Source organism: Anser anser (assembly GCF_964211835.1).
Source record: "Anser anser genome assembly, chromosome: 20".
Taxonomy (NCBI): domain Eukaryota; kingdom Metazoa; phylum Chordata; class Aves; order Anseriformes; family Anatidae; genus Anser; species Anser anser.
Window position 1 is genome coordinate 11,799,156 of NC_139741.1, and position 130,586 is coordinate 11,929,741.

The following is a 130,586-nucleotide window of genomic DNA, read 5'->3' on the forward strand; positions in this document are numbered from 1 at the left end:
GTATTATGTCACTAATCCAGCAGGGGCAATCCAGGCCCTGAGGATACAGAAACACTGGTACTGTTTGACTTCACTTCCTAAGGCTACCCCAGTCCAGGTCTATCATTGAGGGCAAGCCTTGTGCTGTGGGCTGCCTTCAAGGGCCCCTATACCCACCTGGAGGAGCACTTTCCTCCTGTGCAATGGCATGTGCAATACCCAGACCATTTACTCAGAACAGGGGAGGAGCAGGGAATTACAGAAGTTCACCACACCATCAGCTGGTGCAAAGCTTTATTTCTGTTGTCCAGGCAGTACAAGGGCTGCAGTGCAGCAGGGCAGGGGAGGAACAGCACCCACCAGCTACAACCAGCCACTGCACGCTCCGAAGAAGTTACTTCATGTCTTTACCCGCTGCTTTTTCCTTCTCCTCTTCTTGGGAGGAGCTGCTCCTGGCTCCACTTCTTCGCCTTGCTGCAGACTTTCCTCAGCTGCTGCAGGCAAGGAGCTGTGACAGGAGCAAAGATAGTCCTGTGGTTCCTGCCTTCTCCAGCACTCAGGGCAGCCAACCCTTCCGCCTTCCTTCCCTCCTTCCTCCTCACGCGAGGAAGCCATCACCAAGGTACCCAGGCAGCCCTGGGCCCAGTTACACCCCTCCCACCGCCTACCTGGGGACAGCATCCTGGTCCCTGCAGCGCTCCAGGACAGCCACAAAGAAGCCCTGAGTGAGTGTGGCTGTAGGAGAGGCACGGAGGCAGCACTCGGCCCCAGGGAAGGTAGCAAGTCCTCGGCAGGGCCAGGATGGGAACACATTCACTAGCCTACAGCATGGCACACGGGACAGCACTGACCCAAAGCAGCACAACAGCTGCTGAGGCAACAACCTCCCGGCCTCCTCTGTTCTGTCCTTCCCCATCACTTCCCAAAACAAGCGCACCTGAAGGCCGAGCCCTGTTCCTGGAGCACCGCCTGCACCACATCCTCATTCTCTTCCCGGTGCACTGAGCAGGTGGAGTAGGCCAGGCGCTGGACCGCCGGGAAGCTCAGTGCATGGCTCAAGACTTTGCGCTGGAAGCCAGCCAGTGCCTGCAGCCGCTCCGCACTTGGGGCAGCTTCCTCCACCGGCAGCCGGTTCACCATCCCTGCAGAGAGAGCTGCAGTCACCCACCAAAAGCCCCGCTTAAGCCTGCTGCCTTTGGCAGATGGGATGGCTCAAACCCCCACGTTACCTGAGCCACTGCATGACGGGTCCAGCAGGATGTAGGTCACTTTGCTGTACTTAGGGTCCTGGGGATCAACCGTCAGGAAGTCCTGCTGGGCCAGCTTGAAGCTGGTGACACCGGCTCGCATCAGCATGGTGTTCATGGTGGCCAGGCGTTTGGCGTCCAGATCAAAGGCAAAAATCTGTCTGAAAGTAGAGCCCAGCACTCAAGAGAAGCATGAACACCCTGCCCGGTCCCAGGGCCGCACTCACCACAGCAGGCTGCCCAGCTGGCACCAGCAGCCCTAAACACCTATCTGCAGGGCAGCCAGAGCTCAGAAGCTGCTCTCCCACACAGGTATACAGGGCAGAGTGCCAAGTCAGCAGCTGAGGCATGACCCTCTATGATTCCATGTCCCCTCAGGCATTCCCAATGACCCAACATCATCAGATCCCCAGCCCACCTCGGGAGAAGGGAGTGTCAGCCTGAGTCAGCAGGTAAGGTTACAGGCTGTAGCTCTTCCCACCTCAGCCCTGCCACATTCTCACAACTGTGACCACTCTCAGTCCCTCTGGGCCCTGCCACACAGCAGCCTGCACTCACCCCTTGTTCTTCAGGATGGCAGCCAGGTGGCTGGTCTTGTTCCCAGGGGCAGCGCAGGCATCAATCACGTGGGAGCTGGCAACAGGGCTGAGCAGGAAGGCAGGGAGGCAGCTGGCCTGCAGGAGGACAAGCCACTCCGAAAGGTGCAAGCTGCATGCACCTTGTGCACCAGCTGCCCTTGGCCCCTCCTCAGGTCACATCAGATGCTGTGGGGTCACAGGTGACCACTGGAACATGGGGCCAAGTCTGCACAGCACCTACCTCTGCTGCTGGAAACCTCTTCCTGCAGCGTGGGAACAGCACTGCACGACCCAGAGCGCCATGTTCCTCCCAGCTGCTTGTCAAGCAAACAAACAAAGCTGGGGGGGGGGGGGAGCCCCACAGACTCAGGCTGCGCTCAGGGTTTCTGTTTCGTTCAAGTGCTGCAGCAAAGGAGCCCCAAGTCTAGACCTTGGGGGGAAAAGACAGCCTCCACTCCTGCCAGAGGTTTTCCCACCCCTGCACTGCAGCTTCCTGCCCCCCAGCTCTCTGACCTTGTCCTGCAGAATGATGTGTCCTGACGTATAGAGACGGTTGTCATGGAAGTCAGTCTGTGGAGGGAAGACCAGCAGCTCTGGGAGATGAAGATCCAGTAAGAATTTCTTCCCAGACAGGGTCCTCAGCTCCTCCATGCTGTCCACAGGGAAAGAGAATGAGCGCAGTCCTGCTCCACCGTGCCCAATATCAGAACCCCCCAGAGCCCGGGCACAGAAACCCCTTCATCCCACACCTCCTCTCCCTCCACTTCAGTTCCAGGCAGCACCCAGAGAGGCGGAAGGTAGGAGCGGGGACCGTGGCAGCGGAGACCCTGACCCAGCCACTGTGCGCAGCACCATTGCCCCTCCGTCGCTCGCCAGCCTTCATCCCGCAGGATCTCCCTGCCCGCCCACCAGCGCCCCGCCGAGCTGCGGGCTGGGGCAGGGGATCGCTCACCTGCCCGCCTTGCCCAGGAAGGAGTAGCCCTGGCGCTTGAAGAAGTCCACCACGTCGTCCACACGCGTCTTCAGGGTGTTGACCCGGACGTAGCGGGGGACCCGCGGGGCTGGGGAGCACGGGGAGGGGTGGGGGGAATCGCACCCGGCCCCGGCCCCGGCCCCGGCCCCGCCGCCGCGGGGAGCGCCCACCCCCGGCCCGCTCACCTCCGGGGCCGGCTCCCGGGGCGGCCGCCAGCAGCTCCTCGTTGCGGCTCACCCCGCGCCGCACCTTCAGCCGGGCCAGCTCGGCCTCCAGCCGCGCCCGGTGCCGCCGGAGCAGCGCCTTCCAGCGGCCCCCGCACTTGAGGCCCTTGCCGAAGAGCAGGTCGTACACCAGCACCTGCGGGCAGCCGTCAGCGCCGCACGGCCCCGCGGCCGGGCCCGGGCCCCCGGCCCCCCGCGGCCCCTCACCTTGGCCAGCGGCAGCGGCAGCTTCCTCTCGGCCCGCAGCAACGCGGCGCCGTCCAGCACCGCCTCCAGCACCGGGGAGTAGCGCAGGGTCTCGGCCACCAGCGCGTACAGCTGCCGGGCGTGCTGCGGGGCGGCACCGGGCGGTCACGGGCGCCGCGGCCTCCCCCGGGCCCCCCGGCCCCCGGGCCCCCGGGCCCCCCCGCCCCGCCGCGCCCCGCCCCGCCGCGCACCGGGAAGCGGCTGCCGTACACCAGCCCGCTCAGGCCGCCCTCGCCGCGCTCCAGCGCGCTCAGCACGGCGGCGGCCTCGCCGTACAGCGACATGGCCGCCACCGCGCGCTGCCCGCGCTGCCGGCGCCGCCGCCGACGTCACTGCCGCCGACGTCACTGCCGCACGCCTCGGCTCGCCCCGCCCCTATCCCGTAGGCCCCGCCCCTCGGCCCCGCCCCCGTGCTGGCCCCGCCCCGTAAGCCCCACCCACCGGCAGGCCCCCGCCCCGTTCGCCCCGGCCCCGCCCCCTCCCTGGCCCCGCCCCTTCCCCAGGCCCCGCCCCCAAGCCCCGCCCCGCGGGCGGCTCGCAGCGGGCGCAGCGCGGCTCGGGCAGCGCCGTTTATTGAGGGGGGCCGCCGGGGGCCGCCGCCGCGCTCCCCGAGGGGCCGGGAGGGGCCGGGAGGGGAGGGGAGGGGAGGGGAGGGGAGGCCGAGGCTCGGCCCGGCGGCCGCGCTAGGGCTTGGCGGGCGCCTCGGGGGCCGGCTGGCGGCACGGCCCCTGGGGGCGCCGGGGGGCGCCGGGGGGGGGCAGGATGATGGGGGGCGAGTAGGGCCCCCGCTCCGGCCAGCACAGGTCCACGATGGGGTAGAGCTGGCCCTGGAACTCCGCCTGGAAGGTGTAGATGGGGCTGAGCTCGTCGGGGCTGTCGGCGTTGTAGAAGGTCAGCTCGCCCCTCTCGTAGTGCAGGTAGATCCCGATGCGCTGCGGCCGGGCGGTCAGCGGCAGGGTGGCCCGCGGGGTGCTGAAGGCCTCGTAGACTTTGCCTTCCTTTAGGCCGATGAGCCACACGCCGTTCTCGGGAGACTTGCTGAGCTTCCCTTTGCGGCTGACCGTGCCCTTGATGATGCCCACGCGCCAGTGGTTGCGGGTGCCCACTATCACCTCCCAGTAGTGCTGGCCGCAGGAGAAGCCCTTGCAGGTGAGGATGCAGTTGCTGGAGTCAAAACGCTTGGGGTTGCTGTCCCGGCGCTGGTAGAGCCCACACTGCACCACTGTGTCACCCTTGAAGAGTTCCAGGAGGGGATGCGCTGTCACCGGGTCCAGTTTCAGCATCTCTGGAGCTAAAAGGAAAGCAGTCGGCCTCCAGCCACGCTAGCAGGTAGGGCTGTGGCTCCAGGTGACGCTGGCTCTGCCCTGAGAGCTGGCACAGCCAGATGGGCTGGCGCTGCTGAACTTTAAGCAGCCAAAGTGTTACACGAGAGCAGGCTGCTACCAGCATGAGATGCTAGGCCAGCCACTGCTCCAGGAGCTCTCCTGGAGGTGAGAAGAGCACAACTGGAGAGCAAGTCAGAGGCCAGGGCAGTGTGGTGCCAGCTGGGCAGCCTGTCCCAGCAGCATGTGCCAGTGAGCCAGGACTCCCAGGGTGATGCCAGCTGGGGAAGTTGGTACCTGGCAGGACGTGGCGGTGCAGCCGCTTCCAAACGGTCATCTTGATATCATCTTGGTGGAAACACGGCTTGAAGGAAATGGGGCTAAAAATGCCATCACCTGGGAGCAGGCTGGGAAGCTCTGACCTGGAAAGACATGGGCAGCCATGACACAGTTGATAGGTGTGTGGCCTCTTCTCACCTTCTGCTATGTATGATGGAGCCACTGGCATCTCCACAGCTGCTCTTGCCCTCTTCTGGGGCTGCATGCATGGCTCTGGCCGTGGCTCTCCATCACGACAGCAATGCCCACGGAAGTGAGCAGGGCAGCGTGTCCGTGCTAGATTGCCCCAGCAATGCTGAGGTGCCCACTGGCCTGGGCTCTTTAGCCCCGGTGCAGAGGTGCTGCTGTCCCCACTGGTTCCATCCCATCACTCACCTGAACTGGGAGGAGCTGTATTTCTGGAAAACACAAGAGAAAGAGAGAGTCAGTGGTAGGAGGCTCGCAAAATGGCACTTGTCTGCATGGTCACACCTCCACATATCCGTGCCCCACGCCAGAAAGGCCAGGCTTCTCCTCTCCTGGGCCTCTGCCATCTGGGGAGGCCCTGGCTGGACAGAGGGCACCGACGACTCACTTCTCTTGGTATTCTAGCTATGCTTGGTGGGGGTACTCACTGCTCGGGGGAAGGCCCAGGGCTGTGAGCAGTCGGCCGAAGGCAGGAGAGCCTGTCTGACCCATACCACCTTCCTGAGGCACACACTAGTGAGCATACTCACACGGATGAAATCAAGCTGGCTTTCATTGCCGAGCGTCTCCAGAGAGCTATGTATCTCCTTCAGCCTCTGCAGGGCGTCTGATGTCTGCTTGACCTGGGACTCGATGGAGGTTATGAGCTGGGCTTCCTTCCCCTCAACGCTCTCCAGGAAGGTGGCCTTCTCCTCATCAATGTATCTGTGCAGCTCCTGGAACTCCTTCCGGATCACCCACTTGAAGACATCCGCCTCGTTCTGCAGGGAGACAGCAAGTGGCTGTGCAGGACTGCCTTACTATGTCCCTTCACCTGCTTTCTGGTTTCGGAGGCGCCACCAGAAAAGTCTGTGCACCCCAGCAAGCTGCCTTCCACTTCTGTTCCAAACCAAGAGCATCTCTTCACAGAGGCTAAATGTCGTTCCACCTTGCTGGCCTCAGCACCATGGCACCCCTCCCTTACACCCCGCCCAGATTTTGTGTTCCTGATGCCCCAACCAGCTTCGTCAGAACCTTGGAAGAGAGTCTTTGGATCCCTTTGCTGCCAGGGAACAACCTGTGTTCTGGGCTAAGTGGGGGAAGTGCAGCTCCAGTTTAATTTGGGTTCAGCCTTTCTGAGGATCCCCACTGGGAAGCTTAAGCCTCAGAAGGGATACCAAGAGGTCTCTTTGAGATGTCTACCGTGTGGAAAATGGACACACATCTAAACCAAACAGAGACTCAATGCACAATTATCAGCATTCTGACTGGGAAGCCTGCTCTGAGTAGGGTGTTTTTCACTGTTATCTCATCATATCCAAGGACATTCGGTCAAAAAAGCTTTGACTGGTGTTCCTGCCAGGACAGCCAGTGAAGGTTACGTCACCCCTTTGGAAAACAAAAGCCATCAGAGAGGGCTATGTTACCTTTCCCAAAACAGGGTTATGTTTAATCCCCAAGTTTCATGGAGAACAGCAATCTCAGGGAACGGGGTGAAAGATAAGCCCTGTCTGCTGTCCCGGGGAAGGGAGAAGAGAGGGAGAGGAATAGAGGAGGTGAGCTGAGGAGACCCGGGAGCAGAGGTTGCTCCAAGAGTTGTGCGGGACACAAGGGACTCTGCAAAGCAGGCTCCTTTGGCATGTGGCACTCACTGCAATGCGGATTTTGTTGTTGATGAGCTTGCTGAAGTGTTCATCCAGGTTTCTCTTGTACCGGTGGACATCGGTTAACAGCACAGACAGCTCCTCCTAAAAAGACAGCAACTCTCTCGAGGACGGTCCTCTCTGGCAGCCTACTTGATCAAAGGCTGTCCTCCTGTGCTTGCCAGCCCCCCAAGAAGCTGTGGCCCTGAGAAGCCATGCTCTTCCAAGCTTTCTGGGGTCCTGCACACCCTGCTGATCACTTGGATCTAGAGGATTTGGGGTTGCCAGAGGCAGGAGAACACTCAGAGCATGCCAAGTACTCTTGCCAGGAGCACCACATCTCTGCTCCTGTTCCTGCCCCTCCGTACCTTGCACCCGTGGCAGCTCTGCACTGGGTGAGTGGTGGTGAGCGGCTGCAAGCCAGTGCCAGGCCTGTGACCCCATCAGCACCAGTCCCCAGAGCCTGCCTCAGGCAGGGTTGTTTTTTTCTGGTGCCTCCCACTCTTATCACCCCAGTGTCAGGAGCTGAGGGGAACAGTGGCCCCGTGCTTTTCCATTCGTTGGGCTTTCATGTGATGTTGGGCAGGGGATGCCAGCTATTTACTCTGCCTGGCTGGGGCTCCTGTTTCCCTGCCTCCTTGCTCTCCTGTGGCACCTCGCCTCAGCCCTTATCTCCAGACTCCGTTTGATAGTATTTGAACGCAATCTTGAAAGGTCCCTTTGGCACTACCTCACCCTTAGCTCTCCCCACCGCGCTCTAGCCACCAAAACCATGCGCCCCCTCAGCCAGGGACATGCTTGACCTGAGAAACGGATGACCCCCAGCCAAGGTTCCCTGCCCCACATCTGCCCGTGCTATGGGACCATGCTGCCCATGCTGGCCTCATTTCCAGCCTGTCCATTCAAGCAGAGGGGACGCTTGGCCAGCAAGTACTGCTGTGCTTGGAGCTGGGACTGCTATGGACGCCCTAACCCCCACCCTGGGGAGTCCCTGCCTGCCGACCTTCATCCGGCAGTACGTGGTAGAGATGGGGGTGATCTTGTGCTGGCGGTGGTTGCCGATGGTGCCACACAGCCCACAGATCACCTCTTGGTCAGTCTCGCAGAAGAGGCTGAGGGGGTTGTGGTGTGTTGGGCAGGACTCTGGGGTGGGCTCTGCCTCGCCCCGGCTCTGCAGTGCCTCAATGACACGGGCCAGTGTGACGTTGGGTGGCGAGGCGCTGCAGTCCACGGTTTGACGGCACACGGGGCACAGGAACTGCCCGTCCAGCTCTCCAGACAGTGACACCACGCACGACTTGCAGTAAGAATGCCCGCACTGCAGCATCAAGGGCTCCTTGAAGACCTCCAGGCAGATGGGACAGAGGAGCTGGTCTTCCAGCTCATCGATGCTCATCCTCCGAGCCATGCTGCCGCCTTTTAGCATGGCAGCACAGACCTAGCCTGGGAAAAACAGGTGGGAGATCACTCCTATTGCAAAGAGCAAAGTAAGCACAAATGAACAAAGAGAGCTCAGCACTTGGCTAAGGTGAAGCAGAGAGACACCTCAAACACCTTCATGCCCCAGCAGCAGCTCAGACAGTTATGAACTCATCATTAGGCTCCGCACAAATTTTAAGATGCATGTTTTAATACGAGATGGGTTTGGGCTCTGACAACATGGGGGGTCAGACCCTAGTGGTTCTGCCTATGATGTCAGAAGTCACCACCAAGCTGATCCCCATCTGGGGCCTTTGTCTGGGAGCTGTATCAGAGTGCAGCACATCTCAGGGGAGACCTGTCTGTGTGCCAGGGGCTGGCACAGCTGGAGACAGAGCTGAGAGGAATTTTTTGCTGAAAAATTCCAGTAGTGACCCTGGCTTGTATGAATTTCTACACATCTCTTTGGGTTTGTTGTTTCAGCCCCTGCACGTCCTCACAAGGATTGGCATTAGCTCAAGTGATACATCTAAGCAAAAGCAGAATAAAATCATAAAGAGCATCTTCATCTGCAAGATGGGGACAGAAACCACACAATAAAACCTGTAAGGCCAAGTTTGACCAATATGAGGGTTAGGAGCTTGAGCCAGAGCTTGCGGAGCTGTACCTGCAGCTCACCCCCTTGAAACTCAGCATAGTCTCTGGTCCCCACAGTGCTCCGTGCTCCAGGCCAGCACTCCTAAGAGACACGAGCTGAAATCCTGCATCTCCCACTGGCTCTGGGACCACATGTGGCTGTTCTATTTAACAGCTGTAAGGTTCATGCAGTATTGGCTCCCCAGCACGGTGGGATGTAACCACCAAGATCCTGAGCCAGATGGGCTCAACTGCCTACGCATTGTGGCCAGGACAGCTAGCAGCACACCTCCGGTGTAGGGAGGGCATTGCCACCTGGACGAGCAACAGCAATAGGTGGCCCAGGCCCTGGAGGTGACACTGCTCTAACTGTGACAGCCTGACAGTGTTGTGCATGCCTGTTCCTGAATACAGGCTGGTAGAACTTTTATGGTCTCCCCACTCACGTGAAAACAAACCTGAAGTCAAAGACAGACTCGGTAAGTGCCCCAGGGAAAGGGGAGGCAGTGACCTGAGCTCAGCCGTCATCAAGCATAGCATATGGGAGCTTGGTGAGGAATCAAGAAAAGCTCCAACGTCAGCCCAGGAATGGTCAGACACCCATAAGAACCCACAGGGGAAATCAGCTTCAGCTGCTCCCTCTGCTCATGGAGAACCCCCCTGACAGGCACCCACTCACCACACCACTCACACGCCCCGCACCGCTTCCTCTCCGCGCTGGCTCTTCTTGGCACACGCAGCCTGACGGATGTCCCTTGGCTTTTCCTGACCTGGTGGAAGATTTCAGCCCTGGTGGAGGGGCAGATCTGGCAAGCAGCAGGGGTGGCAGCTTCTCAGCAGGAAGGGAGCTGCGCTGGCCACCCCGCTACTCCGCTGCTGCGGCATCAGCCCCGCTGGGGGTGCCCCTGCTTGCCTGGCTGAGGCCAGGTAGCTGCAGGGCCAGCGGCAGCGTGCGCAGCGGTGGGGCAGCAAGCCCTGCTCGCCCGCCGCCCGGCTCCACGGCGCTGTCGGCCCCTGTCCTGTCGCGGTGCACGGCGGCCCTTTGTTTGGTACAGACATGGCCGTCATGTGACCGCGTGGGCAGCTACCAGGGCGCTGATAAGGCAGGACGGGGTGTTGGCCTTGGGATGGGGTGCCCACCTCAGGCCGGGGTGCTGGCCTCAGGCCGGGGTGTTTGCCTCAGGAGGGGGTGTTTGCTTCAGGACAGGGTGTTCGCCTCAGGACGGGGTGCTGGCCTCGGGACGGGGCGTTCGCCTGGCGGAGGCGCTGGGTTCTGTGCGTCCCGCTGTGGTTCTGGTCACCCACATCGCTGGGATCGGGGGACACGCTTTCACCAGAACACTTTCTTATCAGCTGAAACTCTTTTTGGGTTGAAATAGGCTTCTTGGTTTGTTTCGGCGGTGGTAGTTGGTTGGCTTGGTTTTGGTTTTGTTAAAACCATTTCATCCTTTGGGAAAAGACCAGGAGAAAACCCCAAGCAAGCGTTGTTGCTCTGGTTTGGGACAAGGCATGCATGTCTTTTTGTGTGACTGTAAAAAAAAAAAAAAGTGGTTTTGTGTGCGTGACTGTAAAAAAAAAAAAAACTATCATTTTGCGTTTGCATAGCTGTGTTTGGCTTACGGCCCCGCCCGCCGAGCCCCTTGCTGAGACGCGGCGGGGGGGGGGGGGCGGACTACATCCCCCAGAACGCACTGCGAGGCCGCGTGACGTCTCCATCGGCCAGCAGGGGCGCGGGGGCGGCAGGCGCCGGCGCGTGGCTTTTAAGCGGCGCGCAGGGAAGCGCTCGCTCCTCGGAGCGCCATTGGCCGAGGCTGCGGCGCGGCGCGGGCAGTGATTGGCGGGGCGGGGCTCTGCGGCCATGCAGGGCGGCGGCGGGGCAGGGGCAGGCCTCGGGGCGAGGCTGTGCCGCTGGGGGCCGCAGCCGGCCCGGGGCCCGCAGGATCTGAGCGGGGACGGGGGGGTGCGCAAGGAGGAGCTGCGGCCCGGCACCGGGCAGCCCGTGCCTCCTGCCGCCACCGTGGCAGGTACCGCACCCGGCCGCTCAGCGGGAGCCCGAGGCGGAGCCCGTGGCGGCCCCGCGCCGCTCGCACCGGGCTGCGGGGGCTCGGCCTCGGTGCGCTGAGCCCTGGGGAGGCCGCCCGGGGCTCTCAGTGCCCCTCTGTGTGCCCGGGCCGGCAGCCGGGTGCTCCTCGGGGTGTTCGCGCGTGCTCGCGGGGAGAGCTTTGAGGCGCTTCTGGCGCGCGGCATGAAGACGTCCTGCGTCAGAGGCTGGCCGCTCCTTATCGGGTCACGGAGCACTTGGGGCAGCCGGCTCAGCTTCGTGCGGCCAGCGCGCAGTGGAAGGGCAGCCTGACCTTGAGCAAAGCAGGCTTCCCGGGTCCCGGCTGCGTTCACAGTACATAGAAGTTTGAAGCTGAAAGTGGTTCCCGTGCAAGGGCGTAGTTGTGCGGCAAGGGAAGCCCGTTCTAGTGTGGTTTTTTCTAATTGAATTACAACTGGAGTTAGCCATGGCATTCCCCAGACAGGGGCAGAGTTCTGAGGGGTACCTTTTCTCCATCGTTTTTCTTTTCAGGGCTCAAGCTCAGTTTGGGAATGACTGTTGCACCCTTCCCCAGATGACTGGGGCATTTCAGTTTCCAGGCTGGAGGTTTCTGTTCTCTTCCTGCCCACAGCTCGCCAGTTCTTGAGACAAAACGGCGTTTTCTGCTTCGATAGAAATCGATACTGCAAAGTAGCAATTCTGTTTGGTGTTGATGTTAAAACACATTCAATGCCGCTTGGCTCCTTGCATGTGATCAATTTTTTGGGATAAATGTGGGGCTGTTTGTCCCCTCAGCAGAACGGGGGGGGGAAGGCAGGATAAAAGTGTGGTTGCAAAATTAACTCCCAGTGTGCTGCTGCTGCTGGTGTTTTTGGACATGAAATCAAACTCTTGCTTTTCTCCCTGCTCCATGTTTTGGGCTGTGCAGTGAAGTACTCTGGGTACCTGGAACATGCAGATGAGCCCTTCTGCACAAACTGCACTATGAAGCTTCCTAGGTTGATGAAACTTGGAGAAGGTAGGCTTGTCCTGAGATTCACGGGGTCATAAGGACCTGCCTGTTAAGACATGGTAATTTAAATGCATTTTAGTATCTTTAGGTTTGGGTTTTTTTTGGAACCTTTAAAACTACTGAAGGGGGTCAAAAAGCATCCTTCAGGTAGGTGGTGGTCAATCTAGAACTGACAGTCATGCACCTCTCCTGACAATGGGGGTGAGCAGCAGGACTTGTGCTGTTGGTAGCAGCGCGGGTGCTTACTGTCTGCCCTACTGCAGCACCTGCAGATTTTGATGTTTTTAAATCACCAGAGAGGAGACATTGCTTGGTTCCACAGAATGCCTTGATAACCTCAATTATCCAAATATCAAGGTGATTTTGATGCGATTTTGGTTTTTTTTTTTGTGGGGCAGTGTTTGCTGTGAGTTGTCATAACTGTGGGGAACTGACTGTTGTAGTTGGTGGTATGTGAACACCGGAGCTTTTTTGTCTAGACCTTAAGAGAAATTGTTATTTGGAGTCTGAGGGTAGATTCTGGGTTTGGGATTCTCATGGCCTTGCGTTTCTTGTTGTGACAGACATTACACTGAGGGGCCTGGAGATTGGCCTGCTCACGATGAAGAAGGGAGAGGTGGCAAGATTTGTCTTCACGCCGGTTTATGCCTATGGCCAGCAGGGCTGTCCTCCTCTGATTCCCCCAAATGCTACAGTCCTGTTCGAAGTGGAGATGTTGGACTTCCTAGATTCTGCTGATTCTGATGCGTTCTTTGCATTGACTGCTGTGAGTTGCCTTAATAAGGCTTGAGGCATAAATCTGGAGACTCAATGTTTGCTGTCTTTCCCTTCAGTTGCTGTGTATCGTGCGTTACATACGTTTGTTAAGCTTCAATGGAGGTGAAGTTATCCAGGCCCTGGGCTGCTGGCTCCAGTCAGATGCAGATGTATGCCCATTAGTGCTCGCCTGGCACACCTTGCCGTGCTTACTTCAAGTGTAGAGGGGGAAGCTGGGTGCTGCCTCTGTTCGCTCCGCTGTGGTGGAGTCAGGGGAACAACTTACCTTTATTTTTAGCTGTACGAAAAACCTCATGGTTTCACTAGAGGGCACCAGCTTCCAGGAAGTTCTCTGAAGTGTCAGGAGCAGTAACTGTCACTTTAAAAACAAAATCCTTTTTAAGTCTGCAGTGTTGAAGTGTCCCCCACCCCCCACCCTTTGTCTTTGCTTCTTGGCTGCTTTCCCAAGTGCTCCTTCACTGTTCACTTTCCTCCCTGGTGAGCTATGGTGTTATTGTTAATTCCCCCTTTTCATGTAAAAGGCTTTGGGCTGTGGTTGTGGGTCAGTGATTGGGGCACAGGCAGCAATGCTGGTGGAGAGAGGCCCTCCTTATTCCCTAGCTGCTCTTGCAGAGGCTGCTGCTGCCAGATGCAACCCTGAGATCAAACCACTGTTGCACGGGGGAGAGCGTACTCCCTGTTTTGCCTGTTGTCCAACCTTTCTTGCTTACACCTCTCCTTGAGCTGATTCAAAGTTGCAAACCCAGGGGAAAACCTGTCCCTCTTTTTTTTTGTTGCTGTTTTTTTTTCTTTGCTGGCTTGGTGTCCTGTGTGGTGTCAGGCTGGTCACAGAGTTGGCATGAGGCAGCCACCCAGGGTGATGTGGCACCGCTAGAGCAATGCAGCCTGTCAAACAGCTTCACCTTTTGTGCCAAGAATAGTGTTTTTGTATTTATGGCCTGTTCTGTGCTAAGGTGAGAGCATTGGGCAGGATTTAAGAACAAATTTCTACCCCCCACACCCCGTGAGTCTTTTTTGTCCTGTTGAGCTTCTTGACCTGTTTTGTAGCACTTCTCAGTAGGAGTTACTGACAAAACAGTGGCATGTTTCAGCCTGGAGAAGGGAAATTCCATTGTGGTGGCCTGGCTGGATGCTGCAGGGGACCTTGGCAATGGTCTGACTCCTGCCTTGTGACTGGAAAGGGACTGGGCAGGGGAGCCCTGCCTGTGATCTCTGCTTGTTGTCTTTTGAGCTGAAATCCCTGTGTTTCTTTATACAGGAGCAGCAAGATACCTTTCCTCTACAAAAAGTGTTGAAAGTGGCGGACACGGAGAGAGAGTTTGGCAATTACCTCTACCGTAAGCAGTGCTTTGAGGGTGCCAAAGAGAGATACAAAAGGGTATGACACCAGAAAAATGTGTTTTCTGTCTATGGGCTGTGAAAGTGGTAATTATTTAGTGCTAGTTCACAGTAATGAGTACAATTCAAAGTTTATACAACTTAAGTACATATTCAGTTTCTTATTTAAGAAGTGATCTGAAACGCTTGCTTTTGTGTGAACAGCAGTAGTAAATGGAGGAGGAGGGTTGGCAGAAATATGCAGAACCTTTTTCCTTCAGGCTTGCTCCCGGTGGGCTCTTGCTAAGGCAGAGTGCGTCTCAGGGTCTGTGTGAGCCCTGAGTGGCTTTTGTGATGGACTGCTAAAGCGGAGCCTTTCTCAGCTTTCACGGCAGCTCTTGCTGAGAGATGTTATAAGGCAGTACAACCTTGTATTGCAGCAGAATCCTGCTTAATGCTGAAAGTCATCTAGAGTCTCCATGTTCTGGGAGTAGAGGTATCACCAGCACCTGGGCACTCAGCTTCTAGCCTCCTGTCTGGGAACCACAGAATACTTGAGGCTGGAAGAAACCTCTGGAAATCGTCCAGTTCAACCCCCTTCTCAAGGTCATCAAGAGCAGGAGGTTGCCCAGGATTGTGTCCATTCAGGTTCTGGCCATCTCCAAGGATGGAGACTCCACAGCATGCCTGGGCAGGAAAATACTCGGGTGTCCAAACTGGAATGCATTTGCCTTTGTTTCAAAAGTAGTGAGGCTTTGAGACATTTTTCTTCCCTCCATTTAAGATTGCTTTCTCTTGGTATTTTTAACAAAAAAACATTAAATTCTTTCTTCCTAAAATACTGCTTTTCCACCTTTATCTTTAGTCTGGGTACCAGGTGTAATTTTTTTCTGCTGCTGTCTAGTTCCTCGATAAGTTTGCTGCAGTCTTGTGTCTGAGTTGGCTAGTCATGCAGGTAATGCTGTGCAGTATATTTAGGGTTTTGATTATTATTTTTTTAACTAACCAAGATAAATAGAAACGTGGATGTAGCTGGCTGATTGGGATGGATTTCTCACTTCCCATAGTGGATTTGTTGTGCACTAGTCCTTTTCCCTGTCTTCTCAGGCATACTCCATCCTTGGTCGCAGCCCTTCCAATGAGGCAGAGCGGTGTCAGATTGATGCTTCCAAGTTGTTGGTGCTCCTGAATCTCTCAGTTACCTACCTGAAGCTGGAACATCCTGACCGAGCATTGATGTATGGGGAAAAGGCCTTGGAGATCGACCACAGAAACACCAAAGCGCTGTTCAGGTGTGGCCAGGTGGGCAAAAATAAATTTTGCTGGTAACTGCATCAAGCAATGACCCAAACTCTCTGCCTGTGGAGAGTACCTAGAATAAACTGAGAGCCACTAAATTAATGCCTAAGCTCCTGCAGCAGTCTGATTCTTCTGCATCTGACCTTTCAGAAAATCTGGCTCTATAAATCTGTCACAAGTCTTTTCTTGAGGGATTTCTGAGCTACCTAGATCTGTCTTAGAAATGCTTGTAGTCGTACATATTTCAGTCTGAAGAGCAGCAGTGAGTCTATATTTATCTTTCGGTGCATCTGTCTTCTTTCAATGGCAGGCTTGTCTCTGCATGACAGAATACAAAAAAGCCCGTGACTTCCTGGTCAGAGCTCAGCATATAGAGCCGTTTAACAACGATATTAACAATGAGCTGAAAAAGCTGGCAAGGTGAGAACTCCTTTCTATCCCTGTAGAAGGAGTGCTGACAGGCTGGAAACACCCACTCAAAAATACTTTGGTGTTTGTGTTTGATTTAACTTTTTTAAACAAAGACTGTTGGGTCTTGGGGAAATGCAGAAGCTCCTTTAGTGTGGGGAGGGTTGGTTCAAAGGTTTTGCACACAGTGGTTACAGGTGATACGTGAGAAGCTGAGAGCATCCATTCTTCCCAGAGGGTTTCTTGTGCAGAGGGATGTGTGATGCACTCCACCTGAGTAGGTGGGTCGGGCTGATGGCAGGGAGGTAGGGAGCTGCTGAAATGCCTCAAAACCAATGAAATGCAGTAGCCTAGCACTCAAGATGATGATGCTCTGCATTAATACAGATTTTCACTTTCTTTAAGATGTGTTGGCTGATTACAACAATTTTTTTGCACTGCAAGTGCTTCAGAGTTTCATTGTACAGAACTACAAATACTGATGTTCAACTGTGGGAAGATCTTAAAAGTGAATTTCTTGCTGCCTTGGTGGTGATAAATGAGCAATCCCAAAGGCAACCTTTCCCTTTGCCCACAGGCTGAGTACAGCACAATCCTGCCAGCCTTAGTCATGCCCTCACCCCCTGAAAACATGACTAATGCTAGTCTCTGTCCTCACTCTGTTCTTTTGTTTGAAACTGGCAAAAGCAGTTGCTGGTTCCCAAAAATGTGTGCTGTACTTCTGGCACTGTTCAAACACAATGTGATGAAGACCCAACTTCAGAGATCCCAAAGCAGCCCCTGAATAGGAAGGCTCTTCTGTTGCTGCTAGGCATTGGCAGCAGTGTTTGTAGGGAGCAGTCACATCTCTAATAGGAGTAGTTGATGTGGCTGGTGCAGCCGGTTGTGTGGGTCTTCCCTGGGTGAAGTAATAGCTACTAATAGCTAGTAATAGCTGCTGGTCTGGAAATCTGAAGTAAGCTACTTCAGACTCATCCTCGTCTGCCTAAGTACCTTGCTACCAAATGCTAGGTGAACGCAGCTATCAGATGGCTCTGGATGACTGAGTGGCTGCTCTTGGAGGATCGGTTTGCAGGTGGTATCAAAGACCCATGATACGGTATTAAATGTCCTGATTCCAGAAGCCTTGTGCGTTGTCTTAGACTCATTCAGAATATATTGGCTGGTAGAAGAAAAATGTTGCTAATAATTTTGAGCTTGTTCTGCCAGGAAGCAACAAGGCACTCTGCCTTCAGGGAAGCAACAGGCAGGCTTGTCAGCTCTGAGGCTGGAGGTAGCAACATGTACTGCTAACGTGTGGTGCAGTAAGCTGGGTATGTGTTAAACATCTGTCTTGGAGTCTCTGCTTCGCTGCCAGTTAAAATTAGTGTATTTGTTGCTTTTACAATGACAAAGAGTGGAATTAGTATGAAATAGATGATGATGATATTGGGTGGTGTTAGTCATGCCACACCTCAGTCTGGATCTCTGTACTGTTACCAAGCTGCCTTGCCTGTGAAAACCTGTAATGTGATCTGGCAAAGGCTTCAAAAGTGGAATATGAATCAAAATTTTGTTCTTAAAAGCTTTTCACTTCCTTACTGAATACACTTACAACACTCCTTTTTGCAAAGTTAATCAATAGCTACCTTTTGGTGCATAAAACTGAACTTCAAAAAGTACCCATTCAACAGCTAAGCCGGGTTCTTGGCAAAATTTGCTTTGACCCGAGAAAAACAGGCAGAACCCTGGGCAAGTATCTTGTGGAACATACCTGGTACCAGCTGCAGTGGTCTTGGTGCAAACTGTGCTGCTGCCTTTGGCAGCTTTTTTAAGAAGACATACATTATATCAAATCCAGAACAAAACAGGGCTCTTCTGACAACTGATGTGAAACAGTGCCTCTGTTCCAAAAGAGGCTTTGGGATTTCCAACTTTGGTAGACATGTGTCATCCAGCCTAGGTGTGTGTCACAGCTATCCACACTAAGATCAGTGGCGACATCTGTCTGAAAGTCTTCACAGCAGAGATGTGCTGTGCTGAGGTTTCATTGAATGAAATGCTTCCAAGTTGTGGGCGCACACCTCTACTGCTCTTGGGGCTAAGAGCATTACCAGCATCACACTCCTGCTGTTTATAGCGTTATAAAAACTGCTTTTGACCCTATACAGTAGCAGATGCAGTGGAGCTGCCCCTTTGGACAGCCATTGATCCCTGGGACAGTGCCTAAACCGAGTCCCCCTCTGGCTCAGGGATTCTGTACCAGTGAGACCTTGTTGCTGGTGATGTGGAGCGCAGGGTGTGGAGGGTGCTGTGCTTCCTCCTGGCCATGCGGGTGCTGGGAGAAGCGGTGATTAAAATGGAGTGGTCTGCATAGCTTTTGACACGTAAATGTGATGCTGGCAGGAAGATGAAATTGGAGGAGGAAGCATTTGCCCTGCCATCTACACAGTCTGGGCATGCATCCTTGCTGTCTCTTACCCATCCTCTGCTTAGATTCAAAAGGTCAGTGGTAGATAGCCATTAGCAGCAGTTTGCCAAGTAGCAGAGCACCTGGACCACGTGTCCTGCTAGGCACTGTAATGGCTTGCGCAAGGAATAGTGCAAATGAGGGGGCACCAAACTAGTCCTCGGGATACAGCTGGGGGTTCCTCTGCATCATCTCACACTTGCAAAACTAGAGTAGAAAGCATCAGGCTACCAGAAATCAAATGATCTTAGTAGCTAATAGGTACCAGCAGAGAAGGGACCCAAGGTCTGGGAATAAGGCAGAATTAATTCCTGGACATGGCAGAAAGAGGCTGGAACAGCTGCTCCATTCCTAGCAGCACACTTATGCTAGGCTAGTTTATTTTAAAAATGTGTTATATATATTTTTTCTCATTGTGGCACTGGCAGTTGGGTGGGCAGTTCACAGCCCATGGTTCCTGTGTTTGTGCTCTGCTTTCCAGCTGCTATAAAGACTACGTGGAAAAGGAGAAAGAAATGTGCTGCCGAATGCTTGCCAGTCTCAATTCTTCTCATGCATGACCAGAAAAAGGTAATCAAGTTGTGAAAAGGCTGAGGTCTCCTAAAGCCACTGTCTTCTCTGGATTGGGTTTTCTGGTGGTGGTGGGGGAAACCTGCTTCTCTCCTGCCTAGGAGGATTTTGGTGACAACAGGTAAGTTAATGGGAATGTGTGGAGGGGAAGGGGCAGGACAGCAGGGTGAAATGTTACTGCACTGTGTGCTTGGGGAATCTTTCCTGCCAGGTGGGCTGGCATGGGACAGGAACCTGAAACTGGCAACACTTGAGTAAGTTTGGTTTTGTTGTTTCCTGTGCTGCTCATCCCAGTTATTCCTCGTTAGAGCCAGGGGGAGAAAGAGCTGTGTAGTCTTGTTTCTCTGCCAACTAAAAGAAACAAAACAACAAAAATTGTTTCTGTCAGACTTAAGATTTGGATTTCCTCCTCCCCTCCAGCACTCCTGTCTGGAGCTGCTGGAATGCCTTACTTCAGAAAAAATCTAAATATTTTTTCTCTTTTTTTAAATATTAAAAAACCTGTTTGTATAGAAATTTTCAAATAGATGTTTTGGACTCTTTAAAGCCTTAAATCTTCTAGCAAAATTGACAGGTTTATAAATGCACAAAGGCTCTTTGATCATTCTTTTTTGTCAAAACCTTCACCAGGGTATAAGGGGAAGTGGAAACCTTCACTGGTCTCTTGCCTCAGGGTAAGCCCTAGGGAAAGGGTTGTGGAAAATGACAGCAGCCTTCTGTCAGAAAGCATCACCAGCTCAGGTCTGTCAGAGGTTGCTGCCATTCTATCTCAAACAATACAGGCAGTATCCCTCTACTTGCTGAAAATGAGTACTAGCAGCCTTTCCATCATCAAAAGCGTGAGTGCAGGATTCAGCTGTGGTATTTTAAGGCTGCCTCTTTCTCTTGTCTGTGGCTGTGAGGAAGCTAACCTAATACCTGAGGAAGAGGTTTGACTGAATGCCTGTTTCCTAAAGCAACACATCCCTCTTCTGGCTGTATGTGCCTCTTTGCTGTAGTCTTTACCCGTCCTGCCTCCCCTGTGCCCCGATCATAGCTGCATGTTGCTGAGCTGCCTCAGAGCACAAATTCTTCTCTGGCTTCAGGATGAGGTGGTCAGATCTGTTAGCAGGTACCTACCCCCAGGCATGTCACTATGAAAAGGGGTTTGTGACTGGCTGTGGTTCTGCCACTGTGTGCAGGAAGTCTGTGGCCGCAGACTTGCCGAGGAGGCTCTGAGTCTCAGTTTACTGAATTTTAGAGACTTGCAATTGGAAAGCCTGTATGACTTCTCTTGTTTCTGACTGTAGTATGTAGCAGTGCCTGAGCTGGGGAACGTCTTGTGTCAATCTGTGCATCTGCTGGCCCCGTGTCATAGTAGAGCTCTGAGCGTACAGAGTCATCTGCTGGGCCAGCAGGCAGGTCATCCCGTGGTAAAGCAATGTAGCCTCTTCTTTCCCAAAGAGAGGCCGGCGAAGATACTGATTTCCATGCAGTACAATGTAAAGTAGCTATTGTTACAAGTAAAAAAAAAAAAGTCTTCAGTTCATGGAGACTGAGAAGTGCAAAAGAGAAGCCTTTGTCTGAGGCAGCCTTTAAAATTAGGTGTAACTATCCATCAGCAAGATTTTCTCCACTGGCTCTATATATTTGCACTGATGCAAATATACAGCGCTTTCGTGGAGCTCTGCCTGCTTAAGCAGCTGATTGTCAGCTGTCAGTCAAAGATTCTGACCTTCCTTGAAGTTGTTTTTTAAAGTCTTCCAGACAAATTTACATCACTGTCACCTACATAACAATTCATTGTTAATTCCTTGTAAGAAAAATCTCTTGCTGCTGTGTCTTGCATTTAAAAAAAAAAAAAAATATTCAGAGAGGAGCACAGCAGTTCCAACTGGAGCTCCTGCTTTCTCTCAAAGGCACCACTATGTAGCCAGAATTGAGGCAAAACATTCTTTAGTGCTTTCTGACAACTTTGTACAAGTTCAGTTTAGGGCACAAGCTGTATCAGTCAGTCTGGCATGCCTGTTTTATCCTTTGTCTTAAGCATTTAGTGAGTAGATGGCCTGTGAGTGCTGCCTGTAGCTCATGTCTAATGATCCAGTGGAATTGCAACAGTTAAGGAAAACTTCTGCATACCAGTTGGCAGGTCTGAGTGTTGATCTGACCCCATGTCCAGCTTACCAGCTGAGTGACTCCGCTGTAGTTGCAGCATTCTCCCTGTCCTGACTCACTGCCATATCCCCTGGTTCAGTGCTCCTACCCAGGTGGCTTTGCTGTAAGCTTTGAGACGTGCAATGGTTGCTTTGTTAGGGGGCAGATGGTTTGTTTGTCTCTACTGGGTAACCCAGGGCTGCTGTTCTGTGTTTTCCACAATGACACTCAAAAACCAGGTGCGCCTGAATATACTCATTCTGCCTGGGATGTGTCTCCCTTACTGTGTAGTGTGGGTCCTGTAATTGCTGTAAGCATCATCTTGCTCGGAACACCCTTTTTTCCTTTTTAGTGGAGTTTTATGTCAGAATAAACATTTTCTTTGGTGAAATGTGAGGCTGTTCCTGATGCTTCTTTGAGGAATCCAGAAATACTCAGGGGTAGAAATAGAAGCACAAATGCTTTTTTAAATCTGTCCTGCTGCAGTCCTTTGCAAACACAGTGGCCTGGGGCCTCTTGCTTGCATCTCTTCAAGTTTGGGCTATTTGCCTGCCTCTGTAAACCTTGTGTTGTGCAGCATGTGTCAAGCCAGGTCACCTGGTACATGCATAGCTGTAAGTCCCCTTTGACCCTTAAACTGTAGAATGGGTAGACTGAGGACCACTGGTTTAGTGGAGTTTCTCTTCCATTGAAAAGTGAAGGGTTTTGGTGAAAGATTTTGTATTGCTGTGGTCCTTCATGATAAAGAGAACTTAATCATGAAGCACAGACAAATTCCCTAGAAATGTCTGGAACCTATTAGAGGGTCCTTGGTGGTAGCTTCATCCCAGAAAGGTGAATCTTTGTTTTTTTTTTGCTGTTTTTAATTAAAGATGAGCCAAAGCTGAAGGCTTGCCTCTAATGTGTATCTCAATTTCAGTACACAGGAGAAGTAGTCTTGGTAGCTGAGAGCATGCAGGGAAATGTTCCAGTGCAAACAAGTAATGCTGAAATTATGGCAGGAAACTAAGGTCAAACTTGAGATTGCTATGAATAGCAGGGTCTAGCAATTCTGAAGCCATTAATTGGTGAGAATTGGCTGCAGAACTGGGGTTGTGTCACCTGGTAGAAGTGACTGTAATTAGGCTTAAAATCAGCATCAGTTGCCAGTTAAACTGACCTAATAAGCTAAAAGAGACTTGCAAATAAACTGAGTAGTATGTGAATAGTAGAATCAAAACTCCTGCATTGGGAAGGCTCCAGACTTCTAAGTAAACAGCAGCTTCCTCCTTCCCCTACTGCTCTCCTTTATTGCTAAGCTGAAGATCTAAAATATGCCTCCTGCTGTTGCTGTCCCTACCCACTGTGTACAGCTTAACAACAGAACCAGCAATTTCACTTTAGAATATGCAAATTATCATACCACTGAGATGTCTTGTGCTGCAAAGGAAATTAAGCATCTGCTTTATGCTGAGCATCATTAGAGCTAGTGGGAAGGTTTGAACGATGACTTAATTAAGCATTCTCCTTACTAAGCAGAGGAAGGAGAAAAGCTTTAAGGTTGTTGGTTGTTTTGTTGGGTTTGAGTTTTTTTCCACTCTAGATCTTCCTTCCTGCTGCATCTTTTTTTTTCTTTGACCCGAGTTCTACAATTCATGTCTGGTAGTATCTCTAATACCTCTCTTGAAGATTGGTAGGCCATGGTCTCTTCTAGAAACCAACCAGGAGTGGAGAAATGACTCCACCTCCACATAGGGATCCCCTGCTACCCATGCTTCCCTTCTGACGCACTGGACATGTGTCCCTGGTTTGTTATGCTGTGACAACAGGTCGGGCTAAAAGATGGTGGAGAGGGAACTGAGGGCAGGGACCAACAGGAGCTCCTGTGCTCTTTGAACTCTGATGTACTCTTTGTGATCACAGAATCACAGAGTGTTAGGGATTGGAAGGGACCTTGAAAGATCACCTAGTCCAATCCCCCCGCCGGAGCAGGAACACCCAGATCATGTCACACAGGAATGCGTCCAGGTGGGTTTTGAAAGTCTCCAGAGAAGGAGACTCCACAACCCTCCTGGGCAACCTGTTCCAGTGCTCCATTACCCTAACCGTGGAACAAGCTTTCTCATATTTAAGCGGAACCTCCTATGTTTCAGCTTGCACCCATTGCCCCTTGTCCTATCAGTAGGTGTCACCGAGAAGAGCCTGGCTTCGTCCTTCTGACACTTAATCACGAAGGCTTGTTTACAGAAGCCCTTGGTGAGGGCACTTAATGTATTAGGGGTGACGTTGCCCAGACTAGGAGGGAGATCCATGCAGTATCTCAGATTGCCCTGCATTGCCCGTCCTCCAAGGCACTGGTGAAGTGCTGGTACTTTAGTTTCATTGGAGGGATGCCTCAGGGCCCAGCCCAAGACCATCTGCTCTGAAACTCAGTGAATATCTAAAACCTGGTGTTGCCCTCTGTGTGCACAATCCTGAGCCTCCCTGGTGAGGTAGGAAGGTGTTCATGGCTGTGTTTCTCTTCAAGCTTCTGCCTGGGCCTGCACAGCGTGCTTGCCCTGGAAAGGACAGGCTGAGCCCCTGGTGGATATTCCTGTGTGGGCTTTTATTTCTCAGAGCTGCTGCTGGCAGCAGGAAGGTAAAACTTGCTAACTTCAATGCTGCTGTTACAAACCAGTGAAAAAGATGCTGGGTTCTTTCCATTAGTATGATAATACGTGGTTTACCATGCAGGTAGGATTTGAAGGGCAATGGTCTGTTTCTAAGATGTAAATGCCTTTATGAAGAAAGTTTTAGTTTTGCAGAGCCTTCAGAGTTACTGGCCTTCGCTTCCAGCAGCAAGGAGATGCGTGGTGATTTTAAAAATGGTATTTCGTAGAAGATCTTAGTCTCCTTTCCCTACCTCTTGTGTTTCAGCTATGATAAGCTGTATGAAGTGTAAGTAAAAATGCTTTAGCTTGACAAGCAAAAGGGAAAACGGGGGGAACATAACCTCAAGTAGGTTGTAACCAAACAGTTTTTGGATGGCAGTCTGCTGCAGGTGACTGTGCCTGGGATCAGATTATTGCTTAATTGTGCTGTGGTTGAGGCACAAAAGCCCCCACTGGTGCTTCTAGTTCTTGCAGTATTACAAATGGTGGGCAGCTCTCCCTGGGCTGCCATGTGCATATGCCATCCCATACAGCAGATAGGCAGAACTGGCATGCCTGGCCACCAGCCCTGCTGATCTGGGGTGCTATGGACTTCCTCTCTGGGCTAGCAGAAGAAATGTCTTTATTGTATCTGTTTTAGTCTTAAATCTGAGGATTTTAATGTCATGCGCAGCCTTATACAGCAAAACAAAGGGCCCTTTTCCATATGCTGTTGTGTGTTTGTTCTTCTAGCCAGGCATCTTGGAGGAGTGTTGAGTGTGGAGAACTGTAACCATGTCTGTGTAAAGAAACATACATTGTTTTGGGCTTGAAAGACATTACTGCCTCCAAAGAGTGAAGGATGCTCTTTGCTGCTTGCTTATTTCAGTGACAACTTACCCTGAGCAGAAACATAAGGTGATCTAAATGTCTGTGCTTGGACTTGGGTCAGATGTGGCCTGTCTATTTTAGCCATGCGTACTGCCTCCACTGGGATCAGTTGATGTCATGGCGTGTGGGTGTGCTTGTTTGCTGCTGCTTCAGCATGGTTCTGCACTGAGGACTCTGTCCCTGAGACCAGACATCAGAGCCTGTGGTAGGATTCAGAGTGCAGAGGAGCTGCAGCACACTACAAGGTAATTTCAACACAGTAGGAAAAACCTCGGATGATAGTGGTGCAAACCATGCCCTGATGGCTTATTTTTTAGGGTCTTTCCACGTTGTTTTGGTTTATTCTGCAGACACCACTTTTTTCAAGTAAAACTAAACGTCTAATGTCCTGACACCCTAGGTTCCTGGCAAGGTGCTCTCCTGATCGTGAGGGGGTGCTGGCAGTGGTCAGGGCTCCTGTGAGCTTTCCACTCTAGTGCAGTACGTGGTGAAACGCAGACAAACTTTAGAGGAGTTTAAAAGGCTCTAAGCAGGTATCGTGATACCTGTGACGATACAGAGACAGCTGAGAGTAAAGAGTGCTAAGGACCCCCGTAAGAGTTCACTGTGGTTTTGGGAAGTATTCCCCTGCTTGTGAGCTACCAAGCATTGTTCGTGATGTGCAGCCTCGTAATGGGGTGTAGCCATCACCAGTGGCACAGCGCAGCCTATTGTAAGATCTGCGGCTCATCACTGCTTGAACAGCACCAGGGCGTTCACTGCTATGTCTGACACTGGTGATAGCACTTAGCAACAAGACAACTTTTGTGGTCCTCTGTACCAAGAGGCAGGAGACACTAACAAGGCTTTCAGATTTGGGGGATACTGCTTTAGGGAAGGCTTTTTGCTTAAGGAGTGTTTTGGCACTACTGTGAGTTAGTCTGCAGATCTGCAGGATTATTTGTAGTAAGGGAAGACGTGAAAGACGTGACCTTCATGTGCCTTTCCCAGTACCCATGATGCTTTATTGGGGAAACTGTTGATTTGACAGAATGCTGAGCATTATTGACATGAAAGCTATCCCAGCTCTTGAAGGACTGGGAACTGCTGTATGGATCAATTTCAGCCCACACTTGCTGTATGAAGTCCTTACTGAGTCAGAAGTGTGTGTTGAAGAGCTTATCTTTTTCCTTTCACCTTCTCATAATTGTCTGGTTTATGAGACCTCTTGCTCTCTGAGGAAGGTTTATTACTGCTTTTAAGGGATTTTCCTTTGGAAATGCCTGGGAAAAAGCTCTGCTTCCTGTGTTTCTCTTCTTTGCCTTAGGTATCCCTGTTGCACAAAAGACCTGAGCAGACTTGACAGACCCTTTCACCATCACCTCAGGTTCAGGGTGGTAGTGCATGTCATCAGCATTCAAGCTCTCTGGAGTCAAGACTAATTAAGGATCTCTGGTTAATTCTTAATTCTTCCTTCCACTGAACTGTCTTTCTAGTGTACAGGCGTTTGACTCATTGTGGATCCTTTGCAGGGCTGAGGATTATGGATCCACTGGCAAAAAAGCTATCATGGGGAAGAAAACATTTTAAGCACAGATCTTCAGAAGACAATGAAAGTTGATATAGCTTGATATAAACAAGGAGTAAAGCATCTGTTCCTTGCACCTTCACTTCTTGAGTTTTGACATCTCTTGAACCTGTGTTGGGGTAGTCTTGGCAGTTGTCGGTCAGCCTGTTCGAGCCTTCAGACCTGCAGCGCCTCTCAGCTTCTGCATGCTCTCGTACTACCTGAAGATAGGCTTCACAGTAATCTTGGCCATAAGTGATTTCACTTGAAGCAGTAACAGTTGGACATCCCTAAACACCTAGGTGAGACAAAGGTACGGCTGACAGCAAAATTGCTTTCATAGCAGATAAGTGGTATCCTAATTATGTTATCTTCTGAAGGAATGCTGCATGCTCTGAGATGGAATCCATGTCATGGGGATGTGTAGCATTCCCTCTAATAATGTTCTGACAAACCATGATTCTCTGGTCTTGTAAATAGCTGTTTCTTCTCACCGTATCAGGATGGATCACTCAGCACATCTTATCAGCTAGCTGATAAAGCTGTAGCTGGACTTTTTTCTTGTGTTCAGAAGATCTGCAGTCTGTCAGTAACCTCTTAGGGAGCCCACATGATGCATTTAAGAAGGAGCTTGTTCATGTCCTGGTGGCAGTGTTTTTTCTCTAGGCTGTTATTTCAGAGTGGCAGTTCCTTTTGGACTTGTCAGGTCTTGAATGAAGAGCACTTCTCAGGCAATTGCTGTTGTAGAAGGTTTTCGCTCCTTTGCTGATCTGTGCCTCTAAAAAGGGTATATGAAATGTGCTCTTTCGGAGTGCTCTTGGGGTCCTGTGGTATAAGATGTACTGTATCCTTGTGACTAACAAATCAAGACTGTTCCGTTCTTCTCTGTGCTCAGTGGTTTGAGTTGAAGTGCTGAAAGTGAGGTATTCTGCCTCCTGTTAGAAGCACTTGTAGGCTGCATTTCTCTGAAAGTAGCTGTTGTCTCTTAAAGGCACTTCACTGGGTTGTAACAGCCAGGCCAGCCTCCTAGGTTATCTGCTCTCCACAAAGCTGATGATTTGATTGCTTCTCTTGAGAAGTTTCTTCTCACTGTGGGTTATCTCAGTGCAGTGCTGTGGGGAGCTTTTGATTCAGAGCATGAGTTTAATGAGGGCTGAACTGACGGGAGCAGTGCTGTAAGTGCACACTCTTTTCGGCTTCTTTGTGCTTCTGCAAAAACTTCATCTGCTATGCTTGGTGCCTACACAACGTTCTTTCCTGTAGCCCTTCTGGAGACTGAGACAGGAGAGGGGGAACCAGGGAAGATGCAACTACAGTTCTTCATGTAAAAAAAGGCAGCTTTAAACAAATTTTAAAGCTTTAGTTGAACATTAATAGTTAATTATGGCTTTAATGCAGAGTAAAGGCGATTGTGGTTATAAACGACCTGTGACCTGGCATATTGTTTACTGTAAATTGGTGCTCAACTGCCTTATCTTTCTGAAGCATGAATTAAAATAGGTGGTACAACAGACTTCTGTCTGAACTTCAAAGTGAGCAAGTGTTGGTGCTGTGTGGCTAAGCTGCTGCCAACCTGTTTTTAAGGGAAGGAAGCAAACATTGGAGTGGAGTCCTGGTTGGAGTGTGCCGTTCTTCTACCTGTAGGAACAGCAAACGCTTTGAACACCTTCCAACTCGGCATCTTCAGGGCTGTGCATTTCCCTTACACTTCTCTTTTGATTGTGTAGCCATTAGGTGGAAATGAAAGAGATGAACTGATCAAACACTCCTTGAAATGGCTTTAGGGTTTCAGTTTGAATATTTTTTTAATTAGCTCTATGTAAAGACTTTATTACTTCAAATAGCAGCCATGAAACCAGAAGACTCGGTTTGATCTCTTGTTTTTGTGGTGCACGAGAAGTCTCAGTAACTGTAGGTTTTATATCCAGCTAGACACCCCAAACCACAACTAACAGACAGTAGAAACATAAAGTGATTATCTTTTAAGTATGCCTATCAGGAACACATAAAAGGAAGTGCTGTGTGGGTATAGTAATAGACTGACAAGTAGCAGAGTAGAAGTCAGTTGCGTTTTAACAGGAGCAAAGATGCTTTTCTCTAATAAAGCATAGAACATCAAGTATGAGGATTTTTTTCACTTTAGAAACCTTTCTTTTTTTTGTCCTGATTGCTACAACTCTATGCTGTGCACCAGAGCATTTAAGCATTTCTATCTCTGATTAATTTTCAAAGTTTCAAAGAAAAGAGATCAGCTGCAGTGTCCTCTAGTAGCTTTTTTTTTCCATAAACTTCTCCCTTTTCTCTTGGTCAGGGTAGGTACTAGGCTGTCAGCACAAAGCTGTGAATGTAACACAAGATACTCAGCGAACCCCCTGGTTTTGGAAGTTTTGGCAGTAAGAGGTATAGCCTTATAAATGAGGCTGTAAGATGAGTCTGGATGAACCAGGGCAGTGACTAAGTGCTGACTTGATACAGCAATTCCTATTTTGTGCTAGACTAGAAATCTGCTGCTGGTGAATTTCCAGGAATCCTGAAAGTTACTTGACTGTTCAGTTTGAGATTAAAAAAAGCACAGTAGTTGGGGACAGCCTTTGAGAGAGGCGGATTGTCCTAATTCAGACTACGTTTTCTGGCTGGGTGTCATTTGAGTCATGGGTTCTGAGTTGTCTTGTGTGGCTCTGAGCATACTGACTGAATAAAACCTGGGTTCTTCAAAGTCATTGGGGGAAGATGAGTAATCCAGTCAACCTCATAGCTAATTCTGTGAACAGGGTATTGAACTGGAGACCAGTTCCTTGCAACCCTAATTGTCCTGTGATCCTGTGGTGCCAGAGCAAAATTCGTGCCTTCCAAGGTTATATAATAAATGAGGTGTATATCTTAAGCATCACATGATGCTTTGTCTTCTCATCCTTTAGTTGGTAAATGTCTGTTTTCCTCAGAATTACTGCTCTTTAACTTTCTGGTTAGCAGTCTGTAAGTTGATATCCTCTAAGGAGCAGGCTTCTCTATTTTGTGAAGAGTTATTTGATTTAAATTTGCAGAGATCACTGCAGCCAAGCTAACTGAAAAAGCTCAAGTGGCTACAGCTCCTGAAAGAGTAGCAAAAATTGATTTGGGCTCCTGGTATTCTTAAGCTGAGAGAAGATAGGGCATCTTCTGAATGTGCATTTTTATTTTGACCCCCAGAACAGGAGAGTAGGAGACAGATAATGGGTTACTGTGTGGAAAGGTTGTTAAGGATTTTTATGAGGTTTTTGGTTCTTTTTTTCCTTCCTTCCCTTCCACTATTCAGCCTCAAAATGCTGGAGAAATGAGGCTGACTTCTCAGCAGTGTTTCAGTACCATTTGTGCCCTGACAAATTAGGGGAACACCTTCCATATCTGTATTCCTCTGAGTGATCTTAGGGCTGTTGGTTGAAGAAGCATCGTGAGCAGCAGGATGCTGAAATACGTAACAGGTACATAGGAAAGCAGCATATATATCTTACCACAGGTGCTTAATGGCTGTGGGGACAACAGGGAATCCCATGTTCTGCTTACACCCAACACAGCTGCACTAGAGAACTTGTGGTGTTGAGCCAGTACTTGAATACGAGCTCAGACAGCTTGTGAGGAACAAGGAGCAGGAGGTGCTAGTGCGCTCTGCAGCTGGGGAGGCAAAGGGGCAGTATGGCTGGAAGAGGCACCGGAGGAGCAGGTGAGCTGTTCCCAGCAAAGTCAGTGTTGTGGAACTGTAGCCATGTAGAGGGCGAGGCAGGGGATCTGAGTCCTGATCAGTGACCCAAGGGGTTTCCCACAGAGAGGGGAAAAAATCACAGCTTAGAAACAGGTCTGGATTACATCCAGAGAAAATGCCCTATATCTAGATACTGCTTTCCTTCCAGTGAAGCTCTAGTGACCTTAAAGAGCTGGAGGGATGGGGCAGGAGTTGCAAGTGAGAGAAAGGCTTCTCTGGGTGCAGAATCTGTCATCTTGGTATATGTCAGGACTCCAAGATGGGTAAGGACCCAATTCCAAGTGAGAGTGATGGGGCAAGGGGAGGTAACAACGGACAAGATGCTGGGAGCACTGCGTGCCTCGATGCACTGCAGGTGTTGTGTGTGGCTCTGCCTCGTGGCAGAAATGCCCTCCACGTGGGACTAGGGTGTGAGGAGGGGACAAAGATGGGAGCAATCAACTGCAGTGAGAAGTAACAGGAATCTCAGAGGAGGAGAATGGTGAATCTAAAAGACAGAGGACTGACTTTTCAAAGCCAAAGAGTAGATGTCCAGGCCTGGGTTCCCAGAACAGGGTTGGAAAAAACACAGATTGTGTGTAACATTAATGACTTGGTGTAGGAAGGGAGGTGGTCTGAGGAAAATTTCAGGCCACTCTGAGGTGGGCTTGCTAATATTAAGTTCTTATTGCTTAATATTTAGTTTCTTCCAAGTCCCAGGTGAGAAAGTTGAATTTTATAGGAATGCCAGTTCCACTTATGCTAACTAACTTGGGTTAGTTATGGGTTAGTTAACTTATGCTAACTCTTGGGTAATTCTTTCAGGGCTACTGTACACATGGGCTAGTTAACAATTGAATTCTTAGTGCTTGGAGATGCTACAGTGGAATAAAATGCACAGTGATCCCTGTGGGAATGTTGACTGGTATTTATTGTCCTAGGACTTCCCCAGCTGATGAAAGAACAGTTCTTGGACGGGAAGACGACCTACCTCTGGGCACATGGAGACTTCAGCATTGGATCTGTGCTTTGGGAAAAGGGGAAAGAGTGTGGTCTTCATTATACTCTAATGTGGAGTTTCTGTTGGTATATACACAACCTGGTTTTCCTGATTCTGGTTCTTGTTTGCCATGTTCTGGGGCTTAGTTTCTAGAACTAAGTACTGCTGTATGGGAGGATTACCTTCTTCTCCGTTGCATACTCTTTGAAGAAAGTTTGAAACCTTACCTTTTGCAGGTTCTGGACTGCTGTTATGGAATCTGTAAATACAAATGCCATGAAGTTTTGTATTGTTTATACGGATTGTTCTTTAAAAAGTTATGCTTCATGTTGTTTTTGTTCTGAAAAATAAATCAGAACTATGTTGGCAGGACTTGTGCCCATTTATTTTGCAAGAGTGATTAATGTCTCTCTGCCAGTGTAAGGAACTGGAATTTGGAAATAGGCTCCAGTTTGTTAGTGTAGCTAGCTCCTGTCTTGGGCAGCAACATGTTACACTTCTTTTTTTTGGCTAAACATTCCAGTGAGCGTTGATACTAAATTTCAAATGACTTAAGACTACCAACTTTTTCCTTTTCCCCTTCAAATACTGCTGACTTTTCTAGCTTTGATCAAGTTGGTTTCCTTTTTGAGTAAAATCCACTGTGTGCTCTAATTCTTCCTGAACATACGCCTTTGTGGCATGGCTGAGTTGGGAAGTGCAAAACCAGGTGCCTCTTAGTGAGAGAGCAGCAAGAGAATGCAGAACTAACAAGAAGCCACTCAGATTCTGTGGAGGAGAAGCCTGGTAACATGAAATGCTGTTTTAATGACACTTGTCCTGTCTGTTTGACTAGGATGGGTAATGTCTTCCAAACATGATTCAGTGCCATGTTGTTGACTTGCAGGGCAGGGAGAGTTGCTTGTGGTCAACATGTGTTCCAAGGTGGCCTCTTGCCTGGACAGAGATGTTCAAAGCGTTCTTGCTTTCCCCAGTTCTGCCAGCACCTTTATGGTGCACCTTTATGGCTTTTGGGCTCCATACCACTACACTGATGGAATGTTAAAATAAAATGCCCTCTCAGTAGGACGTACTGAAGAAGGAAAAAAAAAAAGGAAAATTAGGAAAGCTTTGGGTTGGTAGCACTTTGTAAACCCTCTTGTAGACCTTTTTGCTTGTCTTACTTGTTCTTGTCCTTTGTGCTTCTGGAGGAAGGATATCTTGGTCTCTGAGAAGAATAATGTCCAACCTGCTGTGCTGCTTAGTTTGAAGAAAACAGGTCTAAAAGGATTGTGAGGTTTGTTTCTTCCTCTTTTCCCTAACAATCAATCTGCCTCTTTGCCAGACCTGCTTTTTCCAAAAGCCTTCAAGAGCATCAATCTGATGACCAGAAAATTACAAAATGCTGCCTGTCTTAATTATACAGTGTAATGCTTTATCCTGCTTCAAGAGTCCTGATGTGCGATGATAACATACAACAGAAAAGCAAGTGTTGCATGGAAGGTATTCAGTGAGACTGAATGAATGGGCAGGCGATATAAATCTGGTTAAAAGGTCTCAAGCCTGGACTCTCATTTGCTTAGTGTGGCTGGCTTCTTGCATTTGGATTTCCACAGCTGTTGTGGCCAGAGTTTCCCAGCTGTTTTGTCCCACAGACTGCACAGGCGGCCCTGTCTCCTGTGCTTTGCGTTGGTCTTTTCCAGTCCCCATTTGGTTCACAGTACCATGATGGATTTTTTTTTGCAGGGTCGACACTAGATGGCAATGCATCCTTGGTAATACTTTGTCAAAGGCAGAGCAATTAAAGGGTTTTTCTGGTGGGTTTTATATCTGGATACTGTTTTTGTACAAGTCGTTCCAATAGCTTCCTTTGATTGGAAGCTGATGCATTTTCCCTGTGTGAAGCAGACAATTGTTTTGGGATTGTCAGGATCAGATACAAGACCTGAAGACATAAATGTGGCAGTGTTTTCCAGCATGAGGTAGCTATTACAGTGCTTCCTCAGCCTTTTGCTCTGGTGTGGGACATCTTGGCATTTCTGAGAGCCTTTGGGTGCTGGGTTGAGTGAGCATGACACCCATTTTGGGTGGATGTGCAAACAGCACAGCTGTGCATAGACAACCTTGCAAAGGTGGAACCGTCTGCTCTCTAAACTTGTAGGGATAAAACTCAAGGAAGGCATTCAAGGTGTAAAATCACATATATGTAAGTAGATGTTGGTGAGATGCCTCACAGTAGGGACTCCGATAAGTCTCGGGAAGATCTGCTCCTGTTGTCAGCTGCTGGCTGTGCACACTGCAGCGCTTCCAGTAATGGCAATTACACATCCCCAGGCTGCTGCCCAGGCCAGGGCCGTGTGGTGTGTGTATTTGACCTGGAGTCTGTCTTTAGTTTGAAGACAAGTTTACTGATGTATTAAAGACTTTGCATGATCAAGTAGAGTTTGCTGAAGTGATTTTTTTTTTTTAGTCTTTATGAAATTAATGCCAAAAACTACTGTTGTGATTTTTTTAAAGGAAGAAATGCAAACTTTCAGCCTCTGGGCAAGATCAAAAATGTGCTTGAATCTTTACTTGGCATTAAAACAGAAATGCAAGTCCTTGGGCAAAACAGAAAAATCTCTGCAGAGAAACACAATTTCTGGTTGTTAATCAGAAAATGTGGGCCTTTGAGAAGTTTGCTACTGGAATTTTTATTTTTGGCCAAAATGCTAATTTTTTCTCCCCTATTAAATAGCTGGACAAACATCTTCAGGGTGTTCCATGGAGAAACTGTTCCAAAGGTTGGTTACCACTTACAGCTCAAAAGGGGTCTTGTGTTTCCAGTGTGGGTTTATCTAATGTCAGCTTGCAGCTTCTGAACTTGGCTGAGCAATTAAAATATCTGATATCATATGATGTTTTCCTGGTGTGGATGTGCTTGAGCTTAACCAAAACCCAAGATGATGCATGCCCTCACTCCTTCCCAATCAGTTTAGCTTTTCAGGCTGCAAGGTGAGGATAAAAACCTACATGAAGTGCAAATGAGAACCCCTGCCTCGTGTGTCAGCTGCCAGCCAGCTCTCCCTGCTTGTTGGCCCCCCCTCCTTGTACCACTGCTCTGTGCCAGTGAGCCCTGCAGTGAGGATGCTGTGCCCCCCTTGTCTGTTCTGATGGCAGCTGATGTGACCCTGGAGAGCGTTGGCAGGTGTCGATGCCCCTGCCATGTTGTGCACGCAAGTGTGTGGGCTGTGCTTGCAGCCCCTCTGGGGTTCGGGTGAGCTGGGATCACCAGCAGGTACCCAAAATGCATGGAATGTCAAACAAAGGTGGGGTGATGTGCTGAGGGCATGTGAGGACCTGTGGCCACTGGTGGTGATAGGGATGCTCGGAGGTGCTCCGTGTTTCGGCACCTCTGTTACAGTCCGAGCTTAGCTTTGTGGTCCTGGTGGCAGAGCTGTCCCCATCCCTGCAGGGTGTCGGGTGGGAAATGCAGAGAGCATCAAGGTGCGGGCGTCACCTATCTGAGAGCCCGTGGCAGGTGCTGGAGGCTGGCCGTGCGCTGGCTGTACCAGCTCGGCACCTTGCTGTAGGGACACTGCTGCCCTTGTGCTCCCTCGGGCTGGGTGCCACGGGGACTCCTGTCCCCACAGTGACAGTACCCAGGTGCTGCACCCTGCCCTCTGCGAAGAGGGCAGCAAAACAAAAATTTACCAAAGCAGCCCCACAGTGTGGTGTTACTCCCAAGGAGAAGCAGAAACGGGCTGGAGGGCCAGGCGTCCCCTGGCGCATCGCCACAGCCCGGCTGAGAGCCCCTGCATGTGGGGCAGCCCCGAGCTGTGCCGGATGGGGCCTCGAGCCTTTTTATTTCAGCAGCTGGGCCTGAAAGTCAGCGGAGCGGAAACTGCTTGGCGGCGCCAGCTGCCTGGCCGGGGCCGAGCTGCATGGGCACCCAGCGCTTCCATGTTCCCTGCCCCCTCGTTTGTGTTGGCACAGGCTGGAGAACGAAGCTGGTTTAATTGGCAGTTGTGTTTGTGGCCAGGGTGTTATGAAAAGGTTTTCTGTCTCCCTCTGTAAGTTACCCTGAATATGTTTTCATTCTTAATATAATATTCACTTCATTATTAGCTGAAAGAGGCTCTTTTGAGCAATTTTTTTTTCCTCTTCCAAAAATATATTAAACAGTCCCTTCATACAGCAGTGCTCTGAGGGCTGTGATTGTCTGCTGGAAGGGAAGTGAGAAACCCGATGGTAAATGGGATTTATACAGAAATTCCTTTCTTTCACAGTGCGCCAGTGCACCAGAGCGGCGGCTGGCTGTGATGTCCAGGCATTGTCGCTGCTGGCTGGGCACCAGCATGGACTGGGCTGCAGGTGATGGATGAGGGCGAGCTGGGTAGACCCGCTGGGGACCTGCTGATTTGCTTGCTTTGCCCATCCATCAAACATCTCCCCTGCGAGGCAGGGGCACGAGAAGGTGTCCTGGGGCTGCTGGCACCTGGAGCTGCAATTTACTGATGTGAGCTCAGGCCGTAGAGTCAGGGCCTGGCCTCAGGAAATCCTGCATGCGCTTTGCGGGTTCCTCAGCCTTGCTCCTGTGTTCAGTAGCAAAGGCTTTTCTGGCACAGGCGAGGTTTCAGGGGCTTGTTCTTTGTTAGGGGTGTGTTGAGGTATTGCGTACAGCCAGGCCTCTGTGTCATGGTCTCACAATGCTACTCTTCTTACGGGCAAGTTTTTTTTCTGTGACTCCGGGAAGAGCCCTATGACCTGCAGCAGCAGAAAGCAGCTCTCAGGGATGACAGCCAAGCACCCGGCCTGCCTTGTGCAACCTGCAGAGGCACTGGCTTAGCCTTCCCATGGGTGCTGCAGGCAGAGGCCTTGCTTGGTCCTGATGAAATGGCTCTGCTTTCCTCGTGTGTGCTCTTCAGCACTCCTCGAAGGGCATGCACATCCCAGACTTCCTCTTTTTGTTGAGTTTGACACACTTTGGTTATTTTGCATGAGCTTGAGGCCACAGCCTCTGAACCATGTAGGTGTATGAGGCAAACGTGAGCGGCCATACAACCCCTGGTGGCCTCCCTCAGGTGTCCTCGTGGACAGACAGATCGTGTGCCTGGGTCAGGCCGGTGCTACTGTTGTGCTCGTGGCCTCTACGCAGCCCCTGCGTCCCGGATCTGATGGTTTGTGGGGTGCCCAGGGCTGGCCAGCACTTGCCGGGGGAGGTGGAGCCATAGGAGCGAGCGAAGGTGGGTGGCAGCGTGCAGCTGTCCTGGACACCAGGAGCAGAGCGAGGGCTGCAGCTGGAGCAGGGTCTGGGTGGTGGCCCCAGGGCCGTGGCCACGTTGGAAGTGCTGTGCACAGGTATTGTTTTGCAGCCTGATGGGAAACAACAGCCTGCACGCCAGGAGGAGCACGTGGGGCAGGGACGCAGTGCCACGTGAGAACAGCATCCCGCCTCGGTGCTTGGCCCAAGGAAAGCTGTGGGACTCACTTGGCCATGGGGTCGCCTCCTTTGCCACTGGACCTCCGCTGAGGCAGCTTGAGGAAAGTACATGAGTTGACCTTCATCCTGGGATTGTGTGGGGCCCTGTGTTAAAGGACATTTCTGCAGTGTGGATGTTACTAACCTGCGTGTTCTTGCTTAAGAAACCGGATAGTCTGCCCACTGTTTTTTTGGCCTAATTAATGTTCTCACTGGCTTTGGTGAGAAGCAAGGTCAGGTCTCCATCCACCCCTGTCTGAAAGGCAATTGCTGTATTAGGTACATCTCAAAGCATGGGGAGGGCTTGGAATAAGATTTTGCTACAGTGAGAAGCAGGAGGAATGCCTGGTGAGGGGGCTGTCGTGTCCCGGGGCCTGTCCTGGGAAAGGCCCCTGCCGCTGCCCTGAGCCACAGCCTTTCAGTGGGGCAGCAGCATCCTTGCAGATCCCCTGGCATCCTCAAACACATGCAAAACATAACTCAGGCAGAGCCTGAGGTGCTGCTGTGAAAGCACAGAGCAGCTACCTTTTTGGTCCACGTTTTCCTTTTCTGTCAAAGGAGCGTGAACACAAATCCCCCTCTGCCTCGGTCGGCAGCACCGGAGCTGTGGCGGTGCTCCTTCCCCTGTGGTCAGCTGCCGTCATTCCTCACCATCCTGCGAAATGCATTAGGGATCGTGCCATGTGCTGATGAGTATTCAAGGCCTGGCTGAAATTGGGAACAATTAGCAGTTGTTTCAGTGAACATCTGTTTGCTGTTGCTCTGTCTTACGGCTGACACAGGCATCACCCTTTTTTCCCCCTCAGGAGGTGCTCGTGCGTGGGACTGCAGCTCAGTGAGCAACCTCCCCGTGGGGCAGTCTGCTTGATGCAAACTGTGGATGAAGGGTGCCGTTGGGAGGGGTTTAACCTGCACAGGTTGGGAGATGGAGCATCCCCCAAGCCCTTAGGCGGCTCTGCTGGTTCATCTGTTGTTGTGGCGATCCCTATTACAGACACAAGTGTGTTGAAGGGCTCCCGCTGTCCTGATGCTCTGACGGCAATGCTCTCATGGCGGGGTGAGCCCACAGGCCCTGCCAGCCCTGGGTGAGCAACGCCCAGGCCTTTGCACTCAGTGGCCCCATGTGTGTGACCCTAGGGACCTGCTGCTGCAGGGGGCAGCCCTGCTCAGCCCAAGTCAGGCTGTGGAGAAGCCCTGGAAGCGCTGCTGGAGCTGGCCCTGGATCATGCTGCACGGGACCCTTGGGACCTCTCCTCCATTTGGCTATGGGATGTGGGAGTTTGAAGGCACACAAGATCCTGCTTTGAGTCAACAGGATGCTGAAGACAAGCTTTGCAGTGGGGAGGCGTGTGAGGGGCTGTGCATCAGGGACGGATGATGATAAGACTTCTTCGGGGCAGAAATTCTCCTGGAAGAGCACTTTGGGTGGTGGATCGCATCCCCTTCAGTGAGCTCCTGCCCTCATCAGGGGCAGTTGTGTGTGTGAATGCACGCATGCACGAGCACGTGTGTGTGTGTCCGGATGGGCAGAAAGGAAGGGTCCAGGAAAAGGTTGGGGTTGCAGCTGAGAAATCTGTGAAGTGGGTGGGAAAAAGGAGGATCCGGATTTGACTTAAAATAGGGCTGAAAGCTGTGGCTGGGACCCTGCCCTGGCACAGGGAGCGTTTGACACTCTGCCCGACTTGGCCGGCAGCGGGGAAAGTGAGATTTACAGCTCTGCCTTCCTGCAGCAGGGCGGGGGGAGAAATGCCAGAGCTTCCCACACCTGGGGGCACGGAGCAAGCCTTGTGTGAGCTGGGGCAGGCTGTGGGGGACGTGCACGTGCCAGGCGGAGGGGCTGGTCCCCCTGTGCAATGCTGGCTTTAGCTGAGAGCGTGGAGCTACCAGAGGCTGGAGCCGTGCACGGTACATCCACAGGACACGGCTGGGTACAGCACTGGGGAAGGGCTTGCAGTCACAAGGCGCCTGCAGTCGCCCTGAGCGTAGCTGCTTCTTGGAAAGGCTAACGGGAAAGCGCCGAGTGCCAGAGAGACCAGGGGAAATTGCAGAGGTTTTCCAGGCAGCTTTGAGCTGGCGTTCCTGAGCCCTCACTCTCTTCCCTGCCTTGGGTCCCGGTGGCAGAGCTGGCTCCTTCCAGACAGCCTCAGCGAGCGCTGAAAGCTGCTCTCATTCGCAGCACGCCCTGAGGGCTTGGTGCTGGACACAGGGCAGCGTCCCTGCGCCGTGGGCCGGGTGGGACAGGGCAGGTCCTGCCTCCCCAGGGCAAAGGAGAAGCCGGGAGCTGGACACAGGCACTGGAAATGTGTGAACTGCAAGGTGATAGGGGATGAGGAGGAGTAAGGTGGCATGGCTGCTGGGGAATGGTTTGGTTTTCCATGCCCTCACATTTTCCTGCACTCACAGGATGGAAAATGTGGAGGCCCAAAGGGGGGAGAGGGTGGGAGGTGGGACGAGTGGGGACAGCAAGGAAGGCTTTCCTTTTCCAGGATGTTTGTGACATTAAATGCCTGCCAGGGCACAGACCAGCCTGTCCAGCTGTGCTTTGTAGGGAAGGGGTGTGCTTGTGGCCCCCAAGGGGTGTGGGCTGGGGTGGCAGAAGAGATGTGATCGGGAAGCTGTGCCGTGGCAGAGTGGCTGCTGCCCTGGAGTGCAGCGGGATGGGAACCTGGTGCTGTGCTCTGAGGGCTCCACCTGGCCCTGCTGCCCCCTCCTGCGGCACAGCACCCATGGGGCTCCCTGTCCCCCTGGGCACGCGATGGAGGGGGGACCGCCAGCAGCCTCCCTCCTTTCTGGGATTTTGGGGGGGTGAAGCAGTGGGCAGAGCTCTGCCCTTCCATCCCACCTCTGCTCTGAGCTCTTGGGGCTTTTACAGGCTGGGGATGTTTGGAGGGTGGCCAGGGACCAGCTGCTGCAGCTTCCTGTGATCCTCTGGGCTTTCAGGTGGGAAGAAAGGGAATCTCAGAAGTAAGGCGTGCCCTGGGGCGACAGCCATCTGAGAGGGCAGCGCCTGGCATGGCTGGGCATGGCTCACCCACAGCCACGGCAGTGCAGTGCTGTGCAGCATTCCCTCGCACAGCGTGTCTCGCTGGTCTAAGCTGCACATCTGGAGGTACATTTACATTCCTGTCCAGCTCTGCTTGCCATTGTCAGCTTCAGGGCACGTTCCTTTTCTTGGTTCTTTGCCCTTAAGACAAGGCAAGATGATGGCGGATGTAAAGAGGTAAAAGATGACTCAGGTTAAGTAAAATCCTTTTTCCTTGCTACCGATGTCTGTACGAGCACCTGCAGAAGCCAGCCTGGAAGGGCGAGCCGGTGCGGGAAGGGGCTGGCAAAGCTCCTGCCTTTCCCAGCACCAGGGAGGTAGCTGGGGAGAGGCTAAGGATGGGAAGACACGGGCGGGACATCAGGGAAAGAAGACATGGGGGGAAGAAGGCTTGGGTCACTTTTCATCCTCTACAAATACTTCCATGAGCTCTTCTTGTTAAGACCTTTTGGCAGAGTGAGGGCTCACCCTGTCTTTAATCCTTTCACTCTTTTTCCTTTCCCATCTCCATGGCTGTTACCATCTCTTCCCTGCCGTGGAGCTGTGGCCCCTTCCTGGGCAGCAGCTCTCCTGCCTCCACTGTGTATGGCAGAAGCGAGTACTTCGCAGGGCTCAGGGTGATCTGCCAGCACTGAGAGCTGGGACCTTGCTCTGGCTCCGCTGCAGGATGTGACGTGACCTGTAGGCATTCCCCTGCCCAGTACTGCATATGAGCCTTTGCCCTTCTGTGTCTCCTTGAGTGCTCCCAGCTCACGTAGAGGGCTGGTGCTGATTAGAGGGGAGCAGAGGCCCAAAGGGGACCAGCCAGAGGTAGGAACGGGACAGAGCAAAGCCCTCCTCTAGCACACGAATGGGTTGGATCAGTGTCGCAGGGTGAGCCCCACACAGTGCCCGCGTGTCAACTAACCCTCGTGGAGCTGCTGGTGCACCAGCCTTCGCTTCCCTTAGAAATCATGCCCAAGTGCCAGCAGTTGCCAGAGTGGTGTCAGAGCCTTCCCTGCTGTTGTCTGACCTTTAAAGAAAGGTGGTTGAGAGGTGGAGGGAGGGGGCATCCCCTGAAAGATTATTTGTTTCTCATGAACTATATTTAGGCACCATCAGCAAAACCCCAAACTGCTGAGTCCTGTTAAATAAACATTGGAGTTCTGTGTTTTTTTCCCCAGATGAGAACAGGCTTAGTAAGTGAATGGTAAATAATATTTTTGTTTAACATACCTGAGGGTTTCCATTCCAAGTTCCTGTCTTGAGCTCTCAGTGCCATGATGACAGCCCTAAGGAGGCACTACCCCATCTTGTGAAAATCTAATTTTTCAAAAATTAAGGAGGCACTCTGATTACCCACCATCTGCACTGTTTTTTGTTTTTTTTTTTTTTTTAAAGCTTTGCATTCTTTAGCATTTTCATAAATGTTTGTGTATTAGGATGTCTTTTACCAGGTATGTGGCATGCCGCTGGTAGCAGCGTCCTGCTGGGGTGCACTGCACGCTCCCAGGACCTGCAGCTGCTCGCACACACCAGTGCTTCCCTGGGGCTTTAGTTCTCCATTTTGGATCCTCTGTGCCTGAACTTTGTCCCTGGGGCATCCTACTTGGGTCAGGTTGGGACATCCCCGAGGAGTGTCTCGGGGTGGGTATGGCACTGCCAGCGGGTGTCGGCAGGCAATCGATGTTTGCTGATCAATCACGATTGTAAGAGACCATCTGACCAGGCATCTGATACTGCGAGGCTCGATGAGGACCAGAATGACTGGTGATGATAAGGAAACAATTGTGTGGGCATGAAGTCCAAATGTCTGCAGGCGGTGAGAGGCAGCAAGGCAGAAGGGCTCTGTTTTCAGTTGAATTGGAGCTGGAAATCCTTTGTCCAAAAGTGTACAAAACTCAGTGTCCACCTGGCTTGGCCAGGACATCAGTGTCAGTCCTGGCCTTGTAGGGTGCCGGAGTAATCCAGCTCCTTATTGCAGCAGCTCATCCGCAGCAGCTCAGCTGTAAGCACACTGAAATGAAGAATTGTGTGGTTATCAACCATGCGCGAAGGCTGGGTGGAGACAGCAATGGAAATTGTTGAATGACCACAGTGCCCAGGTAAACAGATAAGAGACATGGCTGAAGAACTTCTCCCTGGAACAAATCTCTGGACAGGTTGGAAATGATGGTCTGAGCACACTCCACACAGAGAGGAGAAGATGAGGGAAGTACTGAAGGAAGATCTGGATGGGAGGGGAGGACGTGCGTACCAGGGGGTCAGTTGAGAGCAAGAGGAGACACAACATTGGGTAGGAGCTGTCACAAAGAGGAAGGACTGTGACCCGAACATGGGCTGACTTGGGTCATGGAAAGAAAAGAAGCGGCGTAGCATTGCGTTCCCCAGTGCCAATGAGCTCTGTCCAGTAACGGGGCATTGGGAAGGGGATGGGATCTCAGGGATGTGCAGATATTCAGCTGGAGATTGCTTTAGTCTCATCTGCCTCAGTCTGCTCACAGGGCTCAGTCTGAACTTCGCTGAAGGACTTGAAGCCAACCCAGCCCAAAAGCACTGGTGGAAGCACCAAAACTCTTCCCAGGCCACCCCTGCCCCGTGACAGTGTCTGTGGTAGCTGGGTGCTGGCCCCGGCTCCTCAGCATGGCTGCGCAGCTGGGAGAAAGGCTTCTGCCTCCAGCTGCCACAGGGGTGTCTGCAGCAAGCACGAGGAGGACTCGATGATTTGAAGGGCCTTTTCCCATCTAAGTGATTCTATAATTTTGTGACTTTCTGGCATGTGCACATGGGACTGCCAAGAGGCCACTCATGCTTACAGGCGGCGGGGGAGGTTTTGGGGGCTCTGTGGGTTCAGTGCATTCAGCTTTCACTGGAGACCTGCCTTGGTTTGGCTGAATGGGCGCTTTGGCCCACTCAATAGGAAGTTAAAAGCACCTCCAGGCCAGCACAGTGTCCTGGCTATCAGCTCTGTGAGGAGCTGGGTGCGAGGACAGGGCCGCTGCAGTCACTGGAGGATGAAGGAGAGGCACAAGAGTGGGGGAAGGCAGGGATGCCTGGAAGAGCCTGAAACTCTGCCTGGGGAGCACGCTGCTCTGCGCAGTGTGAAAGGCAAGAAGGCATAGGGATGCAGACGAGGGGATGAAAGGATGGAAGGGCAGGAAGAGCGTGTTCCCACTGTCCCATGCCATGCTGGGGTGCTCCCGGCAGGGTGAGACCTGGTTTCTTCCCCCCTTCTCCTGGCCCCGCCACAGGGCTCAGCCCAGCCCACGTCCTGCCTGGCTCCAAGCTGCCCCATGGTTCTCGTCTTCTCCTCTGAGTTGTATTTATTTATTTATATGGAGATGTAATAAAACTCCAGCAGGAAACGGAGGCGATTCCCTGCCATTCCCCGCAAGCAGGCCCTGGGACAGGGCGAACAAGGAGGCACATTGTGCAGTGCAGGCCCGCCTGCCAGCACCGGGCTGTGCGCGGGGCCGAGGGGCCTGGACCGGGTGAAGAAAGAGCCGAGTGTGTGCCTGCACCGGGGCCGCCGCTGACACCGGCGTGCTGGGAGTGCAGCCCGGCGGCACCACGGGACTGTGGGATACGGCGTCCTGGGGAAGAGCTCCATTTTGGCAAAGCAGGCGGGTGCAAGAGGCAGGCAGCGGGGCTGGGGATGAAAGGGCTTCTGTGCTAGCCTGGGAAGTCATCTGGGAGCACAACAGAGCCTGCTTCAAACACCATGCTCCTCCTCTGCCTGTTCTTGGTCTGCCGGGACACTGGGGAACGCTGAAGGTCAGCTGTGGGGCAGACAGTCACCCCATGGCCTGGTCTGGTGGCTGTATGACCCATTGTTCCCAGAGCTCGGTCTGCTGGCAGCGAGCTCCAGTCCTCCACCAGCCTCTGTGAGGCAGCTGCTGTGAACTGCTGGTGCTGCCATCAGTAGGGTTCAGAGTGAATGCCTGCTGCTGAGGCCTGCCTGTGTCCTGTCCTCCCTGCGGTAGGGTCTGCTGGGGTGAGCAAGAAGGCTGGGGCAGGACACGGCTCAGCCCAGCTTTCTGGGGAGGACATTGGGGCAGGCTGGGGTCTCCAGGCCAGGCTCGTGCGTCCCAGCCCTCCAAGGAGGCTGGAGGTAGCCAGTTGTGCCGCCAGCTGCATTATCAGCCACACTCACCAGCTAAAAATGCTGTCTGCAGGAAAAGCAGCCAAGGGAGATGGTGGGGGACAGCCTAATTTTCTCGCCTGTCCCCATGCTAGCCACCTCCCAATTGGGGCTCCCCAGGGGCACCCCACTGTCATCCCGCTCTGACCCCTGAGCATGGAGGCTGGGGAGCCACCAGCCCCACGCTGCACATGGTCCCCATCCACGTGCTGGTCCCTCAGGCTCCCAGGGCTCCCAGGGGGCCAGGGCCGTGCCCTGTGCTGCCTGTCCCCAGCTGCTCTAGGGTAGGGATGGCTGCCAGCAGCAGGACGTTTCCTCCATGCTGCCCCATTGTGCTCTGGAGGGAGGCTGCTGTTGCCCTAACGAGGCCTGGTGCATCTGGGATGCCATCCCTCTGCCCACATCCCCTCTGCCAGTAAGGATAAATCCTGTTCCTCTGCCACCCGCTGGGAGCAGTGAGGGGAAGCTCAGGGCTAGCAGTGGGCACTGAGCATCCCCAGCACCCTGCTGACGGAGATGAAAGTGGAGAACACAAGGCGGGAGCAGCCTCGAGCCAGTCTCCGTGCAGGGCTCTCAGCCTGTCCTCTCTGTCCCCATGCCACTCACCCTGATCCCTGGTGTGGGTCTCAGCACCCAGTACCCTGCTTTGCCTTTTTTTCCAACATTTCAGCAGCACCTCTTACTGCCCAGGGCTGCATAATCTCCCTTTTACGTGGGGAATGCAAACAGGGGACCGCGTCCACGGCTCCCAGCCATTCCCCTTTGCCAGGGGCCAAAGGACACAGGGGCATTTGCAAAGAGGTTTTCTTCCCCATGATGCAGTGTTGGGTCAGGCCCTGGCTTGGCTCAAAGCTGGAAGGGCATGGATGGGGCTCTTACAGCCCCCTCAGAGACCCTGCAGAGCTTTTGGCATCGCTTGCCTACCCCACACCAGCCTGGCACCAGGACTGGGAGAACATGACATCCCCTGCCATGACAGCCGGGAGAGTGAGTGTGCAGATGGAAGGGGAGTGAGACGAGGAGGGGACAAGCCCTGTCCTTTAAGGCTACACATGCCAGGGCCCGGGTGTCTCAACATGCAGCCTTGCAGGGCTGTCAGGTAGCATCTGGGGGGACAGCAGGAGCCCCCAGGATGCGAGGCCGTGCCCATTGCTCCCTGGCTTGCCCCATGCCATGTTCTGGTGCTGCCATGCCCACAGTGTCCTTCCTAGACAGGGCTGCCTGCCCGGTGACACACGCTGCAGAGTCCCGTGAAGCCATAAAAATAGCTGCAGCTTGGGAGCAGGATGAGGGGGGTTGTTAATCCCCCCCCCCCCCCCCCCCCCCCGGGGTTCTCATTGCATTGCTATAATTAATGCCTGAGTCAGGGAAGAAATGGCTTTTCCCTTCCATTGATGCTGGCCAGGGCTGGGGCTGGGGCTGGGGCTGGGGCTGGGGCTGGGGCAGGGGCAGGGACAGTGCCACGAAACTCCATCTGCTTCACCCGCCTCCTCCTGCCGGTGCCAGGTTCCTGCCCCCATGTCTTCGGTGTCTGTCCCCAGAAATCCCCAGCTTCCAGCTCCACTGCCACATGCCTACAGTGGGCGGTCTGGTGCTGAGTGGGGGCTGCTCATGGAGGCCACAGGGTGCAGAGCATCCCATGGCCTGCTCCAGGCTGGCAGGCACGTTGCTGCGCATACGTATGTGCGTTTGCCTGGCATGGGAACAGAAAGCTTCCAGTCTTGGGGATCGCTTGTGGCCACCAACACCACTGGTGCAGGGAGACCCAGCTGTCCACACAGGTGCCCAGGTGGGTGCCAGCCTGGGGCCCCATGAAGTGCCTGATGTGGGGCACAGCCCGGGGGGGGGCCCTCCCAGGATAGCCCCCTTCAGCTGCTCCCCAGCCTATCCATCCCTGGTGCTGGCATCCCTTTGAAATTGAACCACTTGGCCTTTCACACCAGCTATTCCTGTGAAATTCTTCAGGAAGGGAAAATTGCCTGGATCCCCGCAGGGCTGTGCCCTCGTCCTCCCTCCAGCTGGTACCAAGAGCACAGGGTCCTTTGGAGCTGAGGCTTGCTCCTGGGCACAGCTGCTGGCCTGTCCTTGCTTTTTGGGCTCTAAGTCCCTGCCACAGCCCCTGCCTGCGAACCTGGCACTGCAAAGAGCTGGGACCACCTGGGCAGACCTGAACCAGCTGGCGAGGGTTGGGGCAGAGGTAGCACAGAGGGCACGGGGCCCCCACGTCCCTGTGCACATCCTGCCTGCCCCTGTCAGGGCTCAATGGTGCAGCGCCCCAGGCCCCTTCCCAGCTCTCTCTCTCTCTCCCCCTCCATCACCCCTTCCTGTGCTCCATCACAGCCTCTCCTTCTCCATCATCCCCCCTCCCCTGCTCCATCACTCCCATCGAGGCTGTCCCCATCACTGGTGCCAAGGGATCCCCCCAGACCCCGTGCCCATCCATGTGGATGCTGGGGGAAGGGGGGGGGGGAAGCATCTTGCAGCCTTTCTTTGCAGCCAGGCAGCAACATGGGATTATTCTCAACCCGTGGCCTTCCTGCCCTCCTTCTCCCTCCCCTTGCTGAGAATCTTGCACAGGTTTGCAAGCCCTGTTGACGGGAAGAAAGGAAATGGGGCAAAGCTGCTGCCAGGAACCACAGGCTCCCGGGCTCCTGCGATATGGCCTCACTCCGCCAGCCTGGACGCTTCCCGGGCAGGATTTCTGTGCAGCCTCTGTGATTTCTTTATTCAAGCTATTGATATTGGATTCTCAGCCCAGGGACACTTCCAAAGCCATAAATCTGCTGTGTTGCTCTACCTGGTGTTCTTGTTTTCACTGCAAGGCGTCCAGACCTGCTGGAGACCTCGGCTTCTGTGCGTGGCCGTGCTGCTCGCTCTCCCAGCCATGGGCACGGTGCTTTCAGCGTGCCCACCCCCCAGCAGCCCCAGTGCTCCCCGCCCCTCTCAGCTGTGCCACGGGGGCTGTGCTGGCAGGTACAGGGGGGCCAGCACTGCCGCGGATAGCTGGGCAGGTTGCTTACCAGTGGGCGGGCATGGTCACCACTGATCGCCCCATTAACTGTCAACACACCAAATGGTCAAGATTTGGCCAAGTTTGGGGGGGGGGGGGGGTAGTGGCACAGTTGTTCCCCCCTCCTGCCCCCACAGCAGGGACTGAGCCTCCATGCAGCGGGTGTGTGAGGTGCTGGGGAGGCCTCACGGATCCTTTGCTCTCCACATAGGGCCTTTGGGCCCCCTGGGCATCCCGTGAGGCACCTGAACTGGTGTCGGGGTGGGGGGGCTTCCCAGGGTGCCACCCTGGGGTGCAGGGCGGAGTTGAGCAGTGGCCACTGCTCTGCATTAAAGGGAGCCCCTTGACTCTGAAAATCCACATGTTGCTCTTGGCTGGGCTGCAGCACCCCCTGCCAAGAGCAACAGTTTTACATATTAAAGCAAAATTAAATTAAAAGACATTTATTTGTGAGTTCGCCCCCCCATTAACCCTTCACAGTCCAGGCAGCAGCACTGGGAGCTGCGGGGGCAGCGAGAAGTGTCCAGATAGATTTTTCCCTTTGCGCAACCCCACTGGATGAACGTGCAGGAGGACCCAGTGTCAGCAAAACGGAAGGTGGCTCAGGCAAGACGGCAGTGCAGAGGCTCAGGCACCCTGGGGCCCTGCCAGCCCCCTTCTGTGGGCACTGCTGTGCCCGCTGCACACCCAAACCCCTGCTGGGCACTCAGAGCTGTTTTCTGAGACTCGTGGCTCTTGCCAGGTCATGTTTCCAAGTTTTTCTTAGCAAACGGATCCATAAAGGGATGCTGGGTTTGCCTCAGCTGCAAGAAGCCGGGAGCTGGGCTTTGGGGTGTGGGGTGCCCTGAAGTGGTGGCAGTGCCACCCTTGGGTCCCTCGCCCTATGTGGGACACACGACCCTGCCGTGGGGCCACATCTTGGAGTGGCTGAAAGGGAGGAGGGGACAAGAAAAAAACAAGGGACCCCAGGGACAGGTCCTAGTACCTGTCATGCTGGTGCCACCCCAACTCAGCCACAGCATCATCCCTGGTGACATAGCTGTTCCTGCCAAGTGGCCCGTGGGTGGGGATTTGCCCCCAAATCTGCCCTGCAGCAGGGAAAAAATAAATAAACAAATAACGCCAACGACACAAATGCCCATTTCTTGGAGCACACGAGGGGAAGCGTGGCATACCTTACCCAAGGCACAGCCCCGGTGAGCACCCCGCTAACGCCTTTCCCCGATTGTCATCTCCCAGTGGCACCAGAGCTGGGCGAGCAGTTGTGCTGTGACAGAAGGGAATTCCAGTGCTCTGCTTATCTCCCACACTGTTGGAGTAACTGATAAGCGGCTCCCATGGAATTTCCTTATATCACAGAATTGGGTATGTTTAAATAATATACGGCTGGAGTGTCAGCGTGTGGACGGCGATTAGGAACAGCGCTGACAGCCTGTTCGTTCGTTACTAAATAAACAGCAGGGCTCGGCGCTGTCTGCAGGAATGCCTGGGAACGGCGCTGCGCCCCGGCGCCAGCCCGCACCCCGGGCACCCCCGGTGCTGGTCCCGGGGACCCCGCCTGCAGCGCGCCGGCTCCCGGTGCTGCCCCGCCGTGCCCGCGGGGCTGCTCTCCCGGCAGCCCGGCCCGACTGGGGGCCGGAGACAGCGGCAAGACCGGGCTCCCGGTCCCCCCGGCCCCCCCAGCGCCCCCGGTTCCCCCCGGCCCCCCGGCCCCCCCGGCGCCCCCGGTCCCCCCGCGCCCCCCGGCCCCCCGGCGCCCTTGCCCGGGCGGCACCGGAGCCCTTCCCGGGGATGCCAGGGTGGCCGCGGCACCGGCCGTGGGGCTGGCGGCCCCCTCTCCCCCGCCCCCCCGGCTGCCGCTCCCGGGCCGCCCCGCGGTCCCCGCGCCCCCACTCGCGCGCGGGCCGCCCCCGCCGCCCCCCCCCGCCCCCCGCCGCCCCCCACCTCCGGCAGAGGCGCGGCCCCGTCCCCGTGCCCGCCCCGGGGGCGTGGCGGCGGCGCGGGGCGGGCGGTGCTGTCCCGGGCCGCCGCCTTGCGCGGGGCTCGGCGGGGCTCGGCGCGGCGCGGAGCCGCCGCCGCATGGGGCGCGGGGCGGCGGCGGCGGCGGCGGCGGGGGGCGGGGGGCGCTGCCCCGGGGCGGCGCCGCCGCGGCAGCGAGCGGCCGGTCCGGGGGCCCGGGGGCGGCGGAGGGCGCGGGCGGGCCGGGCCATGGCGGCGCTGTAGCCGCGGGGCCGGGGCCGGGGCCGGGGCCATGGCGGCGCTGCGGCTGCGGCTGGCCCTGTCGGTGCTGTGGCAGCTGGCGGCCGCCGGCCGCGGGCTGGAGCTGGGCGCGCTGGAGGCGGCGCGGGGCCGGGCGGCGCGGTGCCAGCCCGTGGACATCCCCATGTGCCGCGGCATCGGGTACAACCTGACCCGCATGCCCAACCTGCTGGGCCACGAGAGCCAGCGCGAGGCTGCGCTGAAGCTGCACGAGTTCGCGCCGCTGGTGGAGTATGGCTGCCACGTCCACCTGCGCTTCTTCCTCTGCTCCCTCTACGCGCCCATGTGCACCGACCAGGTGAGCGCCAGCATCCCCGCCTGCCGCCCCATGTGCGAGCAGGCCCGCCATAAGTGCGTCCCCATCATGGAGCAGTTCAACTTCGGCTGGCCCGAGTCGCTAGACTGCGGCAAGCTGCCCACCAAGAACGACCCCAACGCCCTCTGCATGGAGGCCCCCGAGAACGCCTCGGCCGCCGAGCCCCACAAGGGCCAGGGCATGCTGCCTGTGGCACCCCGGCCCTGGCCACCGGGCACTGCCGAGGGCCGGGGCCCCGATGGGCTGGGGGCCTGCGACAACCCCGAGAAGTTCCAGTACGTGGAGAAGAGCCTCTCCTGTGCGCCCAGGTGCTCCCCCGGGGTGGATGTCTACTGGTCCCGGGAGGACAAAGACTTTGCCTTCATCTGGATGGCTGTCTGGTCTACCCTCTGCTTTGTCTCCACTGCCTTCACCGTACTCACCTTCTTGCTTGACCCGCACCGCTTCCAGTACCCCGAGAGACCCATCATCTTCCTCTCCATGTGCTACAACGTCTACTCAGTGGCCTTCATCATCCGCTCGGTAGCAGGGGCTGAGAACATCGCCTGCGACCGGGAGAATGGGGAGCTCTACATCATCCAGGAGGGACTGGAGAGCACGGGCTGCACCATTGTCTTCCTCATCCTCTACTACTTCGGCATGGCCAGCTCGCTCTGGTGGGTCATCCTCACACTCACCTGGTTCCTGGCTGCTGGGAAGAAGTGGGGACACGAGGCCATCGAAGCCCACAGCAGCTACTTCCATATGGCCGCCTGGGGCATCCCGGCTATGAAAACCATCGTCATCCTCACCATGCGGAAGGTGGCAGGGGATGAGCTGACAGGGCTGTGCTACGTGGGGAGCATGGATGTCAGCGCCCTGACTGGATTTGTCCTCATCCCACTCTCCTGCTACCTGGTCATCGGCACCTCCTTCATCCTTACAGGCTTTGTTGCCCTCTTTCATATCCGGAAGATCATGAAGACAGGCGGTACCAACACAGAGAAGCTGGAGAAGCTGATGGTGAAGATCGGTGTCTTCTCTATCCTCTACACTGTCCCGGCCACCTGCGTCATCGTCTGCTACTTCTATGAGCGGCTGAACATGGATTACTGGAACCTCAGGGCCCTGGAGCGTGGCTGCGTGCCCCTTCCTGGCCGGCGTGCAGCCAACTGTTCCTTGGAGGCCTCGGTGCCCACCGTGGCCGTCTTTATGCTAAAGATTTTCATGTCACTGGTGGTGGGCATCACCAGTGGGGTATGGGTATGGAGCTCCAAGACGCTGCAGACCTGGCAGAGCCTGTGCAACAGGAAGCTGGGCATGAGGACTAGGGGCAAGCCCTGCAGTGGGGTCAGCTGCAGCGGGGTGCACTGCCACTACAAAGCTCCAACGGTCATGCTGCATATGACCAAAACAGACCCGTATCTGGACAACCCAACGCACGTCTAGAGCAGGGTCTGCCTCTCCCTGGGGACGGCATGCTGGGAGAGCGAGTGTCACGGGTAAGGGACGGGGGAGTGCAGTGGAGCCTCCCGGGAGTCCGCTCTGGAGCGGGAGCCACCGGGTGCAGGGAAGGGGCGAGGGCAAAGGCGGAGTGGCAGGAGAGTGAATGCACACTGGTTTGGGGGTGACGAGGTCCGCGGGACCCGAAGGGAGCTCCCCGGGCACCACTCGACCCTGACAAGTAGCTGCTTTTTCCTAGAGATTGTTTTGGTTTTGTTGCTGTTGCCAAATCCAGTGACTGTTCTAACGCTTTCTTTGGGAGGGTGGGGGGGAGGGCAGCAGGGGCCGGGGCAGGAAGGGGAATAATCCAGTTTGTGTTTATTTAATTCTGTAATTTATTTTAGATTTTTTTTTTTTAAATCATTAGCTGCAAGGAATGGAAAAAACAATAAACCCTGGATGTGTTATTTCAAACTGAGCCTCATGCTGTTCGGAGGAATTCGAGGGGGCTGAGAACAATCGCATGGGAGCCCCCAGGCTTGGAAGGAGCTGAGGTGGCAGGCCAGGAGCCACAGTCCCTGGGACGGGCAGGGTGATGGGTGCATGCCTGCCAGGCTCTTCCCAGGCTGTGCAGGGAGCGTCCCCTCTGCTGTGTTTGGGACCGGTCACGCCATGCCCTCCTCCTCCAGCATCCCAGGTGCTGGGCTGGGGTGGGCACCTGGGGGCTCCCTGCACCCCATGCCTGGCATGCTGGCATGGTGCCCCTCAGCATGGGGAGCATGCAGCTCCCTCTGTCCGGCTTAGCCCCACTCGGCACCGTGGCTTCTCCATGGCTGGGCTTGGCGCCTGCTGCCTCCCACTGCAGGTTTCTTGTGCGCGTCGTCCTGATGAATAATCTTTTCCACTCCGTTGCTCGGTAGGTGATTCGTGTTGGTACCATGAGATGCTGGGGTGTCTGTGCCAGGCAGGGGGGGCTCGGGGCACAAGCAGGACCTGTGGGGCAGTGCCGTGCCCAGGCAGCGTGGCTGGTTGGGAGCTGGGGTGCTGGGCTGGGGGCCGCAGGACCCAGAGTGGGGGGTGGGAAAGGGCTCGGCTTTGATGTGCCAAACAGAAGCCCGAGGTGCGGGTAATGGAAACTTCTGGGCAGCTTTATTTATCCCCTGCTCCAGTTACAAGCCCATCTCGCCTTCCCCATTGTCAGGAGGGAAACTCAAGCCTCAGCTGGTGCTTGTCATGGCTTCTTGTGGGGCGGAGCCGGGGGCTGTCCGCTCTGCACCGTGGGCAGGGGGGGCTGGCCAGGGCACCGGGAGCAGTGTGGGCAGCCAGGCCTGGCTCGGGGTGGCTCTGCCAGGACTCGGGCGCAGGGGCTCCTGCCCCGCGGAGGGAACCAGGGCACGGCTCGGCACGGCGGGGGCAGCGCAGCTCTGGGCCTGCTGGGCTGGGCTGCCTCTGGTCCGTGCCTGGCGCCAGTGGGGAGCTGGGCTCAGACCTCTCCGTCCTCTAATTGTTCATTCATTAGCCAGCACTGGGGGCCTCCCTGTCCCTCCTTCAAGAGCAACAAGTCTGTGAGGGAGCCTCCTTAGCACACCCAGGTTAGCACTGGCGAAGGCCTTGAGCTCAGAGCCCTGACAAGAGCTGCGAGCTCAGAGGGCTGCTTGTGGGGGCAGCCATTTCCCCTCCCCACAGCCCCTCTGCACGGGATCTCCCCACTGCCAGCCCCAGCAGGGCCAGGCTAACAACATGCATTTAGCGTGAGAGCAGCCCTTGTACCCTAACCCAGTCACTGGGAGGCTTCCTCAGCCCTGCCAAGCAACCTGAGGCAGGGGCTAGTGCTGACCCCAGCCTGTCCTGGCCTTACTGTCACCCTGCAGATGGCTGCTGCAGGATTGAAAGAGACAGGCACAGCTTGGCTGAGGGAGCTGCACCCTTTGCCCAGCCGCAGTTAGAGGAGCAGTGGCGGGGGCCCATGGCCAAGGGCGAGCTGTGAGCGGCCAGCCCTGAGGCCGCAGCAGGGATGGGTTACACAGCCCCAGCCCCTTGCCTGCTGCAGCCACTGAGCTCAGCAGGGCTTTGTGTGCCAGGGTCGCTGGTGTGACCGATGAAACGAAGTGCCTTTAATCCACCCCCCCCCCGCCACTGTCCCTTGGGGGGGGGGGCTGGGACACTGGGAGAAGGTGAGTGATACTGTCCACCTCCCCCAGGAGTTGGTGCTGCTGTCAGCCACACCTGAGCAGAGCTAGAGACAGCACTGACGTGCACTTGCTGGCACGCAGCCCCTGTGCAGGGGCCCTGTGGTGCCAGGGCATCCCTTGGCACCCAGTGGTGGGTGCCCTGAAGCTCGGACATCTTCTCGTGATGCCAGAGCCCAGCGGGTGCTGAGCAGGCAGGTAGGCACCCAGTCCCATTCCTAGGCTGGTCACAGTGCTGCCAGGGCAGGGACCCCCCACGTGGTACCCCTGCTGCAGGGCTTGGGGTGGGTGGGTGGGGTTGTAGCCTCCTGGGATCTCTGGCCTGCCATGGAGGGTCTGTTTGGGCAGATAAAAGGGTCATGACCTGAGGCAGGAGAGTCAATATTGGCTCCAGGACAGGCTCCAAAGTCCAGTGCGGGGAGCTGGCTGACAGGGAGCTGGGCAGGGGGCGGCTCACCCGGGGGGGGGCCACATGCCTGTGCCAGAGGTGCAACCCATGCTGCTACCAAGGGCCTTGCAAGACCCCTGGTGTGCAGGGAAGCATGTGGTGCTAAGCCCCAAGCTGGCTCAGTGCAGCGGCAGCATGAACACAGGCACACAGCACAGCAACAGCAGCAGTCCATGTTCCAGCTCCCTGGGTGGCTTGTGGAGTCTGGTGGGGACACCCTGCCCTTGAGCACCCTGGCACTTGCCAAATAGCTCGCTGCCTCTCAAGCACTCACCCAGATAAGTGTGTGCTGCTGGGCCCCAGCTATCGCACAGTGGTGGAGCTGCCGGCGCCCGACCACTGCCTGCTATCAGGCCCAGCAGCCCAGCTGGCTCCACTGCAGGCCCCAGGAGCTCAGCGGGGCTGGCCCCGCTAGCGCCACAGTGCCAGACCAAGCTGGAGATGCCCCTCTGACCTGCCTTCTGCTGGGGCCCCTGCCTTTGTCACAGCAGCTCTCAACATTGTGGCACAGACCACTTCAGTGTCACTGCTTTTCTGCAGCTCCCCAAGCCCAGGGTGTGCTGGGGAGAATCAGCTGCCCGTCCTCCCGCACCCCCAGCTCACCCCAGACCCTGCAGGCCATCTCCCCTCCATCCTGCTTGGAGCAGCCACAAACAGAACCAAACCATAGCAACCCCCCCACACCACTTGCCGACACTGTGCGCTCGGCCCTCACAGGATTCGAGCTGAAGCTGGTCTGGTTTTAGAGACCAGGCCGAGCTCGGCCCTGTCCCATCCCCCCGGGAGCCCTTCTGCTTGCCTCTCACAACTGCCTGAGGCACAGGAGGCAAGGCTGCAGAGGCTGAGGCCACCCCGAAGTCCTGGCCCAGGCTCCTGCTCCCCAGCACTCCTGAAGCTGCAGACATTATCGCCCCTGCCCCACAAAGCAGGAAGGTCCTGGGTCCCTTCAGCAGCAGAAATAAATTATCTGTGCTCTGAAAAGGTGCTAAAAAAATCCCAAGTCACACGGGCCATTAGTTGCTTAATATTAATCATTAAGCTTCAAGGAAGCCAAGATGGGACCCGGGCAGAGGGCCCTTGTAAGCCGCTCCCTGAGGCCACGCTGAAGACCCAGAAGACGAAGGCAGCCCCAGCCCTGGTTTGTCACCCAGAGCGACAGTGGGTGCAGCTGGGCCTGCCATCGCCCACCAGCCTGCAGCACCGGGGGTGCCACAGCTGCCTGCCAGCGCAGAGTAGGGACAGCTATTTATAGGACACTAATGCCATGCAGGGGCTGCTATAAAAAGCGAATCTCAAAAAAGGTCTCACAGCAGATGCTGCTGTGAGGTCTCCACATTGAGGCCTGGACCCATCCCAGCTTGAGTCATGCTCTGGTTCACCCAGGTCCTGTTGCACATCCAACAAGCAAAGCCTTCACTTGTGGTGTGGGGATGAGGCTTCTCTGAGGAAAGCATTATTTATCCATCGCCAGTAATCTTAAAGCCCACAAAGCCTGGGGGGGGCTAAACCCCGCTCAGCCCAGCAGAGCCGGACCCCACTTGGCTCAGATCAGCTCCTGAGCACTCCCAGCTCTGCTCCTAAACAATCAGGACAATGGCAATGCCCAGGAAGGCATCACACTCCTGACCTGATGGCACTGGTAGAAGTACAGACAAACTTTGACCAACACCTTCCTTGTACAGCTGACTGGTTGTACATCAGCAACAAGTGGTTACTTGGCCTGGTGCTGAAGCCTGGTAGAGCAGAGTGTCCCAGCCACACTGGGAAAGAGCCGATGGCTCCTTGGGAGCCATGCTTTGCAGACACAGCAGGAACAGTCCCCACCGATCTCTGAACTGCAGCAAACAGGTCTGTGGTTACAAAATGCACATTAACAGACCTAGGGAAGAAGTTTTGATGGCAATCTAGACACACAATGCTGAGGTGAAAGAGCAACGTTATTTAGCTCCCCTCATCACTCCCTTGTATTCCCTTCAGAACAACCCACAGTGCCATGATGCAGTAAAGAGCCCCGCATCCTCTTGCAGGAGCAACAATTGCAATCCAAAGGACAAGAACGGACTGAAAGGGGCAGCCAGCTCAAGGACTGCTCCCTCCTGACCTTTCACTGTCCAGGAGCAAAAAGAACACATCCCCTTGTCTTTGGGGAGGACAATCAATAGGGCCAGCTCAAAGCACACACGTCCATGCCAGCAAATAACCTTCTGCCCAGCAAAGCTTAGGAAAAGGCATCGTGCAAAGACAGCCCCATCACAAAGATGGTAACAGCAGCACAACCCACCTGTCCGAGCAGGTACACCACCTGGACTAGAGGGGCACAGCCCAGGCGGTGGTATAACCAAATGTGAGCAGAGCTCAGCCTAGAAGATGGTTCTCCAGAGTTGTAAGCTGACCCAACCCAGACTCAGTGCTCCTTTGATCCTTTTCTCTGTGCCTCCCTTTTCCCTCCAGAATTAAGACAGCTGTATCACTTCTGATGCGGGCTCTGGGGAAAGCAGAGCTCTGTGGAACATGAGATGTCTTAGTCTTGCACAGAGGGCACCTACAAAGGACTTGAAGCAAGCCAATTTTACAAACACAAGTACATAATGTTTATTTTTTAACTTTCCAATTTATTACAAGTACAGCCCTTAGCAGAACCCCCCTCCCGCCACAAATGACATTTATTTTTAAAAAACATACAGTTCCAAAGGTTTCACTGTGTAGGACCTGCAGAAAATGTTCTCTATTAACAGGACAAAACATAGCCTCTGAAGGGGACGTGCGAAATACAAACGTCAGTGCTATTCTGTGGGGCGTGGAGCTGAGGCTGGGGAGAGGGGAAGAGGGAAGTGGCTGGAAACCTGTCTAGTCTCGACAGCCATCAACAGTCCAGAACTGAAACAAATACCTGTTAATAAAAAAGTTCACAAAACTAGGCTGCAATTTTTTAATCGAGGATCTCAAATTTATTCTCAAATCACAGGAGCTGCAACAGCTGCTTTTGTTTTTCCGTGTTACAAAACCAGTATAGAACAGCACTGTGACTAGTTTGTTCTAAACTGAAGAATTCTATAATAAAAAGTTCAAGCCTTAATTGTATGATCAAAACCTGTAATGATGGAGAGGGAGAGGTGATTAAAGAACGTTCTTTTCTTAGAGAAAAGTCAGTATCTCAAGTGGCAGAACCCACCGCTGGGGCCATGGCAGAGCAGCCTCCCAGCAGGACAGAGCTTCCCCACTGGTCAGCCTGTGCGGGACGGTCCTCATGGTGCTGGGGGAGTGCGAGAGAGGTGAGCTAGGGAAGGCGTTACTCCAAAAGGAGATGAGAGCATGGCTAGAGAGGGACTGGGAAACCCCCACCAAGTCCCCCAGTGTAACTCCAGCTACTGATAGGAAAATGAGTTTTCAGAGGGGGGAAAATATACAGCAAACACAATTTGATATAAACTGTACATGTGCCAAAGCAAGACAACAGTATCTTACAGGTGTTCTTTATACAAGATCACAGCTAGAAACAAGCCACTTTTAATAACTAGAAAATTATTTTAAAAAGTTACACAGAACATGTTTCTGCTGCTCCCCTTGCCCTGGAGCGCCCTACAGGGTGTGCAGAAAGACATGCTCTCTGGTATACTTCTGGCACTAGGTTCATCCAAAGGGCTACATGATTGTGTGCTGTTCAAGGTGAGCAGGGAAACCAACTGACTATTCTCTGCCACTTATGTGTGGAGAGCTGATCTCAGAAGAACTCTTCAGAGCACAACCTCCAGAGATTGCTCCCCAAGGGTGGGGGGGGTGGGGGGGAAGCAAGAGCACCTTGAAGCCAATTGTATTAGGATGCTGGTGAAAGCTGTGTCTCTATAAATGTAAGTGCTTGCTCGCCCTACACAACCCTTCATTGGGGGCTCAAAAATTAATACCATATAAATATATACATACAAGAACTAGCAGCCCATTGGCCTGATCGCACCCAGTCCATCTGTGAAGCAGTATGATCCCTCCCTGCACCAGCTCAAGGCTGGTGTCACATCACAGGCAGCAGACAGCAGAGGTTCCACCACGCTCCAGTGCTGGCTGCTTGCAGAGTGGAGGAAGTGGCTCGTTCCAAGAAAGCCAACGGCGCCCAAGCTGGAGTAGGCTTCACGCGCCCCTGCCCCGCCAGGCTTTGGCCAGGCCTTCCCCTTGCCCTCCCACCTTCCCCTCCTAGCAGGACAGACATGTATGAGCTTTGTGTATTTTGCAGGAAGCAGTTAAGTCATCTCTGCTCACTCAATGGATGACCAAATATTTGAGGAAATTGCAGAAAAAATAAAGTTAGGACGGGCCAAAGGAAAGGCTGTATTAATAGAGAAGTGCCTGCTGCTTCCTAACTCCCTTTAGACAACCCATCCTGCTGCCCAGCAGCACCAGAAGGCCTGCTCCAGCTCTGGCTCTCCCCCTAGTCCCCCCCCATCCCTCATTTCTTCCTTTTCCGCCCCCGGGAATGTTCAAGGGGCTCTGACTCACTGTCGCCTTCCTGTTCCTCCAGTCCCTGGCACCTGGCAGAGAGCTTCTTACGTTTCCTGCGTGCATACGTGTGGCCAGGAAGGTGCTTGTGCACCATGTCGATCAAACATTGTTCTGTCTTCTCCAGGCAGGACAGTACGTGACTCCCATTCTGGTTGTAGCGCTCGGCATTGGAGAACACCTGTTTGATGTCAGAGAGGAACTCCTGCACCGAGCGGTAACTGCCACAAGAGCACTTGCTCTGCATAGTCTGGAAGTCCATAGGGTTGCTGATGACCTCAAAGTAATCTTCGGCTTCTTCTGTGGTCACTGGCTCCCTGACGAACGAAGAGCCACAAAGATAGGAGGAAAATGACAGGCCCTGGCACTGCGCAGCGCAGAGCTGTGGAGGTGTGAACCACCCCCACCCCCTCTGCTGAGCAGCAGCCCCAACCTACACCCCCTGCAGTGCCATAGGCAAACCCACGAACCTCAACGGTGCTACAGTGTTAGCCCTGTGCTGGCTGCAGTGCTGAAGACAGGAATGACAGCAGCTCATCCTTCTGCCCAGAGTGCTGGCCCATAGGGACTGGTACATGGCAGGTAGGGCTATTTTGTCTCAGTCAAGCCTCCTACAGAGCACCTGCAAATCCTGGGGGCTGCAGAAAGCACCGATCCCATCCTCCCCTCTCTGGCTCATGGCCTACCACCCTCTGTTATACCACCTCAGAAGGGCCCCAGGTCTTCAGTCCAGCAGAGGACTGAGAGCATGGTGGTTTCTACTGGAGCAGATTCACTCCGACCTGTAACTTGCTTTTGAAACCCAGGTCTCACAACCAGCAAATGGATCCAGCAGGACTGCAGCATGGCCATCCCACACCTACACACAGCCCAGGTACAGTCCTGTGCACGTGGAGGAGGAAGCCACCTGCCCTCACCTGAAGGGCCAGCTGAAGCGGTATTTGATCAACTTGCTGAGGATTTCCTCACACTTCTGCAACTCAAGGCTTTGGCGACGTGTCGTCTTCTTTGTTTGAAGGACCTGCCCACACAAAGGAGGGATGCTGTTAAAAGGAGGGGAACGACCATGGGCTGTAGTATTCATTAAACAGTTTCTAGGCCAAAGAAGCTGGTTCTTAGCAGACCTTTTCAATTCTCTTGCTTACAAGCCAGTGTCTCTCAGGGTGGGGATATGCAATACTGCTGCAGAAAAACAGCTCAGCTCTTTCAGACGCAGACGTCTTCTACAATAATTGAGAGGCAAACTGCTCTGCTGCAGGACCTTTCATGGTAACAGCCAAGACACATGGTGGCAGCTTGAGTTACAGAATGGGAGCCCCATCCATAAGCTCTGATGGGAATAGCTCACAGGCTGCCTGTATTTTCTCCTGGCACAGCAAGCTTTTTCAAGATAGGTTTAAAAACAACAGGGTCAAAGGAAGCAGCCAAATAATATGGACAGCAAATGGAGAGTGTAAATTCCCTCTCTGAGCCCTTGGTGGACAGCATGTGAGAGGCAGAGGGGGAAGGCACTTGTGCTGCTGTACTGAGGGCCAATTCCAGAGCCTACTCTGCCATTTTAAATACCAAAGAGCAGCTGATACCTCAAGTGCTGCTGTCCGGTACAGAGGCAGAACACAAGGTCAGCTATTTGCCCACAAATCTGTAGGTCAGCCACCAGCACAGGGACATCTCCTCAGCTCTGACCATACACAGCTCATGAGGCATTGCTCTGCTTAGGGTACATCAGAAGGCTCCACAACACAGGGAGCCATTCCTGAGAACGCTTTGGTCTCTTTCCAGGACAAACAGTAAGTGAAAGAGCCCTAGTCAGAGTTCCTGACCCAGCTGTTCCAGTAAGATTTTTCCCACTTGAACATCTCTCCAAGCAGGCTGTGGCAGTCCATGCTGGGCTTGCTGGTTTGGTTGCCCTCCAATCTATAACAAACACCAGCTAAAAAGATGCTGCAGATCAGCGCAACCAGCCCACCCACACCCAGCACAAGAAGCTGTGAGCCCAAAGAGCACAATCAAGACCACTCGAGAGGAGTGACAGGATACAGCCGCAGCAGTGCTGCTCAGCAGACAGATGGCAGAAGCTAGTGACGTGGCCCACGGGGCTAGAGTATCCTCACATATCCCCTGTGGTGCATCCCTCCTCAGGACAAACAGGACAGTATGCGGCAGCTCCACCCCAACTAGCACGCACGCACAAGATTGCTCAGGAGCAGAAGGTTTTATTCTTCAAATGTCAAGTGAAACCTAAGCCAGCCAAATTATGTCCTGGAGGTTGGGGAGTGACCATACGGACAACAACTGCCAGAAAATGGCCAAGGCCAGGGAGTGAGGGTCCTACATTGCTGGCATTCTCTGAACATGCAGGACCCCCTTCAGTCCCCCCATCTCTCTGTAGAGACATATGGATACTATTTAAAACCCTTTAACAAGCTGCAGGCTGCCTGCTAATCAAGGAGGGACAATGCGTGGAAGCGGCTGGGGAAAGATGTCTGGCATATCTCTGCTCTGTTTGCACCGGGCCCTTAAGGATATGCCTCCTTTGTTAACCCGCCTCCAGCCCAGCACGGGTTACACAATACAATTCAGGGTATTTCTTTGGGAAGGGGAGGGGAGGAAGTGTGACACCTGTTTCGTTTGTAACTCATGATGTGAGCAGCCCCCAGGGAGCAATTTGGCTCTTACCAGCTCATCAATGTCTGCGCCGTTGACAGGTGCAGCCCGCTGCTGGGGTCCCCTGGCAGGGTGCAGTGACTGCTTCTTCCTTTGGTGCCTTCCCTGCCTCGAGGAGTACATGGCTGTGCTCTGCTTGCCCCGGGCGGCCTTTCTGGGTCTCACTGAAACACATAAGCCATGGGCTTAGAGGAATGGGTTAACCTGGAAGCAGAGATCACAAGCCTTTTCCCCAGACATACACACCAGGTGTAACTCAGCACAGAGGAACTACTGAACCCATGGATGAGGGGAATGGCCCAGCTTCTCATCACCATCCTCATCCAGCACATGCCCGTGTCAGCTGTGTTCAGTACCCCTCTTCAGATGAAGTATGCACTTCCTGTCCAAAAAGAGGCCAATGCTGTCTGGCAACAATCTTCTAACTAAGGGTGGTCACACATACCAGCCCTCTGCTTCTGAGGGACATCTGGGGGCTTCCAGCTACTCTGCCACAGGTATGGCTTTGCTTGCTTCCTGCGTGTTGTAAATAGAAAGACCCTCTGCCTGCAGAATTAAGTGCCGAAACCCTGACACATCAAGACTTGAGGGAGGGTGGGAGAAGTAATGCAAGGATATACAGTTGTTTTAAATACAACTGCAACATCTTTTTTGAAAGCACCGGGTACAGAAACCTGCACAACTGCTCTGGTTTCCTGCTGCCCCCTTGCTCCTCAGCCATTTGTGGATGGGTTCTTTTCCAAACATTTATGAGTGGCCCACACAGTGGGATAAGCCAGTTGCTAAGCCCCCCTGGAAAGTGAACTGTGTGCAGAGGGAGTGTCAAGTTACTGCAGCAGGGAGCTGCTCCACGTGCTGCAAGTGGGAAACAATGGGATTTTATTCCCCAAGACCAGGGCTGCTGCATTATGTCCCACAGTAATGTTCCTGATCGTTTGTTAAGTCTCCCTGTCAGAGCCTTACAATGATGGAAATGCAAGTGTGCTGTTCAACTCCCTTGTCTTATATTTCTCTCATGACCCCTGTGTATCAGGAGAATATTCTGGTTTTCGTCCCCAGCCAAGCTCCTTCCACCTGGTCACAAGTGCTTGAGCAAGCTGCATGCAGCATGCTGTAGCACTTTATCTGCAGCCTCTAATCCAGCCCTGTCCAATAAATCATCTTGCCAGGCTCCCACCGCAGAGTAAGTGTGCGTCAGGGCAGTGGGACGTCTGCCTGCTGTCACTCCTGCTTGTGTGTCAAGCAGGAGGCACGTGTTAGATGTCTGACAATCCAACATTCTAAGTTATATCCCTCAGGATAAACGCCACATGGATTAATGGGACTTCTCTATTAAAACAAAAGTTTTCCACAGTGACCTTTCCATGTCAATGCTCTTTAAAACCAGGAGTTGCATTTAGTGCTTTATTTTTAGTGACTGTAACTCTTCCGCTATTGTTTGGAAACCTTGGCTTTGCTCCTGACTTGGCCATGCAACATGGACTGAACACGCTCCAAGTGTGGACACAGATACACCACAGAACAACAAGCAGCATACATAGCTAGGGTATCAGTGAACATCCCTGAAACTAGAATGAAGCAGGGGAATCAAGACTGATAGACACAGATGGAAACCCTTGAAAGAACACGGGATAAGCCTTTGGGTCCCAGTCTCTGAATTTCACCATCTGCCCTGGTTAAGACAGTCTGAAGCTAATTTTATGTTAGTCAAGGACATTTTGACTGAAAGCAAATGCTGGCAGTACACCATTCCAACACCGAGCTTTTCAGTGTACCAAGTTGCCCAAATGAGACAGAGTCAAACTCCCTTAAAAACAAAGTGGATACACTCACTAATAAGTGGTAAGTGATCACACTGTACACCGGAATAGAGAAGTAGTCACTGAGGAGTCTAGAAAATGCTATTCTATTCCATTCAGCTGCCCAGGAACGAGCTAGCATGCATCCTGAGTGGCCTCTGTATGCAACTAACAGGTGCTGGCAGTTCAGGCCACACTACACCTTCAATACTGTGCCTTCCCAGTGGAATGGATAGATGAAGTACTGGTCTTACTACTTGAAAAGGGCACCTTGCCACTAGAAATCCTGCATTTAAGAGGTTACAACCTGGTGGAAAAGGAAAAAGTAAGGAGAGGGAGCTGTGGTTAAAACTTGAGGAGAACCTACTAACAGTGTTCAGTTTAGCAAAAAGCTCTCTAGGCACAGACCGTCAGTACCAGTAACAGATAATGCCATTTAACCCTTCCCTGCTGCAGCCTCTGCTGACTGCCAGGTAGTGTATTATTAGCAGTGTTCCCAGGGAAGCAACCAACAGTGAGCAAGAGCTCACTACAGTTTAAATCTCTAAGTGCTGTCTTTGTACAAAGGGAAAAGAGCTACTTCCAGCTCCCCAGGTAACATACAACACAACCACAGCCTTCCTTGTGAAATCTCCCAATTTTCCAAGAACCTGTTCTGTATGAGAAGTACAAGTCTGAAATTGGACTAATTTTTTGGACACTGAAGGCAGAGTCTTAACATTTTCTGTTACTTTCCTGCATGGTCAAAGCCTTACGTTTCAGTCCAGCAACTTCGTAATCTTCTTCCTCTTCTTCTTCTTCCTCAGCATCTTGTTCATCAGAAGCTTCCTCACCTTCTTCACTTTCATCTTCACCACAATCCTCTGTGTAGTTCCTAGAGCAAAGCAAGTAACACATATTTGTTGTACCAGAACCTGGTGTGAGAAGCCCTGGGCCTTCTGTACTGTTTGTTCACACACAGACTTGCTGACCAACTCAATGTGTAAAATAAAATTCAGACTCAAACTGAAGCAATCTACTGTATTTCCTAGAGTATCAAGCTGTAGCTACAGCTAAAAGGGCACTTCCCAGACTACAATCTGAACATCTGGGCTCACAATTCCCGGCAGATAAATCTGTGTATTCCTTCCCCCATCCCAGGCACCTTGACCACTTGACAAAGTATTTTTGATACTGACTGCTATGCACTTACTTTTCCCTGAGAGGAAGTGCTGCTGTTTTACACAGGTCTGCCTGCAGGCCTGGCCTAAGGAATTTCAGATTTTTTATATTGTTCCTGCTGGAATATTTCCCCACCATCACCTTTCATTGTCATGCTACTTGCATGTGCACTATAGGAAACAGACCTTGATTAGTGCTATTCATAGCTAAGCTTATTACTGAGCAGATCATCAGTTCAGGCTTCTCATGTGCTGATGTCAAAAGCCACAAAGACTCTGCCCAGGAGTTCCAATTTTCTGCAAGTGTTTGTTAAAGCATTTAAACCGTAACAAAAAGTAGCATGCATAGGCAGAAGGGGACAAAGGCAAAGCTATTGTGGGAATCTCAGTCCTCCGGAGAAAGAGGATCTTGAGCAGTAAATGGAATAAGAATTAGCTCCCACAGGAGCAAAAGCAGGGCAAAAGTCTTTGCAGGCCAGTATTTTTTTCCTGCCTCAGCTAGGAATAGCAGAAAGCAGATAACAAGACAGGTGTTGCTCCACCTGATGGCTGTCATCCAGGAGCCAAGCAGCTTGCAGGTGACTCCACCACATCAAAGTAACTATGATCTCAGGCTAGAACAGCTGCATTAAGGCCCTGTAATTTTTGTACTAGTCTGATGAACTCTTAAATGGTGCCCAGGGAGCTAAGTAATACTTTCAAAGCTGTGCACCACCTGCACACTACAAGCTAGTACTCCTCTTATTGTGCTGCCACTTTGTAAGGGAGAATCAGTTGACTGCTTATGCATCAGGTGTCATTTGATAGCCTCATCTTGCTGACAAGCATATAGGTGCAGCACAGAGTCACAATTAGCTTACTTTGTAAGCAAAAAAAATACATTTTGCATACAGTTAACTTTCAGCCTGCAATTCACAAAACAATTCAACCCCTTGCTGTCAGCGGGCAACTACTCAATTCTGCTGCATAGAACAATTTCGATTCCTCCTCAAATCATGTTCTCTCTGAAGTCAATAAGGGCTCTTGCCTTAAGGTGCCAATGTTCATCAGGTCCAGAAAACTGACAAGGTGGCATTTCAGAGTCTGATTTTTAGTCACCCAGTAGGGTTTGAGCTGCAGCCTGGAATAATGTCTGCTTTAATTAGACAAGGCCACAAGAGTAACTTAGCTCAGGGGACTACAGAGCTGTAGCACTACCAACTATACTCCCACGTAAAAGTAACCCAACAAGTTGCTCAGTCAAACAAAGCAACAGTCTTTATTGTGTAGAATCTTGGTTCATGTTTTGTGCATGCTTCCACTGCCACACTGAAGTTACTTATTAAAATGACCGAAGTTGTCACGGGTCGGTACAACACAGGTGTGCTAAAGTTACAGCCTGAAAAAATTGCTTTTCTATTGTTCCAGTGCTATTGAATTAACTTGACTATTTCGATCCTTTTAAAGAGGCTGTTAAAGGCTTTTTGTGTTATCTTGTGAAAGCATGGCTAGAACTCTGCATCAATGATAGCAGGAAGGAAAGGAGCGCCACTTACCTGCCCCGTGAACCGCGCCTGGCAGTGGAAGGCTGACAAGCTGGGCACTGCCATTCACCATCTGGTATCTCATAGAGTGCCGGTCTCAGACAGAACAGGTGGAAGGCTTTGTTACACTCATCGCACAGGATCAGCTTGTCATCCTCACCTAGGAGAGTGTAACTTACTTGTAACCGAGCGTCACAGCCTTGCTCAACCTGTGATGCAGAAACTGCCACAGGGCTAGAGATCAGAAAGCAAGAGAAAGACACAAAATGCCCTCTGATGACAGGGACCCTTCCTCTCAATTTCCACACTGCAGTGGAAACAAGCAGCATTTGAATTAAATACAACAATGTAAAGTCCCTCAACTCAAATGAAATCTTTGCAGGGCAAAGGCAGAAACCTGCCAAATATGTTCCACCCAGACTAAATCCCAAACCAAACACAGGGAAAGAATTATGCTGCAGAGATGCCCAAGAGCCTAGCAAGAAGCTAGGAACATAACCGTTCTTATTCTAGCCTCAATCTGATCAACTTGCACAGCATCTTCTTTCTACTTAAGGCAGCAAGCCCACAGGGAAAAAAAAAGTGTATGCAGCAGAACTAGCTTCTCTGTGCTTCTCTATGATGCAGGGAAACAGGAACGTAGTCCTGAGCCAGTTATTTCATTTACTGAGAAAAAAAAAATAATAATAATGCAGAGAGCTTGACAGCATGTCTCTAACATCCTGGTTTTCAAGCTCTGTGAAACTCTAGTCTGTTAGTCTCAGGTAAGCCCCCCCTTACATCTGCCTAGACCCCCCTTCTCAGCAGCAGACAGGACAGTTAACGCATTGGTTTGGAAGAGGCCCTGTAGTGAAGAAGGACATTGCACCAATTTATCTCTCATTTCTTCAGAGATGGACAGCATAGCTTTTTGGTAAACAGAAGTGGCCTAGCATTCCCCCAGGGGTCTGTCTGCTGCTAGTGTTTCAGCAAATACAGAATGACACAAAAAGCACACGATGAGGCAGAAGGTGCTACCAAGCTCTTTTCTCCAAGCTTCCATGAAAAGGAGGTTATGGCAGAACAATTACTAGTACTCCACTACTGGTGACACCCTCCCTAGCTTTCCCCTCCACCTGCAGGACTCTAAAGCCCTTCATCATGTCAGGCACACAGAGAAGATGGTCTCTTGTCACCTGTTCGGGTACTTCCCCAGCCTTACCAGAGCAGCAGCCAAAGGCAGATAGATTCATTTCTCTGCTCTCACACAAGAAACATTTTGCTTCTTCTAGCTCAGCAAGCAGTTCTACTTCCACTCTAGCCTCAAACTAGCACCATTCCACTTCTCTCTCCTATTGAGTTACAAAGCACATTAATCTTCCTAACCTCTTCTTGCTTGTTCCTTCTGTAAGAGATAGGAATAACTGACAAGGCTCAGAGACCCACGGACCATTCCAACTCAAAAATTAAACAGGGAAATGGACAGTGGCACAAAAGTTCCCAGAAGTATTTGGAGATGACTTGTGTCCAAGTACCGTAAATATTCAGGGAATAGCAGCTCTGCAATGTTCTGCAAGACTTTTTACTGGTTTCGTAAGAATGGTTTATTGGAGTCAGGGTCAAATGCTTCTGTGAGATCAATGCTTCTGTGTAAATCCTCATTTTTAAAACTCAGAATACAGCCAAAGCAAGTGACAACAACATGGGCATGTTGCCTAAGCAGGGCATGGAGAGGTGTCAGCGTCCGACTGTTACGCAGGCGGGGGGCAGGAATGCATACCTTTTTTGCGACACACTTTGCATCTGGCATTCTCTGCCGACATATCCCACTTGATACAGGCATCCAGCATCCCGAGCAGCACATGCATACGGGAGAAGGTCTGGGCCTCACGGATTGCTGTCTTCCACTTCTCCATGGCTGAAGCAACCTGCAGACAGACCTAACAACTTACAACGAAGCACACAGACACACCTCACTACAGTCTGAAGATGTTTTTAATATCCTTTATCTGGGGCCCTTAATAACCAAAACTCAACTTTATACTTCTTTCCTTCTCTATAGCCTCTGCAGTCCTATTTGTGGTTCATCTATAATCAGCCTTACTGGATTAGACAATTTGTTCATAGTAGTACAGCCCTTCTGCAGTTTATGGCCAAGATGAAACAACCTACGTGAACTGCACCAAATTCTTATTCTGAAAGTCTAACCCAAATAATCAGCAAACTAAGAAATTAAAAAGCAGAAATCTAGCACTGTAAAATGTGGGATGAAAGTCAGTAGACAGCTGGCAGCACCACTTGAGCGTGGTGGATTGGAGCAGCCTGTACTGCCCTCCAGTGGATACCGCAGAGAGGCTCGAGCCCATCAGCAAGATCCACCGCTTGGTCCTCTGAGCTGCTCAGCTGGGAAAGAGGACTGTGATAGAAACTGCTACCAGATTTGACAGCCCCAGATATGAAAACAGCACCTTTCCTTAGACAACATGACCTCAGCACAAGTGAAATCCCATAACTGTCTGCAAGCGAGGATGAGAGCGTTAAATCTGAGATTTACACCTAGTCTGCACATAGCAAGCTTCATATGAAACCTCAAACTCAGCTCTGAAGGTTTAGAAAAAAAACATTACGGTGGACCGGAAATGCACCAGAACAGAGAAGTAATCCAGAGCCACTGCATGTTCAACTCAAATATTAATCCTCTGCTTTTTAACAATGAGGTGATGGCCTAGACATGACAGGGACATAATAGGACTCAAGTTAGCATTCTAACACAGGAGAATGAAAAAACAAACACTGAAGTGTCAGATGGGAAAAACTAAACTCTGCAGCTGACAGCAATTTGGGAGCCAAACAAAACCCAGGAATTTTGCAGAGTTGCACATTCTCCTCCCACTGAATTTGAGGAAGCGCAGTGTATATTAGATGTTTGGAAAAACAAACTGTTCTAATAAGCCAACATCCTTGCTGCCATTGCTAGTGTAGAACCTGGAGCCCAAGACATTCAAGACAAATGGAAACCTCCATAGCCTGCTGTGGCCGATTACACAGTGCTGTGCTATTTCTTTGCAGAACATTGTTGAGGTGCTTCACATACTGTGTAATTGATTTTCCAAGTAACTGTTCCATGGGTTTTGCTCTTAACATACTGGGTAACTGCTGGGCCAAGATAAATCTGCAAAAGCTGTTGGCACATTTTGCTTAGATTTCTCTCCCCAGGCCTACGGAATTTAACAGATTTTCAGCCTTGCTTCCCAAGCATCATGAGACTCAGGCATTTTAGCAGTACCATTATCAAGGGAGTTCAAATTGCCAAGTAGGCAAAACAGGAGACTGAAACAAGTTACTTAAATAACCTCCCAGCTGGAAGGGAGTGTTCTAGCACAGAAAACAAAAGCAAAACAAAACAAACAACAACAACAAACTACCAGAGGCAGCCTCAGTCACATTTCGACTTGAGAGTGACAGAAAATGTCTACTTTGGTAAAGCTAGGAAGCCTCTCATCTGGTACCCTAAGACAGTAAGAGAGAAATCCCTCTGAACAGCTGACACCACAAATGCTTGGTTGTGAAGCTGCTCTGAGATCTTGTCTGCCATCAGGGCCTGGTGCACTCCAGTGATACAGGTGAAAAGTGCTCCCCAGCCCGCTCCTTTGTGAACATTCCCAACCAGCAAGCAGCAGGGGTGGATAACCTACCCATGTTCTCATTACGCTTAGGCAGTTGTACTCATGACACACTGCAACAGTTCCCTTTGCTAATTCCCTGTCCTTTTGTAGGGCAGTGCGGAGTGCTACCACCTCCTGACGTGGGAACATTTGCACAGACTCGGAGGCAAAAGATAGATTTTCAGAAACTGCCATAAGCCAGGTCTACATTGCAATCTTTCACCACTCAGCAGTGGTGCTCTCTAGCTACGTAGCCGAGCCAGCAGGAACCCTTAGTATAGACAATTACGTCAGCAAACGGGTGCCTGTTAAGCCATAACTTGCTTCTCACAGGGAAAATGAGACAGAACGATGCCACAAGACTGCAATTTCTCTGGTGTAGTCAGCAAGCACACTAAGGTTTTTCCAGTACAGCCATACTATATTTTTTCCACCGTGTACTCTCAGTGCAATTCTGGCTCTAAAAGACTTTGGAATTATTGTCCTGTACAGGAGATTTGTTTTTAAAAGCCTACCAGTCAGGCTTCTTCAACAGATAACTGCCTCTAAGATCTGGGCTGCTCTTTTAAGGTCATGTATAACGGTTTTCTGCAATGGCAAAAAGAAAGCTTATTCCATATAATCTGAGGTAAGGAAACAAACAAACAAGTTGAACATTCCCTGTGCAACCATAATTGTCTAGGAAACTCTGAGCCAGTTAAAGAAGTCACTGCACTACGTAAACGTTCCAGAGACATCAGCACAACACAAAAGCCAGTGCTCCAGAGGGGGATCTGCAACACCACACACTTGGGCTGGCAATACTGAAATCTATGCCATGTTGCTATAAGGCTGAGTTGTATAACAAAGTATGCAGCCACATTAGACAAATTGGGTAATACTAGAAAAAGTAGCAAGTTATTTTGAATTTAAGTCCTGCAATATTCAGAAATCCTACTGTTCTAGCTGGTTTTCAGATGAAGAAATTACTAATCAGTACGTTTCAGTCATACAGAGCATTTTGTCTAACCAGGCTACCGTAGCTGGAAATTATGAAATTGCTAAAGTGAAGCAAATTACAGAGACCTGGCCTTGCTACAAAGAATGATGCTCTGCAACCACATCGTCAAGTAAGAGCGCAAATTCCTAAGGTAGAATGGAGAAACTAATCAAACACTCATGATTAAAACCGACCAATTTTCTGACAAATAAGAACTCAGGTTTGAAGTCTAACATAGCTTTAGTATTAGAAGGGAAGTGACAAGGGCTCAAATACAGAACATGGCTGAATTACTATCCATTTAGATATTGTAGTAAATCTGATGCTACCCTTGAAGTACACCCTACACATATAACCCTTACAGTTACAGCTGTAAGACACCTGAGAGTAAAGCACAATATGGTGTTGCTGTAGATAAAGGAAATGTCATGATCCAGATCCTTTCTGTCCCAGAGGTTACTGATTTTTATAGCTCTGTATCCTGCTGAGGGCTTTCAGGATAGGGTAGCCTCCCATACTCATTATATTAAGGACCTGAAAATTCAACAAAGTTAATAAAATTTGAATACTTCAGTACAGCTGAAGAATGTGAAAATCTCTAGTGCCTATTCAAACATCCTGCTAACACGGCAATGCCACAGCATAACAAAGACGTAATGTTCAAACAAGGGTTCAGCATATGCTGACAAGAGCTTTTAAAACAGAAATAAAAAGAACAACCAACACTAGTCAAGCATCCATCATTTAATTTCAACTTGCTGTTGTTTTCAACCTGCTGTTCCAGTTCTGGTCTTGTCTACTTCTGCTTACGTCTAAGTATCCCCAACACTAGTATCCCTCATAGGATGAAATACCGGTACAGCTCATCTGCCTGAAGGACCCTACCAAAGCCTCTGCAGTTCCCCTCCATGCCTTCTCAGCTTTGATTTGGGAGGCTATGCCTGTACCCCCACAACACCACTTCTCTCACGCAGGCAACATAAAGCTCTTTCACCCAGATGTCCACACAAGTTGCGTGTAGCCCCCAGTTTGGAATCTTCTGTCGGTGTCTCTATACGTAAGACTTGTGCATCTTCTTGCGTAACACTGATATGTACCCGAACCTAACTCCCTCGCAGTCACCAAAACCTCAGCATGTCTCTCTTCCTTTTTATGCAAGAAAGGTGTTAAGCCGCCATCAGTCCTCTCTAATGGATACAACTCCTGCTAAGTTCTCTAAAAATGCTTTGTAATATGCTTTTATTCAAGTATCCAGTTTTTGTGAGGAACTCCCCCCAAAAAGTCAAATACTTGACCCATTTCCTGTTCATAGAGAGAACATTAACTGCAGTTACATATTACGATTTTTACTTTGGTAATACCTTTACTTCTCAAAATAACCAGGGAACATCTGGCCCCATAAACAAACCCATTACACTCTAAACTTGCAATGGGGAGAAGCTACACGGGATTTAGTACCATATGAAATGTAATACAACTCCTCTTTAAGCAGGAGCACTACAAGACAGAAACAGAGCCCTGAAATGAACAATACCTTAGCTTCTTCTGCCATTTTCTTGTCTTCATCAATCTCCTCAGCCTTGGCAACATAGTCCTCTCCTTGATGTTTCCTTCTTTTCTGCTTGGGGGCCATGAAGCCTTGCAAAAACTTCTTAATAACACCAGCTTGGAGTGCAATCACACACTCTCCAAAATCCTTCAAGCTCTCTAGTGAGTATACCTGATAGAAAGAGCATACAATCGCTTAACAGTTGGACATCACCCTCTGCGCTTTTTTAGGTGGTTTTGTCCTGCAAATGGATATGTGGGATACTTAATGCAGTGTTGCTAATCCCACACCTGCTTATGGAATCAGCATATTACCGCTGCTTCTGCTGGAGTTCACACACAGCATACACACATTCACGTATAGAACGTGAATGCTTATGTCAGTTCAGAAAAAAGCATGATGCTTTGGGGTGTGTGGAGCGGAAGCAATTCTTCCATTCCCTTAGTCACTTCACTTTTCCAATCATTCACTTAACACTGAAGGTCCCATACAGAAAAAGAAGTTTCTGCAGTGACTCAGAATGTAATTTAACAGATTATTAACCATTCCAAGACAGACGCTGTCATCCTTTGGTACAGGAGCATACAGTAGTTGTTAAGACTATGTATTCTACCTATACCCATGATAGGTTTATCATGTCCTAAAGAAACACAACACACCAAGAAATGCTCATGTGATTAAGGCCAAACTAACCAGTACAGTCATCCTTTACTTCAATGCACAGTAACTTCCTTGTGCTGACATACCCACCAACAGAATGTCCTTTAACTTCTGGAAGTGGAGCACAAACATTATCCCAAACCTAAAGTGGTCTGAATTTATGAAAATTGCCAAAACAGAAAATTGCTGTCTCAACAAAACATTCTGGCTACAGCTACAAGCAGCTACAAAGAGCTCTGCTAAAGCTCCATAAAGAAGTCCCCCATCAGATGAGGGAAACAGGACAACTTCACAGCTGTGCAGGACACCTACCTTCAAAGTTATAATTCACCTACACCAAACGGACCTCAAGCCAGCAGCTATGTAAACTTGAAACACCAGATAAGAAAGAGAGCATACACACGAAATTTGATTTTCCAGATCCTCTTTTTAAAGGAGAACCAAAGAGTCAAAACCTTCCAGAGATAGTATTAATAGTATGATAGTATGAAGTCAGGTTTGTCTTTCCTAGTACTACTTTGTTCACTCACTCTTGCTTCAAATTCTGGTGTCACATCAACATATCCCAGCCCTCCTTTCTGCAGACGAGTTGCGACCTCAATTAGATCACTTCGGAGGTAGTTCAATAGTTCTTGGTTGCCGTCACAGGATTTGAGGCCCAGGTTCTGTTTCCGAGCCAAATGGATAGAATGTGTGATGTCCTGATACCTGGAAAATCAAGAAAAACCTTTGAATGCATGCAGACCAGTGCCTTGTGAGGGTGCTGGGGCATTCAGTGATCTACATGCTCCACCAGTGCAGAACGTTCTTTGAAAGATGCTTTAAAGCACGTGGCAGTTCTGCTTCTGTGGGTAAAACAGCACTGCCTTTGCTTCCAGTTGCAGGGAACAACTTACAGAGTGACCAAACCTCTTTACAATTTTAAGCTTTGCTTATCAAGTAATATTTGCAATATCATCTAAGAAGGAACAATTCCTCAGTACCCTCCCCTCTTCAGCAGATGCACAATCAAAGCAAAGTGCTGAATGCTGCCCCAGGAATTTAAAACTTGGTATGATAATGATGTGCTTTGACATTGAGAAAAGACATAGAAAAGAAACAATAGGCTCACCTTTTCTCCAAACGCTCCTTTAGCTGACTCTCTCTCACTCCTTGTGGGTGCAGGCAATCTAGCAGCTCATCCAAATCCTTCTGATTGTCACATAGAAACCTGAAAGATACATTACCTGATTTTGGTGCACGTTCTATCTCTGTGGCAACAATTCCTTCTTTTAAACAGTTCACAAATATCAGTAGACAGGAATGACAATTAACCTATATCAAACCCCATGGAGGAAGGTGAAAAACTTCCAGTAATGCTGGCATAAGCATTCTGACTAACAGAGGCCTCATTTCAAGGTTCCCAAATGTAGCTAATTCCAGAGTAACAAAAACAATAACACAGAACTGATTCGTAGAGTTTTTTTCCCTGCATTAAGTTTATTCAGACATTGGCATCTGAATTTAGTCATCTACCCCAGGGATTAGATTCACTAAATTGCAGTCGTTTAAGTCATCTGAATGTCATTTTTGATGCACTAGAAAAGATTAACATGCTATGTACTGCATAGTATGGCAATTTAATCATTCTTTCTGCAGAGCCTTCAACTTATGTCATTAACCCAAGAAGTCCCTAGATTAAAAAAAGGGTATGTCAGCTTATACCATGACTGCTGATGTTACAGATCTGAGACTATGAAGGCTATGCCCTCTGCAAGTGTAGATCTCCTTCCTAAGAAACCTGCATTAACTTGAAAGCTTAAATATAGTACGTGAAAACTATATTCATTAGCTTTAAACCTTTTTGCTCAGAAAGTCCTTCAGGAGAGCAATGTTAATCTGCAGTTAGCTGAATCTAATAGGGCTACACTTATGCAGTTCTCTACACGAGGCATTTTCAGCAATTCCAGAGTACAACCAAAACATTAGTTTTAATGCTGGTTGGTAGATTTAAAATAGCTTTGAGACAACCTGAAACTCTGTGTCTTTTTTCTTTTTTTCCCTTCAACACTTTTCTGTGATGTCATGGAGCGTTCTCACCTCAGACATGCATGTGTGCTGGACAGAGGTGGGAGAATTAGTATACAATCTGAGTTGCAAAGCTCATTTACAGAAAATATGGTTAATTATGCATCTAATAGATGATCAGTAGTTTAAAAAGGGATCTGAATGAATAGCAAAGTCAACCTTAAATGGAAACAACTGCAAAGGATCACTATGTGATCCTTACCAGACACAGAGAAGACTCCGGTTCTAATTTTTCTTCTTGGGCACAAGCTCAGATGAACCAAGCAACAACTAGAGAAGGATGCTGTCCTGGTTCTTGTAGAATAACAGTATCTGCAATAGTTTCTTTTTCTGGCAGAAATACTTACTAAATACTGTATCTGAAACAAAAATATTTTGGAGTTCTAGCATGCTCATATTAGGGTAATGGCCTGACAACCTGCATTTCTTTAGTAAATTAATCACTCTAATAAAATACAAGATTGATTGTTTAAAAATGGAAGAAAAACGGTTCCTTGCCAGTCATCTGCTTCAGTACACTCCAACCCTGCAAGGCATCCTCACTGTGCACAGAGAGATCAAATCTTCTGGCCACCACTACCTTTTGCACACCCTCCCTACAAGACACAGGACAGAGCAGCTCCAAATATCAAAGATATTTCACCCCCTGGAGCCTAGCGCATGCACTTCAAAAGTGTCAGCTTTTGGGCTGGTCATGGGATCCAACAGACATTCACACAAACCCTTAACAACCCTAAGTCAAACAATGTAACTCCTGTCTTTTGCTAACAGATACCACTCACGGTGACTCATTAGCATTCCTACATTCACTGTAAGGTCTACCGAGAGACCACTGCAAAAACTGGCATTTCTAACTCTACTGGACTTCATTAAATAGAGAAATTTCTCTAGAATATTTGATATCAAATTGCTGCCAAAACCTTGGGGAAAATCTCAAGATTAATCCTAAACCATATTTCAGTATGAAGAACCTGTCACAGTATGGGAATGGCATAAACCAAGCTTCAAAACAGTTGTCCTGCAGATACCCGGCAGAGTACTATTTCTCAGCATGTTGAGGTTGCCTAGGTCATGATGCTGCAAGTGATACACCATGGGATCCAGTTGGAAAATACCTGAAAAGACACTACTGCCCAAGCTTTCTCAGCTTTCCCTCAAGGGTACAAATCTAGGAGAATTCCCTGCACAGTTTTCTTCTCTAATGAAAATGGAAGGGCACTGGAAATGGTTAACATATGGCACTTAGATTCTCCAGTTACGTGGTTTGGGGAAAGACAACACGGGCTGCTGGCCAGAGTGAGAAAGCAGATAACATCCTTCTAAGAAAGGTAGGAAGGGCTAAATCCCAGCACAACTTTGTTTCTGCTGAAAAGGAAATGGGACAGGAAAAGGGGAGCATCTGCAACATGCACATGTGCTTTCCCAGTCTTCCCAGTGAGTAAGAACTGGACTTCTAGGAGCAGGTACTCTTCTACATCAGCTTGAACTCAAATACACATAATATAAACACATTAAAGAAGTACCTGTGCTTGTTTGGTGGTACCTTGCTGCTTTGTGCAGCCCCAGATCCTGGTTCTCAAACCAATGCTATACATTCCCTACCCCCTGAAGGAACCACCTGCACCTCCAGCTAGGGCTCAACCAGCATGAAGCTGGGAGCATGGACATGATAAAATAGGGCTAGCATTTTAACTGGGGGAGGCAACAGGGCTGCGAGACTGTGAGTCTTGGTAAAAGGGAAGGGAAAGTAATTGGTGCCATTAGTGTGGCTTGACACAGAGCTTATGCATAGTAACACAATCCAGAATAAAGGGAAAGACATCCGTGGAGAGTCAAGACCAGATGAAGGCCTTCAAACTGACCTGAAAGGGGGAAGCCTGACTGGGGTAATAGCTTCCTGCATCCGTAAATAACAGCCGTGATTCTTTTCTTATCAGTCTGGTGGCTTGCTCTGCCAGATGGGTCAGCAATCATAACAGAAGGGACACAAGACACAAGTATCAAGTCAAAAGGAGCTATCAGTATTCATTCAGGCTGAATATTCCCACATGTTCTCAGGCTACAGGCTGCAAGGGACAGAAAGAAAGGTATAAAACCTGGACTGCAGACTAGGGAATGAAGAAATCAAGAGGACAACATCTAGAGGAGCCCAGGATCAGTACCTGCTCTGGAGGGTTGGTAGAAACAGGGAAACTCCATCTGTAGAATATAGTCGTGAGAATGGAGTCTGTCAGCACCCACTCACGGTTAACTCAAATTGTCTGCTGAGGGGACCCGCCATACCATGGTGTATTCCTAATAGATGAAGAACAACGGCAGTTACTCTGCAGAGATGCCACTATTTTTAAAATTCAACTCCTTTCTGACCAGGACGAGTGAGAAGTCTCCTGCATAGTAACATACTGCAAAGGTTTCAATTAACTTGGGTTTCTTGCAGGAAAGACAGACGTGTACATTTCAAGGACCACATGTCCAGAGGCTTTGTAAGATTTTTCTTTTTTTTAATAAGCATCAACATTACTGAAAGTGGTGTATGATATGGTACTGGTTCTTCCATCTGGATATGACAGAAGCTAGACAAATAACCACACACTTATGATTCTGAATGAGAACAATGACTCACTTCTAGGATAGAACAGTGAGCACTCTTCTTTTGGGGGCAAAGTACTGAAAGCAGAAACCACTTCCACGAGACACTGTTTCTGCAGCTCTTGGTGGAAATATGGATTCTATCGCTCCCTTTATCAATATCCTACAAGCTCCCAACCTCAATGAGAAAAAGGGCAGGACTGAATTACAACCATTCATGGAGTTAATTTGGTTTTCATTCCAAAGACTCAATCTAAGTATAGCAGGGTAAAGCTAAAGGTATTTATTCTACATGAGGCTACACTTAATCCCATTTTAGACATTCTACTACGAAAAAGAGACAGGTGACAGGAATTAAAGAACACAAAGAAATGAAACTTCCTATGTACTACATGGTAACATTATGAGTTCAAGATGAACCAGCCCTTGCATCCAAACAACAGGGCATGTAGATATCCAAGGACTTCAGTACCGTTTGAGGGCTTCTCATGCTGTACAAGGACAATGTGCAAAAAGCAGCCAAGGAGGAGACAATTCCCTAACCACCTATGCTCATGGGAGTCCTTGAGACAGGCAAGATTGATGGCAACCATCAGAGAGCAAAATATTGTAATAGGAATATGGATTTCCTCAGAGGGAAGTTCTAGTTGCTGGCTATCCTCTGAAACAAGTGATCTCAGGTTGTCACCTTTTTTGGGGGGAGGCACATCAGCTGATCTGAAGTAATTTCCCCCCTTTTTCAAAAGAAAACCAAAACCAACCAACCAAAACCAAACCACTGTCATTTGCTAGTTTAGTTTTCTGATCTGTTGTTTCTGCATCAAAAGAAAATGCTTTCTTAAGGAGACTTCTCCATTCTCCTCTAGCACTACTCTCCATCTCCCTGTTGAACATACACAGGGTATTTCTATAACCCTAATATGAACCATAGTGAGAATGTTTTCTTATTGTTGCTACTGTTTCCCCCTCCCCAAAGTTTTCTCAAACATTTTTTCACCCCAAAGGTAAGAGTCAGCATCTAGTATGGAAACTTTAAGATGATCTTTTTGAAAGCATTTTAGGCTTTTAGCTGCCAGTTTAAGCTTTATAATTATTATTAAACTTCTTAATTTTTGTTCTCTTTAAAATACAAGAATACTAGATCTAAGCATTCTATGGTCAATTCTCACAAAGCCTCTCTTCAACAACACAATATAATTCAGTCCTGAGACTATACAGGACCTGGTCCAAAAAAGCTGTTTCTCCTGGTTTGTATGACTAGTTACACCAGAAGACACTCCTACCTAAATCACTCCAATCTTTCTCAGCATGTCAGTGAGAGTTGCCAACCTGATCAAGCAATTCAGCAGTGTAACTTCAAGTGCTGTGCTTTTTCAAACACAGCCTGGTTACAAATTATAGGGATTCTGTGTTACTTAGCTCATCTGATTTGGCTGTATGTTGTCTTCAATTCATAGCAACATGCATTAATAGTTTAAACTATGGTTTTCCATTTATAATTTGTCCTTCTACTGGAAGGCACCTTGCCAACTCTGCTAAATGAAGTATTAGAAGAGGCAGTTAGAAGGAGCTGAAAGAACTTTCTTGTGGATCATACAATCTATGATCTTCTGTTTAGCGCCCATGCCCTAGGAATGCTCAATTTCTTGAACTTTGGCAATGTGATGAGATGTGCCAAGGACTAGACTGAGAAAGGGGTGGAGATTTCCTATGGCAATGTTAGACAGAGTGCAGGCACGCAGAGGAAACTGCTATCTCCTACAACTCACTGTCAATGGAAGAGAAAGCGTACAGCCGTATCAGGAATCAGTGATTCATCTAAACCATCAGCATTGACCAAGATGTCCACTAATTTCAATCTCTTTGACAGTTCCTGATGGAAGAGCATGAACATGTAAAGTATAGTAAAGCATCGCTGACTTCAGTGGAACTATGCTTTGGAGCTAAACTCACAACTAGCGATATTTAGCAAAGATGAAGTAATCCCATATTGTGAGTCAACAATGGAAAACTCCAGAGAAAAGCCACTGGTAACAGGAGCAGAAGGAACAAGTACTTTGTGAGAATTACTTCTCAGGCTTACCTAAAAACACCTTCACAGTCTTTCACAGGTAGTTTAAGTAGGTAAAGATGTAGCCAATTTCCCTTCTCTCATGGGAACACTGCTAATCACTCCTTACCACACAAGGCAAATGGCTGACAGATTTTCTTTAAAGACCTTACTAGAGCAAGTCACAAACATGCTCAAAGGCAAACTGTTTAGATTTGATTCACTTAGAAGACATGTTGGTAGCTATTGCTTGGCACTGGGAATCATTAAAGGGATAACAGACTGTTCACAGGTAATAGTAATTTCGCTAAGCTAAAATAATCATCAGTAGCAACAACAACAAAAAAAATCACTTCCATGATATGGTGCTATCGGAGAACAAATGGATTCCACCAGCATGCTATGAAACCCATCAAGAAAGCTAACACTAAAAAGGAGCTGAGGGATAACTCCACGTCTCACATAGTGCAAGAACATGCAGGGTGTACGTCTGGCTCCAAAGATATCAATGAAAACTAATTTCACATGCTCAAGGACCCCATGTACTACAATTCAGGTCTGCTGAGACAAGCCATGAAAGAAAGTCTGGACAGTTAGATAGGTCACTGCTCCCCCAGCTTTTTCAAAAGACCACAGCAAATCTTTTCAATTAACAATTCTTCTGATTATAAAATACATAAAATCAGTACATCAAAGTGGTGTTTTACCAGGGTAATCTATACTGGCTCTAAGTCTGATAGATTAGAATGGTTCTACTGCCTCTTGGATCAGGTGCTCTATTAGCCATTTGCTACTAGCAACAGAGGCCTGACAGTCCGATAAACTAATTCAACTGTTAAGTACTGAAAGAACACTAGGTATATGGCAGCTATTAAATGACATCTCTGTTTAGTTTCCTTGACCTTTATATTTTAATTACTTTGCAGATATAAGGCATGTATTACCATAAGTTCTGTCCCTGCTTGGGCGCTGTGGTTTCTGCAGGAAGGTCCACAGCATGTACAGACCGATGAAGTGCACTCCCTCTGCCGTCCGTGGCTGTGCTCTTCCGCTTGTCTATAAGAGAAGAGCACAAGCTCAAATGTATTCTCATTCATGCTTCTCCTCAGACACAAATTTTATTTTTCAAAAACTAACCTACCTTCGGTTAAGTATTTATGATCAGCACCTAGGCCAGCAGTACATTTTCCAGAGAAAACTACTCCAGCACTAGTTTGCTAAAGCTCACAGTAAACGCATTTGTAGAAACACAAATATTAAAGAAAATATTATTGAATCATTAAGCATGCACACAATTATAAAAAAACATTCCTACTATTTCAAATACGTACTAGTTTCACTCTTTAGCTATACACTGACAACATACTTTTAAATTTGAAGGTGATACAAATAGGATGCGTTTATATTTCTGAGCATCTTATCCCAACAGTCTGACATGAATTTAACACTTTGCTCATTAAGTTTCAAATGGAAAGTGTGAAAAATCTTTGCATAATAGCTCGGTAAAAACGTAGGCAATACCTGATAAACTAATACAGCTGGAAGCAAAGTGGTATACAGGAACATTGGCAGGTCAATATTTGAACAAATTCACATAAGAAAATAAACCCATTGAGGATCACTGAATGATACAACTTCTAACACAACTCATCAAGATGCAGGAGGCTGGAAAGTTACACTGGATGAAATATCACTGTATGTTTGCCTTGTTTTTCTACAGATGTCTACTCCGACCAATGTATAAGACAGGATACCACCAAAGAAAGGCTCCCTGATTTAATTCAATACAACCTGCTGCACATAGTATTGCTGTAGATGAACTCGATGACAGTCTATGTTTCAAATGCAACAAATTATCAGGACTGAAACTGCAACTGGAATTAGACTACAGTATGCTCTTCTGTACCAGGAACACAAAAACATTATGCTTCCCCCCCCACAGAAGGATTTTTGAGCATGGCCAAGTTCTGCCTGCAATGCTTGGCTACCCAGGCTTGAAGTCACCAAGGCAAAATTGGTGACTAGGAGAGGAAGCACTGGAACTTCAGCTTATCATTGCCCCTCATCAGCACATTTGGAACAAGGTGAACAGCAGGCTGAGAGGATGTGCGAGAGGGACTCTGCCAAAATGTCCTCAGTCAGCGAGCTATAGGTGTCTGGACACCTGCTCTGCTTGATGCTATTTCAGTGGGGTCTGTGTGAAAGTTCTGGACAGGCCTATGGTGAAAAGTTTGGCTCGTTGCTCCTCCAGATAAACAGCATGTTTGTCCTCTGTGACAAGAAAAGTAATCTGGAAGTTGTGCCACTGGTGGAGCATTAGCATGGTGATGGCTATCCTTACTCCCTGCAACAGGCAATCAACTACTTGTCCAAGAAGTTTGGCACACTGTAGCCCAACAGGTACAGAGTAAAACAGTGTGGTTACTACACAGTTGACATCAACTGCTTTTAAGAGAGAGGTGATCATATCCCATGGTCCTTACGTGGTACACTGCAGACAGTCTCAAGATCTGCAGCGGTAGCAGGAAACCATAATGAATGAACTCTCCCATGCACAGGTTTTCTGAGTTCACAGTAGGTTTAGATCAGAGGAAGCCCACAAAGACACAGACTAGCCAGTTCTCTCTCAAGTTGACAAACCCATCCTAACAGTTAGACAGCAACAAAGGAAACACCCACAGAGAAGCCAGATGACCATACCTCCTGGGCTGTAGTCCTTTTTTACTTCTTCTTTTTTCTGATGGGGAAGGATGAATCTGTAGTCTATACTGTCATGCACCCAGCCTTTCTCAATGAACAAGCCAGGAACCTCATCCGAAAACAGCCAATACCTGCAGGGCACGGCACACATACATGTTAACAGGTACCTGTCTCCTTTTTTGGCTGCATTTACACACATCCATCTTTACATGCACAAGGAGGAGAGCATGTGTGTCCGTAACTCAACAAAAACTGAGCACACCTGTATCTTTGAGAAACTAGAAGAGCTTTTATTAAAATCCATTCTAACAGCCTTTCAGTATAACAAACAGGAAGAAGAGAAGACAGTAACTAGATTCTTGAGTACCAATGTGAGCACTTGAAGTTCTGCTGGCCAGTGGATTGTAACCTCCACAGTCAGCTTTTTCCTTTCCTACGTAAACGAGTGAAAACTGGTACACCGTATATACACAAAAACTCATTTCTGCTCTCCTTCACAGTCCAATGCAGAGAGTACTCTCAATACCCTCTGTACCTATCAATTCTTTGGAGCTACTACCTGCTAAAGCTCCTGTCAAAGGGGACAGCCAGCAGCATGGAATCATTTCCTTTCCTACCTGTTATGATTACGGTCAGTGCCAATTGGGGTCCTGCGCATCACAAGCTTCGCCTTGGCAATTCCATCCTGGAATGTTTTCTCAGCTGCAGCTTTATGCTTCCGGATTCTTTCTTCCTCTGCTTCTTTCTCCATCCTCACTGTTGGAATTAGCATGGAGAAGTATTAGCATTCTTTTACTGTATTTAGACATCGATATCATCTTTTATTTTACTAGGTCAGGTGGGAAAAATAATTTATTGGTGACTTTGCTTAATATTCTTCTAATGCAGCCAGCCACCTTTCATACAATCTTCCACAATCCTTTCTAGAAAAAAAATAAATCAAAAGTTATCAAGAAGTTGAGGCATAAGGATGAACTGGCTTTTGGAAAGAGGAAAGTTTGGATAAGAATAGATTGGAGAAAGTATTCATTATTTTTCCTCATAATAGATCAATGAAGTGGCATTTGCTGCTGCGCAACTCCACGTAACAAAGGTCTTTCTTTAATTACAGCACAACGTACAATAAGGAATTCTGCTCTAGCCAGCTCAAACACTGGGAGCAGTACAGCAACAACATGACGCAAGTCAGCATGGCTAACAGACATCTGCATCTCCATGACTGCAGCTGTGGGGAATGGTTGCCCAACAAGCTGACCTACTGAACAAACAGATCTGGCACAACAGAAGCCTCTTCCAGGCACCAATGTCTCACAGCAGTGACTCAGTCATGTCTCCTAACCATCTCACTCTTTTCCAGATATGCTACGACGTGGAAGAGCGTTAAAGTAGAAACCTCAGGTTTCTCCCTCATGACAGAAGTACTACAGTCTCAGTAGCTCTCAATATGCATTTTTTTTTTCGGTCAACAAACAATCAAAAACTCAACAACCCTGAAACTGCCTAAATCTTGGCATCACAGGCTCCTTGGGAGAGTCTTATGGACAAAAGACATTACTTCATATCTCTAGGTAGGTAATGAGCAAGAAGAAATGCAGCTACTGCCAAGAGGCAAAACGTTAAGGTCAAGGGGATTTATGCTTCTTTTTATAGTTCAAAATTCTCTCAAACAACAGGCATGCTTCCACCAAGAAGCAGGCGTAACAAGACCATATGGAAAGGGTGAGCTGGAAAGGGGCAGATAAAAACTATAACAGAGAGGTTGCATGCTGGTTGCTAGCTCAAGGAGAAAGCTGACTTCTTGCTAGGAAGCAGCCCTTTTCCCGGGGCTGTTACCTACTCTCTCTTGCAGCCGTTTTCTGTATCAAGACAGATTTGATAACAATTGATGAGTAAATACCTGGTCCGTCTCTGAAATCCTGCCAATGTAATCAATCCTGAGTGATTAGAGAAAACATGCTGAAAAACATTCCCCTGCATTCATTACACCAACTCAATTGATCAGCTTTTATATAATAAAAACAACTATATAATAAAACCAACTCTTGGCAGTCTGCGAGATCACACACCTACCAGTGTCCACTAGGCACAGAGCTCACTCCAAAAAGTCTGTGATGACCCAGATAGAGGGCCTGCCAGAGATGTGGAAGTTCAGGCCTCTGGCTGCAGGGAGTGCCAGCTGCTGCTGGGGGAGGGCATCACGGAGACTGCCTGTTCTCAGGGGGAAGGTCTACTCACCATAGCGGCTGACCTCAAGGAAGAGGTAGAGAGACTGACAAGCATCAGGGACAGTATGCAGGAGATTGCCTGGTGGAGTAACTCCCTGTTGTGCCAGACAGAAGGGTGCTGCGGGAATGCCCCCAGAGGCCAGTGGAGCCCCTGCCCTGTCAGGCAGAGGGAGGGGACCAAAAAGCTAGGAGGGCTGGAAGCGAGTCCCAGTTCAGTGCCGCAGGCAACCCCAGTCCCTACCTACCTCGCTTCCCCAGGTGCCCCTCTGTAATAGGTTTGAGGCCCTTTATCTTGAAGGAAAGGTAGGCAAGGACATGGTGGAAGGCCTGCCTATGAGGTCATGTAGGAAGAGGCAGTTGACACCATGCCTCAAGACCAAGACTGGCTCCGAAAAGAAAGAAAGAAGGGTAATTGTAGTAGGAGATTCACTTCTGAGAGGAACAGAGCGACCAATATGCAGAGTTGACCCTTATCATAGGGAGGTCTGCAGTCTACCTAGAGCCAAGATCATGGATATCACAAGGACATTCCCCAGCCTAGTGTGCTCCACAGACTACTACCCACTACTGATCTTCCAGACAGGTGGGGAGGAAGCTGCGTCCTGTAGTCTGAGGGGAATGAAGAAAGATTTCAAGGCCTTGGGATGGTTGGTGAAAGAGTCTGGGGCACAAGTTATTTTCTCTTCCCTCCTTCCATTCTGGGGTGATGATGTGGGATGGAATAGAAGGATCCAGTTCATAAACGCTTGGCTACATGACTGGTGCCACAGGCAGGGCTTTGGGTTCTTTGACAATGGCTGGTTTTATAAGACACCAGGCCTGACACTGAGTGATAGGTGGGAAAGGTTTATCTCACAGGGGCAAAAGTGTTCTGGGACAGGAATTAGCATGGCTCATTTGGAAAGCTTTAAACTAGATGCAAAGGGGGATGGAGTTGTAGCTGGGCTTGCACCGGTGGGGCAGCACCCTAACATTGATGAAGACCGGGCAGCCTCCCATGCCCCTGGGGTGAAATCGGCGTGCTCATCTCGCTCCCTGAAGTGCCTGTACACCAATGCACATAGCATGGGGAATAAGCAGGAGGAGTTAGAAATCCGTGTTCAGTCAGGGGACTACGATCTAGTGGCAACTACAGAGACATGGTGGGACAGCTCACATGACTGGAATGCGGTCATGGATGGGTCTGTCCTGCTAAGGAAAGACAGGCCAGCAAGGTGAGGTGGCGGAGTTGCTCTTTACATAAGAGAGCAACTCCATTGTATTAAGCAGTATTGTATTAAGCCCCCTGTGCAGGGGCAGATGAGGAGTGAGTTGAAAAGTCTTTGGATGAGAATTAAGGGACAAGCTGGCATAGGGGATACTGTTGTCTGCTGTGGGTGTCTATTACAGGCTATCAGATCAGGATGAGGAAGTTGGTGAGGCCTTCTACAGGCAGCTGATAGCAGCCTCACAATCACAGGCCCCAGTTATCATGGGAGATTTCAACTACCCTGACATTTGCTGGAAAGCCTACTCAGCCAGCCATCCACGGTCCAGGAGGTTCCTTCACTGTATCAATGATAATTTCCTGATGCAAGCGGCAGATATGCCAACTAGGAGACGAGCGCTGCTGGATCTTGTCCTCACTAACAAGGAGAGGCTGGTTGAAGCAGTGAAGGTTGAGGGCAGCCCTGGTTGCAGTGACCACGAGATGGTGCAGTTCAGGATCTCATGTGGCAGGAATAGAATACTGAGCAGAATCGCAACCCTGGACTTCAGTAGGGCTGACTTTGGCCTTTTCAAGCAATTGGTAGGGGAAATCTCATGAGACAAGGTACTTGAAGGTACCGGGACCCAAGATAGTTGGTTAGCATTCAAGGACTGCTTCTTCAGAGCATCCCAACAGGGAGGAAGTCAAGAGAGCCAGGAGACCTGCATGGTTAAACAGGGAAGTGCTAGGCAAACTCAAGTGGAAGAGGGGAGTCTACAGACCATGGAAGGAGGGGCTGGCCATTTGGGAGGAATATTAGACTGTTGTCAGAGGATGTAGGGAGGCAACTAGGAAAGATAAGGCCTCCTTAGAACTAAACCCTGCAGGAGGGGTCAAGGACAACAGAAAGGGCTTCTTCAAATAGACTGCGGATAAGACTAGCACTAGAGGCAATGTAGGCCTACTGATGAATGAGGTGGGTGTTCAGGTGACAGAAGATAAACAGAAGGCAGAGTTACTGAATGCCTTCTTAGTCTCTGTCTATAATGCTGGATGCTGTGCTGAGGAGCCCTGGACCCCTCATGTCCCAGAGGAAGCCAGAATAAAGGAGGAGTTTGCCTTGGTTGATGAGGACTGGGTTAAGGACGAATTAAGCAAGCTAGACATCCATAAATCCATGGGTCCTGATGGGATGCACCAACAGGTGCTGAGGGAGCTGGCTGAAGTCAGTGCTAGCCCACTCTCCATCATCTTTGGTAAGTCGTGGGAAATGGGAGAGGTGCCTGAGGACTGGAGGAAAGCAAATGTCACTCCGGTCTTCAAAAAGGACAAGAAGGAGGATCCGGGTAACCATAGACTGGTCAGCCTCACCTCCATTCCTGGAAAGGTGATGGAACAACTTATCCTTGACATAGTCTCTAGTCATATCAAGGATAAAAGGGTCATTAGGGGCAGTCAACATGGCTTCATCAAGGGCAAGTCGTACTTGACCAACCTGATAGTCTTTTATGAAGATGTAACCAGGTGGATAGATGATGGTAAAGCAGTGGACATGGACTATCTTGATTTCAGTAATGCATGTGACACCGTCTCCCACAGCATCCTCGCAGCTAAAGTGACTATGTGTTATCTGGATGATTGGGTAGTGAGGGGGACTGTGAACTGCTTGAAAGAAAGAAGCCAAAGAGTTGTCGTCAATGGGATGGAGTCTAGTCTGTATCTAGTGGAGTCCCTCAAGGGTCAGTACTGGGACCAGTACTACTCAATATATTCATCGATGACTTGGACGAGGGAATGGAGTGCGCCATCAGCAAGTTTGCTGATGACACTAAACTGGGAGGAGTGGCTGACACACTGGAAGGCCGTGCTGCCATCCAGCAGCACCTACACAGGCTGGAGAGTTGGGCACAGAGAAATTTAATGAAATATAACAAGGGCAAGTGTAGAGCCCTGCATCTGGGCAAGAACAACCCCAGACACCAGTATAAGTTGGGGACTGCCCTGCCGGAAAGCAGTGGCGGGGGGGGAGGACCTGGGGGTCCTGGTGGACAGCCAGATGACCGTGAGCCTGCACTGTGCCCTTGCGGCCAAGAAGGCCAATAGCAGCCTGAGGTGTTACCAGAAGGGCTGTGGTTAGTAGGTTGAGAGAAGTTCTCCTCCCCCTCTACTCTGCCCTGATTAGACTACATCCAGAATATTGTGTCCAGTTCTGGGCCCCTCAGTTGAAGAAGGACAGGGAACTGCTTGAGAGCAGCAGAGAGAGCAGCGCAGAGCCACGAGGATGATTAAGGGAGTGGAGCATCTCCCTTACGAGGAAAGGCTGAGGGAGCTCGGTCTCTTTACCTTGGAGAAGAGGAGACTGAGGGGTGACCTTATTAATGTTTACAAATACATAAAGGGGAAGTGTCAGGAGGATGGAGCCAGGCTTTTCTGGGTGACATCCAGTCATAGGACAAGGGGCAATGGATGCAAGCTGGAACACAGGAGGTTCTGCTTAAATATGAGATGAAACTTTCATGGTGAAGGTGACAGAGCACTGGAACAGGCCGCCCAGGCGGGTTGTGGAGTCTCCTTCTCTGGAGACTTTCAAAACCCACCTGGACGCGTTCCTCTGTGACATGATCTGGGTGTTCCTGCTCCGGCGGGGGGATTGGACTAGGTGATCTTTCAAGGTCCCTTCCAATCCCTAACATTCTGTGATTCTGTGAAAATCAAATTAAAGGGTTCCACAAATTTTAACTTGTGATAGCAAGCTAGTTTGTCCTTTCATCTCTAGCAGGCTTTGTTAGCTGTGTAAAATTCCAGCTCCCCATTCTCCTTCAACAGACTGTACAGGAGATATTGCTTTTATCATGTAGTGATAAAGTAAAAAACAATTAGTAAGTGCTGGGGTAACACAGAAATGGAAGTGACTTAACTTCTACTATCAAGAAAGTACAGATATTAATCACATTATCAATACAGGAAGTTATGTATTGACTTATTTTAAGCCAAGAAAGAATAAAAATATATTTATGCTTTTTCACACTAGTGTTTTTTTTAAAGCTGAGAGTATCTTGGTAATACCGGCCACAATCTTCATAGGCTTAACTTGAAAGTGGTTAGCACTCAGTGTTACGGACGTGACGTGAGTGGTGACAAAGACACCTCTGAATGCAATACATACACACCCACCTACCAGCTAAACCACTGCACTGTAGGTGTTGTCTCAACTGCTCTTTTACTTCCCCCAGAGATATTATCATTATTAAAAAGTAAATGCAGCTGAAATGGTGCAAAAGCTGATACACTCACACAGGCCACAAAAAGCCACAGGAGACAGCTCACTGTAGTTACCAAGATTTGTTTTTCCAAAAACTGTAATTGCACCAGCCCCAAGTCTGAAGTCCTTACAGGTTAGCTCAGAGTTGCTAGCTCTGCAGCCCAAACTAGGGCACCATCATCATGAACCAACATCTTTGGTACTTTGATGGTACCTTAATGCCTGATTAGCAACTGCTTAACAGATAAAATGTTAGGGTTTGTTATGTGGAAATGAAGCGATATGAATTCAAACCTTAATGAAAGGCTGAATCCTTCCTTCCTTGTCTGCCAGAAAAAAAAAGTTGGCTTATAGAAAAGAGAATATTCAGAATGTCTGTGATCTGGGCAAAAGAGTTCAAGCCAGAGCAGTGAAATTCCTTACATTTAATATTAACAGACAGAAACTAATATGTGGTAGAAGCTGTACAAGACGTAGCACGAGCGAACAAGCATCTACTGAATTATCTACTGAATTCCCTTTAGAGGAGTCATGTGAACATTTACCTCATTTTATTATTACTGAGACTGATTGATTCTGTTGAAATTATTTATACTTCTAAGACTCACATCACTTAGAAGATCTGAAAGGTCTAATTACTTTCAATGCGAAGCATGGTTGTATCTAGTAGGATACTTCCTTAGGAGCCTCAGGTTATTCTGTTATTTATCTATTCTTGTCTGCCTAGAACAAATACTCCCAGATTCTAGCTAAGTCATGTAAGTCAGGCTCCATGCAAAATCTTTGTCCTTCAGCTGTCTGAGGGTCTGTCTAATAACCTAGATGGGCTATGCTGTCCACTTCCATCTGCCCTGCACCCACATTTACAAACCAAAAAAGCCATACGCTGAAGTACAATTCCATTAGCGTTTCACTGCTCATAATCAATACACCTTAGCATACACATTCAATACATCATTACATACACAGAGATATCCAAAGTTTGGTATTGCAACTGATGATCTACAGAGGTTTTCGGTTAATCGTTTGTATTTATATACAACTCCATAACTAATTCTTTAAAGTGAAAAACTGTAAACTGAAATTTGTTGCTTGTTGCCCGTGTCCTTACCCGGGAGAAGCCTACTAGCATCGACCTGACAATGTGCAAGGCAGCAGGGCCAGCAGAACTGTGGGAACTAGCTTTTAGGCAGGAAACATCTTCTAGTATATATAACATAGAATATATGTTATATATATATTCTATGAATATATGTTATATATAACATGACCTGAGTCAGAAGCTGCTTGGACATGGACATATACCTTTTTTTGTTTTCTGCCCCCAAAGCAGTTTCTGTACTCCATCCTTCCCTAGCCTGAAGGAATTAGAAAGGTACTATTCAGAAGATACAAAGATAGAATACTAAAATCAGTTATTACTTTTTCTGAACATTCCAGATTTTGAGCCACCATACAAATACCCATAACTTTTCCCAACCTGTCAGTAATAAAGCCCTACAGTAGCTGAATTATACTTCTGTAAGCTAATCTCTTAAAAGCAGCTAACGCTTTTGGAAACAGACTGATGATTTTGCCACTAATTTATTCTCCCCTACTCCATGCTCTACTCTCTCCCCTATTTTTCTTACCTCTCATTTGTCTTTCTTGTTGCTCTCTCTCTTTCTTGGCTTGGATGGCAAGAAGGCGTCTGCTTTTCACAGCACTGATCATATCATCAGCTTCTATTTCTACCCGATGCTCTATTTTTACCATTTCATTTTTTTTCTTTTCATTTCTTCCCATTGTATTCTCATCTTTCCCATTCTCCTTGCTCTTGGCCACCATTTCTTTCCGCTTCTGTTTTTCTGCTCTCTTCTTGTCATTTTCTTCCTTTAAGATAGCTAGGCGCTCCTTCCACAGCTCAGCTGACGTCTGCTGCTTGGCCTCCACGTGGTCCTGCACTGAATAAGTCATTAGAATCCGGTGGCACAGAGCTCCAAGTATCTGTAATTTCTCTTCAGGAGTCAACTCAAAGAACTCAGAAGTCTCCAGCTTCTCCAAAAACTCATCCTGTACTTCATTATCCTCGAAAGTTGCCGAATCCTTGCTTTCATCTACATTATCTGAGACCTCACTTTCCTCTTGTACATCTGACTTGCGTAAGCAAAGGCGGACCAACTCAGATGCAGAATGCAACGTAAGTGGTATTTCAGAAAGCTTCATTCCCAGCTCAGCATAATCTTCAGCGATTTCATCCTGCAGCAGGGTCTGCAGAAGAATGACCAGTACCCGGTTCAAATAAAGGAAGCCTCCCTTTTCTGCGCAAAGTGCTTCCATCAGGGAAACTGCTGTAATGGGATATTGAGCATCTGGCATCAATAAACCTGAGTAACAGCTCAGGAATTCCACCACCATAGCGACATCCCCAAAGAGTGTATTAGGAAGTCCTTCTGGAGTATCAACCAGTTTAAAAGTGGGCAAGTTCTTCCCTTTGAGATCTTGGTCCTCAAATCTTTTCTGTTTTTCCAGTTTTTCCTTCATCTCCTTCTCCTTCCGCTCTTTTGCTCTCTCCTTCAGTTTCTCTTTCAGCTTTTCCCTTTTCTTCTTCAGATACTCCTTGCGCTGCTCCTCTGTCATAGTGGCCCATTTCTTCCTGTGTTCTAGAAGCTCATAGCGTTTCTGTACTAGTCCTCGTAAATCCTCAGGGAGACGGGCACGATCCTCGTTTGAGAGTAACCTGGCTGTTTTGGAGATGATGCAGGAAAGTGCACTTTTTTTGTCTTCCCGGTCTTTGTTTTCTTTGTAATAGGCAATGAGATGGAGTGCTGCAGGAGGCAGATGTTTCTGGGGTTTCCCCGAAGACCTAGGAGTGCCTCCAGAATTTCTGGGAGCCCTGGACATCTTAGTAGTACCTTTAGCCATGTCTAGTAGTGTCATCTGTTTCATTTTCATCTTAGGGGTCTTCAAGCCTTTCCTAGGAGACTTTGATTTCCCTGATGTTTTCTGCCCATTTAAAACCCTTTTGCCTCTCTGCTTTTTGTCCAAGGATTTGTTGCTGCCCTTTCCCAGTCGGCTCCTCTTTGGAATGTGAAAGTTAGAACCAAGTTTACCAGGCGACATGATTTTCATCACCTCTTCCAGCTCCTCTTTGGGAGATTTTGAGTTCTTAGAATTTTTCACCTTCAGTGGAGAGCCAATAATAGATTTCTCCAGGTGCACATGACACCACAGAGTAGGGCTCAGTGGCTGACCCAGAGATGTACCATCAGTTTTGGATTTCTTGGAAGGTTTTCTGTCAGGCGATCCAGAGCTCTTCCTCTTGGTTGAGGTGTTGAGTGTCATATACTAAAATTAAAGATTTTATATTAATATTTCAAGGTATTTAAAGGTCATCTAGATTCTTTACATTTTTCCCTTCCATGAACAAGTAGCACTCAATATTTTAAGGGTAATGAAGACTTCTGCAGTAGCTTTCAACAGGCTTCATTCACTAGGTTGCTTATAAGGTTATTAGCTCATTCCAGAAAGTTAACATTTGACTTCATAAAATACTAAAAAAAGTATTTTCAATATTTCTTACTGCATTGCACAAAACCACTGTGTTTCTACTTAAAAAAGTTGTGGGGAGAGGGTTTGCTTGGGAAATGCTGACAATTTCAAAAAACTATTCCTCTGCTCAAAGAGATTTCTTAGCAGGTCCTGTAGGGTTCAGTCCTGGACCCCACCCATGTCTCCATCCAGATGGAAACTGACGGAGCACAGATGTGATGGGCAACAGAAATTCAGAGACTTGTCTCTGAACTGCCTGAAAGTTTCAAGAGCTGCATTCTCACTGCTTTTTAAATATGAGGTCTGTAATGAAAGCGAAAAGAAAGAAAGAATTCTGATTTAATGTAATTGAATATCTGATTGTTTTTAAGCTTTTGAAGTGACCCACCTGACAGCATACTTTTAACACAGAACAGTTTAACATAAAGCCAAACAGACTGATTTCAGCATCTCAATTCAGTTTCAGGAATCAGAATACTAATTCATTTCAAGAAGTAGTATTCTTATAAGTGTCTTACTTTTTTTTCACCTTTAAGATATTGATAAAAATTATCAGAAAACAGAAGCTGAAAAGTTAGAATTACTTAGCAAGAAAAAAATTCTGCAGTGCTAAGCACAGCTAAAGATGCAAGCACCTAAGAAGTATGTACGTAAGAACAGACGAATGTGATCAAGGTAAGCCTGCCAAAGAAAATCAGATTTGCTAGCTTCTGAATGTTCACTCTTGAATGTCTTATGCCAATTTAAGAGTCCTCATTAGCCATTTAGAGATTTTTTTTTTTTACTGAAGACAGCACCCAAGCTGAATCCAGCAGCTGCATTACTTCATTCTACAAAAGTTGTGTTGACTTCTTTGCTGAAAAGAATTACTTAATCTGAAAGCATCCAATATTAATATGAATTATCATAATTACAAACTAACAAATATTAGATCTACAACATATACTGTATATTAAACTGTCAGTTATACAACAAAGTTATTTTGCTAGAACACTGACTTTGGATTAATAAATTCTCCAATCACTTCTTGGTGTTTAAAATTCAATGTAAATTCAATCCCTGTGCCAAGTGGAAAACAAACTACAGAAAGTGCCATCCCTAAACACAAAGCTAAGGAATTCTGTAAGTCACACAGAAGATGTTACAGTTGCATATTTTTCCTTATACCAAAAATACGCATCTATCAGTGTGCTCAGTAAAAGATTGTAGGCCATCAGCAAGCATTTTAATTTCTAGCAAGACAGTGACCTGAAGTTTGTGAGCTGTATTTACCCTTGCTGCAATATGAATAATTTTTTTCTCTTTAAGCACATTTAGAGCATTCTAAAAGAGTCCTCAGAAACTTGCTTGAAAAGGGCAGTATCCTCCTGACAAGGAAGAGGAATATAGCAAATGTTTCTGGTTCTGTTTTAGAATAAAGCTTGATGAAGATTGAGTCCATGAAAAAGTGAGTTTACTAGAAGAAAAATTAGTGTTTTCTACACCAAAGATGAACAGAAGATTTAACGATACTGCATTTACTCAGCTAACAGTAGATTTGGCTAGTCATTACAATGGACTGGAAGAGAAAAACACCCCTACTCAGTATTCAGTACAAAATTTGTGGTATCTGCCATTTCTCAGTCCAGCACCATAAAAACACTAAGTACCAAGTAAAACATATTCAGCTCTTCTACTGTAATTAAGAAAATTGGGCAATAATTCATATTTACCAGGTAAGGAATATAGCTCTTCTGTTTGTCTTAGACCAGGAAATCTTGTCACTACTTACAGACAAGTAATGCAAATTGTTACTGAAAGAGTTAGGAAAAGTCAAGTCACAGTACACAACTCAAGTTTTCAACGTGGACCATTGTTTCAGAAATTCAAGCTGTGTCACCTTAGGGATAAAGGGTTAATGATCAAAGGAGTGGACGTTCCTGCTCTGCATGTCTCTAGAAGCACCAGAAGCTAACTGGCGCACTGAAGTCTTGGCCAGGGCCACTTTCTCACCCATTCCCCACCCTTAAACACAGGAGATACTTTTAGGAATTCTTACCTTATGTGGGTCAAGCAAGAAGTCACTAAATTTACTGGGGAGAGAATATTTCTTCACTAACTCATCCTCCACTACCCACGGGGCATTCTCGCCTGTGCCAGCCCGTAGAGCATTATGCCGGATGAAGTACCTCAGGATCTCCTTGTTGGGAGGACGTTCTGTACGGACTAAGCTATCTGCTGGTACATTGCTAATGATCTTGGAGATAAACAGACGGAACGTTAACATTAATCTTCTAGACCCATTATAGATATAGATTTAGTCATATCACTAAAAGGAGTGTGGGCTGTTACACTGCTTCACATCCACAAACTCTCCACGCCACTCTTTTGAAACTCTTACAAATATTCAAAACAAAACAAACAGAACTTGCAGAACTGAGATGCATAATAGAGATTGGTAGAAGATTCAGTTAGACAAAAAGCATCAAAAACCTTAGTTTATGTTTCAGACTTCTTGCCAAAGCCCATCACTTTACTTGGCAGCAATGAAAGTCTCTGACCTTCCCCAGCATGTGTTTGCTACTAACTTAGAAGCTTTTACATGTTAGTGTTTATTTTGTTTTGATTTTTTTTCCTGATACCAGAGAAGTAAGTCTGCAAGCAGTGCTCATTGAGGTCAGCCTTGCCTCTGTCAAGTTAGCAAACTCAATGCAAAGCACTCAGCAGTGCTGCAGCTACACAGAGCTTCCTGAAGTGCAGGACACTCAGAGAGGTTCCGTCAGAAGAAAAGCAGCAACTCCCACTCAGAATTATCAGTAGCCTACCTCTCACCAACTTTCATTAACAGCCTGACCAGAGATTAGCTAGTCAACAGTAATGATTCAAAATTAATGAAGCACTGTGACTCAGCTTCCCTGTGTGGTACCAGGGGATTGTCGGGTGCCTCCATGGACAAAACCAAATTACATATAGCAACAGCGAGGCTAGTCAGCCTTGCTGAAAACCCCAGCCATCTTGCTTCCAATACCTCAATTCCATCAGAAAGTACTACTACATTGTGCTGTGTACACATAATGGTTATTTAATTAAGCTTGCATGTTCACTTTGTAACAGAAAAGATTTAAGCAGTCATCTCACCTTGTCCTCATTTTTCAGCTTGACATCATATTTGTGTGGCAGGAATTTAGGTGGAACCCACTTCCTTTCTTCCTTCTTCAGAGAAGTGGGAAGCTTCCGAGGAGACCTACGTGCTCGATCATCTGACAAACCAAGACAAGACATTAAGTGTCTTAGAATTGGATTAAAAACAAAGAATCAAGATCATAACTGGGACTGGACACCCCCCACATCATCCATACAGTGTTTGGATAACTACAACATCAGGAAAGAAATCCCCAACTGGTTTTTAGACACATCCTGAAGACACAGGCTGGGAAAAAAAGTCCTTAAACAGGTCTGAAACAGAAGACTACAAGCTTCTTCAAGCAGCTTAAAAGACCACTTGAACTATTTTAATGCATCTCTTTACAGAAGGCAAGCTGCAACTACCTACAGGAAGGGAGAAGAGTTTTATGAAGCTTACAAAGAGAAGATATGCTTCATAATGTAAGGAGTAATCTTCTTAGCAAGTTGCTGCTGAGAGCCCTAGCTGCATCTGCCGTGCCACATTTGAAATAATTTTCCTGCAGGAATTACCAGCTCCAAATTGAAGTAACTTTTAGTATCATTTCACTTTCGTAGCCATTAAGTGACTTCCAGTTATGTGCTCCTGTGCATATAAGCTGGTTTAGCTGAAGATTTTAAGTATATTTATACAACTGTTTTTTTTTTAATTCTCAAGACAGATGTGACTGAAGGAGTACAAAGTAATCAAATCTCCTTGCCAAGACAAAATCCAAGCTTACTGAAGAAAGTGATCCCCAAATGTTTTTGTGTTTGTGGTTATGACTCAAAGAAAACACTAAAGCAAGCACAACAGATGAAGAAAAATTATCTATTAAGTATACATAGAATACAAGTTGTAAAATCCTAAATGTAAGTTAGATTTTTAAATTTGTATATTGTTGTCATATTATTAAGCCCTACAGAGTTTAAACTCCATCAGCATTATAGCTTACATGGTGTAAAACCTGTTTTTGCCACACATCTCTTCCAAAATCAGGAGTCTTGGCTAGGTAACAGATCACAGATGCCATGGACTCCCCTGCACCAGATACATGTGTAGTTACTTTCTGCATTAGTGATACATTTCAGATATCACAACATGAAATTCTCTGTTGCAAACATCATGGAAGTTTTGCTTTAAAAATCAAAAACCCTGAATTTTCTAACACTACTAGTATGCATGAAAATAGACTAGTACTTTCATCACAGGTCATGCTAAGACAACTTCTGTCAGCTGTTGTTCCATATTTGTGTTCAAAGTCTCAGTAAGTCAAAAAATACTAAAATATTTTTTCTGCTCAACACAATTGAAATTGCATATAGGACACTTCAAACTCTGTAAAAGACCTGCTTTTAGAGATCTGCTTCAATGTCTTAAGTGGCTGAATGTTACCTTTGCTGGACGCATGTACCAGGCATGCTAGGTTTATATTTAAGAATTAAAAATGTGTTGCTTAGCACTAGTGTTAAAGGATTCAGTTACACTGCTCCCCTGCAATAGGCCTGTAAGTGACCTCTCCTTCAGGGATTTACTTTCTAGATTCTAGAACTAGGGATAACTATATTGAAGTCATCAAACAGCCCCTGGAAATCTAAAAGGGGGGGAAGAAGAAGAAAGGGGAGGGGGGCATAGAACATCACTACACATTCCTTCCTAAAGTTATTTTTATAAAATGCATATGTCAAGTAATTCTTTTGTTGCATTGTACTGTAATAATGCTTACATACTGGAATCTCACAAAACATCCACATGCTGCCATCTCCTTCTATTCATCAATTATTTGGGATTTTCTAAAGCTGTATTAACTCTACGTAGAGCTCAAGCTGCAGAACCTGACTTCAGTAGCTCACCATCCGCGTTCAGGAAAATCTAGCCTTTCTTCTTGCTTCTGCAGATTTTCCAGATTGCTCTCCCTAAGCAACTAAAGATACAAAGCTACTTCAGACTCCACATCTGGTGCAGTAATTCTGGTGTAAGGCCTTATTTTTTTATTATTATTTTTAACTTCTGAAGCACAATAATCTCCTAAACAAAGAGACCCAAGTTCTTTCTCTGCACATTTCCTCCTTCAACAAAACCTTAAATTTTGATACAAGTATTACTAGGAATGATAAGGTTAACTCTGCCCCCTTGTGTGTGCATGGAAAGTTACATCTCTTACACCAGGCAGTTATGCTGTTATTACATCTAAACGCTTACCCTTGTTTAGTAACCTCAGCAGGTATCAACAGTGGTCAAGGATGTAACATAGTAGAAAGAAAAAGTCAAAGTATGTGTGACTAGGTCACCTTCAGATACTGTATACAGCCTCCTGGCCCCTGCAGTTCCAGGCCCACCAAATGAAGGCGATAGTGCTGCAGTATGCTGTACAAGTTTAACAAATGCTACATAGTTACTGTAACAATCTCCAGATTTGGGAAAGAATTTCCTCCTATGAATCATGTTCTGTTATAACCCAGGATATAAAAACTTTAGCAATAACACATCCTTTTAATAAAAGTCTATGCACAAAAGACAAACTCTTAGACTCTTTTTAAAGAAGAGTTTTTAAAAAAGTGCTTACTGCTTCTACTAATTATGTTACAACTCGAGCAGCATCTTTGATTTGAAAATATTGAGGTTTATCTTCTACAGAAAGGGAAGGACAGCCCCAATTTAAAGAGAGGCAGCTGAAGAGAGGTCAGATAATCAGCCGAGTCACAGCCTGAAAAAAGAATACCCATTCCTCCAATATTCTTCCAGTCAAGGTACTGCTTCTCAGAGGGCTCTATTGGCAATTTCAGTAAGGCTACAGCTGAACACAGCTGGTTAGAGCGCTGCATGCCACAGAACAGAACATGACAGTACTCTTAGCAAAACACCCAAGCCCAGAAACGCTGCTGTAAGTTTGAACATTCTTAAAATAAAAGCTACTTCCCATGACCATTATGTTCAATAGAACTATCACCGAACAACAACAACAAAAAAAAACAAATGCATGCATCCATCCCTCTCCAAGCACTCCTATGTTTTCAAAGGGCCAGACTGTTGTAACTTTTTCCAGTACAAATCAGAAACAGTTGGAGATTACTAAGCTTGGGACAACTTGTATTCTACTCCTGACTTTGCTGTTAGCTTGCTGGGCTACTTTCTTAAGTTCTCTCTTTTCTGTATTAAAGGAGGCTATACAACTTCCTCAGCTGCTGGGTGGCTATTTGCAAATGTAAGCAGCTTGGTACATTTATGTGCCTTTAAAATTAAGCTATCCAGATTAGAGCTATGCTGTGGGGCCTCTGCTTTTATTTTTAAGCACACTTTTTCATATCTTTGTTAAAGAGTCTTGTAATTTCATTTTTAAAAAAGTTAGAAAGGACATCAATTTGTTTTTTCTTTCAAGAGAACCTTCTCAAAGTCAAGAAAGGCCTTAGACAACTACTTTTTCTGCAGCAAGGAAGAACAGATATGAAAATGGGGAACACTATTTCATAACATGCTTTATCTTGAACCCTTTGAAAAAAGTTTACTATGCGTTTTTCTGCATGAATTTTGACTCAGCATTTGAGCATTGGAATGGGGAGAACCAAAACAAAATACTTTTTTAATGTCAACTTAGGACATGAAAGAAAATGAGAGCTTGTCTCTGATTGCACAACTACAACCTTTAGAACCAGAGATGTTTGTTCAAAGGATTGCACTCAAAGGGGCATTGCAGCTAAACTTTTTCCAGCTTTTTTTCAGCTGCACAAACTTTGGTCGAGGATTTTTCCTCTCCTTTTTTAATATGCTTGTTATACTTTCAAATCTTTATACGTTTCATGCATAGCATTCTGTACTTACACCTTAGAACCACAGTATATTTTCTGCTTTAAAACCAGCAAGAAGAGTTGAAAGCCAACAGCACCGATGCCTCTGAAGCTGCACCACTAACAATGAAAATCTCAGGATTTTGATTACGTAATACTGTTTAAATATCACATACAACTTTCACTGCCCAGATTCAAGATGTATGTGAATTCAAATACTCATTTCTAGTTGTTACCTCGTTATGACTTGTTGTCATGCTGCCTTACTACTTACTCATACTTTCCCTTCTATTGTCATCTTCCTTCAGGATGGATTCCTTCTGATTGTCCTGGGCTGCCTGGCTGGAGTTCTCTTTATCACTGGATGGGGAATCGCAAGCTCCATCAGACTTCTTTTCAGGGGTCTCTTCATCAGCTTTCTCCAAGGGATGTATTTTCACAACTTTCACAGGCAACATTTTCTCCTTACCAACCTGCAACAAAATATTAATGAAAACTGAACCTGAGCAAGACACATGAATTAACAAGCTTTAACATTATGAGAAAGGAAAAAAAAACAAACGAACAAAACCAACTAAATCCCACACCAAAAAAAGGACTTGCAAACTGCGGTTTGGCCAAACACTTGATGAGAGAAGCTTATTATCCCTGTCAGGAAACAACTACAGGATTTCTTTCTACTATTCCTATCTGGAAGCTCTGTACAAATTGCTTAAGAAAAAAAAAAAGAGAGAAACCTGCCAACCCACTAGTTTTTTCAGCATTTAATAATGTTGCTTTCTCAGCCTAAGAAAGGAGCATGTAGGCAAAATGAACGTGTGCTACCTTAGTAGCTACAAATGAAAGAATATGTCCTAAACAAAATTGCTAACAGAACTTTTTTTTTTTTAGTAATTTTCCTTACTTTTAATAAGTTTGAGTTTTCCCCATCGATCACAATTTTGGAGGGATTTTTCTAATTATTAGAGCATCATTAGATATTTCTAAGCAGTTGACCTCAAGCTACATCAGTTTAAGACTACCACTCCTTCTGGGAACATGTTATGTGAAAAGATTACAGCAGATTATAATTTTAAGTGACTGGTACTTAAAATATAAATATGTATTTTACATATATTGAAATACATCCACACAAAGACCATTGCATATTTAAACTGTAAAACAAAGCTGTCATCCCCCCTCTACACCCCCCCCAAAAGTCACTCCTTTTTCTCATGACATCTGTATGGGTCATCTGTGTGCTTCTGTTTATAGAACTGTTTCACATTCAAAAGCAGGTGACGTCACTAAGATTCCACAAAAAAAATTCTCACCATCTTTCTGATACTGCATGTGGCTAACATATTCTTACCCACTTCTGCCTTTAGATATACAAAATTAGTTCTGTGCAAAAGCACGGGATAAAATTGAAAACGGATCCTTACCTCAAAGTCACACTCTTCTCCCACTGCAAATTTGGTCATGATCTCCAGCCAAGCTGCATCCACCAACTTTTCCAAAGATACAGTGTTGTGGTGGACTATTTCCAGTACCAGTTTCTCATACCAGATGGGGAACTCCTCCTTCAAGCTGAGCAAGGAGGTAAGAAGCTTTCATTATTCAAGGAAGAAAAACCAAAATGCAAAGTAACCTCCAATTTTGCAATTCCAGGAAGACTTACAGCCAGGACAATGTTCCAGGCAGATGCCACACTGGAATGCAAAGACAGAAAGGCTTTTTCATGCCCTCCCCCATCTCCACTCTCCAAAGTGTCAATTGGCATGACAATACTAATTGTGCTTGTCCTTCCCAGAACGAACACTGTAAAAAATTCTGGGAAGAGTAGCACTGCCAGTAAACCCGTTCTTGCCGGTTATTATTGCCTCCCAATTAGATGGGGAACGTATACCAAGAACTTGTCATTATTCTGGGACTTGTTACTTCAAGATTTTTGCTTCCCACAGTAAGATGATGCTAATGAACACTGAGCTTTTCTTTCTTCCCAAACTCTGGGCTTACACACTCCTAATGCAGGAGAGAAGGCAGGTCTAGGCTTACACGATCAAGTTATCTTTCCAGAGAAAAATGTCTTGTGTGTTTCACACCATGGCAAGATCTTAAAGCTTTTTCATTTAAAGGAAGACTTACAAGTTCACTTGACTAGTTTATTTACTAAAGGATCAAGTCAGTTAATTGACAGGAGTACTGAGAAGTATATTGCATAAGACTTTTTGGCTTTGCATATGTTGCAAAAAAAGTCTATTTCAAGTTACTGTAAGAACGACAAAATACTCCACTTTTCCAAAACCCTCTTAGCTTTCTCTGCTATATTTGCTGTTCTGCAACTGCCATGAACAATTTTACCCATTTTGCAAACTAAATGATTTTTTTTTCCTATCAGCAGCCCATAAACAGCCTAGGCGGCTTTTAATCCTGTTTCGGAGAGACAAGCCCAAAATTTCTCTTCACAGAATGTTTCCCACAAACACATTCAGAGAGACTACAGCTAAATGTTATTGATAAATCTTTCATTTATATTCCATTTACATTTTTCTGTTTTCAGAAGTGCACAACCAATGAAACGTCACTACCCAACAGGACATGACACTAGTCAGCTGCACACCCTCCTCACAGGCAGGAACGTTTGTGAGGAAGGATGGGTGACAGTAGTACTCCAAGCCTCATCAAGATTAGGACTATTAGGAAAAGGGGTTTTTGTTTGTTGCCTTTAAGGATGCATTTAAACTCAAATAATGGATAAAACAAATTTCTCCTCAAACCGAAGCTATTAACTCTTTTACCAGTCAGAAACCAAGATTCTTCATGAAAGAGATACAGCTGAAACTTTCCTCTCAATTTTCCTCCCATATGCTTACGATATGCCCAGTGTAAATCCAGGGGAAAAAAAGTTACAGAAATCCAAGTCATCAGTTCACAGAAGAGAGAAACATACCATTTGTCTGGCATTATTCCTACAGTCTGATACACACAAAATACATTATGTATGTTAGTTCAGCCAACAACTTGCACCTTTCAAGAAAATTCTCTTATGGCAAGGGTCACAATGGATCTCAACCAATGATTCAGGGCCTGTGCTGTGCACTAGAGGGGGAGGTCATGGACACACCAACAAGGAAGAACATTGGTGGTCTGAACTGAGTAATTATTCGTGCTGTTTTCCCTTTGTTCTTTATCATTTCAAATAGAGTAGATCCCCAAATGCTTACTCCAAAATAGTTGCATTTAGTACAACGACCAATTCCAATGCAGATGTGCTAAAAATAATTACAGCTGTGGACCTCACTGATGTGAAATTCCAAAAAATGTATTTTTATATTGATTTTTCCCCCTCTGAAGAGCTTCCATTACTCGAGGAACTCTAAAATTCATCAAGTAGCATATGCTGAACTATTTTAGTTCAAGTAATACCAAGACACAGCACAGAAGTGCATTACTCAACTGCATTAGCAATGGCATCAAATTTGGATTTTGCTTTTAACTCCAGAATCCCCAGATCTGCTCAAAGCCAGTAAAAAGTTACCTACTTCAAAAACTAGCAATCGTATCTCATTCCCAAGTCCTCTCTTTTGCCCCGAAGACAGACACATACCAATTTTTTCACTGGTACTTACAGCTCAGCAACTTCCTGCTCCTCCTCCCAAGCTTCTTTGTGCGTCAGCTGGCTGCTTCCTGTGCTTTTGCATGTCCATATTCGCTCACTGTACCTCTCCAGCCGTGCTTCATATTCTCTGTAGCAGTAGCAGCTCAGGAAAACAGGATTTATGCAGTAGAAAGCATAGCCAGAGTAGCACGAAACAATCTAATTCAATTAAACTCTTTCTATTTGAGCGCACAAAGACTAAAGGTAAGGTTTGACTCTGCATCTACCACGGAGATGCTGCACTAAACCTGACAGGTTATTAGACCAGGACCCACTGAAGCTTCCCGCAGCTGAAATGTCTGTCCTCTTCTGTGCTGGCATACAGAAAGTGGCACACCACCATCGGTTCAGCTGAAACGCTCCAGGGAAATACGTACCACTGAGCGCCTCTTGGTTTTGCTAAGTTTTCAGCTATTCCAGTCTGATTCATTGGAAAGCAGCACCAACATCACAGGCAGATGCAGGAAACACGGATGAACCATCACTAATTGCCTGAGAGTAACTGTTGGGGAACTACCACTCCAATGCTTTAGGGTGGTATTATAAACTTCAGATGCAAACTAGCCATCTAGCCAGTATCCTCAATCTTTTTGGGGAAAAAAAAAACACCAAAAGCTTTGAAACTGAAGTCACCAGGAAGGCCACATTTGCCATGGTTTCCAACAAAAGCAACCTCCCGGGTTAGCACAACATTAGTATCTTCATCATCATCTCCTGCTTCCTACACCATAACCAGCCTCAAAGTTAAGTTATTCTGCCCAGTAAGTTTAATAGTTGCACAGGGGAGTTGCTGTAGTGCAGATGCTCGTATGAAATACAGCATTAGCTACTCTGTTATAAGCATCTCTGCCTATGCTTTGCCCATTCCACCTAAGAGGTAATTAATTATCTGTCAGCAAAAACAGATAAGCTACTTCGTACTTTCTACGGACTGTACAGGCAAAATTATCAGAAAAGCTAATACAGTGTAAATTCTTAACAATTTACCCTGTGGCAGCCTGTTTAATTTGATGTATGCTTTCTAATGGTAATTTAAGTAAAGAAATGGTAACAGAGAGGCAAAAAAAGTCTCTCTTCTCCTTTGGTGCATTTTCCAGCAGAAAGCAAGCAGAGAGCTCAAAGCATACATGGAACAACTACAGAGGCTCGGCCCACTGCAGCACAAGTGCTAATTAGGAGCGAGCTGCTGTGGGTGAATGCAGATTGCTCCACGCTCCTGCGAAGGCAGAGCCACCACTCACAGCAAGCCATGCTTTGTGCTTCGCATACACTTTGTCAAGAAAATTTTAGTATGACTCAGCTAAAGTTTTGTTGTAGCTGGTGGTTTTAAAAAGAGATTTGTATTAGGAAGGCAAGTTGCAACTCCAATGAAACCAGTTCTCTTGGACACAAGGCACAGAAGCTACTCTGAAAATGCTGACAGACAGGCACGTTACAGCCACATCAACCGGAGCTATACAAGAATACCAAAACACAGCACTGCCACTGCTGACAGCATTCCCTCTGCCCAGAACGCATCTTAAATCTGAAAAATCCCCCATTTCCCCAACAGCCCTTCTTGGAGTGTTTCCTGCTCCTTGGCAGATGAATTTGCCTTAGACAGGGCATCATCCAAGTAAGCTTTGAGTCCCCTGGCCAATTCTTACCCCTCTCAACTGTGAGGTTTCAAAAGCACTTAAGTTTCCTCAGCTTTTATCACAGCTGATGGTACCTGTTTCTCAGCCTGTGCAGCAGCCTGGGGCTGCAGGACACAAAGCACTGGGGCAGGGGCAGGTGGCAAGGAGAAAGGGCAGCTTACGGCAGCTCACTGCAAGAGACCTGACCAGGCCAGAAGCGTTACAGAAGCAAGCTTCTGTAACAATATCAAGGTAAAAAAAAAAGATCTAACCAGAAGCCAGGAGTCCTACTTGTATTTACAGCAATTGGAGATTCTAGTAACGACTAAACTGAAGCCATCATGCTGTTCTTTCCTAGGCCTTTCCCACAAGAAGCAAAGTCAAAAGCAAATTCAATCCTCACCATACACAGGAATCTGAACATACAAACAACGCTGGTCTTCAGCTTCCTTCAGCAAGCTACCTCCCCTCTCCTGTGGCTTTCCTTGGACATATCCATGGACACTGCCTAGATACTAAAGACTTGCAGCTGCCTAGCACAAATGCTAAAGGAAAAATACCCTTATTAAAGGTTCACCACAGTGCCTTAATAAGCTTTCAGTATTCTAACTATGACGAAATGTTTGAGATATAAGCGAGAAATAATGTTATGGTCTACTTCCTGCACTTAAAAACTTTCTCTGTCCCTGTGAGGAGATACGTAATCCTCCCAGCAAGGAGAGGGAAAAAAAAAGCTCACCTCCAGCTGATATATACTTGAAAGGTACGTATTGCTTTACCTAACACCATCTCCCATACTAACAGGAAGACCCACAAGGATTTCCCCTAAGCATTCTGACTGTACATACTCATGAAAACATGTGAAATCCCACCATACCACAACTCATTTTTCTCAGATCAACACTGAATTTAAAAGTGGCAGGTACAGCTATTCCCCTGTCCAGTTCAACTCTGTCCCTCAAAATGCAATTTAATTCCACGTGCAGCTGGTCAGCTCTCATCTAACACTGACCCCTGGACACATTCTTTAACCAGCGCTCAAGACTCGTGGCCGCAATCCTCACCCTTCCTTTGTGCTCTGCTAGAAGCCTCTCAAGCCAGGCTCTACTTTTAAATCCTGGGGTGAGCACAAAGGTGAACAGCAGGAGAACGTTTTCACAGTTTGCTGTGGCTCAAACTTTCCGCTACACCAGAGCTATTTGTCCTTTCAACTCAGACTGGAAACAAACCCAACCTATTTTGGACTGTACAACAGACCTGGTATAGGGCTACAAGCGAGGGCTCACCGGTATGCCATAACCACCCCATCTTTCTACCAAGAGCACACACACAGTTGGAACTGCTTTTGCCACAACCCCCCAGCATGCTAACTAAAAAACCCCGGACAAAAGCTACTTGTGAACATCCCCCAAAAAGCTGTAGTACATTAATACTGATGACTACCCACTGTGCAACAGTTAATAAATCACATTCCATTTTTATCCTCCTGACATCACTTCGATGTTAAAAGCCAGAAAACAAGTCTAAATTAAAAACAAGGGACCATTTAAAAAAAAATGTTTAAAAGTACACACGAAGACTATTAAACAAAGTTTGCTCCTTCCCCGATTAGTGATACTCTCATATAAATTAGTATCAACTCCAAAATAGCTTTACAGTATCATAATTGTTTCCACATGTAACAGCCAGAGGCAAACTTACCAGGAAGCACATTTACAAAGTGGGTGGGTGGCAAAGTTTTCACACAATTGCAGAGCATGACATGACCATGTTTTGGTGCTGCCACCTTTCATCCAGATTTTAATTTCCTGATATTACACATGAAGATGTAAACTACAACGCAGTCCAATTCCTCATGTTCTGTCTGCATCTCACTGTACAAAACCATAAACTAAAGATAGATGCACGCAATCACAGCAAACTTTTGTCTGGGAAGAAGAATACAGCTTCCCAAGAGTCAATGAAGGAAAGCTTTCGCTGGAACAGCCCATCTTGCCAGCCCTGGTCAACGAGCTCTCCAAACTGTGCTTTCTCTTGAACTAGCAAAGGAGTTTTCCCAACCGTGGCCAGCACAACAGAACACACTACAGCAGTCCGACACACTAATGGAGGAGATGGCCTGGTGTCAACAGAACAAATTCTGGATTTTGATAGACATCCAACTCACTGTACATGCACCACAGACAGTTCACCTTCCCTGGTGCACACATGAAATAAACAGGACAAGACTGTTGTCTCGGGAGAATTTATTTACTTTATACCTCACATGATCTCAGAGTAGATCCTACAGAGCTCTAGCCACGAGGAGCCTATTTCTGACCATTCTGTGATTCATCCGTCCCCACACAACGAACAAGTCTCACTCCGAGTCACCAGAAGCGCAAGGCTTCTCTAGCATGCAAGGGGCTCTACACAGCACGGTTGCTCTTAAAAGGTTTCCAGGGGACTTAGCTACAGAAGAAAGCCATGTAAAACCAGAAATAAACTTCACAGACAAATATCTGAGCTCTGATGACCGGTCTATCCATCTGCCCACTGCTTTTAGACACTTTCTTTACCCTTGCCCACAGGACAGATGTCTTCCCTCACGTTCACCACACAATACCCCAGTTTCCGTTCTTATTCAATCTAATCTACAGCTGCAAATCTTAAAGATTCCTTAAAGATTTTTTTGTGTCTTTCAAATACTGCATTCATAGCTGTGCAGTGTAAGAGCCTGCAAACCTTAAGGGGAAGAGCTGATCAATTGCTTTTCAAGTTGGAAAAAGGTCAGGCAACCACATTCTGCCAGGCCCTGGCACTACCCACACCAAGAGCTGCTCTGGGTAAAGGCTCCAGTACAGCCCTCTCTGCAAGCTAGCCACAAAAGCCATTCCTTTGCACTATCTAGGGTCAACAGAAGTGACAACAAGCCTCAAATCTTCCTTAGGTAACATCTCCCTTCAGCCTACTGACTCATTTGCAATTTTCTGTTCCACTTTTTGCCTAGCTTGTATTATACGCATAGGCAACAAAGTAAGATAGAAACCCAGTGTAACTTAGTTTCTCTTTTTAGCTTCATGACATCTGTCTGGCAACACGAACTTTCTAGAACAGGCTAGGCTGTCAGCCTCCCACTGCATCCCATCTAGTACTTTCTGCAACAGAAGAGCATCTCTCCAGAAGCTCAGTGCTTGCACATGCTTCCTCTTTCCTTCTGACCCTGCAGCCACCAGCATCCCCTCCAAAGAGAGAGAAAATATCATTTCTTCCTTAAGGCTAATACCATCAAAGCATCCAAGAAACACGTCCTACACCTGCTCATCGATCCACAAGAGCCATGCTAACAGACTGGTGTTCTCATAAGGTGCCCCTAAACACCTCTGTGCTGTTCCTACCTGACAGGTGAACCTTAAAGCAACATCTTTTACAACAGCAGTAATTAGAATTAAACTCTATTTTTGACCACTGATACTTCGCTGAAAAGGAAGAGAACAGGTCTGCCTCTGCCCATCCAGTTGGAAGACTGAGCTCCTTTCAGTTTGCTTACACAAACATAGTAGGCTGTTCGGTTTCGAGTAGAATATATGTGAATTTACAGTACTTTTAAAAAGCACACATCTACCTTGTATCAAACACTCGACCCAAGTGAATTTTATTGGTCAGACTGCATTAATAATGCCTATTTGCACTCAGATACGCATTTTGTCTTCAAAAGCGAGCTAACCCTTCCTATGGGCTTTTGTATTCTGTTCTTGGTGCTGAAGTAACACGGCACTCCTGCATCCCCAGTGCGAGGAGGGGCCGCGTATAAGTGCTCGAGCCCCCGCGTCTCGCGCGCCGCCCAGATCTCCGGGGCCCGTTTCTTTATTTACGCGTTTCCGCCGTGGTTTCAGTCCTTCCTCGGGTTCTCAGTCCCGCGGATCGCACAAGCAGCGCGCCAGGCCCCCGCAGCAGCGGCCCGCAGGTCGGGGCGCAGGGAGGCCCTGCCCCCTCAGCCCCGCACGGGGCCCAGCCGCGGACGCTGCCCCCGCAGCCGCACAGCCGCCGGCAGTTACCCGAGCTGCCCACGTCCCCTTCCTGCCTCCCGAGGAGCGACGCGCAGCGGCTCCCGCGGAGCCAAAAGAGCCGCTTTCCGCGCGAAGGCGGCGCTGAAGAAATCCCTCCCGTCGGGGCCGAAACCCCCGGCCGGCCGCGGGCAGGTTGCTCCCGTCGCTGCTTCACTCGCTCCCGTGCGGGAGCCCCCGGCTCCTCCGCCGCCCTCCCCCCGCGGGTCCCCTCCAGAGCGCGGCGCCCGCTCCGCCGCGGCCCGGCCCCTCCGGGCAGCCGCCCGCAGCACCCGCCGGGAGGCTCCTGCCCTGCCCGGCGCTGTCTCGAGTCGCGGTTCGCACGGGGCTGCTCCCGGGCCCCTCCAGGCCGCCGTTCACCCGCTTTTAAGCGCCTGCGAAGCGGGGAGAAGCCCCGCAGGAGCCCCGGCCCGCCTGCGCCAACGCCGAAGGCGAGGCCGGGGCCGCCCGGCGGACACCGGCGGCCTCCACCTCCCGGCCCGGCTTTGTTCGGCGCGGCCCCGGGCTCGGCCCCGCCGCCTCGCACGGGCCCTCCCCGGTAGGCGCTGACGCCGCTCGTGCGGCTGCCCCGGAGCTGCCGGCGGCTGACAGCGACGCCGCCCCGGGGCTGTCCCGACCCCCCCCCCCCCGGCCCGGCCGTGCGGATACTCGCGGGTGCGGAAGGCCTCCTGCGTGTGCGGGATGATGAACCGCTCCCCCGGCTCCCCCGCCGGCAGCGGCTTGGCCAGCGGGAAGGGCTTGCGGCCCAGCAGCGGCGCCATGGCGCGGCGAGACGGGCCCCGGCTGGGGCCGGCGGATCCGCGCGGCGGCGGCCCCGGGCGGGAGGATTGAAAAATGGCGGGAGATTCCCCTCCCCCTCCCGGGCGGGCGGCGGGCCCGGCCTCGCCGCGCGCACCCGAACCTGCCCCCCCCGCCCCCCCTCCCCGCGCCGCGCGGCCCGCCCCCGCCCCCCGCCGCTCTGAGAGCCTACTGGCGGGCCGCCGGCGAGGCCGGCTTCCGATTGGCTAGCCCGCCCGCCAATCACGCCGCCTCGCCCCACCCCCCGCGCAGCAAGCTGCCTTGCGCCGCGCGCGAGGTGAGAGGTCGCGTTATGTAAGGGGCAGGGAGCGGGCCGCCATTTTGTGCCCCGTTACCCGCCCGCCCCTCCCCGCCGCGGCCAATCGCGGCGCGCCCCCTCCCCCCGCCCATCCGGGTACCGCGGCGGGGCCGCGCGCGGCGCTTTGTCCTCCGCGCTCGGCTCGCCCCGCTTCCCCCGCCCCCGGCTCTTAAAGGGGCAGGGGCAGGCGGGGCGCTGCGGGGCGGCGGGTGGCGCTCGGGGGGTGGCTGCTGCCTTCGGGAGGGGGCGCGGCCGGGGAAGCAGCGACGGTCCCGGTCCCGGTCCCGGTCCCGGTCCCGGTCCCGGTCCCGGTCCCGTTTCCTCAGTACGGGGCCCAGGCGGTGACCGGGGCGGGCCCGGGCTGCAGGTCGTGGTGCTGCCGGGCCCGCCCGTTCGTGCCGGTAGCCGCCGGGCCTGCCGCCGCCGGGCTGGCGTGGGGCCGGTTCTCGCCTCTGAGGCGCGCAGCGGAGCTGTGCCGGCTGCCGCCGTGGTCTGGGTGCCGTGAGGCGGAAGGCCTGGGCATCCTCTCGGGTGCTGCTTCTATGCAAGGACGTGAGTCCAGGAGCTGCGTGTTTTGTTATTTGTTTGCTTGTTTTTAATCCAAAATTGAGTGATTTTTTTTGTTTATTTGCTTGTTTTATTACAATAAAGCATTCGTGTCGAATTCATGTTACATCTGTTCTCATAAATGATCCCAATGGCATCAGCTCAAGCACAGCCTGCCAAAAGCTGTCACGTAAAACACAAGCCCAGGAGTGCACCTTCTAGCCCCTTTCTCAGTGATCAGGAATGCTGATTTTACCTAAAATCTAGTGTATTAAACAAGTATGTTTGAGCAATCCCAGATCCCCACTGCCTCATGGCACTGAGGAATAGGTTTGCTTTGCATAGCCCTGCTATGACTGCTACAGGATGAAAAGAAGAAGCCTTGATGAACGGTTGGAGTTGTGGGGACAAATTCATCTTTTCAGCCCATAAAGTTAGGTGTGGCTATTGGACAACCTGGTACATCAACACTATATCCTGCCATTATGCATCTCCACTGATAAAGCAGCACTGCATTAAAAAAGGAGTTACTGTTTTATCAAGATTCCTTCCTCTAGCACAGAAAAGCATAGGTAAAAACAAGGGTCCCCTCTTTGCCACCTTGCCAGCAATCAGTGAAAGCACACGGAGATACAGTGCTCCTTAAATGCTAGCAGCTGAAGCTCTAACCAGGTCCTCAAGGGCGAAGCCTCTCCACCTCCTCAGGCCAAAAAAGTCTGTCTTACTGGCTTGTTTTTTGACCACCTGACTCCAGCCAAGACAATTTCTCCTAAGGAGATGGGAAGGACAGGGAGAATAAATAAAAACTGTTTATGCTGTTTCATTACAAGTTAATCTGATTATTTTGGAAAGTTATCTGACTTTTAGATTAGCATGTAAGAATTGTGATGTAAGTAAGGGCGTAGCTAAATAGAAGATGACACTTTATTGCAAGGGATATCAGGGCAGAGAAAGGTTCATGAGGAAGGCAATTGGTTTTAGAGAACAACTCAATTCTATTAATTTGTCACTTGGTGTACATGGTTGGCAGACTGTGAGTACAGAGGAGGATCAGGCAGGAGGATCAGGAGTTTAATTCAGAAGAATCAAAACAGTGCAGGGTACAAACTCATGAACTGAAGGAACTTCTAAAACCAAAAATTCTTTGGCTGAAAATAACAGGAGGAAAAAAAGCCTGGATGTCTTTGCCAATCACAACATGACTAGGGGACTTTGATGTGAAGTGTCCATTAAAAGACAAATCTGGGATCGATTTCTTTTGCATGAGGTATTTCCTTAAACCAGTGCATGCAGCACTCCTGTTCTCATCTCAGGAGCCCCATTCTTACTGCCAGGCACGAGAGCGATGAGTTCAAGCTGGAATAGCTGCAGAGAGTGGTTCAGAGCAATGAGGAGTCAACCTGGCAAGGGAAAACAAGACAGTAGAGCTGGAAGTATGCCAAATGTCACAGGATTTAGGTACAGTCAGAGAATATGAAAATCCTTCTCCAAATGACCCTTATCTATTCATGGTTAAATCCAGAGATTATACTGTTGAAGACCAAGCAGCTCCCTTGTATAATTAATTCTAAGTAATTCAACATCTTTCTGAGTATCTGTGCAGTTCCTCTCACTGCAGTCACCTGCTGAGCACAGTAAGTGAGCTTTGTTTGTGGCTATCATCCTGCTGTCAGCTGTTTTCCTTCCTGCTGCTGTAGCTGTCACACAGTGGCTGCCTCTGCCACACCTACTCCTTCAATTGCAGAGGGTGGTTTTGCCTCTGATGGATGTTGGGTTTCCCATCTGTGACTCAGCCCTGGACTGTAGAAAACAAGCACAGTAGTGTCCTTGCTTGAGGACGATTCTGTGCCTTTGAGCTGACCCGGAGAGAAGCCTGACAGCCCTCAGAGATCTCTCTGGAGACAAAGCACCTGCTTCCTAACACTATCAGCTGCTTTAAAAAGCTGGAAAAGGGAAAAAGAAGGCCCGAGGCCTAATGAGACCATTCTTTTCCATTTATCCATCTCCTAAATGATCCAGGGACAGACTCGATATCCCTGTCTTTCAGGCCAACAGAGGCATTTCCTTCTTGCAGGATTTTCACATCTGAAGTGACTGGGCAGGTTAGCAGAAATACAAATTTCTCTGGTGTTTCTCTGCTCTGGTGTAAAAGTGGTTGATGGCTCGGAGGCAGTGAAACTCATCTATCAGGTACACACAGAGCTTGTCCATTTGCCAGTACAACAAAGTTACCAGAGGAGTGCAGTTAGCACTGGTTTTAAAATGCCAGCCTACTTATCTATTCAGCTTATCTGAAGTGCTGAACCAGAACTCAAAATGTGACCTCACTTCAGTAGCACTCAGACAGGGTAGATCGTTGCCCCAAACAGATTTAGGAAGATCTGTTTCTACACATCTGACTCTGTAAATTTGACATTGGTTCTAGTTTGGTAGTGAGCCTGCAAGTCCCTGGAAGTGAGAGTGCTGGGGACTGCTGCTCTCAGCATTCAGAGCCTGTTTCCTAATTCAAAGAAACACATTGGCCAGTTCTTCAGCTGGTGAACTATGCAGCCACTGTGAAAAGCAGATAGTATGGACTGGGATTTCCCTCCCTCTGCATGTTTATCTCCAATACTTCACGTTCCCACTGACAGAAAATATCTGATAAATACATGCCCCTACTGCAAACATTCAAATGCTACATATTTCCCTTGGTAGGCTTTTGTGCCATGCCCCAGCCTGCAGCCTTGACTAACCCCATTGCAGACTTCCAGAGCACCTGCTTCTGGGGGCTGAGCGCTTCCTCTGTGCTGAGGAAATGATGCTGTCCCCTGCAATGCACACTTTCATGCAGAAAAGGAAACCCACCATGCTGAAGGGCTGTGCCCTGCTGACTCACAAACACATCTCCTGGTGTGGGTGTCTGCACTCCGCTCCTCAGCTCAGGCAGTAAAATTTATTCTGGACCCATTTCCTTTTCGAGAGCACTTGCAGCTTTTGTAAGGGCATCAGGCCAAACGTCCACTCATTTTCAAGGTCAACACCACCTTGTACGTATCCATACAATATGTCTGAAGTAGTGTATTGCATCTGTGCAGAGTTCAAGGAACAGGTATTCCCCTCAAAGAAGCTACAAAACCTGTGTTGGTCAATGGTATCATGTATCCAAGAGCTCTTGATGTGTTTTTTGCAACCTTCTGGGTGCAAGAGTGCACCCAGCTGCCTTGCTGCTTTGTAAAGAGCCTTTCTGGTTACTGTTATTGTAAAACAATTGTGCTTCTCCTGATCCCTCAAGTTACAGTTCCCCACTTCTTTAGCCAAAATGAAGACACACCATTTTCTTGTGTATTCTGCAGAGTATGTTTCTCAGGTGTGCTAGCCCTCACACGTTCCCAAAAGCTTTGAAATTGCATTTGCATTAGAGAAATCATACTAATGTCTCTCCCCTATTTTTGCTGCCAAATGACCTTTTTCAGCCTCTTCACATCCCTGAAGCTGAGGCATGAGCAGAGCTTGTGTTGTTCTTTTTCCATATTTTAGCTATTCACCCAAACTGAACACTGGTTTGCTTCAAAACCTTTCCCCACTATAATTTCCAAGTTCCATAGCAGTCAAGAAATTTCCTTTTCCAGTTGAACTCCTTTTGCATGCCTAGCTGAAGCACTTTCCATGTGTACAAAATTCAAACCATCCTCTGGGATGGCATTTGTTATCTCCAACTCTCCCCTTAGGACAAAGACTTACCCCTGTTACCACAGCAGGAAGAATCAAGAACTTGTTCCCAAGCTCAGTAATTCCATTGGTGCTTCCGAAAACAGCTCTAGTGGCAGAAAACCTGTTGGGTACAAAAGCTGCTGGATGCCAGCAGCATTGTGTTTGGGGAAAGCCCTGCTGTAACAGGCCGGGAACCTTGGAGCTGGTGCAGCTGCACATTCAAACCCTACAGGGTCAGAGACAACAGCAAACTCAGCTGCCATACCTTCCCCTTGCCTTCTCAGCCCAAAAATCTTCAGAGCAGTGTCACTGCTTGTACTGCAGTAGTGCCACAGACAGATATCAGCGTTGGCCCTCAAGCAGAAGCATCTTTGCCAGTCCTCCCAACTCTAGCCTGGTGATGATGAGATCCAGGCAGCCATTTTTAGAAGGAGAAGGACCCTGTCACCCGAATCGTAACCCTCCAAGGCAGCATGGCAAAGTGGGTCAAAAGAACAGGGAGTTGGGAGACCCATTACTATTTATGAACATTCACGAATGATGTCATGTGCTCTCCAGAACAAAAGGAAGTCTGCGATAGTCAAGGAACCATTTCTACAGGTTTAATAGCTGGCAAGGGTGTATAGAAGCTGTATTCATCCCAGAGAATCCCTCAGCTGAAGGTATTCAGAGGCTAAAAATTTCTCATGGAAATTATCACATATCACCACCCTGTTCTTGCTCTTCTCTAGAGATTCTCAGCAAATGTCTCAGAGAGGACACTGAGCTAAATAACCCCTTGATCTGATTTAGTCCAACACAGTTCAAAGGGGCCTGACAATGAGATAAGGAAAGTGCCTTTTATTACTAGTACATATACACCATGTAGCTTTAGGCTGTACAACAGACACATCAATAGAACTGCTTTTTTTGTGCCCATGACTCGTCTTCCTCCATTTACCCTCCGATGATGCCATACTCCACTGCACCCTCAGAGGCACTGGGGTCTTCCTATTCTTCCTATCCTTCTCCACACGTGGGTGCTGCTGCTTTATCACTTCTGGTACTTGCCAGACTGCTTTCACGTTGGCAGTTTTTCCCTGTGGCCATCTGGGAACAAAGATCTCCACCTCTCGTTCCACAGTCCTCATACCTACCTCCTCTGGCAGGCCCTGCTTGCTGTTCTGTTTGCTTCTCTTCCGGGGCTGCTGAGGGAGAACACCCTGAAGCAGCAACAGCCTCCAGACCTCTGCTGCATGGATCTTCTGGGCCGCATGACAACACGTGCCAGGGCAGCAGGGGTTTTGTGGCTCTGTTTCTTCACTTCTTTCAAGATCTCTCACAGCTCAGTGGGATGGGTGAGCGGTGAGACCCACAGCCAGAGCTGCCTGTGGGACACAGCATAGAGATGGGGCACATTTGGTCACAACCAAGACACCAGCTTGCCATTCTTGGCCTGATAAAAAAAAAAAAATAGAAGGCAAATACATGGTCACACACAGGAGGGCCACTTAGGAACCAATGTGTTGTTCATATTTCATGAAGAAATGCCCCTAAACACCTACAAAATCAGGGACTAGGTCATAAAGACAGACCTACACCTCCAGTTGCTACTTCAGTTTTTACCTCTTCTAACCTGGGAGGGCTTCTGCCCATCATGACATTTTTACTTTGCATTAGTAAGAAGGGAAGGAAGATCAATCTGATGGGTCCTTTGGCAGTCCTGACAATCCTGCTCCCAGGGGAGGATGGGGAAGGGAATGCAGAATGTGGGACAAGGACTGAGTTAAGACACTTGAGTATTAGATGTTCTGCACCCACACAGGATTTGTCATCTGGAGGTCTCAAAACCCATAGTGAAGGTATGTCCTGAAAAGCCACACATTTTTGCATACTTTTTCTAAGAAACCATGTGTCTAACTGGAGAAACTGATGCTTACGGGGTGATGTGGGTTCTCCTCACTCAGTCAGAGATGACTTTGTGCCAGCTCAGCTATGTCACCTGCAAGCTAGCAGGGAGAGCCAGCAGTGCTTGATCTGCAGAAAAATATTCAGAGCTCTCAGAGACTCATTCTGGTTCCCCCTTCCTGTGGATCCAGAGCAGGCTTGTTCTGGTGCCCTCCCTGAGTGGTATCTCTGTGTTGCTGGCTTTATGCTGCCAGAGGCTCAGGGCTTTAGGAGATACTGACTGCTGCATGGCAGGAGCTGTGCTTTGTTGCAACCCTGCATATATAAAGTTTGACCATGCATGAAGGGAAAAGGCAGGTGTTATGCCATTTGTGCTGTCCCTTCCCAGGAGAGAGCCACACTGCATTTCCCTTCCTGTTCCCAAACTCCACACTGCAGCCCCATGCAAGGAGCCCACAGGAAAAGTTGAGCACCTGTCATCAAGCATCTTGGGCTGGTGCCTCTTCTGGGCATGGTCATTTTTTGCAGATGTGCTGAGGAGCTCACCTGGCACCAGCACAGCAGCAGGAGCTCCTGCTCCCTGCCAGTCTGCCGGGCTGCCTTGTAACGCTATGCTCTGCAGCTTTGCAGACAACACCATTAATCTGCAGCTCTCCAAGCTCTTGACAGCTATCGAGTTAATTAAAGTTTATGTTCTCCCTTTGGACTGAATGAACTGAAACCTATTTTGGTTTCATGGAGATCTTTTCAGTAGTACTTGCTTATAGCCTGGTTCTCAGGAACAAAAACGCCTATTCCGATCACTTTCACAATATGAAAGGACTGTAGAGGGTTTGTAACTCACCACTAGCTTCCCTGGGTGTAAAGCAGAAAATGATTAATCAGATATATTACCACAGATCCATGTTACCTGTTTTAAACTGCTGTGGGTGTTCCCATTACTTGTCTCTTGCTGTGTCTGCAGGCCTCAGCTGTAACCCAACATATCAGGAGATGTCGATTTTATGTTCCTGCAGATATGTACAATATGGAAAACTTTATCACTCCTTAAATACAAACTTGCAGCTTTTGTTCTTGACAAAGAAATCTCTGTGTCTCCATGGAAGACATTTTGGTGAGAAATGGGAGCAGGATTCAGCTGATTTTGATATTTTCATGGCTCTTCCAGTCACTTTTGGTCCTTAATGATCCTTTATATATATAAATTATGTATTGTTTAAATCCTGAAGCAGTCCCAAAGTGTGGCTAAAGCTTAATAAGAAATACCGTTTACTTCAGGGTAGGTAAATGGTATTTACAGCTCATATGGCCTTGAGAAAAGCTGTCCCAAGGCAAAGCTCAAGTGCTTTGGAATTGGAAGAGAATTGGAAGAGAAGAAGATAATTGGAAGAGAAGGAATTGGAAGAGAAGAGGGAAGAGAATTGGAATAAAACTGGAAGAGAAGAAGGTTATGAGGGGTAGTCAGCATGGATTCACCAAGGGGAAATCATGCTCGACCAACCCCATTGCCTTCTATGATGGCATCACGAGCTGGGTAGATGGTGGAAGAGCAGTGGATGTCATCTACCTTGACTTTAGCAAGGCTTTTGATACTGTCTCCCACGATATCCTGCTAGCAAAGCTGAGAATGTGTGGGATAGAGGAGTGGACAGTAAGGTGGGTTGGGAACTGGCTGACTGGCTGAGCTCAGAGGGTGGTGACCGGTGGCACAGAGTCCTGTGATCAGTGGCACTGGAGACCTGTGACCAGTGGTGTTCCCCAGGGGTCAGGGCTGGGTCCAGTCTTGTTCAACATCTTCATCGACGACCTTGATGAGGGAATAGCACACACCCTCAGCAAGTACGCCGATGATACAAAGCTGGGAGAAGTGGTCGACACGCTGGAGGGCTGTGCTGCCATTCAGCAAGACCTGGACAGGCTGGAGAGCTGGGCAGGAAAAAAACAAATGAAGTTTAACAAGAGCAAGTGTAGAGTCCTGCACCTGGGAAGGAACAACCGCATGTATCAGTACAGGCTGGGGGACTACCTGCTGGAGAGGAGCTCTGCGGAGAAGGACCTGGGGGTCCTGGTGGACAACAGGTTGGCCATGAGCCAGCAGTGTGCCCTGGTGGCCAAGAAGGCCAATGGGATCCTGGCGTGCATAAAAAGGAGCGTGGCCAGCAGGTCAAGGGAGGTGATCCTCCCCCTCTACTCTGCCCTGGTCAGGCCTCACCTGGAGTACTGTGTGAAGTTCTGGGCTCCCCAGTACAAAAAAGACAGGGATCTCCTGGAAAGAATGCAGCGGAGGGCCACAAAGATGATACAGGGCCTGGAGCATCTTCCCTATGAAGAAAGGCTGAGAGACCTGGGTCTGTTCAGCCTTGAGAAGAGAAGACTGAGAGGGGATCTTACCAATGTTTACAAATATCTTAAGTGTGGGAGACAGTGGGATTTGGCCAACCTCTTTTCAGTGGTTTGTGGGGACAGGATAAGGGGCAATGACCACAAAATGGAGCACAGGAAGTTCTGCACCAATGTGTGAAAAAACTTCTTCACAGTGCGAGTGACGGAGCACTAGAACAGGCTGCCCAGGGAGGTTGTGGACTCTCCTTCTCTGGGGATATTCAAGGCCTGTCTGGATGCCTACCTAGGCAACCTGCTCTAGGGAACCTGCAGGGGGGTTGGACCTGATGATCTCTTGAGGTCCTTTCCAACCCCTACAATTCTGTGATTCTGTGTGATTCTGTGATTCTCTGCTTTGTCCTGTCTCCAGTCATGGGAGCTAGTGCACTCTCAAGTCCACTTTTTGCCTCCATCCTTCTGTTCCTTGGCCTATCCCACTTGCCAGCTGCAAGGTGCCCATACACCCTCGTTACCCACCTGTACCAGTGTGGTGGTTATACTCAGCGGGACAGCTGAGCTCCACCACAACTGCTCTCTCTCTCTCTCTCTCTCTCTCACACACACACACACACACACACACACATACACCCCTCAAAGAGAAAGGGGGAGAAGATATGATGCAAAGGGCTCAAGGGTTGAGATAAGGACAGGGAGATCACTCAACAATTATTGTCATGGGCAAAACAGACTCAGCATAGGGAGAATAATATAATTTATTACCTATTACATATATGCTAGAACAGTGAGAAACTAAAAACAAACTAAGAACACCTTCTCCCCATCCATCTTCTTCTATGTCCTCCCGCCGAGTGACTCAGGGGAACGGGGAATGGAGGCTGTGGTCAGTCCCTAATTCTTTGTTTCTGCCTCTCCTTCGCAGTCACTCTGTGCCCCTGCTCCACGTGGGGTCCCTCCCACAGGATGCCGTCCTTCCCAAACTGAGACTGCGGGGGCTGCTTACAGGCAGCAGCTCTTCAAGAACTGCTCCCACACGGCTCTGCACCAAAGGGTCCATCCCCCAGGAGCAAACTGCTCCAGCACGGGTCCCCCACGGGTGGCAGCTCCCCCCAGGCCCCCTGCTCCTGCGTGGGCTCCTCTCCATGGCTGCAGCTCTGGCCTGGGGCCTGCTCCTGCGGGGGCTCTCCACAGGCCGCGGCCTCCTCCAGGCCACATCCACCTGCTCCACCGGGGGCTCCTCCACGGGCTGCAGCGTGGAGATCTGCTCCGTGTGGGACCCGTGGGCTGCAGGGGGACAGCCTGCTCCACCAGGGGCCTCTCCCCAGGCCACAGGGGAACTGCTGCTGTGAGCCTGGAGCACCTCCTGCCTCCTGCTGCACTCACCTTGGGGGCTGCAGGGTGTTTCTCACTCCTCTCTCTCCCAGCTGCTGTTGTGCAGCAGTGGTGTGGGTTTTTTTTGTTTGTTTGTTTGGTTGGTTGGTTGGTTTTTGTTTGTTTGTTTGTTTGTTTTCCCCTTTCTTATATATCTACTCTCGCAAAGGCATGAACAATATCACTTACTGGCTTGGCTCTGGCCAGTGGCAGGTCACTTTGGAGCTGGCTGAAATGGACCCTTATCTAACATGGGGCAGATTCTGGACTCTTCTCATAGAAGCCACCTCTGGAGCCCCCCACTGCCAAAACCTTGCCATGTAAACCCAGTACAAGTAGGCATGGGTTTTGGCACAAATAGCTGTGCAAACTGTGTTGTTCTCAAGCAACAGAGCCAAAGCTGTTATCCATTTCTGTAACAGACATGATAGTTTCTGTATCACACCCTTCACATGGGAAAATGTATTTACCAGAGATTATTTTAATAGAATAAGTATCACATCATTTCTGCTGGTGGAGTGGTAAAAGAAATTAACTTCACAGGGCATTTATTTGTTTAAGGTACTTGTAATCTCAGAAAGAGAGGTTTGTGCTTTGAGTCTCACTTGAACATGTCAGTTACCGTACTGAACACAGTGCCAGCTGACATACAGAAATCAGCTGAAAGTATTTTAAAATGATTGTTTAACAAACTGGAGATAGTGGTAATGCTGTAATGTAAGGATAAAGTTAATTAGCAGAATAAGAGCGCCTAAGATGCAGCTACAAACGCATCTCTCTCTCTACCTCCACAAGATGTAATGCAGGGATCAAATAGCGTGCTTAGAGAAAGGAGACAACAGAAATCAGCTGTGTCCTGGATGCTCTCATGGTGCCAGAGAGGACCCAGGTACATGGGTGGGTCTGGTGGACCTCACTTGGCAATGGGTGCTGAGGAGCGCAGAGCTCCTGTTATTCCCCTGTGCACGTGCTGAGCCATGCAGGAGTAAATGGCTTCACAGGGTCACTTAATAGCAGAAATGCAGTCACAGAGTGGGCATTCAGTTGGCTTCTCTTTCTCTCTTTACCTGCTAATCTGTATAAGGTTGCTAGAAATAGTCTGTCTCTTCACTGCGTTGCGACACTTGTTGTCTTTAACCTGGCATTTGTGTTTGGACTAAATTTGGTGTTGTCCTTCCTACATCAAAAGGCACATTGGTGTCCTGCTGTGCTTGGCTACATCTCAGCCCCTCCAAGATCAGCCACGCCACTGTCTGCTCTGTGGTGCACCCTCTGCTCATGCTCAGCTCTGTCCCAACAAACACCCACGGTTCTCACTTGGTTCCTACATCCTGCTTTGGTACCACCAGCCCCCAGGCATGTCCTGCCAGTGTGTGGGGCAGGACCCACCAAGGCTTCCCCCCACTCCATACCTGGCTCCCCCCCTCCCCCCCATGTCTCTGCTTCCCCCAGCTTCACCACTTTTCCTTTCCGTGTTGGTGAGCTGGAGCACCTGGATGACCTGCATGTTTCTCTGGGAGCACTGCCAGCACCTCCATGTTTTTTCTGTTCCAAGTAAGGATCTTCCCCTAATTCCTGCACACATTAATGGAGCACAGAATTAATGCTGAGATAACTAAATTTCTATTATGCTAACACTTGTCCTTATTTACTTCTGCTACCAGAACTGGGATTTAATGCCATAAATCTAATGGTGAGTTTAGGAACTTCCGTTGAGGTTTCTCTTTACCTCGGTCAGGTGCTATAGGAGCTATAGGAGTTATTTTCAAAGCAGAGTGGGATCACAGCCATTGAGAGAGGATTGCATGGTACATCCCATAAGTGTTGCTTTCATTGCTTGCAACTTTATCAGACCTCAATTTCTTGGGCTGAAATTTCCCGTCCACTTCCATGGGCTGCAGGGGAAAGTGAGGACAAGAAGGAAAAACGGTGTGTAAGGAAAGCAGATGGGAGTTCGGGTTTGGGGGGGGTCAGGTGCAGACCTGGGGCACAGCATAGCTTGGGGTGAGGGGGCAGGACCCATGGGGAGGGATGAGAGCAGAGCTGCAGTCCCCTGAACCCAGTGCCAGCCTAGTGCCTCTGTCCTGCCAGCACCCTCCAGCCACGGTGCAGGGCCACCCAGCTCGGCCTGGTGTCCTTCCACCCTTCGGGAAGGGCAGAGGTGTGCAGGAAACTGCTCCAAAGAGGCAGGCAGGGAGACAGCAGTGCTGACCACCCAGGCAGCAGCCTGCTTGGCCCATCTGGCTCTCTACATAACGGCTTGCTAATTTCTGGCTGAGAGCCCAAAGGCATTGCTTGTGCTCTGCTTATTGCATGGGTTAAACACAGAGCAGGCCAGAGTTGCTTCCGAAGTACCCCAATGCTCTGTATCTCTTCCTTGGGCCATACCCACCATGGCTGTGGCTTCTTGGCCACATGGCCTCTGAATTATTCCAGGGTGGTTTTCAGGGGCTGTTGCAGACTGAGTTTCCCAGCTGCCCAGGAGATGGCAGTCCTGCATTTGGACAGTGTATGCAGGCATTCCCCAGACCATGCTAGAGATTTTTTGAAGAGTGGTTTGAAGCTTAGAATGAAACCCAAGTTGTAGGTCATGTGCTTGGCTCTGCTGAGGAAAGGAGAGGGCTATGTCTGCAGCAGCTGATGGTCCATCCTATGCTGTGAGATATAAAGTGATAAATCGGGGCAGTGAGCCATCAGCAATGAGTACAGTGGGCTCATCAGAGAATGTATTGATGGTGCAAACATCAGCAATGGCACAGCATTGCTCTCACGGAAGTATCACCACAGAGGACCTGAAGATGGGAGGCTTGTGCGGCTTCAGTGCCTCCAAGTTTGAGAGCTTTAGTCAGAGCCAGGTAAAAGCCTTATTGCAAGAACTTAGCCCACGCTAAAAAGCGTTCACAGTCAGAGCCCTGGCTACTGCCATTAGCTGTCGTGCAGGGAGTACATGATAGGAACCTTCCCTCCCCACCCTTCCTGACAGCCCAGTCCCCACCAGGGGGTGTAGGGGGTCCCCCTGCTCCCCACTCCCATCCCTCAGCCACCGTCACACTTCCCTTTTGTCCCTGTCCTCCCTTGCCTGCACCAGCATCCCCATGTAATCCTCATCCTGTCCAGGGCTTTCTGTCCTCTTTCCAACCTAGCTCAGGGGCTGCGCCCTCCCTCCAACTCCTGTCCCGCACTCCTTCACCTTTCTTGCCCTTTGGTCTGGGAGAGGTGACAGTTTTCTGCTCAAAGGAAGAAGAGTGGAGCTGAGCAAGGGGCACAGTTGCTGGAAGGGTGCCAGGAGCAGTCTTGGATGAACAGCCCATCACAGAGGCTGCTGGACATAACCAGCAACAGTTTGGGATCTAATTCTGGTCATCCTCCTACACTTAGGTGTATTCAGGTAGAATGGTTCCAGTTGGAAGTCATCTACAGTGATCGTCAAGTCCAATTGTCAGACTACTTAGGGGCTATCACAAAGTTAAAACATATTATTAAGAGCATTATCCAAATTTACAGACAGGCACAGGGCATCAATCACCTCTCTAGGAAGCTTGATCTAGTGTCTAACTACCCTCTCAGCAAAAGATGTCCAATGTGAACCTCCCATAATGCAAAGTTGCTCCCATAATGCAACTTTGTGCCATTCCTATGTGTCATGTCACTAAATACCAGGGAGAAGAGACCAGCACCTCCCTGTCCACTTCCCCTCCTCAGGCAGTTGTAGAAAGCAATGTGGTCACCCCTCAACCTCCTTTTCTCCAAGCTCAACAAACCCAGTGTCCTCAGCCTCTCCTCACAGGGCATGCCTTCAAGCCCTTCTACGAGCTTTGTTGCTCTCCTCTGGATGCTTTTAAGTACCTTAATATCCTTTTTAATTTGTGAAGCCCAGAATTGCACACAGTACTCAAGGTGAGGACACACCAATGCTAAATACAGTGGGATATTCTGAGCTACTAAAACTTGTCTTTGCCTGTATGTATTAGGAGGCACCTAAATGACTTTTACTCTTGGGATAATGGCAAATGTTCTGTCGGCTAAGGAAAAAGCTGAACCTATCAAGGAAACCCTTCATTGAATCAATCTCAGTTCTCCCTGGGTACAAGCCGATGTGTCTCACATCCCAGGTGCCTGTCCTAGGCTGCAGCTTCAAAATTATTTTTCTCTTTGTTGTTCTCCTAGAAATACATCATCAGTGTTAGTGTTCATGATGTGGTGCTGCACACAGCAACTGCAAGGAGACTTCAGATTGCAAAAATGCTGCAAATAGAGCTTGTAAATCTGGAGACAGCTGGGCCCAGCAGGTGTCAACCAGAAAGAGCATCTCTTCATATGAAAAGATCCCTAGCAAGAGAAGTCAGCTAGGGACCTTCAGGTCTGACCTTCAGGGCAAGAAAGCAGACTTCGCAGGATTATTTATGGGGTAGAAACAGAACTTCATAGTGGAAAATGCTGTCAATGGTGCTCTGCTCAGCGCTCCAAAGAATGATGGTGGCAGTCAATATACAATCCTTTGGGAAATGAGGCCTCTTCATCTCATTTCTCTTTAAAATCACAAAAGCTACTCTAAAAATCCCCCTCTTGAAATTCTGTTCTTTAATATATGCTTTGTAGTCTTTATTCTTTAAACTATGCAAATGTTTATGGTTATATAATGCTGTGCCGAAGTTATCAGTTACTTCTTAGTACTTTTCTACTTAAGGATGGAAGACTTTGTTGCTCTTCAAACTTTTTCAAGCCTAAGAGCTTCGTTTCAAATGTTTCTTTGCAAATGTAGAAGAGCAGTGCCTTTACACAATAGCTGCCAGATGACATCTCAGTATGAACAGGGATATAACTCCCTAAAACCTCCTGAGAATGGTTACTATGAAGTAACCATTTTAGCAAGAAATATTCCCACTAGCTAGGGAATTAATCTGCTATCTTGTGATTCCTTTGCAAAATCAGGACAAGAAGGCAGCCTGCTCTCCTGACTGGTCAGTTCTTCCATTGATGCCTGCCTCAGGCTGAAGACTCTTTAAGAATCACTGGCAATTAAAAAGGCTGTTTTAAAGTTGGAAGTTGTTCATATAGGAAATAGAAGTATTTGGACTCATTTGAAACAGCCTTCAACTCCTGTTAAACCCTGGTGGAAGTAAGGGGATTTATCTGAAAAAAAAAAAGGAGTTGAATAAAAGAAGATAAAGCTGCCTCTCAGAGGATGTTCTCAGATTTCCCCTCTACAGAGACAAAAGCAGATTTGCAGATCTGGCAGATGCGTGGAGTGCGAGTCTGAGAAGCAGGTGATCCACAGGAGCAAGCAGCCAGCTACCGGTGGTGGAGTGACACATGGGGTGCACCAGAGCAATCCCGGGAGCTTCCAAACACAGGCTTTGGCTTGGAGATCTTTCATCTGCTGGCTTGCAAGGTCCTTCCTTGGGTCACTTCTTCCCTCCCTGAATGAACCTTTACTTACACAGGATCCACAGATGTGGCATCCTGCTGATCTTTCAGCTGTTCTTAGGACCTGCACTTGAAAACTCTTTCCTCCTGTGTCTCTACACCATGGTCCGTGATGAGCAGTTCTTCCTCAGCTTCTCCATCTCTCCCATGACTAATCAGACATCCCAGCCACCCCTGCCTAGGCTGGTGGCAGCACCACAGCCCTGTGGCAGCAAGACTGGTGCATGCTCTGCTGCCACCACTCTCACAGTGGGCTGCAGCTTGGCACAAGGACCCTGGCCCAGCCTGGAGCCTGAGAGCACCTCCTGGTGCCTGCACCCAAACTGAAGGCTGCAGCAGAAAGCCCTGGTGGTCTGTGAGTCTTGGTCTTGCAGACTTTCACCTTCCTAAACCAGGGGCTTGATTGAATGAAATCCATGCACAGGAGTAAAGAGGAGTACAAAGACCCAAACAGCTCTGCTGACAGAAAGCTGGAGTCCCACAGCAGCTCCCAGAGTTTCTTTCTGCACAGTGCTTTGCTTAATTGTGCACTGATGTAAAATGGCACATCTTCCTCTGGTTCATGCCTCAAGCACAAAACATTATGGTCCTTCTGGGGCCCCTTGGCTTCTTATCCCCTGACACACAAGCAGATGAGGTTACTGTGGATGTCTTTTCAACCCTTCTTTGTGAGTCTCTTTTTTCTCCTGCCCTGTGTATCCGACGGAAGACTTTTTTTTTTTTTTTTTTTGGGGGGGGGCGGCGGGGAAGATGGTTCACTGACTACCAGAAGTCAACCCTGCCAGTCAGGATGAGCCTGGGCCATGGCATGCATCTTGCCTGCACCCTGAGTAGGTATCAGCAATCAAAATCAGGGCTTGCCACAAATCCCAGTGGCTGCTGGACCGCACAGTGCCAGGATGAGGGCTGAGCACCAGCTTGCCAGGCACCGCGCAGGGCAGGAACTGCAGACAATAAAGCATGACATCTCCACTGCGCTCACTGGGAGGGCAATGCATGCTCCCTTGGTGCTTTGTGTTCAGAGCCGTGGGCAGCCAAGGGCCTCATGTCTTTCAGATAAAAATGAGAGAGATGATTTATCCTGAAGCCAGAAGAGCCACAGAAGAGGGGACTCTGGGGAGGATTTAGCTATCAGTGGCCCAGATACATCAAACTGTCTCCTGCATAAAGCAATATCCCATTAGAGCTCCTTTTTGTGTAACAGCTTACATTGCTTATCCTATTAGATGACTAACGCTGCTTTGATATGTTCATAGAACCATAGAATCATAGAATATCCCGAGTTGGAAGAGACCCACAAGGATCATCAAGTCCAATTCCTGGCACCACACAGGTCTACCCAAAAATTCAGACCATGTGACTAAGTGCACAGTCCAAGCACTTCTTAAACTCCGACAGGCTTGGTGCCATGACTATATCCCTGGGGAGCCTGTTCCAGTGGGCGACCACCCTCTCAGTGAAGAACCTCTTCCTGATGTGTAGCCTAAACCTCCCCTGCCTCAGCTTGACACCATTCCCGCGGGTCCTATCACTGGTGACTAAAGAGAACAGATCGGCACCTGCCCCTCCACTCCCCCTCGTGAGGAAGCTGTAGGCTGCGATGAGGTCTCCCCTCAGCCTCCTCTTTTCCAGGCTGAACAGGCCAAGTGACCTCAGCTGTTCCTCATACGTCTTCCCCTCTAGGCCCTTCACCATCTTCATAGCCCTCCACTGGACACTCTCCACTCTCTCTGGACACTCTCTTGTTATCAACCACAACCCCCAGATCCCTCTCTGTGGGGCTGCTCTCCAATGTCTTGTTGCCCAGTCTGTACGTATAGCCAGGGTTGTCCCGTCCCAGGTGCAGGACCCGGCACTTGCTCTTGTTAAGCTTTATGCGGTTGGTGATCGCCCAGCTCTCCAATCTGTCCAGATCTCTCTGCAAGGCCTTTCCACCCTCAACAGAGTCCACAGCTCCTCCAAGTTTAGTGTCATTGACAAATTTGCTCAAAACACCTCCAAATCGTTTATAAAAATATTGAAGAGGACTGGCCCTAAAATGGAGCCTTGGGGGACCCCACTGGTGACCGTCCACCATCCTGATGCAGCCCCATTTACCACAACCCTTTGAGCCCTGCCCATTAGCCAATTGCTCACCCATCGTATGATGTTTTTGTTTAGCCATATGCTGGAGATTTTGTCCAGTAGGATCCTATGGGAAACCGTGTCAAAAGCTTTACTGAAACCCAAAAAGATCACATCAGCTGGTTTCCCTTGATGGACTAGATGGGTGATATCATAAAAGGAAATCAAGTTAGTCAAACCAGACCTACCCCTCATGAACCCATGTTGGCTGGGACCAATGACCACATTGTCCCCCAGGTGCGCTTCAATAACTTCAAGGATAATCTTCTCCATAATTTTACCAGGCACTGTCGTGAGACTGACAGGCCTGTAATTGCCAGGGTCTTCTTTCTTGCCCTTCTTGAAAATTGGCACAACATTTGCCAGCTTCCAGTCTACTGGGACCTCTCCAGATTCCCAAGACCATTGAAAAATAATTGAGAGAGGTCCCGCGATGATGTCAGTCAGCTCTCTAAGCACCCTGGGATGAATCCCATCCGGACCCATGGACTTGTATGGATACAGGTGGAGCAGCAAATCCCGCACACGTTCAGGGTCAGTTGGGAGTTAATCATTCCCACCATCACGGTCCTCCAGCTCAGGGCACCCGGGGTCCCGAAGTCCATCATCAGCGTTGAAGATGGAGGCAAAGAAGGCATTAAACATCTTTGCTTTGCCTATGTCCTTGTCTGTGAGGTGACCTTCCCCATCAAGTAGCGGACCTATGTTTTCTTTGGTCCTCCTTTTTCTGTTCACATATTTAAAAAAAAAACACAACTTTTTATTGTCTCCCACAAACCTGGCCAGCTTCAACTCTAATTGGGCTTTGGCCACACGAATTTTCTCCCTACAAATGCAAACAGTGTCCCTGTATTCCTTCCACGTTGCCTGACCCTGCTTCCAGCAGCCGTACACTTTCTTTTTCTGCCTAAGCTCCAGCAGAAGATCCTTGGTCAGCCAGACCAGCCTTCTGCCCCACCTGCTTGACTTCCAATATTTTGGAATTGCCTGATCCTGTGCTTTTAGGAGGCAATGCTTAAAGACTTAAAGACTTAAAATGCTTAAAGACAGCACTTATGGATGTCAACGCCTTCAAAAGCAGTTTCACAGGGGACCTTGCTGACTAGTTCCCTGAGCAGCCTGAAGTCTGCTCTCCCAATATCCAGGGCTGAAGTTTTGGTGGCAGTTTTCCTTCTGTCACCAAAAATTTTAAACTTAACCACTTCATGGTCACTATGACCAAGATGGCTGTCAATTACCACGTCCCCCACAAGACCCTCTATGTTCTCCAGCAACAGATCTAGGAGGACACCTTTCCTAGTTGGCTCCCTTGGCACCTGCACCAAGAAGTTATCATCCAGGTGCTTTATATCTCCTGGACCTGCTCGTGTCGGCCGCGTGGTAATCCCAGTTGACGTCTGACAAGTTGAAGTCTCCCATAAGGACAAGGGCAGTTGATCTAAAGGTATTTCTTAGTTCCTCAAAGAATAATTCATCGGCGTCGTCATCCTGGCCGGGTGGTCTGTAATAGACTCCCACAACGACATCCCCTTTATTTGTTTGCCCCTTGATCCTTACCCAGAGGCTCTCAACTTTGCCATCACCAACTGCAAGCTCCACAAAGTCCAGCCCCTCCTTCACGTACAGTGCCACCCCCCCAACCTTGCCTGCCCTGCCTGTCCCTCCTGAGGAGCCTGTAACCATCTATTGCGACACACCAGTCACAGGACTCATCCCACCAGGTTTCGCTTACTCTGATGATGTCGTAGCTGTGAGACTAGGCCAAGACTTCTATCTCATCCATTTTATTCGTTATACTGTGTGCATTTTTGTAGAAGCACTTCAAATGTGCCTCATTGCATGCAGCACTTCGTGGAGCAGACTGAAGGACCTCACTAGCACACAGTCCCTCTGATTCTAGCATGCCATCCCTTAGCTTATCACCAGCATGCCTGGTTTTATCCCTTTCCCCCTTCAACTCTAGTTTAAAGCCCTATCTATCAGCCCTGTTAACTCCTGGGCAAAAATCCTTTTCCCCCTCTGAGAGAGGCACATCCCATCTGGTGCCAGCAGCCCCAATGTCACATAGACCTTCCCATGATCAACAAACCCAAAGTTCTGCCGGTTGCACCAGTCTCGAAGCCACGTATTAATGTGACGAGTCTGCATGTCAACATTGATCCCTCCTATTGGAAGGACAGAGGCAAACACAACTTGTGTCCCTGATCCTTTAACTAGCCGCCCCAAAGCCCTAAAGTCCCTTTTGATCGATCTCGGACTTCTCCTTGCTACCTCGTCATTACCAGCCTGAAAAACCAGTAGTGGGTAGTAGTCAGTGGGCTGTACCAGGCGAGTGACTTTCCTGGCAATGTCTCTCACCCGAGCCCCAGGGAGGCAACAGACTTTCCTGTGGGTTGGGTCTGGATGGCATATCGGGCCCTCTGTCCCTTTCAGAAGGGAGTCCCCCATGACAATAACCCTTCTTTCTTTCTTGACAGAAGATGTAGCAATGTGGGGGGTAGATGGCCTTGCCTTAGACACCCCTTCCAACTGGGATGGGCTTTCGTCTACATCATTGTTTTGACTGTTGTGTACTAGAGTCTCATACCTGTTATATAAGGGTAGATGGGAAGGTGAGGTGGGCAGGGAGAGGGTTCGGCTACCACCCCGAGCGGGAACCTGCTTCCATTCCCCCCCGGCCTAGGTCCCCTCCTACTGCCTGGCGGGATGGGGGAACTTTTGTCTTCTGTGTAGCAGGAGACACTTGTGTTGTGGCAGGCTTGTGAGTCTGTCTCAGGGAGGGTAGAGTATGCTTCCACCAGTAAATTTCCCTCTCTGGCTCCCTGATGCTCCTCAGCCTACTCACCTCCTCCTGAAGCTCCACCACCAGGCTGAGCAATTCTTCAACCTGGGCACACCTCCCACAGGCATACCCACCGCTGCTGCTGTCGGACACCAACAGAAGACTTGGGCACACCCTGCAGCCCAAGACTTGTAGGGCCGTATGTTTCCCCGAGACCTCTGTCTGGGCAGCCACAATGGTGATTGTGGCTGGAGAGGCTGCAAGAGATGCGGAGGCCATGGTCTTCTGCCTGGTGAATACCATGGCTGGGCTCTTCATGAGCAGGTTACAACTACCATTGGGAAAGACCATTGGAGAAGAGCGGTGAGGGCGCCCTCTCCTAGAGGACTGTTCCAAGAGGACTGTGCTAAACTTTCTGCCACAGTTTCCCCTGCCTGATTTCAGTCACCTACAACAGTGATGGCCATCTGCCTGGAGGTGAGGTGGTGTCCATGCCTTGCCAGACAGGCAGGATCCTGCACGCCCAAGGTGGCATGGGCAGAGCAGCATCTGTGTCAAGGACAAGCCTGTGGGGGTCTCGATGTGGGGAAACCCCACATCACATACCACAGTTCATGCAGGTCTCTTAGAGGAAGTCCCAGAACAGCACCGGCATCACTGAGCCTCTCCCAGGTGTGGCAGTGAGCACCGCCTGGCTCCTGGCTCACAGCGTATGTGCTGATTACAGATCCCACGGTGACACCTACAGACACTCCTTCTCTTTGCTGCTAGTGGCAAAGCATCACCCAGGTGTCGCTGCATCACCCCACCTCCCACTGCAGTGCTGGACAAGCTCAGTGGCAATCAAGGAAGGCAACATTTTTCTGCTAGATGCTGGCCTCATATCTGAGCTCTTCTGGCTCCAGCCTGGACTTAATCCAGTTGGACTCTAGTTTCCTTCCAACATCAGTGACCTATTCAGATGAATCAAAAGGTTGGTGTTTTTCCTAATCGAAATCCGTTCTGAGGTTTGCATTGGCATAGTTGAGTTGGCATTACCTCTTTAACTTCCCCCATGTCCTCCAAGTCCATTTAATAGACATCCCCACACATCCTCTGTCTTTGCCATACCACATACCCAAAATTGCCAGCTGCTCAGTTATCGTTTCGACTTAGAGTCCTGGGCACTTTAAAGCTATTTACAAAGCACGCCAAGATATGTGGACAGTGTGGACAGCTTTACTGATACCTTCTGTCACCCAAACAGCAGAGAAGTGCTTCCTGATAGTCAGACGGAATCTCCTGTGCTCCTGTTTGTGCCCACTGACTCTTGTCCTGGCACTGGGCACCACCGAAAGGAGCCTGGCTCCATCCTCTTTGCAGCTTCCCATCAGGCATTTATGGATATCGATGAGGTCCCCCTGAGCCTGCTCTTCTCCAGGCTGAGCAGTCCCAGCTCTCTCAGCCTCTCCTCACAGCAGAGGGCTTCAGCATCTCCATGTCCCTTTGTTGGACTCTTTCCAGTAGCTCCAGGTCTCTGTCGTACTGGGAAGACCAGCACTGGACACAGGTCTCCAGTGGTGGCCTCACCAACGCTGAGTGGAGGGGAAGGATCACCTCCCTCCACCCGGCAGCACTTTGGCTAATGCAGCCCAGGACACCATCAGCCTTCTTTGCCCAAGGGCACGCTGCTGGCTCATGCCCAGCTTGGTGCCCACCAGGACCCCCAGGGCCTTCTCTGCCAGGCTGCTTTCCAGCTGGGTGCCCCAGCCTGTCCCGGGGTCTGGGCTTGTTCCTCCCCAGGGCAGGACTCTGCGCTTCTCCTTGCTGAACTGCAGGAGGTTCCTGTCACCCATTTCTCCAGCCTGGCCAGGTCCCTCTGGGTGGCAGCACGGTCCCCTGGTTGTGTCTGACACTCCTCCCACTTTGCCATCACCTGCAAACTTACTGAGAGTGCATTCTACCACATCATCCAGATCATTAATGAAGACATCAAACAGGACTGGACCCAGTATTGACTTCTGACATGCGTGTGGGCAGTGAATGAATCCTCACATGGATTTATTTTTTTAATGAATCCACATGAGCAGCTGACAATGAAAGATGGTGCCTATTCTCACTACTAAACCAAGTCTCTTCCCTGCTAATATATGTTTTTTAAATGTCTAGATCCTGAATCCAAGACCTAAGTTCTCTGGGAAAAGAAAGAAAACTTCTTAGGTTTGGCTTTCCTCCATACCTG

General features: G+C 49.2%; 5 protein-coding genes across 12 annotated transcripts; 2 read left to right on the top strand and 3 right to left on the bottom strand.

Moving 5' to 3' along the window:
* Positions 1-256: 256 nt before the first annotated feature.
* NSUN5 (NOP2/Sun RNA methyltransferase 5) lies at positions 257-3,595 on the bottom strand. Its single transcript, XM_083806274.1, has 10 exons — positions 3,439-3,595; positions 3,209-3,331; positions 2,963-3,137; positions 2,757-2,865; positions 2,318-2,456; positions 1,785-1,900; positions 1,209-1,387; positions 917-1,121; positions 648-800; positions 257-487 (listed from the first exon to the last, which is right to left on the bottom strand). Exons 1-10 carry the CDS (start codon positions 3,529-3,531, stop codon positions 379-381), a joined length of 1,401 nt encoding a protein of 466 aa, XP_083662400.1. The 5' UTR covers positions 3,532-3,595; the 3' UTR covers positions 257-378.
* A 323-nt stretch (positions 3,596-3,918) lies between these two features.
* Positions 3,919-10,375, bottom strand: TRIM50 (tripartite motif containing 50). 4 transcript variants are annotated; one of them, XM_083806271.1, is made up of 7 exons: positions 9,474-10,375; positions 7,720-8,159; positions 6,726-6,821; positions 5,625-5,855; positions 5,284-5,306; positions 4,867-4,991; positions 3,919-4,538 (listed from the first exon to the last, which is right to left on the bottom strand). In XM_083806271.1, exons 2-7 carry the CDS (start codon positions 8,140-8,142, stop codon positions 3,931-3,933), a joined length of 1,506 nt encoding a protein of 501 aa, XP_083662397.1. In that variant the 5' UTR covers positions 8,143-8,159; positions 9,474-10,375; the 3' UTR covers positions 3,919-3,930. The 4 variants fall into 4 exon arrangements, with proteins under 4 accessions (XP_083662397.1, XP_083662396.1, XP_083662394.1 ...); XM_083806270.1 differs by having other exon boundaries at positions 9,463-10,375; XM_083806268.1 differs by having other exon boundaries at positions 9,451-10,375.
* A 133-nt stretch (positions 10,376-10,508) lies between these two features.
* FKBP6 (FKBP prolyl isomerase family member 6 (inactive)) lies at positions 10,509-30,913 on the top strand. Of its 4 annotated transcripts, XM_083806275.1 has the most exons (8): positions 10,517-10,795; positions 11,741-11,830; positions 12,388-12,590; positions 13,860-13,979; positions 15,026-15,220; positions 15,528-15,637; positions 18,556-18,644; positions 30,483-30,913. In XM_083806275.1, the coding sequence occupies exons 1-7, from the start codon at positions 10,630-10,632 to the stop codon at positions 18,632-18,634; spliced, it is 963 nt and encodes a 320-aa protein (XP_083662401.1). In that variant the 5' UTR covers positions 10,517-10,629; the 3' UTR covers positions 18,635-18,644; positions 30,483-30,913. The 4 variants fall into 4 exon arrangements, 3 of the variants coding, with proteins under 3 accessions (XP_083662401.1, XP_083662403.1, XP_083662402.1); XR_014574225.1 differs by lacking the exon at positions 15,528-15,637 and having other exon boundaries at positions 10,509-10,795; XM_083806277.1 differs by lacking the exon at positions 15,528-15,637 and having other exon boundaries at positions 15,026-15,210.
* Positions 30,914-48,354: 17,441 nt separating this feature from the next.
* On the top strand, positions 48,355-50,297 carry FZD9 (frizzled class receptor 9). Its single transcript, XM_083806280.1, has one exon. The coding sequence runs from the start codon at positions 48,406-48,408 to the stop codon at positions 50,155-50,157; it is 1,752 nt and encodes a 583-aa protein (XP_083662406.1). The 5' UTR covers positions 48,355-48,405; the 3' UTR covers positions 50,158-50,297.
* A 5,058-nt stretch (positions 50,298-55,355) lies between these two features.
* On the bottom strand, positions 55,356-108,002 carry BAZ1B (bromodomain adjacent to zinc finger domain 1B). 2 transcript variants are annotated; one of them, XM_083806279.1, is made up of 20 exons: positions 107,748-108,001; positions 101,409-101,525; positions 99,222-99,366; positions 98,072-98,270; positions 93,988-94,109; positions 92,909-93,106; positions 88,971-90,666; positions 81,281-81,419; positions 80,664-80,794; positions 78,908-79,019; positions 72,369-72,467; positions 71,788-71,965; positions 70,583-70,768; positions 66,185-66,332; positions 64,438-64,585; positions 62,498-62,616; positions 59,956-60,107; positions 58,194-58,297; positions 57,277-57,593; positions 55,434-55,678 (listed from the first exon to the last, which is right to left on the bottom strand). In XM_083806279.1, exons 1-20 carry the CDS (start codon positions 107,858-107,860, stop codon positions 55,572-55,574), a joined length of 4,530 nt encoding a protein of 1,509 aa, XP_083662405.1. In that variant the 5' UTR covers positions 107,861-108,001; the 3' UTR covers positions 55,434-55,571. The 2 variants fall into 2 exon arrangements, with proteins under 2 accessions (XP_083662404.1, XP_083662405.1); XM_083806278.1 differs by having other exon boundaries at positions 55,356-57,593; positions 107,748-108,002.
* Between the last annotated feature and the right edge of the window lie 22,584 nt (positions 108,003-130,586).

Coding starts and splice junctions, on each gene's coding strand:
- TRIM50 (XM_083806271.1), bottom strand. CDS start 8,142: ATGCTAAAAGGCGGCAGCATGGCTCGGAGGATGAGCATCGATGAGCTG. Junction 5,307..5,624: donor GCCAGCTTGATTTCATCCGT/GTGAGTATGCTC, acceptor TGTGTTTTCCAG/AAATACAGCTCCTCCCAGTT. Junction 4,992..5,283: donor TACAGCTCCTCCCAGTTCAG/GTGAGTGATGGG, acceptor ATGTCTTTCCAG/GTCAGAGCTTCCCAGCCTGC.
- NSUN5 (XM_083806274.1), bottom strand. CDS start 3,531: ATGTCGCTGTACGGCGAGGCCGCCGCCGTGCTGAGCGCGCTGGAGCGC. Junction 3,332..3,438: donor TGTACGGCAGCCGCTTCCCG/GTGCGCGGCGGG, acceptor GCCGCCCCGCAG/CACGCCCGGCAGCTGTACGC. Junction 1,122..1,208: donor CCCGTCATGCAGTGGCTCAG/GTAACGTGGGGG, acceptor CTCTCTCTGCAG/GGATGGTGAACCGGCTGCCG.
- FKBP6 (XM_083806275.1), top strand. CDS start 10,630: ATGCAGGGCGGCGGCGGGGCAGGGGCAGGCCTCGGGGCGAGGCTGTGC. Junction 10,796..11,740: donor TCCTGCCGCCACCGTGGCAG/GTACCGCACCCG, acceptor TGGGCTGTGCAG/TGAAGTACTCTGGGTACCTG. Junction 15,638..18,555: donor GAGCTGAAAAAGCTGGCAAG/GTGAGAACTCCT, acceptor TCTGCTTTCCAG/CTGCTATAAAGACTACGTGG.
- FZD9 (XM_083806280.1), top strand. CDS start 48,406: ATGGCGGCGCTGCGGCTGCGGCTGGCCCTGTCGGTGCTGTGGCAGCTG.
- BAZ1B (XM_083806279.1), bottom strand. CDS start 107,860: ATGGCGCCGCTGCTGGGCCGCAAGCCCTTCCCGCTGGCCAAGCCGCTG. Junction 93,107..93,987: donor AGCTGAAAAATGAGGACAAG/GTGAGATGACTG, acceptor TTTATCTCCAAG/ATCATTAGCAATGTACCAGC. Junction 62,617..64,437: donor AGGCGCGGTTCACGGGGCAG/GTAAGTGGCGCT, acceptor GCTTTGCTCTAG/GAACTACACAGAGGATTGTG.